The sequence below is a fragment of the Carcharodon carcharias genome, chromosome 20, assembly GCF_017639515.1.
Source record: "Carcharodon carcharias isolate sCarCar2 chromosome 20, sCarCar2.pri, whole genome shotgun sequence".
Lineage (NCBI taxonomy): Eukaryota > Metazoa > Chordata > Chondrichthyes > Lamniformes > Lamnidae > Carcharodon > Carcharodon carcharias.
In genome coordinates this window covers 72206225-72316877 of record NC_054486.1, presented here as the reverse complement: position 1 = coordinate 72316877, position 110653 = coordinate 72206225, and the positions used below count along the sequence as shown (strand labels likewise).

The following is a 110653-nucleotide window of genomic DNA, read 5'->3' as shown; positions in this document are numbered from 1 at the left end:
CAGCCGTGATTAGCAATTGATGGTGTGAATATTGCTTTGAAACTTGAGAATTCTGACAATTTGATTTCATGGGAGAGTCTTGGGGGAGGGACTCTCTCCCCTCTCTCTCTCTCTCTCTCTCTCTCTCTCTCTCTCTCTCTCCCCCCCCCCCCCCCCCCCAATTTTTCACAAAGGAAGAATGAGTTTGGATTTGTGTAGTATCTTTCACATCCTGGATGTAGCAAAGCACTTTACAGGAAATTGAATACATTTGAAATGTAGCTACTGTTATGTAGACAAACTTGGCAGTCAATCCTGAAATGATGTAGCCATGGTTGTTACTGCTCCTACATCCAAATTAGCATCTGCTGCATTAGAAAGCATCACAACGTGCATCTCCAAAAGTTCTCCCTTTTCTGGAATCCTCTTTAACAATGTATATATTCTGTGGAACACCGAAGAGGGAGTGTATCACTGTGCATTGAACAAGGTTCCTTGCTGACTTACCTTTCAATATTTGGCTATAAGTATGCTTTTTGAGGTAAAGTTATCTGATTAATTATTCAAGATTAATGGAAATGTTTATCTCCCTGCTCAAATAAGTTCGTAAGAATTTTTCAAATTGGTAAATTTTTTTCTCCTCTCCTTAAGTTAGTGTCTTTGCCAGTTTTTCAGGCACTCCGCATACTTTCCACAATGGACGTACTTAATAAATGAGCTAAGATGGTACCAAAAGGCTATTCACCAATTTTAAAATCACAGCCAAGAGCAATCGTCGTATCCACACACATCCATTTTCCAGCAATAGTCACTGTATAGCGATTGGAAGTTTGAGTCCTGACTGGTTTCCTTCTTCCTTCCTATCCCTAACTCTGAGGCACTGAAGCAATTCATTGAGAAATATGTCAAGGATGGAATCTTCCTTGTCTAAATTGATCAAGAGCACCACATTGTTCATTTTTTTTTTGCTAGACCATCTGGGTAGCTAGTTGAATTTTATAATCAAATGCTCAAATAAAATGAGATTTTCTTTGCTCTAATATGACGAGATGTGGTATTATGCTGTACCAGAAATTATTGAATTTATATCCTGGTATCTCTCAGAAAGTTCCACACCTTTGCATTGTTGTTTCCATTTAAAATCGGTGAATAATCTATTGGTACCATCTTAGCTTCACCTTTATCAAAGGTGGAGACCAAGTTCAGAACCTGAAACATCTGCTCCATCATACCTCTTGTAATTGATAGCAGAGCCAGCCTGACAAGCTTGAACAGGTGGATTGAATTTGTGGTACGTTATTTTTGAAACCTACATTTTTTTACTCCTACCCTGCTTATTGCAGGGTACCTATTCTCTGCTCTGCTTTTAAAGCCATAACGTTAACATGGCTGGTCCAGTTCAACTTCTGGTGAGCCCAAAACTCAATGATGATGGTGCTGTTTGAGGTTGCGAGCGTACTGGACTTTCTCTTGTTTGACAGGAACATTATCTACCTGTTATGTCATGCAACTGTTACCTTCCACTTGGCAGCCCATGACTAAGTGTTATGATGCAGGTTCACATGGCGTCTTTCATTATCTGATGAGTTGCTCCTTAGCCACTCATTGTGTATACTGACTTCATATGCCTCTCCTTTTTGTATACGTGCCAAATCTTAACCCCATTCATTATTACTCTGCTAAACTATCTAGTACAAAGGGGCATGGATTTAGATTTAGAAAATGACTACACAGCTAATATATAACTTCCTCATGCAGAGGTTGGTAAATATTAAATAACTAACCAGGAAAACATAGAAAGTAGGAGGAGTAGGCCATTTGGCCCTTTGAGCCTGCTCCGCCATTCATTATGATCATAGCTGATCATCCCGCCTTTTCCCATATCCTTTGATCCCTTTCGCCCCAAGAGCTATATCTAACTCCTTCTTGAAAACATACAATATTTTGTCCTCAACTACTTTCTGTGGTAGTGAATTCCACAGGCTCACCACTCTCTGGGCAAAAAAATTTCTCCTCATCTCAGTCCTAAATGGTCTACCCTGTATCCTCAGACTGTGACCCCTGGTTCTGGACTCCCCCACCATCGGGAATATCCTTCTTGCATCTACCCTGTCCAGTCCTGTTAGAATTTTATACGTTTCTATGAGATTCCCCCTTCATTCTTCTGAACTCCAGTGAATATAATCCTAACCAACTCAATCTCTCCTCATATGTCAGTCCTGCCATCCCAGGAATCAGTCTGGTAAACCTTCGCTCCGGACTGTTGGTAAATATTAAATAACTAACCAGGAAGGCAATGTAAGAAAAGATGTTTTAATTTTTTGGTGACTCGTGCACTAGAACACCTAGATCCCTCTGCACCTTGGAATTCTGCAGTCATTATCTGTTTAAGTAATACTCTTTTTTCTTCTTCTTGCCAAAGTGTACAACTTCACATTTTCCTACGTTACACTCCATCTGCCAGATTTTTGCCCACTCACTTAACCCATCTATATCTGTCTGCAACATCCTTATGTCCTCTTCACAACATACTTTCCTACCTATCTCTGTATCATCTGCAAATTAAACTACAATGCCTTAGCTCCCCTCATCTAAGTCATTGTTATAAATTGTTAAAAGTTGAGACCCCTGTGGGACTCCATCTGTCACATCCTGTCAATTAGAAAAAGACTCACTTATGCATACTTGGTTTTCTGCCAGCTAGCCAATCTTCTATCCATGCTAATATGTTACCCCCCTACGTCATGAGCTTTTATTTCCTGCAATAACCTTTGATGTGACACCTTACCAAATGCCTTCTGGAAATCCAAGTACAGTACATCAACAGGCACTCCTTTATTCTCAGTGCACGTTACTCCTTCAAAGAACACCAATAAATTAGTTATATGATTTCTCTTTCACAAAACCATGTTGACTCTTCCCTATTACCTTGAGATTTTCTAAGTGCCCAGCTATAACCTCCTTAATTATCAATTCTAACACGTTCCCTACAACAGACATCAAGTTAACTGGCCTCTGGTTTCCTGCCTCCCTATCTTCTTAAATAGAGGGAGTATATTTGCTACTTTCCAGTCTGATGGAACTTTTCCAGAATCTAGCAAAGTTTGGAAAATTTACAACAACGTATTTAATTCCTCTTTAGCCACCTCTTTTAAAACCCTAGGATGAAGTCAATAAGGACCCGGAGACTTGCCAGCCTACAGTTGCATACCACGTTTTATTGAAATCCATCCATTATTTTTTGGGCTATATTGTTTACAGACTAACAGGCAAAAACGTTAACTTTGCTCGCCTTAAGTGGTTGAAGTAATAGGAGCTGGAATAGGCCATTTGCTCCTTTCAACATCTACCTCAACTTTACCTTGAGCTATTCACATATCCCTTAGTACCCAAAAATCGTGAGTCTGCATTCAACATTCAGTTCACCAATTTCAGATCGTAACCTCTGCCCCCATTTTGTTTCCTTTTTGCTGGTTTTGGTTTTGCTCTCGCTGTTCTTTTTTTCTTTCAGATGAACATCATTCTGACATTCATATTTCATCTAGACACATCTTTTGTTTCTTTATTTGTCCCTTTACCACTCCTTTAGGTTTTGCACAGCCAATTTTTTTTGTAATTTGATATCTCTTGTCTTCCACCCAATCAGAGACTTCGCCTTTGTTCTTTTCCCCTCCCTCCTCCACCTTTCACTTGCTTAAAATCTATTACATTTCTAACTTTTCCAAGTTTTATTGATAGGCCGTTGACCTGGAACAAGCCTTGTTCTTTCACCACAGAGACTGCCAGACATGCTGAGCATTTCCAATATGTTCTGTTTTTATTTTGGCACTTTATGATATTTGCTTCAAAGTTCCCCACCCCTTTAACATGAAAAAAGATCAAGCGAGAAGGCGGTTGATTAGAAATCATCCCTAAATTGCATACCTAGGCAGACAAATCAAGCAGGACAACCAGTATCAAAGGGCATTGCATTTTTACGTGAGTTCAGCAAACAGAAACATGCTGACTCGAAACATGCTTTGACGGGAAAACGAGCCAGGGCGCATTCCAGCCTATGACCTCACAATGTTCGCGGCCCAGCCGGGCAGGCCCGGGCGCGCGATCCGCGGAGGGGCGAACGCGCACAGATGAGTCAGTCCAGGGGCAGCGCGCATGCACAGCCTGCCCCAGAGGTGGGGAGGGGCGCGCGCACTATTCCAGGAGCGGGCTACGCGCACGCAGTTAATCCCGGGGGCGGAGGAAGGCTGACGTTGACGTTAGGCGCTGCCGGCTCGGGAGGAGGCGCCATCTTTTGCTGTGAAGCCACGGGGGTTTGGGCTACTGCGAGTTAAAGCGGTATCGTTTAGAAAGATCTGGAACGTTCCGTTATACAATTGCATTTGGCATGAAAGTATTAGCGACGGCCTGTTACAGTAGTATTAAAAACCCGGTTCAGCGTGACGTGCCTTCTTGATGACATTCTTTCACTTTATGCGGTGCTGTGTGTTGTGGAGCTGCTGATTTTTTTTAACCGGCTCGGGGCTCCAGCCCAGCCCTGCCCGGCCCGGCAACAAGAGAATTTGTTTGGGGTAAAAAAAAAAGGTGTCGCTCCCGGTGGAAAGGAATCCTGCGTCTATTCCCCGACGGCTGTTTACTTCCCCATCTCTGCTCCTCGGTCTGACAGGAAACGCTGCCGACTGCACATCCTCCCACCGAGGGCCGTCAGTTTGAAGCAAACGGTAACTGGTTTCACAGGGTGGCTGAGGGTGTGGGATGTTGACTCCTGTCAGCGATGGTTTTAACTGTGACCGAGGCGCTGTCGATCTGCTTGATGTCTGAATCGTGGCGATAACTAATCTCTGCGATAGACAGTGCCGTAAAGCGTCCGCCGAGTACACTTTATTTTTGTGTACAGTTCAGTGCTTTAATGAGTAGTAGCATAGGCAGCCGCATTTTTACTTTCAGACTAGTGTTGATGTTCGTGTTTCTTGAACCGTCTCTGGTTTTGTTATTTGACACATGAGTGGAAATTTATGTTCGTGCTTTGATTTTTTTTTTCTTCCTGCGTTAAATGACGTTAGTAGTTCTTTGCATTGTAAATTGCCGGGTAGATGAGCCTTTCACTTCACATTTTGCGGCCTGGGCAAGGTTTTGGTGGTGGTGTAACCATGACTCATTTCCTTGTAAAATGAGGGCATTTCATTGTTTTTTGCACTGACCAGTGAGATTGGTTTTACAGAGTTGTTGCGCTTCACATCGTACACCATGTTCAACAATCTCCTGTAGAACTCTTAAAAGCCATGGCTGGAAATCATCATTTTTCTTAGCCGATCAGATTCTGTTGTGGTGGGGCAGAACAGAACGATACACGTTATAGGAAAACTTGAGAAAGCTTCAAACTTGTGCTAAAGGGCCTTGAGTTGATGTTCTGCCATAAACGTACAATATGTTGTCAGTATGTGCAAATTATAAAACAAGTTAGCCATAAGTGTTTGCAGCAAAAACTTGAGATACAAAAAAAGGCACTTTGTTCATTTTAAAGCTTTAATCTGAGTAATAATTCAGAATATTGATAGTAATATTGACAAGGAAATATTAGGTTATAAATGAAGCCTGAAGTTATACTGGCAGCTTTGTGTTGATGCAAAGCGGTTTCTATACACATTTTAAAAATCAACAACAATACTCACGAGGTTAGCCATTGATCAACTTTTTTGAAGAGGATTATTTACTAAGAATTGTGTTGATAGCAAAGTTATCAGCTTTTTAACTGCCAAATAACAGCTTGTCAAATGAATGAATCAGAAATTACTATAAGCCATTGTTTGGCAAGATGCAACTTAACATCCATGCTGTCCCTGTATATTTCCCAAATAAATATATTTGGGGTCCCTGTATAGAACTTGCAAAGTGTGAACACTGGGGTGGAATTATTGTCAGCTTTTTGCTGCCTACTTGTACACATTAGTGCCCCAAGTTGTCCTCCCCAGTACCAAAGTCACATTGGAATTTTACAACAGCTAACTGGAATGACTGGAAAAATTTGAAGAAGTGGCTCAATGAATTCTTTTGAATGAAATGAGCTATGACAGACTTAATAACTTCTTTAAAGTTCTACAAAAAAAAAATAGGAGGCAGCATGTGACCAAATAATTGCACACTCAACCCACGTTGAAGCCAGTTATCAGCTTGAGCTTAAACAGCAATTTTTTTATAGATCTGCCTCCAACCAATGGATGGATGGACAATCTACTGCTGAAAATGAATAATACGCTGCAGCTGCTAATAATGATTCTTCTCGGCCTCCTCCTGAGGCCCCCAACATCACATGCCAGTCTTCACCCATTTCAATTTACTTCATTTGATATCAAGAAACGGCTCAAGAAATGCACTGGATCCTGCAAAGGCTATGGGCCCTGAAAAATGTTCCAGCAATAGTACTGAAAACTTGTGCTCCAGAACTAGCCACCCCGGAGCCAAGTTGTACCAGTACAGTTATCACATTGGCATGTACCTGGCAATGTGGAAAATTGCTCAGATACGTCTTGTCTACAAAAAGCAGCTCAAATCCACCCTGGCCAATTACCATCCTATCAGTCTACTCTTGATCATCATCAAAATGATGGAAGGTGTTGTTGACAGTGCTATCAAGCAACAGTCACTCAACAATAACCTGCTCACTGACACTCAGTTTCGGTTCCATCAGGACCACTCCGCTCCTGACCTCATTACATCTTTGATCCAAACATGAATAAAAGAGCTAGATTGCAGAGGTGAGTGAGAGCGATTGTACTTGATATCAAGGCAGCATTTGACCGAGTGTGACATCAAGGAACCTGAGCAAAACTGAAGTCAATGGGGATTGAGAAAAACTCTCTGCTGTTTAGAGTCATAGCTAGCAAAACTGAAGATGGTTGTGGTTGTTGGAGGTCAGTCAACTCAGTCCCAGGACATCGCTGCAAGAGTTCCTCAGGGTAGTATCCTGGGCCCAACCAGTTTCAGATGCTTCATCAATAACCTTCCCTCCATCATAAGGTCAGAAGTGGGGATGTTCGCTGATACACCATTCGTGACTCCTCCGATACTAAAGTAGCCCTTGTCCAGATGCAGCGAGACCTGATCAACATTCAGCCTTGGGCTGATAATTTGCAAGTAACGTTTCATGCCACGCAAGTGCCAGACAATGACCATCTCCAACAAGAGAGAATCTGACCATCTCCCCATGAATTCAATGGCATTACCATAGCTGAATCCCCCACTATCAGCATCCTGGGGTTTAGCATTGACCAGAAACTGAACTGGCTAAAAGAGGAGGTCAGAGGCTGGGAATTCTGCAGAGAGTATCTCACCTCCTGACCACCCAGAACCTGTCACCCATCTACAAGGTCCAAGTCAGGTGTGATGGAATACTCTCCACTTGCCTGGATGAGTGCAGCTCCAACAACGCTCAAGAAGCTCAAATCATCCAGGGCAAAACTGCCTGCTTTGATGGTACCCCATCCATTATCTTAAACATTCACTCCCTCCACCACTGACCACCAGTGGCAGCAGTGTGTACCATCTATCTACAAGATGCTCTGTAACAACTCACCAAGACTCCTGTGACAACACCTTCCAAAATTATAACCTCTACCATCAAGAAGGACAAGGGCAGCAGATACGTGGGAACACCACTACCTACAAATTCTTCCCCCCACCCCCAAGCTACACACCTCCTGACTTGGAACTATGTTGTTGTTCCTTCACTGTCGCTGGGTCAAAATCCTGGAACACTCTCCATAACAGCACTGCAGATGTACTTACACCATAGGGACTACAGCGGTTCAAGGCGGAGGCTCACCACCACCTTCTGAAAGACAATTGGGGATGAACAATAAATCCTTGCCTAGCCAGTGATACCCTCATGCTGTGAATGAATTTAAAAAACTGCGTTCAATTGCAAACTCACTGTAAATGGCATGGAGCAGATTAGCAGATCTTAACTACTGAATAATGGGTTCTTGCAGGGCTCAGTCTTGTCACGTTGCTTAACATTTACATCAGCTATATCCCACTGTCCTCGTCAAAAAATTTAGATATGCAGATGGCCTTGCAATAGCCATCCATGTGTAAATTCTTGCCCCAGTAGAACCTGTGCTTGCAGAAAATTTGACAAATGTTGAGAACTATAATAAACTGATGACTACTTCTGAATTTAGAAAACATTTATCACTGCATTTTATTTAAGCTACTGGTGTACAAAGAAGCACTTGTGTGTTCTTTCTTGTGGCACTGAGTCCAAACTCATGGAGGTCCCAAATTATTTGAGTGGTTCTGTATTGCAGCTAAAATAAAGGCTAGGATCAGCTTAATCCACAAATTAACTGGGGCCATTTGGAGTGCAGGTGCTCTCACACCCTGCAGGCAGCCATCTTGCCTTGTTTATTAAATAGCTGCATATTGCACAGAAGCATAGATAGGAAGTGCACATACAAATCTGAGTTGCAACTAAACACTATTACATGAGTAATGAAATCAGTGCAGAGTTCTGGATCTCTCCTTGCAGATATCTTGTTTCTCTTGTGAGGTGGTGACAATAATTCGAGAATGCAACCAAGTTCTAGGAAACTTTGCTTCTTAATGAAAATTTCCAGAGCCTACCTCAGGAACCCCTTCTGGTTAACAACCAAAACTCTTAAAAAGAAACCTTGGCATTCTTAATTAAGCTTTATTTATATAGAGGTAGGTTTTAAGGATTGTCTTAAAGGGGAAAAAGAAGTTGGGGTGTGGAGGTCTGGTGGGAGCTCCAGAGTTTAGGGCCTAGGCACTGAAGGCATGGCCACCAGCGGTGGAGCAATTAAAATCAAGGATTCTCGAGGCCAGAATTAGATAAACGTAAATATGTCGGCGGGTTGTGGAGCTGCAGAAGATTACAAAGAAAGGGGGGAGTAAGGCTATGATGGACCTCAAAGGAGGGTTGAGAATTTTAAAATTCAAGTGTGACATGTCAGGATGTCAATGTAGGTCAGCAAGTGGCAAAAGATGTGGAAAATCATTGGGGACAAGAATTAGTACCTCATCATGGATCTTGCAGGCCAAACATCCAGCTTCCTCATACCATGTTAAATATGCATCACTACAAACCGTATCAGAGCTTGATTATGGGCTCTGCACCTGCTACCTAAATAGAAGATGAAGTGCCTGACTGTGGAGAAGCTATGCAAACTATGGAACATCATGTATGCTCCTTTAAGATCCTTTCCAGGTAGAAACAGTTCACATTCAGAGGTGATAAGATTGAACGTTGATTTATTTTGTTCTTCAAATTGCCATAAGAAACAACAAGAAGATATTCAATAAGACAATATGTGGGGTGAGATTTCCATTGCCTTCTATTAGGAAAAGCCGCCATAAATTATCAATGATGTGCGTGAATGAATTTGTCTCCATTGTGCATGGAATTTTAAGATTTCTTTGAACTAGGGCTATTTGGTGAATAATGAGGAATTGGAACCTGAAATCTGAAAATGGATGGAGAGAAATTAAAATTGATGTAAATGGAGACATTTTTTTAAAACCAATCAAAATAATCCTGTTTTACTTAACTTTTGCTTCCTGAAAATTTAAGAAGATACTTGTGTCCATTATCGACTGTCTCCATAAAACACTCTCCCCTACCCCGTTGCCATCACCTCGAATCAGGAATTTACTGGCTTCTTTGTCATCAAGATGGAGGCCATTCATTCTGCTGCCCCCCTCTTCTCTAGCACTGGACACCTGTGTCTCAAGGGTTTTTACTCTTTAGTGCTCTGAGTTTATATCATCCAAGACACTCTGCCCCATGACCCCTTTTGCACTAAACAATTGACCACCCAATTTCCCTTCCTGTAATGGTTTCCTCTCCTCAGACATTGCCCTCTTCTTTTTCACTGCCATTGCCATCACAACCTCCTTAAAAAAATTCTACCCTCAGTGCTTTTGACATTGAAAATGACCACACCATTTATAATTTTTCTTTTAACCTCTGTAATCCTTTGAGTGTATTGCACTCTAAATCTGTGCTCATTGCTCCTGTAACCCGTCGTTTCAATATCCAATCAAGTTTCTGTATTTCTCACAGTATTAAAACAGCCCTAATAAAAGTCACAAATGACATCTGATGTGACTATGGTGTACTATCCTCCTGTATTTTTCTTGACTTTGCTAGCCTTTCATACAGTTGGTCACGCCATCTTTCTCTAACGCCTTTTCTCCAGCTACATGTAATTGCTCTCATTTTGTTCAAATATCCCTTATCCAATCCTAATCAGAACATCACTCCCTGTACCATTATCTCTTGAGTCCTATTTTCTTCCTTATTTTCATGCTGCCCATGGGTCATCTTCCACATGTGTGATCACAATACCTAGCACACATCTCCCTTGATTCCACCATATCCTTTGTTGGACTGCTCCAATCTTAGATGTATTGCAGTTTCAATTGGTTTTGTATTTGGAATATCAAAGCCATTATCGATGTCCCTACCATACATTCTATAGCCTTGCGACCAATTCCATCTCCCTCTGTGTTCATTGTCTTGGTTTGAACCAAACTGTTCACATTTTTGTTATGTTTGACCCCAGGCTAAGCTTACAAACTCATATTTTCTCTTTTGTTTGTTTTGTAACTTGTGTCTCAATTTTTTTCCCTTTGGGGAATGGTGGGGAAGTGTTGGTAGGATTAACAAGTTGATTATTGACTTGTTGAACTGCGTTATGACTATTCCCCCTGTGGCCAATAAGTCCTGGAGTGGGACTTGAACCCTGAGCTTTCTGGTTAGAGGCAGGGGACCTACTGATTGAACCCCAAGACCTCTTTATTCTCTCCATTAAAACGACTGTCTTCTGAGACCTGCATGTTATTTATGGGCTATTGCATGGACAGATGTAGGCAGTGTATTTTCACTTCTAGATATGACTATTCCAAAAACTCTCCTGATTGTTCTTGGTAAACTTCAACTCATTCAAAATACATGATTCAAATGTAAAATGACCTGCCTTGTGTTAGAATTCCCTCCATTGCTTTGAATTTGGCTGTCGTGCATTTTCAACACCTCTCCCTTACCATATGCATCTATGGCTGTAGCTGTCTGGATTCCATGCTGTGGAATTTTCTCCCTATATTCCTTCATCTCTCTCTCTTCCTTTTAAGGCTGCTCCTAAGACTCACTTTTCTGTTCAATCTTCCTAATACCTCTTCCTTTGGCTCAGACTCAATTTTTTGATTACATCTCTTTTGAACTGTTTTTGGAATTTTTATCTGTGTTAAAAGCACTATATAAATGGACAAAATAACAGGAAAATATAATTTGTATGTGGTATGCAGATGTTAATGCGGCTGTTAGAATTGGGATATGGAAAAGCCAGCATGACTTAGTAATACTAAGTATTGAATTAATACTGGATCCTGTCAAGGAAGAAATTGACTGAGAGATCTTCAGTGAGTGAACCTCTATAGTTGAATTTTAGGACATGATCAAATAAATATTGTGTGCATCTGTCCCCTGAAACCCTTGTCTTGCTTGTCGATCAAAAATGTGTCTAACTCTGCTTTGAGTAAATTCAATGACCCAGCCTTCACTGCTTTCTGGGAAAGAGAATTCCACGTGTTTGACCCTTTGTGAGAAAAAAATTCTCATTTGAACGGTAGACCTCTTGTTTTTAAACTGCGTCCCCTGGTACTAGCCTCTTCCGCAAGTGAAAACATCCATTTGCTATCTACTCTATCAAATCCCCTCAGGATTTTTTCTGTATCAATAAGATAGCAATGTCTCATTCTTCTAAACTCCAGTGGGTATGGGCCCAACCTGTTCAACCTTTCTTCAACCTTTCCTCATCCCAGGAATGAATCTTTTCTCGACTGCTTCTAACACAGTTGTATCTTTTCTCAAATAAAGAGACCAAAGCTATACACAGCTTCCAGCTGTGGTCTCACCAAGACCCCTGTACAGCTGCAGTAACATTTCTGTACTTTTATATTCCATTCCCCTTGTAATAAATGCCAATATTCTATTTGCCTTCTGAATCACTTGCTGTACCTGTCATGCAGCTTCCTCTGTACTGTGGATTTCTGCAATCTCCCTCCATTTAAATAGTATACTGTTTTTCTATTCTTCCTGCCAAAATGGACAAGCTCAGGAAGAATAGAATGTTGGGAGCAGTACTAATTAACTGCAATCATAGCACCCAATAAAGATTCTTAACAGTTTCTATTGTAAGTATTTATATTTTATCCCTTTTTTTCTTTCTGAAATTGGGGTGCACAGTCTCTACTCAGTATCTCGCAAGGTAACATGGCTCAAGTTGGACTTCAGAGGCATTGACTTTATTTGAGAAAAAGTGGTGAATTTAGCATTCACCATGTTCAAATTTAATAAGTTTTTCTTTTATTTCATGCTTCATTCCTGTAAAAACATGACTGCTGGCATGGAATGAATTAGCTGGGCAAGGGAGAGTCTATGGTAATTAAGAACAATGAGTGCTTAATACTAAGATGCAGAATTTTATCCTGTGTTCGTTTTTCACATTTTTTGTATATAGTTCGTTAGATCGTTTTTAAAAGTATTAAGTACAAATTTCAGTAATTGACTGTGGCTGCCAAGCCCTATGCTCTGGAATTCCCTCCCTAAGCTCTGTGCCTCTTTCTATCTTTTAAGATATACTCATAAAGCCTACCAATATCTGTGCCTCGGTGGCAATTGTTGCCTGATTATGCTCCTGTGAAGCACCTTGGAAATTTTACTGTGCTTTAATGGAGTTATGTAAGTGCAGGTTTTTTTTGTTGCGAAAGTCCTTAATAATGTTCCAGTTGATTAAAACTGATGCCATAGGGTATGCAGTTCTGAAGTAGTGCGCATTCGTTGAGGCTCATTGTGATAGTCTGTGATATTCTGGCAATCTGAGCTGGTTTCCATTCTGAAGAAAAGTCATATTCGACTAGAAACGCTAACTGTTTCTCTCTACATAAATGCTGTTAGACTGGCTGAGTATTTCCAGCACTTTCTATTTTTATTTCAGATTCCCAGCATCCATAATATTTTGCTTTTATTATATTGGCTTCCATTAGCTGTTCAGTTGATGCTTTGTATTACATCATGGTTTATTGTCAGTTCAGTCTTTCCTGTTTAATCCCTGTTGAATTTGTCTTCATGCCAGACTGTTTTTTGCTGTCATCACACTGCACTGTTCTCTGTGTGAAGTTTACCTTAATCGGGGTAGATTTACCATTGATAACATTATCCTGTGTTACTTATCCACATGTGGCCTTTGTTAGCTCCTATGATTGCTTCAGTTTCATATGGTGTGAAGTTTGGGTACAGCATTTCCAAGTACTTCCCTTCTGATTAAGATTAGTTAAGACTCGTGAGATAATGAAAATTGAAATAATTATGTTGAAGGAATATGCACATTGTGCCATGGGAGTGGAAAGTTGCTAGTGCCACACCTTTGTTGAAGAAAAAAGACAAACAGGTTCAAAGAATGATTTCCTGAATTTCGATTTTAAAGCAAATTATTCTTTTGATGTGTGTATTGCCTATGTCTCATTGCCCTGACATAGCAGTTTGGTACAACTGAATGGGTTATGAGGGAACTTTAGGGCAGTTGAGAGTGAACTGATCGAGACTGCAGCCAAGTATAGGCTAAATCAGGTAGGACTAAAAAGTTTCTCTAAACAACATTAATAAACAAAATGGGATTTTACCACAATCCCGCAGCTTTATGGTCATTTTCATAGATAACTGTGTAGGAGGATGTAACTGTTCTGGCTCTTTTGTTCAAGTTGTTCACTGATGCAGAGATCGTAGAGTGGACCACAGACACACATTGCTGGAGAGGCAGCGACCACATAGCAGGAAGGTGGAGAGTAATTAGATCAGCTAGGATCTGGCATGAGGCTTATGGTCCCAGAGCTGGCTCCAGAGTCAACCTGGCTGCTGAGAGGATGGGTCAGTTCCCTTTTAAAATCCTCAACTTATTTCAGTGTAGGTAGGTTTCAGTGTAATAATATAAGAGCAAGATACTGCTGATGCTGGAAATCTGGAATAAAAACAGAAAATGCTGGAAAAACTCAGGTCGGACAGCATCTGTGAAGAGAGAAACAGAGTTAATGTTTAGAGCCTGTGTGACCCTTCAGAGCAGTGTAGATAGATTTCTGTGTAGCTGGAGTACTATGTATGATTCAGTATTGCAAGAACAATGGAGTGGAAACTTTTCCTTCTGAATGTTGTTTAATATTCGAACATGAGACCACAGCAGTACTAGTAAAGCATAAAATGACTCAATTGCCAGATTATTTTGTTCTGCCTTGATTTTTAAAATGGAAATGAACAATATGTTAATATTTTACAGGAAATCACTGCTTAAATTTGCTCTAGCCAACCGTGAGATTGCTCGTTGCTTAGAAACCATGTATCAAGTTCTCTTAACGTGAAACATTCTATTGAGAAATTAGACATTATCTAATGAAGTCAATATATTGTCTCATGCCTTAGAGCCAAAAAATCCTACAAGCCACTGAATGCTAAAAAGACTGATATATTATTGTTAGCTGTTTCTGATGCCGAGTAGAGCCTCAAGGCAGGAAATAGTGGAGATAATGTGCTGATTGTGGGTTATTTCCTCATTGATGATATTTATCTTAAGTTCAGTAAAATTCAGTCTGTAGTGTCAACAGAATGGTATTACTGTTCTGTCGCTATGGAAAAGCGGGTCACTGGACAATACTTTACAATTACTGGCTCTGGCAGCCCACCCCCACCAGCCACTGTCTCCAGTTATGGCAGCCCCTCGGCAGCCATCTCTGGATCTGGCAGCCCCAGCTGGCCAGCTTTCTCCAGCTCTGGCAGTCCCCACCCTGGGGCCACCGTTGCTGGGCTCCGGCTCTGGCAGCCCCCCCACCCCATCAGCCACCATTGCCAGGCTTTGGGGCAGGCTCCCCCCAGCCACCATTGCCGGGCTCCAGCAGTCCTTGTCCACCTCCCGTCCGCCGCATTCAGACAGCCTACCCCACCCCCACCCACTGGGCTTTGGCTGGGGACCCCGCCCCACTTGGCAATATGTTGCCTTTCTTTTTTTGTAGCTGGACCGAACACTTGAACTCCCTGCTTAACAGCACAGTAGGAGTATCTGCTAACTGCAACAATAAGTACTAACCTTACCAGCACCACCTTCGTCCCATGAATGAAAATCCAAGTCTAGATGGTGTGAGACATGGCGGGGAACTTGGGAGGTGTTGGTATTTCCATCTAGGTTGTAGATCACAAGTTTGACAGATGCTGTCGAAGGAGCCTTGGTGAGTTGCTGCATTGCATTTTGTAGATGGTTCATGCTGTTGTCATGGTGCGTTGCTGATGGAGGGAATGAACGTACATAATGGTGGATTGAGTGCCAGTCATGCAGCTGCATTGTACTGCATCGTATTGAGCTTCTTGACTGATGCAGCGGCATTCATCCAGGAAGTAGAGTGTATTCCATCATACTTCTGACTCGTGCCTTGTAGGTGATGGAAAACCTTTGGGGAGTCAAGAGGTAAATTGCTCACCACAGAATACTCAGCCCCTGATCTGGTCTTGTAGCAACAGTATTTAAATGGTTGGTCCAGCTAAGTTTCTGGCCAGTGATGACTGCTGGAATGTTGATGGTAGGGGTTTCAATGATGGTAATTCCTTTGAATGTTAGATGGTTAGGTTTTCTTCTGTTGCAGATGATGATTGCTTGACACTTGTGTGATGCGAATGTTACTTGCCACTTACCAGCCCAAGCCTGAATGTTGTCTAGGTCTTGTTGCACGTGAGCATGGATCTACTTACTTCATTATCTGCTGCAGTGAACTGGACTGACCACTGCAGTTACCATTTCTGACCCTAAGATGGTGAAAGGTCATCAAAGCAACTGAAGATGGTTGGGCAGAAAGCACTGCCCAGATGAACTCCTACAGTGGTGTCCTGGGGCTAAAGTAATTGGCCTCCAACAATTACATCCATTGTTTGTGCTAGAAGAGTTTTCCCCATGATTCCTATTACCCTCAATTTTACTGTGGTTCCTGATGCCACACTGTCAACTGCAGCCTTGATGTCATAGGGCTGTCATTCTCACTTCACATTTGGAATTCAGCTTTTGTCCATGTTTGGACCAAGGCTGTAATGAGGTCTGGACTTGGCAGAATCCAAGTTAACCATCAATGTGCAAGTTATTACTCAATAAGTACTGCTTGATGACACTGTCAGTGACATCTTTGATCACTTGCTGATGATTGAGAGTCAACTGATGGGGTGGTAAATGACCAGATTGGATTTGTCCTGCTTTTTGTGGATAGGACATGCCTGGGTAATTTCCCATTCTGTTATGTAGATGCCAAGGTTATAACTACTGGAACAGCTTGGCTAAAGACACGGCTAATTCTGGAGTACATCTTAAGCAGTACAGTGGGATTTTTTGGGGTCACAGCCTTTGCTGTATGCAATGTGTTCAGCCGTTTCTTGATATCATGTGAATTAGCTGAAGACTAGTTTCTTTGGTGGTGAGGACCTTAGGGGTAGGCTGAAATGGATCATTCACTCAGCACTTCTGGCTGAAGATTGTTGCAAATTTTTCAGCATTGTCTTTTTGTTTGACTCCGCCATCATTGTGAATGGGGATGTTTATCCTCTTCCTCTCAGTTGTTTGTCCACGATCGTTCATGACTGGATGCGGCAGGGCTGCAGAGCTTATATCTGATCCATTGGTTGTGGGATTGCCTACCTCTTTGGCGTGTCATCCTGCTGGTTTATTATGCATGCAGTCCTGTGTTTTAGTGTCAGTAGGTTGGCACCTTGCTTTTAGGTGTGCTAGGCACATTTTCTGGTATGCTCTCCACTGCTCATTGAACTATGTTGGTCCCCTTGGTTGTTAGTAATGGTAGAGTGAGAGGTATGCCAGGCCTTGAGGTTATAGAGTATTGTAGAAGGTCCACAGCACCCCCTAAATGTCTAGTTCTGAGCTTCTAGATCTGTTCCTAATCTATCCTATTTAGAACAGTGGTAGTGCCACACAACACGATCAAGGGTGTTATCAGTATGAAAATGGGACTATGCTGTGGTCGCTCCTACCTTTATTATGGTAATTATTATTACGCTAATTATAGTGTTGCACCCTTTTTACTTCTGACACAATTGAAAAGGTACAATGGTAGCTGAAATGCAAGTAAGTTGAACAGCTGTTTTACTGCATGCTCTTTAAAATGGCATCACAGCTTGTAAGCATGAGGAATGTTTAATTCCATGCCAAGGAAACTAGTATTGAAAGATTTGGAAGTTCTTGTTAAAAATGATGAGCTTTAATGTAGCTAGCCCATAATATCTCAAATATTAGCTATTTCCAGGGAATAAAAAGTAAACCTTCCCAAATCAGTGAGTGGTGCTGCAATGAAATGGGCATTATTTTCACACTGAAGAACAGGGCTACCAGCTAAACATTGCTATTTCATGTTTGTCTTTTTATAATGCAGAAACAATTGAATGTGCACTTTAAATCAACCTTGTGATTTTACTGTTGACATTCTCCTTGTTCCCCTCATCACTCCCCTGCCCTAAAAACAAATTGTCTTGACTGATCTGACCCCAGAAAGGCAAGCTGCATTTTACTGCCTCATACTTCATTCAGTGCTGGCAAGACACCCAAGATGGGATTCTTACATTTGTGCTGTCTGTGTCTGCCTTTAAGCTTTTTCAAATTTATGATTAAACTTGTCTGTAAAATAGAATTTTTCAAATTTTGGATAACTGAAAACTATATTCCCAATTATTTTATATGTATGCATTTTGAAAACACAGTATGTGAAACCAGTCCTCCCTTGTTTGTGTATTTTGCATGCTAGGGTAACACTTTACATTGCACTGATGATGTGAAACTTGCTTTATAAAGAAAATATGTCAGTGTTGCATGTTATATGTGAGTAGGATAATTACAGAATTTTTGGTGATTATATCTGGAAGGTAAATTTCCAGTGTTTAATCATATAAAATAATGGAAAACAAAAACAGAATTACCTGGAAAAACTCAGCAGGTCTGGCAGCATCGGCGGAGAAGAAAAGAGTTGACGTTTCGAGTCCTCATGACCCTTCGACAGAACTTGAGTTCGAGTCCAAGAAAGAGTTGAAATATAAGCTGGTTTAAGGTGTGTGTGTGGGGGGCGGAGAGATAGAGAGACAGAGAGGTGGGGGTGGGGGGGGTGGGGGGGCGGTGTGGTTGTAGGGACAAACAAGCAATGATAGAAGCAGATCATCAAAAGATGTCAAGAATAGTACAATAGAACACATAGGTGTTAAAGTTAAAGTTGGTGATATTATCTAAACGAATGTGCTAATTAAGAATGGATGGTAGGGCACTCAAGGTATAGCTCTAGTGGGGGTTTTTTTTTATTTTTTTAAATTTTTTTTTATAATGGAAATAGGTGGGAAAAGGAAAATCTTTATAATTTATTGGAAAAAAAAGTAAGGGGGAAACAGAAAGGGGGTGGGGATGGGGGAGGGAGCTCACGACCTAAAGTTGTTGAATTCAATATTCAGTCCGGAAGGCTGTAAAGTCCCTAGTCGGAAGATGAGGTGTTGTTCCTCCAGTTTGCGTTGGGCTTCACTGGAACAATGCAGCAAGCCAAGGGCAGACATGTGGGCAAGAGAGCAGGGTGGAGTGTTAAAATGGCAAGCGACAGGGAGGTTTGGGTCATTCTTGCGGACAGACTGCAGGTGTTCTGCAAAGCGGTCGCCCAGTTTACGTTTGGTCTCTCCAATGTAGAGGAGACCACATTGGGAGCAACGAATGCAGTAGACTAAGTTGGGGGAAATGCAAGTGAAATGCTGCTTCACTTGAAAGGAGTGTTTGGGTCCTTGGACGGTGAGGAGAGAGGAAGTGAAGGGGCAGGTGTTGCATCTTTTGTGTGGGCATGGGGTGGTGCCATAGGAGGGGGTTGAGGAGTAGGGGGTGATGGAGGAGTGATGGGTTTGACTTGTAAATCATTAGATACTGATTTCCTTTGTCAAGGTTCAGACCAAGTATTTTATAACTAAAACTCTAGTCGATCTCAGTTTTTGCAAAATAATCTATTTCTATTTTAAAACTTTGTTTGCTTTCTTTATTGCTCTTGTGTATTTTTGTCTCTATGTCTCTGCCTTGCACTATTATTATTTTTAAATCTATTTTGTGAGGAAAATAGGCAAACATTCTCGATTAAATAAATTCATGAATTTTCCATGTTCTAGATAGAATTGTCACAGTAATACCCACAATTGTTCTAGTAAGCAGTTCTTGGCAAAATATCACAAATACCCACCACCCCCACATTACTTAACAAAAATTCCTGTATATTTTCTCTGCCTGATCATGGTGGAGAGTTCCCCAGCAAATGAACTGTCTCAGATTTTTCTTTTTGTTTTATTTTGTGGAAAGGGTGTGCTGGAGGTCCATGTATGTTTGAGTTACAGTAAGGTGCACAATCTCAAATGCTGGCATCACCCCTATAGCCCAGCTCATTGGTGGTTATCAAGGAACCCTAAATTCCCTGAACCTGCCAGGTCATAGCTCCTGGCAGTACATACATGTAATATGTGGAGCAGAGTACTGGAATACCATAGCATTGATAGAGGAAACTCCAAGCAGCCAACTTCTTCCCTCTAAGTGCAGAGAGTTTGACCTTAGCATCACAAAAACACAATTTTTCAACAAGCTGATAAACTGAAAACAATGAGGAAGCACCCCAGGTCTCTAAACACTGGCACACATTGGGCTACTTTGTTGTGTGACACAGAGATCTCAAGGACTTTGTGCTTCACCCGCTGCCTTAGAGGTACTAAATACATTGGCTTGTCAGGAGCATCATGCCCATAAAAAGTATGTTACCAAGTCTGGCAGCGGATGGTATTCCACTTCAAGTATGGAGGAACTCATGTGGTTAGGAAACTCACTAACCTCTTCTGATTACTGTAGAACCAGAGCATTGTGCTCAAAATTACAAGAATGGTTCCATAACTCACCTGTACAAATGGAAGAGATGCAAGTCCATGTGTGACAGTCATTGTGGTATTTCACTTCTCTCCACAGCAGGAAAGAATTTTTGCAAGGTTATTCTGTGTACCTGGAATCACAGTGTGGCTTTTGTGCTGCGTGAGGAATGGTCAACATGGTATTTGCAGCACATCATATTCAACATAAGTCCCACAAACATTTGTTGGCCTGACCAAGGCCTTTGACACAGTAAACTGCGGAGTGTTATGGAAGGTGCTGTACAATATGGCTGCTGTGATAGCCTGTGTGCATTTGGTGGGTTTTGGTCCCTTTAAGAACTAGATTTCTCTGCGAGATGTTTTCTGGTAAAGCACTTGGCTTCAAATGACTGGTTATGTGATCAAGTTGCCTAGGAGATAAAAAAAAATAGTAAAGGAAGGGGTGAGTAGGTTGTGTGTGCTCCTATTTCAAGCAGATTTTTTTTGAGCTTGGAGCAAAGAATATCTCTTTGCAGCTGAATTCATTTGAAATTTGGTATGTTGGCAAAAGAGTTAAACATCTTGTTAACTGAAAGATTCCTAATAGTGAATTATACTTCTGGAATAGACAAGTTGAGAAAAAAAGTGTTCTAGATACAAGGCCCAGAGTTAAAGAATATTAGAACCAGGAGAGTTTTGACCTGGCGTGGCTACACTTGAACAAGCTACCCCTGTGTTGTACTGGGAGTCAGCAACGGTGGGATGGTTGGAAGAGATTGAAGGGAGAACCTTGTCAGAAGTGGAAGGGCCAAAAAACTCAACTCTGATACAAATCTTTGAAGCAGCACTCTGCCCAAGTGGTTAAACCTACAAATTTTGATGAGTATTTGTCTTGAGTTTTTGGGGCATAAGCCAAATAGGTGTAGAAAGAAATTTGAGTTAGGATGCTCGGTTTAGAAAATAAGTAACTCTATACATTGTGTTTTTATCATCTTTAATGTAACTGACCAGTTAACAGAGTGTAGTTATGAATATTCATTGTTTCAGTTCAGTAAAATTCTTTTGATTTAAACTGTGAACCTTGTGGCTTCATTCTTTTAGTAAATACCTGGGTTTTTGGGTACTAGACAAAAAATAAACATGTTACTGGTCCCTACTGAGATTATAACACTGCCCTGAAAGGATGATCACCATCATCCACTCATTGCATGGTGGCCATTGTGATGTGGGATGGTGCCTCATCAGATGCCTTTCCTGTCACCAGTGGCACCAAGCAAGGCTGTGTAATGGCTCTGGCTCTGTTTTCCATCTACTTTTCGACCATGATTTTGTATACATTCAAAGATCTATACATAGCATGCATTCAGGTCAGGACAAACAGCAACCTCTTCACTCTACATAGGCTCAAGGCTCACACACATCTACAAAAGTGAACCCTTGTTTGCCAGTGACTGTGCCGTCATAGCCCGGACTCCAGAGGACATCCGGTTGCTTGCTGACCTCTTTGCCCAAACCTCAGAATACTTCTGCCTTACAACTAGTCTCAAAAAGACTAATTTTTGTAAAAGCCTGCTCCTGGCCACAAGCTCCAAGACCCCATAGGCACAATCAACGATACACTCCTCAACTCCGTTCAGAAGTTCTGCTGTCTTGGGTCTATCCTCTATAGTAACACCACATTGGACGATGACATCACCCATTGCCTGTCAAAAGTTAGCTCGGCATTCGGCACGCTCGTCTACAGGCTTTTGGAGAGAGCATGGAATTTGTCTCAAATAGATCAAAGGCTACCATGCAGTGGTTTCCATGTCACTTCCCTGTGGCTGTGAAGCATGGGCAACCTACCGGTGTCTCATAAAGCAACTAGGTGCATTCCACCTTCACTGCTTACCATCTAGTGGAAGGACAAAATCCCTAACAGTGAAGTTCTTGCAAGATGCCAAATACCTGGTATCAAGAGCTTACTGATGGTTCACATGGAGGATTCCCACATAGCAAAGGTGGTATTCTGCAGCCAGTTGAACACAGGAAGCTACACGGAAACTCGTATACAAAGACATTCTGAAAGCCAATCTCAGAGCCTGTAAGTTGGATCCCATTATGTGGAATTGTTGGGGGGGGTGGGTGGTGGTGGTGTGGTGGGTGGAATCTTGGACAGAACTGAATAGAAATGACTCTGTCATAAAGCAATCTCAACATTTGAGGAGAACAGAGATCCCTACAGGACAAGCGAGCACACTGCAAAGCCTGTGCCTTCACCCACCTTGCTAACAGAAACTTCATATGTAATATTTGCAATTAGATCTGCAAATCAAGATTTTCCTTAATATTGCATGAGACAACACCTGTCTAGATGGTGAACAGTTGGTTTCGTTGTTGAACACTAATCAGCCAAAACAGTGGAAAAATCATCAGTGGTTATGAACTTAATTCATTCTTTTTCCCTGATCATGCTTTGCATTTGCTGTTTATATTATATCATATCAATATCATAAGTACTTTCACATGATGACTGCCAGTAATCACAAGCTTTCACACCAAACCCCCTTTTAGATTGTTACGTATCCAGGATATCATGCCTGATGAAATATACTGATTTGGGAAAGTTAAGGGCTAACCCCTGGTGATCTACATCCAAAGTACAGCTTTGAGAATTAGAAATTGATTGTATTTTTTTCTTGGGATTTAATTATTCTAATACATTTACAAAGGAACACCTATTAGCTTCCCTCAAGAAGATGAGTGAAACCAGTCCTGAACAATCAGCTCACTCAGCAGTCCTGAAGATACTCAATTATTTTTAATAAGCTAGATATGTTCCACTGGTTTGCTAGAAAAGTCTATTTCAATGGCCAGTTTTTATATGTAGTCCATTTCATCCCTTTTAGTTCCTTAAAGGGTGTGACAGTTTCCAAATGATTTTTTACTACATTGTGATGTGCTCATTAAACAGCCATGAATCCACTGGAGCGTTGTTGTGCCTGTATTCTGGCTTGAAGGCTGGAACTAATCAAGTCCACGTTTCCTGCTTCAGCAGTTAAGCAACTTGAGTTCCCAATGTTCTTCAAACTGTGGACTCTTCGCATGTACTTGGATCCCATAATCCTTTTCATTTCCTTTACAAAGGTGGAATGATTCTATGCCACTGAGATCCCCATGGCGTTGTAGTGATTCCTCTGGCTTAATTATTGGAAGCAAATAATGTGTTCTCCCTGTCACACCTTGTCACAAATTTTAATCAATCTCTCAAGATTTATCATTGCAGATTGCAAATTAGTGTGTGTATTAGTTATTCAGACAATTTTAATGATTTATTATGTTTAATCTGTTTTTCCAGGATGTATGACACCATGTCCACAATGGTGTATTTAAAAGAAGATAAACTGGAAAAGCTCTCGCAGGAGGAGATTATTGGCAAAACAAAGCAAGTAATCCAGGGACTTGAAGCCTTAAAAAATGAGCACAACTCTATTTTACATAGCCTGCTGGAAACCCTGAAATGCCTGAAAAAAGATGATGAGATGAACTTGGTTGAAGAGAAATCCAATATGATTCGCAAGTCACTGGAAATGTTAGAACTTGGACTCAGTGAAGCACAGGTAAACACTCCAAAAGTCATACAGCAAGATTTTGACTTTTTTTTTTGTAAGGTACTTTATACACTAGTCACGTCCATACAATTTGCTTCAATCTTAAATGTTTCCATTGTCACTCTGGCTAGTAAGGCAGCTGTCACTTCCTTCGAAAAGTGCAATGCTTTGCCACTGTAAGGCATCAAACTTAGCAATCTTTCTGAGAAATTCCTCTTTAAGGCTTAAATGTTAATATTTTGGAATTGAGCATGTTACCTCAGAATTGGAAACCAGATTTTCAGGCTATTTAAATATTTTCATGAATTAGTTTCCAGCCTCTTTCAGGTGGCCAACACACAATACACATACACTTGCTATTTTGAGGTCATCAGGTAAAGGCAATGGGTGGCATACTATTGAGCTACACAGTCCACAACAACCATATACTGTGTGACAAGTTCGCCAGTCTTATGAAGCATCTCTTGTACCTTGTTGAGCATTGCTGAGAAAAGAGACATGCTGTCAAAGCTTTTCATCTTGCACTCATCAAGACAGATGCAAGAATGCCAAATTCAAAAGGGAACAACAATTTATACTTCATGAGGAAAAAGGTGCTGATTAGTTGGCAAGTTGGCTCTGGTGGAGACGTTGCCATGGCAAATGCACCAGGGAGCCTTTGTCCCCCATGTTTTTGCCTATTCAAAAAAAAAGTGCAATGTTTGGACATGTTTCTTTTGCCTGCAGAACACAGGTCCCTGCATATGAGTATATGTAGCTTCCAACAAGCTTAAGTGACCTACATTGCGAGCTCAACTGATGATCTTAAATTGGTTGTTAGTTTAATTCTTAGCGCAGAAGGGATTGTTCAGAAAATGCTATTCAATCACGGATTCACATATAACATTAGACGTTATGTTTTGAGTTTACAAGCATGGTTTGGTTGAGTACAGTATACTGGCTATTGTGAACGGCTGAAGAGATTTGCTATTTGATACAATTTGCCGGTCATTGGGACCTATTGCCTGTGTACCTGGTGTTGCACAGGCACTGAAATTCATATATTGCATTACTCAATCATGTGGTAGATAGAACATCTTTATGTCTTGACAACAGGCAATATCCTGTTAGTGGAAAACACCACTCATGTTGCCACTGCGTCGTAGCAGCCTGAAACAGCTAGCTTGATCTGTTCTTCAAATTTTTGAGATATTTTACCTTTCCAGGGTAATTTGGGCATTTTTTAAATGCAAAAATGGCAGCCTTTGGCCCATTTGTATGTATGCACAATACACAGCGAGTAATGATCTGATCGGGGCACCCATTATCCTGCAGTTTTCCACAAAATTGGGGTGTGAAATTAAATAGCGAGATTATATTTTTGTCACATCAAATGTAAAAGTTATGTAAATTTAACTTGGGCAGTATAGTTGCGAAGCAGATTTACTCCATTTTCTGCAAGTAAATACTTTTTTTTAGAGCACCTTTCTACAAATTTTTGGAGAATATTTACAATAATTTAACAATTTGTTATTTAAAATCTTGATGCATAAACTTGTAAAATATGTTTATTGTCACTTGTGTTTTAAGGTGATGATGGCATTATCTAGTCACTTAAGTGCAGTGGAATCAGAAAAACAGAAATTACGTGCGCAGGTGCGTCGGTTATGTCAGGAAAACCAGTGGCTACGAGATGAGCTGGCGAACACACAACAAAAATTGCAAAAGAGTGAGCAGAGTGTAGCTCAATTGGAAGAGGAAAAGAAACATTTAGAATTTATGAATCAGCTCAAAAAATATGATGAAGACCTTTCACCACTGGTGAGTCAATGGTAACTTCTGACCTGATTGGGTATAGTTTCCAGATAATTACACACGTCTGCTTGATTCATTCTTCTATGTGTCATTTCAGTAGTTGGCACTTGTAAAACTATGATGCAGTTCAGCAGAATGTAGTACATAAACTTGAATGTATTTGGAACACGCAAACACAATCTAAAATTAATATTCCTCTTTGGGCTCCCTGGTGCATTTTTCTAAAAAATAGTCAAGACAATGTGGGTGATCTCTACCAAGATGCCGGCTTATGTCACCTTTCAACTATCTATGAAAAGGTAGAATTCAACCTCTATTGGCCCCTCATCCTCTAGTGCACAGAATTTGAATTAAGCTTGTATGTGAGTCACTGCATAACGTTACCCCTCCATTTATATCTGTATTCTTCTCCAGTCCAATGTAAAAAGAGAAATTTGCATTTATAGATGGTATCCTAGCAGTAGCAGACATTGAGGAGATATTCCATAAAACTCCACTCTTACAAAAAAAAAGACTCTACAAGAAGGATGATTTATGTGTGGCTAACTAAAGAAGTTAAAAACAGTTCAAACTGAAAGAAAAGGAATACAGTGTTGCAAAGATTGGTGGTAGGCCAGAATATTGGATGACTAAAAAAATCATGAGGGAAAAAGTAGATTGTCAACTAGCAAGACATATAAAAAAAGAATAGTAAGAGCATCTACAAGCATATAAAAAGAAAGATGAATGTGAGTTTCTTAGAGGATGAGACTGGGGAATTAGTAATGCAGAAGAAAGGACATGAGGCTTTGAACAAATGTTTTGTATCTGTCTTAACAGTGGAAGCCAATAAAAACGTTCTAACAATAGTAGAAAATCAGAATGCAAAAACAATTGTTATCATTAGAGACAAAATACTAGACAAACTTATGGAGCTAAAGGCTGACATGTCCCCTGGACCTAATGGCATGAATCCTAAGGTTTTAAAAAAAAATGTGTCTGCAGAAATGGTGGGTTCATTTGTTGTAATCTTCCAAAATGCCCTAGTTTCTGGAGAAGTCCCAGCAAATACAAACAGAACGCCTCTTTTCAGGAAAGGAAAAGACAAAAAGCAGGGAACCATAGATGTGATAGCTTAAAATCCTTCACTAGATGAATGCTTGAATCCAGTTTTATGGGAGTAGTAGCAGGACATTTAGAAAATCATGATACAATCAAGCAAAGCCAACTTGGTTTTATGAAAGAGAAATAATGTTGACAAATTTATTAGATTTCTTTAAGGATGTAACAAAGCAGGGTGGATAAAGAGGAAACAGTAGATGTAGTTAGTGTATTTGGATTTCTAAAAGGCATTTGAATAGAAAACAAAGAACAGGAAAGCAAAATATTATTCAAATGGAGAGAGAACATAGACTGTTGCAGTACAGGGGAATCAATCAGGAAAGCAAATAGAATTAAAAACAAAAAAACTGCGGATGCTGGAAATCCAAAACAAAAACAGAATTACCTGGAAAAACTCAGCAGGTCTGGCAGCATCGGCGGAGAAGAAAAGAGTTGACGTTTCGAGTCCTCATGACCCTTCGACAGAACTTGAGTTCGAGTCCAAGAAAGAGTTGAAATATCTTATATAAGATATAAGATAATATAATAAGATATTTCAACTCTTTCTTGGACTCGAACTCAAGTTCTGTCGAAGGGTCATGAGGACTCGAAACGTCAACTCTTTTCTTCTCCGCCGATGCTGCCAGACCTGCTGAGTTTTTCCAGGTAAAGCAAATAGAATGTTGGTCTTTATTGCATGCAGGATGGACTATCAAAGGAAAGTCTTGTTGCAGCTATACAGGACATCATTGAGACCACACGAGAGTACTATGTACAGTTTAAGTTTCTTTATTTGAGGAGGGATTTGCTTGGATTACTTAAAAGAAGGTTCACTGGGCTTATTCCTGTGATGAAGGAGTTGTCTTTATGAGGAAAGGGTGAGCAGGTTGGACCTATACTCTTTGGAGTTTAGAAAATTGAGAGGTGATGTTATTGAAACATATAAGATTCTGAAGATGTTTGACAGAGTAAATGTTGAGAGGATTATTCTCTTGTGGGGAAATCTAGAGCTGGGGGCCTAGTTTCAGAAGAAGGGATTGCCCATTTAAGATGGTAATGAGGAATCTCTTCTCTCAAGGGTTCATTAATCTTTGGAGTTCTCTACCCCAGAGAACAGTGGAGGCTGGGTCCTTGAATATATTCAGGGTTGTGATAAACTTTTGAACTGTAGAGGAGTTGAAATTTGCAGAGAGCTGGCAGGAAAGTGGAGTTGAGGCCAAGATCAGAACAACCATGGTCTTATTTAAATGGCATAGAAGGCTAGAGGGACTGCGTGGCCTACAAACATACGAACGAGGAGCAGGAGTAGGCCACTTGGCCCTTCGGGCCAGCTTTGCAATTCAATAACATCATAGCTGATCTGATTGTAACCTCAACTCCACATTCTTGCCTACCCCTGATAACTTTTTGCTCCCTTGCTTATCAAGAATCTATCTACTTCTGCCTTAAAAATATTCAAAGACTCTGCTTCCACTGCCTTTTGAGGAAGAGAATTCCAAAGACTCACGACCTTCAGTGAAAAATAATTCTCCTCATATCTGTCTTAAAGAGGGGGCAGCTTATTTTTAAATAGCATCCCCTAGTTCTAGATTCTCCCACAAAGGTAAACATCCTTTCCACGTCCACCCTGTCAAGACCCCTCAGGATCTTATATGTGTCAATCAGGTTGCCTCTTAATCTTCTAAACTCCAGCAGATACAAGCCTAGTTTGTCCAACCTTTCCTCATAAGACAACCCATCCATTCCAGGTATTAGTCTAGTAAACCTTCTCTGAACTGCCTCCAATGCCTTTACACCCTTCCTTAAATAAAGAGACCGATACTGTACACAATATTCCAGATGTGGTCTCACCAATGCCCTATATAACTGAAGCATAATCTCCGTACTTTTGTTTTGATTCCCTTTGCAATGCACAATAACATTCTATTAGCTTTCCTAATTACTTGCTCTACCTGTGTACTAACCTTTTGCAATTCATGCACCAGGATGCCTGAATCCCTCTGCATCTCAGAGCTTTACAATCTCTCATTATTTTAGATAACATGCTTCTTTTTCATTCTTCCTGTTCATTTTCCCACTTTGTACTCCATTTGCCAGATCTTTATCCATTCACTTAACCCATTTATATCCCTTCATAGCCTTATGTCCTCTTCACAACTTGCTTTCCTATTTATCTTCGTCAGCAGCAAATTTAGCAACTATACTTTTGGTCCCTTATACAAGTCATTTACATAAATTGTAAAAGGTGAAGGCCCCAGCACTGATCTCTGTGGTACACCACTCGTTTCATCTCGCCAACCAGAAAATGACCCATTATGCCCACTCTGCTTCTGTTAGCTAGCCAATCTTCTATCCATGCCAACATGTTACCCCCCTACACCATGACATTTTATTTTTCGCCTACTCGTTGCAGCACTATGGACCCCAGGGTGCTCTAGTGTGCTTTAAAACCACTGAATTACTTGGTAGTCAGTGTTGTAAAGTAGGAAATGCAATAGCCAGTTGCACATACCAAGCTCCAACCAAGTGAAATAAATGACCAGGTCATCTGTTTTAAGCATCTTTTGAGGAATAATGTGTGGCCATCTGATGCTTTTCCTCAAATGGTGCCTGGGAATCTTTAATGTCTATCTGAGAGGGTAGCTGGCACCTCGGTTTAACATCTCACCTGAAGGCTAGCACCTCTGACAATGCACTCCTTATAAGGGCACTGAACTGCCGGCCTAGATTGTTATCAAATCTCTGGAATGGATCTTTAACTCTCAGTCTTCTGACTGAAAGGCGAGCATGCTACCACTTCATTAATGAATGAATCAATCAGTTGCCTCAGTTTGTCCAACTTTGGCTTTTTTTGCATCAGGCTGCCTCCCCATCTGCTCCAGTTTTGGTGTCTAAGCTTGCTTGACTCCATAATCTGGAATGCTCACTCTAAACTCATCTTCATTGAAAAATGTCACTCTCCCTTCCTTCAAAAGGCTCCTGAAATCTCACCTCTTTAGGCCACACTTTTCAGCCACTTCTAATTCCTGCATGCTCAGCATCTTTTCTTGCTTCTGTGAGCCACTTTGATTGAGGTTGCTAAAGAAAGGGAAACTAAAATTAATGGGGTAAATAAGTTTAGCACAGAATATCCATTGCGTCATTGCCAATTGTTAACTTTCCCCTACTGATGATTATTATATGTTGAAATGTCTATAAGCTGTCAAAGTTCAAAGAGTTTTGCAAATAGCCGCTCTTATCAACCAATTTATTTCACTTTGCTTTAACTGGGAAAAGTGTATTTAATTCTAGCCACAGAAAAGCATTGAATATATCAGCATTTGGACAGCTGGGCCTAACTTGTAATTGCATGGAACTGCACTAAACATTTCATCTTCCGTTGAAGAATTTGGTTAGTCTCCCCAGAGGTAATGCATACTTTTTCATAAATCATACAGGAGGACAAGGATACTGATTCATCCAAAGAGCCATTGGATGACCTTTTCCCAAATGAAGATGATGAACCAGGACAAGGAAGTAAGTGGAAAGATCTGGAAAGGGGCATATAAATCTTACTATTACATAATTTTTGCAATGGTAGTGGTAGATTTTTCAAATTGCAAATTTAACTTCATATATTTTAACACGTAAATATTATGATAATACTCCTTAGTCTCTTGATAGTTTGACATTTAAGAATAAGTACAAATTTTAGATTTCTTTCGACTCAACTATGATAGGCAAGAGATGGGCATGATTGGCTTGTTTAAGGGCTTTTTAGATTGATCGAGAGATGATTCCAAATAACTGACTTGATGTTTAGGGCCATCTTCCACAATTAATGTATCCTGGGTTTCTCAAATATTAGATGTTGAAGATGCCACAGTAATAAAGCCCATGTTATGTTAGAAATGGCCTGGCGCACAAAATGAATTCCAATTGTCTTTAAACCTTAAACCAGTTAGAATATGTAGAATATTAACTTGTCTTTTTGTTTAATTAGTTAGTTATCTGACATGTATGGAAACCCATATGTCTTCAAATACACTGATATGCAAATTGTACTATTGAATGTAATGCATTTGTTCAAAGATGGAGAGGGATAAACTGAATATTTATAAACTATCTAGCCTCCATCTTTTTGAAACATCAAGTACCATTAGAGTATTTAGTCCCAACCTTGGTCACCATACAACATGTCTGTGACTATGAGATCAAAACTATTTGTCTCTATTTATGCCAATAGCTCATCTATCCTCAGTGATTTCAACTTCATCGCCACTTATCCTGTTCTTTTAAATTCACTGCTGCTTATCCTCCCTCCTTATATATTTCCTTTCATGTAAACTACTGAAACCATATTCACGACCACCCTCTTGTACTTGCCATCTCTCATGGTGTGGCTAGTCACCTCGTATCAATTACAAATAAGGCCATTCCTGATCCCTTCCTTGTGGCACTCGCTACCCACATTCCACTTCCATGCTCCAAAGCCTGCCTCCTTTTGTATCTGTCCCTGGAAAAAAAACTATTTCCCAATTCATTTAGAACTGTACTTTCAATATCCCAACTGTAGCCTTTGTTCCTCCAGTCGCCACAACATCTCTGCAGATTTGGTCGAATGCACCATCACCTCCATCTTTGCCCTAGTCACCAATATTCAAGAAAGGAAGGCAAGCGAAAGCAAATAACAATAGATCAGTTCGCTTGACACCAGTCGTCCGAAAATTTTGGAATCCATTACTAAGAAGATAGCAATGGGACATTTAAGGCATAATATGGTTAGCCAGAGTAAGCATTGTTTTACAAAAGGAAAATCTTGGTTAACAGATCTGTTAGTTTTTTGAGTATATAACTAGTTGGGTCAATAAAGGGGAACTAGTAGATGTAGTGAATTTGGATTTTCAAAAGGAATTCAATAGGGTGCCACAAGGTTGGTGATTGCATAAGTTAAAGGCTCATGGGGTGGGGTAATACATTAACATGGATGGAGGATTAATTGGAGGTCAGAAAATGGTAGGAATGAATGGGTCATTTTCATTGGTAAGTGGGTTGTCTTATAAGGAATGGTTGAGCAGATTGGGCCTGTACTCACTGAAATTTAGAAGAACAAAAGGTGATTGTATTGAAACATTTACGATTCTGAGGGAACTTTATAGGGTTGATTCTGAAAGTGTTTCCCCTAATGGAGGTATCTAGAACTAGGGGCCATAGTTTCAGAATAAGGGTAACCATTTAAGATGGAGTGGGAGAAATTCCTTCTATAGGTCATGAATTTTTGGAATTCTCTACCCCAGATAGAAGTGGAGGCTGGGCCTTTGAATATATTCAAGACTGATTTTTGAATTATTGGGGAGTCAGCAGGAGAGTGGAATTGAGATCAAGATCAGAGCAGCGATTATCTTATAGAATGGTAGAGCAGGCTTGAGGGGCCATATGGCCTTTTCCTGCTCTTACTACTTGTGCTATTACATTCAAGTGAAATGTGAGGTTAGGAATAGGAAACAATATTTTTTAAATGTTATGAGACTATTAAATGTTGTTCAGAGGGATTTTGGTGTCCATTTGCAGGAAACAAATTAGCACACAGATGCAGCAAACAATTAAAAAGTATGTTGGCTTTTATTGTAAGGGCGGTTGGCGTAAGTAAGGATATATTTGTTTTAGAGGGAGTGCGAAAAAGGTTCACGGGATTGATTTCCTGGAATGAAAGGGTTAGCCTGTGAGGAGAAATTGAGTAAATTGGGTTGATACTTTCTGCGGTTTAGAAGAAAGAGAACTGACCTCATTGAAACAAGATCTTAAGAAGGCTTAACAGGGTAGATGCAGAGAGTCTGTTTCCCTGGTTAGAGAGGAGAAAAGGTGGCATTGTGGTAATGTCACTGGAGTAGTAATCCAAAGACCCAGACTAACACTCTTGAGGACATGGGTTCAAATCCCACCATGGCTGCTGGTAAAATTTAAATTCAATTTGATTAATAAATTTGGACTATAAAGCTAGCAATGATGACTAAGACAACTATCATCCATTGTCGTAAAAACCCAAATTGTTCGCTAATGCCCTTTAGGGAAGGAAATCTGCCATCCTTACCTGGTCTGACCTACATGTGACTCCAGACCCATGAAATGTGGTTGATTCTTGACTGCTCTCTGTGACCTAGCAAGCCACTTACTTCAAGGGCAGTTAGGCAAGGGGAAAAAAAGAGCCTAGAACTAAAGGGTTTCGTCTCAGGATAAGGGCATAACCTTTTCAGATTCTGATGAGAAATTTCTTTACCTAGACACTTGTGAATGCTCAGTGATTGAGTATATTCAAGGCTGAGATCAATAGATTTTCCAAGGGCTTTAGGGATTTGACGGCAAATGGAGATAAGGTTAAAGATCTTTCAGGAATCACATGATCTACTCATTTCTTTTGTTCAACACCTTTGTCAATCATATTTTTGATGTATCTTCCTTAGTTCCAAGATTGTTCTTTGTTTCCATTATCTCTATTGCAATTCTAATTAGTACCTCCAATTTTGCTGTTTTGCTCTGTACTAAACAGGCAGTTTAAAATAAAACACAGGAATTTTGTGTGATCGAGCACTGTTTATTATTAATAGATGATGGTGGGTATAGGCGAACTAAAATGACCACCTAGAATTTTAAAAAGTGATTTTATTTTTAAATTTATTCACGGGATGTGGGCTTCACTGGCTGGGCCAGTATTTATTGCCCACCCCTAGTTGCCCTTGAAGGTGGTGGTGAGCTGCCTTCTTGAACCATGCCAGTCCTTGTGGTGTCAGTTCATCGAGAGTGCTGTTAGGAAGGGAGTTTCTTGATTTTGACCCAGCAACAGTGAAGGAACGGCAATATATTTGCAAGTCAGGATGGTGAGTGGCTTGGAGGGGAATTTCCAGGTGGCGGTGTTCCCATCTATCTGCTGCCCTTGTCCTTCTAGGTGGTAGTGGTCATGGGTTTGGAAGGTGCTGTCTAAAGAGCCTTGGTGAATTCCTGCAGTGCATCTTGCAGATGGCACACACTGCTGCAACTGTGCGTTGGTGCTGGAGGGAGTGAATGTTTGTGGATGTCGTGCCAATCAAGCAGACTGCTTTGACCTGGACGGTGTCCAGTTTCTTGAGTGTTGTGGGAGCTGCGCTCAACCAGGCAAGTAGGGAGTTATTCCATCACACTCCTGACTTGTGCTTTGTAGATGGTGGATGGGCTTCGGGGAGTCAGGAGGTGAGCCATTCGTCACACGATTCCTAGCCTTTGACCTGCTCTCCTAGCCACAGCATTTATATGGCTAGCCCAGTTCAGTTTCTGGTCAATGGTAACCCCAGGATGTTGATAGTGAGGGATCCAGTGGTGGTAATGCCATTGATCATCAAGGGGCGATAGTTGTATTCTCTCTTGTTGGAGATGGTCGTTGCCTGACACTTGTGTGGTGCAAATGTTATTTGCCACTTGTCAGCCCAAGCCTGGATATTGTCCAGGTCTTGCTGCATTTGGACTTAGACTGCTTCGGTATCTGAGAAGTTGTGAATGGTGCTGAACATTGTGCAGTCATCAGGGAACATCCCCACTTCTGACCTTTATAATGGAAGGAAGATAATTGATGAAGCAGCTGAAGACGGTTGGACCTAGGACACTACCCTGAGGAACTCCTGCCATGATGTCCTGGAGCTGAGATGACAGACCTTCAACAACCACAACCATCTTCCTTTCTGCCGTATGACTCCAACCAGCAGAGAGTTTTCCCCCTGATTCCCATTGACCCTAATTTTGCTAGGGCTCCTTGATGCCACACTTGGTCAAATGCTGCCTTGATGTCAAAGGCAGTCACTCTCACCTCACCTTGGGAGTTCAACGCTTTTGTCCATGTTTGAACCAAGGCTGTAATGAGGTCAGGAGCTGAGTGTCCCTGGCAGAACCCAAACTGGATATGTGAGCAGCTTATTGCTAAGCAAGTGCCACTTGACAGCACTGTTGATGACCCCTTCCATTACTTTACTGATGATGGAGAGTAGACTAATGGGCCAGTAATTGACTGGATTGGATTTGTCCTGCTTTTTGTGTACAGGACATACCTGGGCAATTTTCCACATAGCCGGGTAGATGCCAGTGTTGTAGCTGAACTGGAACGGCTTGGCTAGGGGCGCGGCAAGTTCTGGAACACAAGTCTTCAGTACTATTGTCAGAATATTGTCAGGGCCCATAGCCTTTGCAGTATACAGTGCCTTCAGTCATTTGTTGATATCACGTGGAGTGAATCGAATTGGCTGAAGACTGGCATCTGTGCTGCTGGAGACCTCAGGAGGAGGCCAAATTGGATCATCCACTCGGCATTTTTGGCTGAAGGTTGTTGCGAATGCTTCAGCCTTATCTTTTGCACTGCTGTGCTGGGCTCTTCCATCATTGAGGATGGGGATATTTGTGGAGCCTCCTCCTCCAATGAATTGTTTAATTGTCCACGACTATTCACGACTGGATGTGGCTGGACTGCAGAGCTTAGATCTGATCCATTGATTGTGGGATCGCTTATCTCTGTCTATCACTTGCTGCTTAGGACTACTTGCGTGCCAAACAGCATGTGTTTTGCTTCACCAGATTGACACCTCAGTTTTAGGTATGCCTGGTACTGCTCCTAGCACGCCATCCTGCACTCTTCCTCGAACCAGGGTTGATCCTCTGGCTTGATGGTAATGGTAGAGTAAGGGATATGCCAGGCCATGAGGTTACAGATTGTGTTTGAGTCTAATTCTGCTGCTGCTGGTGGCCCACAGCGCCTCATGGATGCCCAGTCTTGAGTTGCTAGATCTGTTCGAAATCTATCTCGTTTAGTACGGTGATAGTGCCACACAGCACAATGGAGGGTATCGTCAATGTGAAGGCGGGACTTCATCACCACAATGACTGTGTGGTGATCACTCCTACCGATACTGTCGTGGACAGAAGCATCTGCGGCAGGCTAGTGAGGATGAGGTCAAGTATGTTTTTTCCTCTTGTTGGTTCCCTCATCACCTGCCACAGACCCAGTCCTTTAGGGCTCGTTCAGTAATGGTGCTACCGAGCCGCTCTTGGTGATAGACTTTGAAGCCTCCACCCAGAGTACATTCTGCGCCTTGCTACCCTCAGTGCTTCCTCCAAGTGATGTTCAACATGGTGCAGCACTGATTTATCAGCTGGGGAAGGGCGGTACGTGGTAATCAGCAGGAGGTTTACTTGCCCATGTTTGACCTGATAGGTCTGGAGTTGGCAACTCCCTCTTGATTGTATATCACTTTGCAGCCACCTGTGCTGGCTGTGTCCTGCCGGTGGGGCAGGACATACCCAGGGATGATGATGGTGGAGTATGTGATATTATTTGTAAGGTATGATTCCATGAGGGTGACTATGTCAGGCTGTCGCTTGGCTAGTCTGTGAGACAGCTCTCCCAATTTTGGCACTAGCCCCCAGATGTTAGTAAGGAGTACTTTATAAGGTCGATAGGGCTGCGATTGCCGTTGTCGTTTCCGGTGCCTAGGTCAATGCCAGGTGGTCCGTCCAGTTTCATTTGTTTTTTTGTGACTTTGTAGCGGTTTGTTACAACTGAGTGGCTTGCTAGCTGTCACATTGCTGTGGGTCTGGAGTCACGTACAGGCCAGACCAGATATAAGGACAACTGATTTCCTTCCCTAAAGGACATTAGGGAACCAGATGAGTTTTTATAACAGTGGACAGTGGTTTCATGGTCATCATTAGACTTTAATTCCAGATTTTTAATGAATTTAAATTCAACCATCTGCCATGGTGGGATTTGAACCCAGGTCCTCAGAGCATTACCCTGGGCCTCTAGATTACTAGTCTAGTGACAATACCACTATGCCATCACCTCTTGAATATTCAGTTGAATATTCCCATCATTTTCAAATACTTTGTGAGATGATAGTGAACACACCTAAATGGGAAAGTTTTGAAACAGTTGAGATCTAGTTACAGTTCCTTCCTTGGAATACTTGTAATCAGAATATAGCTGATTAATCAAAAGAGGAACAACTACTTTAATATTCAATTGGTGTTAGGTTAGTAAAAGGTATAAATCAAGTGGATGACTGAAATTTTAAAGACAAACTTCTTTGAACACTTAAAGAAGCCAATATTTTTGATAGATTTGTGAAAAAATTACCTTGGTGAGATATCTTGGATGGAAATAAAGCTTCAATGACTGTGCCATATCTAATATAGAATATTACACTTAACGTTTTACCTACAATGTTTTTCCTACATCTAATGCACAATATTATAGATAACATTCTGTTAATTTACAGTTCAACAGCAACATAGCAGTGCAGCTGCTGCAGCACAGCAGGGTGGCTACGAGATCCCAGCCAGGCTAAGGACCCTACATAACTTAGTCATACAGTATGCATCCCAGGGCAGGTATGAAGTAGCCGTACCACTTTGTAAACAGGCTCTTGAAGATTTGGAGAAAACATCAGGGCATGATCATCCTGACGTTGCTACTATGCTCAACATTCTTGCTTTGGTGTACAGGTTAGTATAACCTTGCTATTATTGGAAAGGTATTAATTTTAAAAATGCATTTGTGCAAGGAAATGATTCTGACACCAGAAAACAATTTTGCTGGAAACTATTGTTACAATCCCACTTTACAGGTTGCAGAAGCAGTAAGCTGATTTGCTTATTGCAAATAAAATGTAAACTTGTTTAAGCACAAATAGTGAAATACTTAATAGCTGGATTAAGGAGTTTCGAATATTTAGAATATTCTTCAGCAATGCTGCACAAGTTTGAATCCTATAACGTCTAATGGGAGGAAGTTCTCTTTATGTGAAGTAGGGCAATCCAATAATAAGTGACTGAAGTAGTATGAACCCAGTTCCCAATGTTTTCAATTCCATGGCATAAAGCTGCAGATAATTTAATACTGTTCATCAGATTCTAAAACGTTGGGTTGCGTGGGAAATATAAATACCATACTAATGCTATAGTAGGTGCTTTGCTGGGTGAGTACAGGAATAGCTTTACTCTGCATTTAAACTCATGTATAGGTGACCTGAGAGTTTATAAGATGTTCCGTCATCTGCCCCTGTTGACTTGTAAAGAAAGTTACTAAACACGAAATGAGGCCAGGCACTATTTTTTTTCCTGTCCAAAAACTTAGTGAATTGTATGCTTTATCCTCTCTCCCCACTTCTGCCCTGCAAACTCCACACTTCATCCACTAATTAAAAATCTACCCAATTTTCACTTTGTTAAAAAACTAAAGATATAAGTCATTTAATGAAGGGAACTTTGGTTTCATCAGGGAGAGGTGGGAAATTACTACAAGTGACCCTATGAGTCTAATAGATATATTGTGCTTGACTATGATGAAGCAATAAAAAGGTGAGTATCTGGGGTAAGATAGCCACAGAGAACAGCACAACACCATGGAGAAAGTGGTAACACAGAATGAAAAGAGAACAGGTATGGTAGATTCTGTAATTAGGAATAGGTAGCTTTTTGTTTGCAGCTGCGATTAGGAGTTCTGAATGATTGCCTCCCAGGTGCCAGGCTACAGTACATGTAGCTGATAAATTTTGAGGAAGGAAGGATGATCTGCCAGAAGGTGTGGTTTGTATTGGAGACAACAACATAAAGGGGGAAAAAAGCAAAATAACTGGCTTGCAGAGTGTATTTGAAGTGAAAATTAGGCAGATTTTTAATTGACAAATGGAGGAGATGTTGGGGTTGAGGGTGGAACATATCCACTAAATTTGGTCAAGATTGGGATTGGACAGAAAAAAAGAATCACTTGCCTGACATCAGTTTCTGTCTAGTGACTCTCTATACAAATCAGCATGGGCAGTAGAATTGGATACCTTATATGCTCTCAGGTCAGCTATACATGAGTTTGGATGCAGAGTGAAGCTTATTGGTGCACTGCCCCAGCAAAGCTTCTATAACAGCTTTATAATTTTACATTATAGAATCTGAAATATTGGGATGTTAATAAGATCTCAAGGGTATTAGTGCTAGGATTATTTTCTGAACTACACACTTGACAGCTGATATGGGAAAAAAATACACCAGTGGTTAAGAAATGGTGTGGAGGATAGGATTTCAAACTTTTTTGTTACCGTGGCACATAGTGGGAAAGGCGAGTCCATAAAAGGGATAGAGGGGATTGTCCACATCTGAAGTGAAATAATACCAATGTCTTTGTGGGAAGAATTTGGTGAGAAAAAGGTTTAGACTTGCATGGCAGTGGGAAGGACAGGCATGGCAGACTGGAATATTGGAGCTGCCAAAATATCAACCAAAGTGTCACCACTCACTGGGGATAGTGCCTGCAATATCAAGCCCCACTGCTCCCTGAGCTGCAACAAATGTGAAAAAGTTTGATCAACCCACCTAATTGTTTAATTTAGGTTAACAGAATACAAGCACCAGGTTTGTTAACTTAAGAAAATAACTATTTATTGAACAAACTTTTCATTAACCAGTGGCAAAAGAGAGAAATATGAACTGCTAATTTCTGACTCTATAATCTAAACTCTACCCCTTCTTAAATCCCTAAACACACACATAAGCCTCACAAAAACATAGATTTTAAAGGTGGGATAAAACCATTCAATAGCACCAATTCCGGAGTACAGGATTCAATGGGTTGATTTTGATTGATGTCTCCCAAATTCCTTTCAGTTCTTTGTTGTTGACACGAGGTGGTCTTCCAGCACTTTCGGTATTTAGTTCACTGTTTGAGCACTTGCCTTTCAATGCCTGTAACAGTGATTTTCCCCTTTGCCTCTTGACAGGGATTTTCAGAGAGGGCCCCCCCCCCCCAAACAGAAATAAAAAGCTATGTCCTTTGCAAAAGATAAAGCAGGCTTCAGTTGTTAACACTCAGGACCTGGATATAAAGAGAATAATGTTGAAATTTTGCTACAATTATGAGGTTTATGAGATTATGATGTTTTGGACTGTCTTTAAACTTATGTTAAAATGAAGTGGGTCATGCGGCTATTCCAAATTCTGCCTGACAACAAGCTTGGTTTAGTCAAGGGACTGGCAGAGCAAAGTGCAAAATTTTCACACCTGGGAACAAAGGTCAAGAGTAGCTGTGCTAATAAAATGGTCTTGCTGGCACCAAGCTTTAGGGGTAGAAGGGAAAAGCAAGGGGAAAAAGAACAAATAGAGATAAAAACAAAAAAACTGCAGATGCTGGAAATCCAAAACAAAAACAGAATTACCTGGAAAAACTCAGCAGGTCTGGCAGCATCGGCAGAGAAGAAAAGAGTTGACGTTTCGAGTCCTCATGAACTTGAGTTCTGTCGAAGGGTCATGAGGACTCGAAACGTCAACTCTTTTCTTCTCCGCCGATGCTGCCAGACCTGCTGAGTTTTTCCAGGTAATTCTGTATTTGTTAAGAACAAATAGCAGTTGTGTGGTCAGGAGAGAGAAGAGGTTCCAGATACTTTACGAGCTACTAAAGCTGGATGGGAAAGGGAGGCGATCTCTCATCAAAGAGATGCGTTCCTTAGCCATCTTAAGGGATGAATCACCCTGGCATGACCAGGAGGGAAGAAGTATCATAGGTGTGGGCTTTACTGTTATTAGTGGATTTGAAAAGCTCTGAAAACTGAGGCAAGTGCCTAGAGATGGTCACTCGAAGTTAGTACTCAATGAAGCTGGAAACAGGAAGCGACTGTTGACTATTTACACTCTCCATGGTCTTATGAACGTGTGACAAGCATTTAGGAGGAATGTTCCTTTCTGTAATAAAAGTACAAGTTGCAAACAAAAAGAAATAGTGTGTAGTCAATGGTGCTTTTAGTCATTTGTTACAGGAGAAGTTTTAAAACATGAAGTCTTGTCATCCTTTTCATCTATTAACTGGAAGTTCAGGTTTCTTTTTAAATGTTATTGGTCTTCTGTTTTCTGATGGCAAGTTGGAAAGTTAAATGCACAAGAATATAAGCAGAAATAGCCTGAAAAATGACAAAAGCAGAAAAATGTGAGGTAATAGATTGGAAACCAGTTAAGAATGAAATATACCTTAAATGGTAAATGTCAGTGCATTGGAGCGGCAAAAGTATGTAAGTTTGCAAATGTTTATATGTGGGTTGACAGTATTTTTAAAAAGCCTATTAAGGCAAGTGGGCTTTTCGCAATTATATCATGAGATTGAATAGATGTAAATAAGGATTTGAGGTGCATCTGGAATACTGTGCAGATTTGAGGTCCTCACTAGACGAGAGAATAAGGAGCAGTTCAAAAGTATGAGGGATCGAATTGGGGGAAATACAAGGCTGATTAAGGTAGTGCACAAGTATAAATGCCCAGAACATAGTAAATAAGATCCATGGGCAGGTACAAATAGCTATATGAGATTATAATGTAGTGGCGATAATGGAGACTTGTCTCAAACAAGGGGAGGAATGGACACTTGATATTCCTGGCTACAATATATTCAGGAAAGAAAGGGAAGGAGAAAAAGAGTGCAAGTGGCTGTATTGATCAAATATACTGATAAGCCCTACAAAGGGTCCTGCACTTCAGGGTTCAAAGACTGAATCTATTAAGCTGGAATGAAGGACTAGTGTAGGCACTATTATGGTGCTAGGTTTGTACAATAGGCCAGCGGTTCGGAGATAGAGAATCGAATTCGCTGGCAAATTACAAAAATATACAAGAACTTTAGTGCAGTCGTAATGGGGCCTTCAATTGCCCTTCACAGCAAAAATAACTTAAGAAGGGAAAAGAGGATAAAGAATTCCTGAAATGATCAAGTTTCCAAACAGTGAGGAAGGAAGTAGTGCTTGATGTAATTCAGGAAATGCAGTGGGGCATGTGGAGCATGTTTTAGTGGGAGCACATTTGGGAAATAGTGATGACAATGCAATGAGGTTTAGAACAATAATGGAAAATAGCAAGGGAAAGGCAAATTTGAAAATATTGTATTCAACTAGAGGAGGGCTAATTTCAAGTTGAAAGATCTGGCACAGTTGGAGTGGAATCAAAGATTGGCAGATAAAACAGAAAATGGGAAGCCTTCAGAAAAGCAAGAGTTCAAGTGCAGATTGGCATTACCACGAGGAGGAAAGGAAAGACATCCAAAGTTAGAGCTCCCTGGGTGACAAAATATGGAGACTAAAATAAAGAAAGAGGTTTATTATAAACTCAGTGTCACAATTTCATAGAGAACCAAGCTGAGTACAAAAAAAGGGGAAGAACTGAAAAAAAGGGGACAAAGAGTCCTTTAAGAATATATAAATAGTAAAAGGGTAGTTGAACGAAGGGTGGAGCCAATCAAGGTTTATAAAGGAGATCATCTTGTGGAGGCAGAGGGCTTTGCTGTTGTACTAAATGACTGCTTTGCATCTGCCTTCACTGAATAGGATGCTGCCATGTCACAGCAAACGAGGCAGTAGAAGAGAAAATAGAAACAATAAAAATGAGGTTCATAAAAAGTTGGAAGTGCTCAAAGTGGAAAGATTGCCCAGATGGGAAGAACCCTAGGTTGCTGAGGGATATAATAGCCCTGGAGAAACTACAGTGCAGATTTACCAGGATGATGCCAGGTCCTGAGTAACAAGGAAAGACTAGAACAACAAGAGCTTTATTTTCTTGAACTGCCAATATTGAGGAATTTGTTAAAAATGTTTCAAATTGATAAGATTGCCAAAGTAAAGACTTATTAACTATTTCCATTTAGAAACCCTGTAGTAATAAAACAAATAAACCAATCCCGCCTCTCAAAACAATCACTCATCTCACGTAGAAAAAAAACAATGGCAGTAGCCCTCAAGCAGTCTTTTACTGGATGTGCAATTCTTTTGCCCAATTAACATTCAAAAAAACTATTGGATAATTATTGAAGACTAAGAATAAGGGGATAGGTAAGATGGGACAGTGGGAAAATGGAACTATGCAAAATAAGCCCTCTTGCTTGCACTATGAGCATGAAAAAAAATCCCAGAAATTGGTGAGTAGCCACAACATTCTGTATACTCAAGTACAGGAGCTCCAGTATATTACTTAACAGCCCCACTGTACGTCCCTTCCCTTATCTGGCAACTAGAGCAAGTAATCATTAACCGACATTCTAGGATTTGTAAAGCTAATATCATTACATACAGTTCTACATGTGATCTTTTGATGGACTGCACTGGTTCAAGAAGGTGGATCACCACTACCTTCTCGAGAGTAATTGGGGATGGGCAACAAATGCTCGCTTTGCCAGGGATGTTCACATCCCATGAAAGAATAGGGTGAAAAAAGCAGGTATGAATGTAAAAGATGATATAACCCTATTTGTATATTGTTTGAGAACAGTTGAGGCTGGAGCATAGTATCTTTTATCACCACCTGCTACAGAAATTGCATTGCATTAAAAGTAAACAAAAGAAAATTAGCTCTGATGAACACCTTTTACTAGCCTTCAGCCACTCCACTTGTTCCATCCCAAGCCCATCACTGTTTGTTTCTCCTATCAACTCATCCCTCACAGCAACACTCTCTTCCAGTCTCCTATCTAAACATACATTAGTAAGAGGACGTATCTCTTAATAGTTGTTCTTCTCCTTTGAACAAGCAATCTTGTGTACTGTCCACTTTAGAATCTGCATCAATCAGATTAGGGACTTCCATCAACCACAAACTCCATGATGCTGCATCAGGTTGGGCTTGCATTGGTCAAAGACTCTGACACTTGATTTTCTTCAGTGTAGTATTAGGTATCAGTGATATTGAAAACCTGAGTGTGAGTAGTTTTATGACTAGGACTTATATGCAGGGCCTCCCTCAGTAAAGCGAGTGTGCAGATAAAATGTTCTATACCTAAGAACTTGAGGTGAGTGCCATCTTCTAAACCTCTTAGTTGTTACTTGTTCCAGAAAACAACTCTGAATCTTACAAATTAGAAAAATGATTCATTTTTGGGTGTATGGCTCATATAGAGATGCTTCTTCTAGAGTTGCCACAGGGAACAACTTCATTAGTCACTAAGATACTGAACAGCATCCCTTGACAATCATGCTGTTTGCATTCTAATGTGTTAAAATATAGTAAGGCTGGTGAGTTTTATTGATTTTTTGTTTTTTATTCTTGACCTGTAGTTTTAATGGATCTGGGATGGCAGGATATATCAACCCCAGTTTGTAATTTCTGCTTGTGCCCAGTCCATTTCAACTCCTTGCCCTCTAATCTAGCTCAACCTGAACACTACTTGCTCATAACTCTGCAACATCTCAAATCAATTAGTATTATAAAATTAGAATTGTTTTGACTAAGACATTTTGATTTTTTGTAAATTTATAATTTTATTCAAATTAATTTGAATAAGCATTGTAAGTAAATATTCATAGCTGCAGATAAAAAGCAAAGTTATGATAGTTTAGCAGATCTGGTAGCATTAGTTTCTCATTTCATAGTTAATATTTCAGGCCAATAACCCTTTATCAGGGTGGGATAAGTTAGAGAAGTGATAGGTTTTAAGCATATGAAATTGGGTTGGGCAGTAAAAAGAACAAAAGCAGATGTTCTGTGGTAGGATGGAAAGCAGGAGAGATTGAATGATAGGGTTCATCTGGCAAAGCCAAAGGGAGTGGTAATGGAACAAGAAACCAAAGATGTCTAGAGGACTTGTAAATGGTAAGATAGTGAACAGCTGCTATCCAAAAGCAAAAAAAAGTGTAAAACGGGAGAGAAATCAAAACCAGTAAAGAGAGAAAATGAGGGCAGGGTTTACAATCCAAAACTGTTTCCTTTTTCTTATAGATTTTATAGATGCCTGCTTTGAACTTAAACTAATGGTAAATGTAATTGTGGTCTATCATTATGATAAGATTATATTTGATTTTATTTATGATCCATTTTGCTGTAAATTTGGCTGCCTGAATGTTTCAAAGTAAAGTCTATATTAATATTTATGGCTGATGTTGACACAGTTAATTATTTTGTAGTATTTGGGAGCTCTGTCATTGGGAGTTCTGAATTGAAAGTTGAAGAAACTTCTCAGCTAATGAGATTTATGTATTCTAATCAGGAATGATTTTTAATGATTAACCTGTTTACTATACACCAGTCAGATGTGTAACCTGTGTACCTTTCAATGCTGAATGTATTTAGCATGTTTGAATTGCCTATAATTCATTGCTGGTGTCTGTTAAAATCATAAATTACTGTATTGCACATTGATCTGTGTAAAATTAATGTAACCCTTTACGTTGCAGTATTTTATAATTTAGTCTTGTGATCTGTCTCATTTTCAAAATATCTAAAATCTTTGACGAGTTTTTTTTTAACCACTGAACTGAGCATTGTATGAAATTCACGAATGCATCAAATAAGAAATATACTAGCAATGGACTCACTTGATCAGTTGGAACATTTTTGTAAATGTTTAACTTTAATTTTAGTGAACACTACTAATGAATAAATGCAAACAGATTTTTGATTGTGATAAGGTCATGTGCGTGTGAAATTTGCAATTGAAAACTTTTGACCACTTGAGATCAATACATTCATATGAACTTGATTTGTGTCCCTATTTTTAAAAAAATATTGTTTAGGGACCAGAACAAGTACAAAGAGGCAGCAAACCTGCTTCATGATGCCTTAGCCATTCGTGAGAAGACCTTGGGTAAAGATCATCCTGCGGTTCGTATTGTCCTTTCAGTATATTCTGTACATCTCTACGTTATTTGTTTGGAAATCTGGAATAAGGCTTAAATATTTCTTCATGTTAAACCAACAGGCTGAGATTAACATCTACCATTCCTAAATGAGAGCAGGTAGGGAGGTTAAATTGTGAATCCATCTATTGGTTCAGTTATGAAGAATCATTATGTGCATACCCTTGACCACAAGTGCATAATCTGAAAATCATATTTGCCTGCAAGTACAATATTCCAGAGACCTTTCCCTGATTTTACTTGATTATTTTTTTAGGTGCTAATATCTTCTAATGCTATACTTCTGACCAATGTTGACACTGCTGGATAATGCATAAATATGAAATCCACACTTTTTTTATTTATTGAACTAAATTTGATATTTTTGAATTTGACCTAGCCTCTGATTACATTGAGTTAGTAAGACATTGATGCTTTATTTTCAAGAATTTTCCTTGTAATTATCTGATTGGATTCCTTTCAGGTGGCAGCTACATTAAATAACCTTGCAGTACTTCATGGAAAAAGGGGAAAATATAGAGAGGCTGAGCCCATGTGTAAGAGAGCACTGGAAATCCGTGAAAAGGTTAGTAATTCGAAGAAACAGTCGTATATTCAACAGTCAAATGTTTTGCTTTACGAAGTATTCTTGTAAAATAAAATTTTCAGCAATGATGATTATTTTTGTCATTTGCATCAATACTGGAACATCAATACCAACATAGTATTTGTCAGTAATTAAGCTCTTACATAAACGATCACTTCAAGCAGCATTGATACTAACCAAAGAGCTTTCGTGTTTATACCTGACTTGTTGAAGAGACTAGTTCACCTGGGTACCTTTAGGGAAAAAATTAGGCCATTTGTACTATGAACCTGCACCTACTGAAGACTGGATAAATGTGAAGGAGAGAAAATTCTGTAGTATAATATTTGCTCATGATATCAAGCTATATGATTATGTAGTTAGAGATTGATCTCTTTCAGATTTCCAGATCGTTAAAGTAAATGGGTTAGGGAATTGTACTGATTTTAACAAGTACAGCATTGCATATTGAAATTGGGGGAAGAAATTGTGTACAGTTAAGGTAGAAAAATTGGCCGATTGGATCACTGAAATTTACTACTAGTGTAGCTGTTGTGGATATGCCATGTAATGCCATGTACTGGAATATGTCAATTTAATTTGAGTATAAATTAAAATCAGTTATTTTAACTTTGTGCAGATCACTAGCTGGGTCACATTTGGGATACTACGTGCTACTGTGAGCACTATACTTTCAAAGGGGCTGCAGTGGTTCAAGAAGGTAGCTTGCCACCACCTTCTCAAGGGCAATTAGGGATGGGCAGTAAATGCTGGCCTTGCCAGAGATGCCCACATCCCATGAATGAATAGAAAATATATATATTTAGACTAGGCTTTAAGGCACAGGACTCTGAGCTAAACTACTTTACACCAAAGAAATGATATAGAACGGTATGTTATTCAAGTGTTTAAAAATATTGCATCTGGGTATAAATAATGATTGGAAATAAGTTATTTAATTTGGACTGTGATTGCAGTTGTTTGAAAAATTTTAAATAACAAAATGGATGAGCTGATTTTTTGTGATGTGTAGCATATTGGTGTTGGCAACAAGTTGTTAGTAACTACACAAATGTGTTAGCACTGAGGTAATCTCATAAAGCAAGGTTTTGAATCAGTTTGAATGTAACCTTCCATTTTACAGCGAAGTACAGATTTATTTCATCTGTTCAGAAGAACGTTAAAATTTTGTTGACTTAGCAAACATATGGACGCTACTTTGACCTACCCACATTTTGCAATTTATCCAAATTAATTGGCAATGCTGTTTGTTCAATTTGAATTTGAGCATTCAACTGTTATGGAACTTAAATCTCTCCTGTTAAATCAGTTGCTTTTATTTTAATAAGGCCAATTACTGCATTATCTATATATTGTACAGCTTCATGGAGCACTTTTTAACACTGAATTTAGTTACGGTCATCTGGGCATCTGCTGTAGTACCCTTTCATTGAAAAACAGTGAGCTGCTGAACGCTTTCAAAAATGGGAATATTAGATTAAAGACTTTCTATGCTTAACTTCCTTAGGTATTGGGTAGGGATCATCCTGATGTGGCAAAACAGCTAAATAATTTAGCACTATTGTGTCAGAACCAAGGAAAGTATGAAGAAGTCGAATATTACTATGAGCGTGCATTGGAGATTTACCAAACCAAACTTGGACCTGACGATCCAAATGTGGCAAAGACAAAAAACAACTTGGTAAGACTGCATGATTATATTAAACTGTTATAAATGGAAAGCTGTGATTAACAAAATGCAACATTCAAATGGCATAACATATTATTTACTAAAAAATGCTAGAAAAACTCAGCAGGTCGGATAGCATCTGTGGAGAGAAAGACAGTTAACGTTTCGAGTCCGTATGACTCTTCAGAGCTAAGAGAAGTAAAAATGTGGTGAAATTTATACTGTTTTGGGTGGGGGGGGTCGCTGGAGCAGGTGAAGCTGGATAGAAGGCCAGTGATAGGTGGAGGCAAAGGAGACATTGCCAAAGATGCCATAAACAAAAAGTCAAAGGGATGTTGATGGTGATGGTACTGGCTAAAGGAGGTGCTAATGATGATATTAAGGGTAGAAAGCAGAATGTGATAATAGGGACAAGGGTAAACACTCTGAACAACATGAGCAAGTGACAGATGGTCTTAGTGCTGGTGGGGTGGGGTGAGGGGAGGGGACAGTGGTGGGTAAAAAGATCGAAAATAAGCTGAAATGTGGGGATAAAACAATGAATGAAAATGAATTAAAAATAATAATAAAACTAAGTGGAAAATAAACAAAAAACAAAAAAAAGTTAGAAAATAAGAATGAACATTGCCAAAAGTGGATAAAGCTGGAAGTGGAAATGCGCTTCACTTGCACTTCCCTCAATTTGGTCTACTGCATTTGCTGTTCCCAATGTGGTCGCCTCTACATTGGAGAGACCAAATGCAGACTGGGTGACCACTTTGCGAACACCTTCGGTCTGTCCGCAAGCATGACCCAGACCTTCCTATTGCTTGCTATTTCAACACACCATCCTGCTCTTATGCCCACATGTCTTTCTCTCCACAGACGCTGTCAGACCTGCTGAGTTTTTCCAGCATTTTTTGTTCTTGTTTCAGATTTCCAGCATATGCAGTGTTTTGCCTTTATATATTATTTATCTTGGTTATGTGGCAGTTAGTAAACTGAAATCGGGCTGTTCATATCAATTCTATGAATTTCAACTCGAACCCTTTATATCAATTCTGTCTCTCTCTCTGTCCCTCCTGCATCTCTTTCTCTCGCTTTCTCCTTCTCATGCCCTCTTTTTCTCTCTCTCTCTCTCTTGCACTTTTCCCTCTTCTCCCCCTTGCCTTGTCAAGAATTTGCATTTATGTAACTTTCACAACCTCAGGATGTCACAAAATGCTCAATGATCAACCAGTTATTTTTGATATGTGAGCACTGTTATTATTTGAAATACTGGAACCAATTTACATGCAGCAAGATCCCACAAAAGACAATGAAATAAATAACCAAATGAATTGTCTTAAAGTTGTTTAAGGACAGAGGAGAGCAGGAGAACTGTTTGAATAGTGCCTCGGGATTTTCTATGTGCACCTGAGACTGTGGACGGTTAAATATCTTATCTCTGAAAGATACCACCTCTGTCTGCAGTGCACTCAGTACAGTATAGAGCGCCTCGTATGGATTGAATGATATGAATATCATTTGGAGCTTTGACTTATAATGGCCCATGTATTCTGGGGAGGGGGGAAAGCATAGTTTATGTTGGGTGATGCTCCCCTTAAGAACTAGGTTTCTCTGGAAGATGACTTCTTGTAAAAAGCAATTTGCTTCCAATGAATGATCATGTGACCAAGCTGCCTGGGAGATAAACAATAGAAAAAGGGTCAACAAGAAATTAATTACACGGGAATGAGATTCCTGTGCATGTGGTTCTGTTTTCAAGCAGGCATTTTGGTTTAAAACCAGCTGGCTTTGGGGAACATCTCTTTTAAGCAGGATCAGCCGAAATTCTGTGTGCTAGCTAAAAGAGTTTAATCCCTTGAAAACTGAAGGAATCTACTAACTGTGAATTGTACTTATACTAGCCAAGCTGAGAGTAGAGACAGTGAGCATTTCTAGATGCATATCTTCAGAGTTAATAAATATTAGAACCAGGAGAGTTCGGACCCATGAGAGCTACGCTAAAGATGCTAGCGATGCCTGTGTTGAACTGTGAGTTTACAACCATAGGACGATTGGGAGGAGATTTTATAGGATGACCTCACCAGAAGTAAGTGGAAGGCCCAAGAAATCTCAGCCCTTATATGAATCTTTAAGTTGGACCAAATGGTTAATCTCTTTCAATTTATGTTGGGGATCTGACTTGAGTTGTTTAGGGATGTAAGTCAAATGGGTGGAGAGAAAAATTTGAGTTAAGCAGTTCGATTCAGAGTATAAGTAACTGTTCATTGTACACTAGTATTGTTAACATAGCTGAATATTTAAGGTAATGTAGTTATTAGTATTCACATTCTTTGATTTTTATGTAGTAAAGTTATTTTCTTTTAAACAGTGAACCATGTGGCTTTATTCTTTTACTAAATAAACTGGATTTTCAGATTTCCAAAAAAAGTTACTGATCTCTACCAAGATCATAACAGACCCAAACAATTACATAATCCACGAGGTACCAATGCTTTGATCTAGGATGCCTTAAATGGAAGAGGATGTTTGTTATAATGAGTACACTTTGTCATACTTTGACACCCAGGTTCACAGCCTGTTCCCATCGCCAATCCTCCATCGCCACAGGACTTGGCAAATGGACCCTGGTAAAAGCCTGCGTGTAACTTTTTTTAACGTGGGGATCTTGGGGCACAGTCATTGCTGATCAGATTTTGGTGATTTTGTCAAACCATGATGATCAGTAACACCTTACTGCTGCAGTCTTGTTCTGCCTTTGTAGGCCGTGAGATGCACAGTCTTCCTTCACCTGTTCTGCCATAGAGGACAACTTGGGCTGTACTTTTTGTCTGGCGCCTTCTCCCGACCAAGCTGCTATAGGTGGCCTTACCAGGAGCAAGGAGCTCCTGATGGTATCTCTCAAGGGATTGTAGGCACACAGAAGCCTCTCCACTATTTCACGGTGGCTATCCATGAAGAAGATGATGCCTGATAAACAGATCATAAACTTGTTTCATTGATAATGAACATAGTACCAAAACATTGCAAAGTCCAAAAGGAAGATGATCCGACTTCACAGTGTTAGTCTCTGAGGATGCCTTGACTAATCTCCCTGATCTGGTTCTGATCTCTTTTTGAGATTGTGGATATTCTGTACTATGAGTGTCTTTGTTGCTGCCTATGCTGCTTTTTCTATCATGGAATATCGTTGTTATGTTTCTGTTGGTGACCTAGAGGAATAGTAGACGGGTCTACGCTTGATGTCTCTCTGCACTTGAAATAAAACTGCCTCCAGACCTGTAGATAAAGCATCTGCTGCTACTATGGTCGGTAATTCAGGGTTTCAATGTGCCAAGATTTCAGAAGAGATTAAAAGTTGTTGAATCCTTTTGAAAGCTTTTCGCTGGTTGGTCCTTATTCCAGCACCACTTTTTTTTGTGAATCAGCTGTGATTCCAGTGGCTTATACTTTGTGACCTTGAAACTTGATCACAGGTTTGTAAAACTCACATTTTTCATTCAGTGCTAGGCCTGCATCCTGTAGGACTCTCAGGACTGCTCTGACTCTGCGATCATACTCTTCTGTCATGGAGCCATGTATAAGTGTGTCATCCATATGACACATTACTCCTTCCATGCCTTCTAGAGTGTGAGACATTGATCTCTAGAAAATTTCTGGAGCGAATGCTATTCCAAAGGGCAATCTATTGTAACAGTAACGACCAAATGGCATTATAAATGTGGATTCTTTGTCCAGAGGCAAGTGCCAAAACCCATTGTTCGCTTCCAATTTTGTAAATAAAGTACTCTTGGCTGGTTTAGCATGGCTGTCATCCACTAAGGCCATCAGGTGGATCTCAAGTTCCACTGATATGTTTAGTTGAGTTAAATCCACGTGGATTCTTTTAGAACAAAAACAGAATTACCTGGAAAAACTCAGCAGGTCTGGCAGCATCGGCGGAGAAGAAAAGAGTTGACGTTTCGAGTCCTCATGACCCTTCGACAGAACTAGTTCTGTCGAAGGGTCATGAGGACTCGAAACGTCAACTCTTCTTCTCCGCCGATGCTGCCAGACCTGCTGAGTTTTTCCAGGTAATTCTGTTTTTGTTTTGGATTTCCAGCATCCGCAGTTTTTTTGTTTTTATTTTTGGATTCTTTTAGAGCTGTCTAGCTTTGGGACCATAACCATTCCTGAGCAATATTTTGTTGGCATGGTGACCAGTGAGAGAACCCCTTGCTGCAACGTCTTTTCAGTTTCACCCTTGACTTTGTCCAAGAGTGTTGAGGGACTTTCCTTGGTATAAAGAGGAAAATTGGTTTAACGTCAGCTCGTAGGATAATATGGTACTTGTTCTTGAATTTCTTTGGAAATTCACTAATAATTGTTTTGCTGTAGTTCTCATCAGCAACTTCATCCACTTTATAAATTGATTCCAGCTTTAGGCATGCCTCTCTGCTAAGTAGAGAACACTCTTGATTTTGAATGACGTAGAGAGGTTCGAGGTTTTCTTGGTCTTTATATTTCAATTTTGCCATAAGTTGGCCTTTCACTTTTAAATTTGTCCCACCAGGACCTTGTGATTTGATAGGTGAGGTTTGCAATTGAATCCCTTTGAGCCATTTGATGTCATCCAATAAAATAGAAACCCCTGCTTCAGTGTCTAGTTGTGTGGTGTCCATCAACTTGGAGCTTAATTTTTAAAAATTCATTCATGGGATGTGGGCATTGCTGGCTAGGCTAGCATTTATTATCTCTAATTGTCCTTGAGAAAGTGGTGTGAGCTGCCTTCTTGAACCGCTGCAATCCATGTGGTGCAGGTACACTCACAGTGCTGTTAGGGAGAGAGTTCCAGGATTTTGACCCAGTGACACTGAAGGAACAACGATATATTTCCAAGTCAAAAAGGTGTGTGGCTTGGAGGGGAACTTCCAGGTGGTAGTGTTCCCACGCATCTGTCGCCTTTGTCCTTCTAGATGGCAGTGGTTGTGGGTTTGGAAGGTGATGTCTAAGGAGCTTGGTGAGTTAGTACCCCAATACTTGTTTTCAGCATCATTACCTCCCCCAGGAAGATTAGCTCCTTTGCTTGTGGTTCTTCCACGTCTGGTATATGGCCCTGTTTTAAAATGTTCTCCCGCTGCTTACAAGTTGTCAGTGTTTTCGAGCAACAAACAGTTCTGAAGTGCCTTATTTTTCCACAGTTGTGGCACTCTGGACCCCCCTTCTAGACATTCTTCTTGCTTGTACGGTTTGTTTCCACCACATCGAAGACATTTCAGAATGGTGGTTGGTACATTTTTCCTTGTTTTGGCGGGCTTTATCTCTTATGGCCTACAAATTGGTCTCACTCAATCTCCTTCATGGGACCGCCTGCACCACAAACTGATTCTGTTTCCTGAGTTCCATTTGTTTCCAATCTGCACTGCTTTCACTAGAGTTAAATCCTCTCGTATCTATGAGATCTGATAACACTTGGTCTAGGACCCCGACTATGATTCTGCCACGAATCAGCTCATCTTTTAAAGGTTCCGTAATTGCAGTTCCCTGCAAGCCTATGGAGATCGTTGGTGAACGAATCCATGTTTTTGACTGATATTTGCTGCCTTTTCTTAAATTTAGCCCTCTATTATTAACTTCTAACGGATGTTGAAATTAAAGTCGAAAGCTTACAGGGCTTCTTCATAAGAAGTTGAAGTCTCATCAGCCCACATGAAAGCCTTGCTATCACATCGTCAGCGATCGATCCTACTGCATAAAGCAGCATACTGACCTGATAATTTTGATCTCTCGTGTAATCCTGAAGCAGTCTGAACTTCGTGAACCAGTTGTTGCAGTTCTGGGCCTGTTGTGACCCTTCTGCATTCTGAAATAGTCCTGGGAGTGATAGTCTGGAATCCATGCTTCTGTTGAGCCCTGGAATTGTTCCTGCTTCTGTGCTGCTCTTTGCTTCTTTGGGCCTGTGCCCACATCTGTCTGGTCTCCGGTCTGTGTCTCCGCTTGTGTCTATCGCTCTTCCAATGTCTTGGTGAGTTTTTAATTTTTTTTTCTTTTATCCTTCCTTCAAGGATCAGTTTTCTTGCCAGCCCTGTATCTCCTTTTTAAGGTCTACTGGATCTTTTACTATCTGTTTTGTTGTGTGATTGGGGTCTAGCTGGGGGTTTTGGGGACTGTCTATTCACCCAAAGTATGCTGCTTCAGCCAGTAGTTTCTCAACCATTACTCTTTATTTATAGTATATATTTACACGTTTGCACCTCTATACAAGGTTGGAGCTTCTCCTCCTCCCAGATCTCTCTCTCTTCTCAAACCTGTGATGTGACATTATTATATCCACATTGTGTATGTTTCTGATATTAATCCTTTACAGTTGTCAGCCGGACTGGTTCAACGAAAACAGTACTGAAATATGCAACTTCCTAGAACAAAGGCAAGCAGCCTTCATTGCCTGGTAGAACAACCCAAGGTTGCAAGCTAGGAAAGAACCATTCCAACAGCTCAAGACTGATGCACAAAGACAAATCTGGAGGATAAAGGACATGGGAAGAGAAAACCCAAGAGATCCAGCAATTATGCTGACCATCATGACAGGCAAAGCTTTTTTGAAGCCATCACGGCCATTTGTAGACCAAGGTCAAATAGACAAAATCCTCTTTGTTCATGGATGTTTCTCCTCTTAAGGCTGACAGTGTCATCCATTAATGCTGGAAAGAACATTTTGTGGTTTCAACTATGAAAGCACAGTGTCGACTGAAACTCTTCAGGTTATCACTGTGGTAGAATCCACGGGTGAGCCAACAACAATGAGAGAGCTACAACAAGCAATCAAACGGATCAAAAACAACAAAGCTAGTGGCCTTGATGGTATTCCAGCTGAGGTCTTCAAAGCTGGTAAACCTTTGCTCACATGAGACTCCATGCATTCATCCTATGGATTTGGGAGGGAATAGAAACCCCCCAACGTCAACTTCAGGAATGCAACAATTGTAACTATCTATAAGAAGGAAGATAAATCATGCTAGGGAAACTGTTGAGGTATTTCCCTCTTGTCCATAGCAGGGAAAATCTTGACACTCATTCTCCTGAATCACTTACTAACGATGGCTGAGGAAATCCTCCCAGAGACAGTGTGTGACTTTACGCCTTCCAGAGTAACCTCCAATATGGTCTTTGTTGCTAGACAAATCCAGGGAAAATGTTGAGGACAGCACCAGGTACTCTTCATTGCATTTTTAATTAATAGCAGGATGAATCAATAACCTCAAAGTAAAGGAGCATCTAGGTGACAGTGATCACAAATATTAGAATTTCATGTTCCGTTTGAAATGGAGAACTGTTGGTCCATGACTGGTGTTTTAAACCTAAATAAAGGTAACTTTGAGAGTATGAAGGCAGAGTTGGCTAAGATGAACTGGGAAAGCAGGTTAAAAGGTAGCACAGTGGAGTTGCAGTGGCAGACTTTTAAGGGGATATTTAATAGTGCTCAGAAAAGATTTATCCCAGTGAGAAAGAAAGACTCTTTGAAAAGTATGCATCATCTGTGGCTAAATAAGGAAGTTAAAGATAATATTAAATTGAAAGAAACACTACAAATCTGCAAAGATTAGTGATGGTTCTGAGGATTGAACAGATTTTATCTGTTTTTAAGAACCAGCAAAGAATGACTAAAAAGATAGTAAAGAAGCAGAAAACAGTGCATGAGAGAAAGCTAGCTAGTAAAAAAAAGATAGTAAAAGTTTCTGCAAGTATTTGAATGGAAAAAGAGTAACTAAACCTAACGTTGGTCCTCTATAGAGAGAGTGTCTGGGGAGTTAATAATGGAAAACAAAGAAATGGCAGAGGCATTGAACAAGTATTTTGTGTCTATCTTCATGCTAGAGGACTTAAAAAAAAACTTCCCGAAGTTTCTTGAAAATCAAGAGATTATGGAGAGGGATGAACTTAATTCAGTTGTCATCACCAGGGAAAGGTTGCGAGGAAAGCTATTAGAACTAAAGGCTGACAAGTCCCTAGGACTGGATGGCCTGCATCCTAGGGTCTTAAAAGAAGTGGCAGCGGATCGGACAATAGCTAATATACAGCCTTTATTCAAGAAAGGATGGAGGCAGAAAGCAGGAAACTGTAGGCCAGTTAGCCTAACATCTGTCATAGTGAAAGTGCTAGAATCCATTATTAAGGAGGTTTTGCAGGATACTTAGACAATCGTGATTTTATCAGGCAGAGCCAGCATGGCTTTGTGAATGGGAAATCATGTTTAACTAATCTGTTAGAGTTTTTTTGGCAAAGTTACATTCAAAAGGATATAGGGGAGCAGGTGGATGTGGTATACTTTAGATTTCCAAAAGACATTTGATAAGGCGTCACATCAAAGGTAATAAGAGCACATGGTGTAGGAGGTAACATATTAACATAGATAAAGGATTGGTTAGCTAATGGGAAGCAGAGAGTAGGGATAAATGAGCCTTTTTCAGATTGGCACACTGTAACTAGTGTCGTGCCACAGGGATCAGTGCTGGGTCCTCAATTATTTACAATCTATATCAATGATTTGGATGAAGGGAGCGAATGTATGGTAACTAAATTTGCTGATGACACCAAGATAAATAGGAAGGTAAGTTATCAAGAGGATGTAGAGAATCTGCAAAGAGATATAGACAGATTGTGAGTGGGCAAAAATTGGCAGATGAAGTATAATGTGGGTAAATGTAAACTCGTTCACTTTGGCAGGTAGAATAGAAAAGCAGTGTATTATTTAAATAGAGAAAGATTGCAGAACTTGGTAGTACAGAGGGATCGAGGTGTCCTGATCCCTGAATCACATAAAGTTACAAGTGTAGCAAATGATTAGGAAGGCAAATGGAATATTAGTGTTTATTGCAAGAGGAATGGAATATAAAAGTAGGGAAGTTTTACTACAGCTGTCCAGGGCCTAGGGACTACATCTAGAGTAGTGCATGCAGTTTTGGTCTCCTCATTTAAAAAAATATATAATTGCTTTGGAAGCAGTTCAGAGAAGGTTCACTGGACTCATTCCTGGGATGAAGGGGTTGTCTTATGAAGAAAGGTTAAACAGGTTAGGCCTATTCCCATTGGAGCTTAAAAGAATGAAAGGTGATCTTATTGAAACACATAAGATCCTGAGGGGGCTTGATAGGGTGGATACTGAGAGGATGTTTCCTCTTTTGGGGGAGACTAAAACTAGGGGACATAGTTTAAGAATAAAAGGCTCCCTTTTAAAACAGATGAGGAGAAACCTTTTCCCCCCAAAGGGTCATTGGTGTGTGGAATTCTGTTCCCCAGAAAGTATTGGAGGCTAGGTCTTCAAATTTATTTAAGGCTAAATCTAACTCTAGATTTTTGTTAGGCAAAGGAGTCCAGACAGGAGGCAGACAGGAAAATGGAGCTGAGATCACAACTAGACAGGAAAATGGAGCTGAGATCACAACTAGACAGGAAAATGGAGCTGAGATCACAACTAGACAGGAAAATGGAGCTGAGATCACAACTAGGTCAGCTGTAATCTTACTGAATGGTGGAGCAGGCTTGAAGGGCTAAATGGCCTATTACTCCTGCTCCTATGTTCAATGACCTGACCAAACCATTTGACTTAGTAAATCACATAGCTCTAGATTATGCTCCAAAGATTTCAATGCCGAAAAAACTTTATCACAATCTTGCAATTGCTTCATGATGATCTGACTGCAACTGTCTTGAGTGGGAGATCTGAGACACATGCTTTCAAAATAGACTGGGTCAAGCAAGGCTCTGGTAGCTCCTGTACTATTTACAACCTATTTGACCGTGGCTATTCACCTCCTCAATGATCTCCTTTGGTGTCAGGATTAAATACGGTGTAGATGAAAAACACTTCAACCTCAGTCACCTTCGTGCCCAAAGCTAAACTGACCACTATAGAGATCTACATGATCTGCAGCTTACAGATGATTGCTGTTGTTGTTGCCCACTCTGCACCAGATTTGCAAGCCACTCCCAATTTCTTCAATTCTGCATTCAAGAAACTCGGCCTGCTGCCAAAAGCAACAAAATGCATATTTCAACCCAAACCTGGTCTGCCAAATATTCCAGCTCAGGTATATGTTGAAGAGACTGTGGAATATGTTCAGCATAAGGTCACCATTGACAAAGAGATCCAACACTGGATTACTTACACCAGCTCAGCCTTCTACAAATTACAGCAGCAAGTGTTTGACAGCACAGATCTCAGCAAATCAACAGAAGTCCTAGTGTGCAGAACAGTTGTTGTCACCACGTACTGCAGTGACACCTGGACTGTGTATTAATGACATGAGCACTAGAGAAATTCCATCAGCATTGCCTCCAACACATCCTCCAAATTCAACGAGAGGACTGTCATATAAATGCTCATGTCTTCCTTGAAGCCAGCTCCACAAGCATTCATGCAAAACTCCTGCAAAATCAACTGCCACAGATGGCTGAAAAGTATCTTCCCCAACCATGACCTGTTTTCTTAACTCTCAAATGACCAAAGTTCCAGGGGAGGTTAAAGAAAATGCTTCAAAGACGCTTCCTGAAGCCCTCCTGGAAGTGCGGCAACATTGACATAAATGACTGGGAGGATCCTGGTACCATTCATTCAGAATAGCAACAACTTGTCCATTGAACTGCATCACACCTTGAGCCACAGCGACTTAATGATGTACAGCGGTGGCTGAGAAAGATAGAAAAGGAAGCAAATCCTACACTGCAAATTCCACTGCCTTATGGCACATCCTGCCTCATGCTCAAAGAAATACGGGTCGAGAATCAGTCTGTTCAATCACACAAAGGCCCCTGACAGAAACTCATGCCTCTGAGTAGATGCCATCCTTTAATCCAAGGATAACCACTGCCGGCAGCATAGATGTTATGTTCCAGGCTCTCAGGAGTGGAGTTTGGACACACAACTTTCTGACTTAGGTACTATTGAACAAATGTTGACACCTAGGAAGACAGAATGTGGTGAAAGGTCATTGACCTCAAATGTTAACTCTGTTTCAGTCTCCACAGCTGCTATCAGGCCTGCTGAGCATTTCCAGCATTTTCTGTTTTTATTTAGGTTCTGCCCTTGAGCTGATGTAAGTTACACTACATTCAGCCTTTGAGCTGTACACGTTTTTCTTGAATAAAGTACCATTATAATAAAGTATTTTCTGTGTTTTTAGGCTTCTTGCTACTTAAAGCAAGGCAAGTTCAAACAAGCAGAAACATTATACAAAGAGATTCTCACTCGCGCTCATGAGAGGGAGTTTGGTTGTGTGGATGGTGAGTAGATGAGGGTTATGTTTTTATTCTGATGAGCAGAGTTTTACAGATATCTGTTACAAAGGTCAGCATGACCTTGGTTTTAATTTTGCTTGCTTTCTCTCCTGCTCACCTTTGTTTTCACTGCTGATAGAGAAATTAGATGGTAGGTTTCCAGGCTTATGGATGGTAGTGAAACAGCAAAAATATGGCTGAAAGCACATGGATATTACATTCCCACCTTGCCTGAACTTATCTTTTCATGCTTTATTGCATACCACTTCCTGATTTCTCCTTATTTGGAGAGAAAAAATCATGTTTCATTTTTGAAATACTTTTAAAGAAATTAACTGATGTGAAAGACCAAATTGTTGAAAATATGAAAAAGCCTACTATTTGCGAACTTACTTCCCATTGTAAAAATGGCATAATTTTCTTCTCCCAGATGAAAATAAGCCTATTTGGATGCATGCTGAAGAAAGAGAGGAACAATGCAAGGTAAGCGTAACTTTATTAACAAGATATCTTTGCCACTGTATTCGTGATGTCACAGAAAATACTTCAGTCTGCTTTAGATTGATCATAAAATGAATCCATAAAAATTATTTTGTAATGTTGGAATTATATGAAAGTGCTGCACAACTTATCTTTTCAGTCTTAAAAAAGAGTTGAAAAGTATTTTGCTATCATAATATTATATGCACTATCTGTGATTGAGGACTTGCAACCTGCTTCCTATCAATCCACCAGTAATGTTGATGGGCAGCTTTCCTAAAGTGGCTTGAGTGGCATGCCTCAGCTTGTATGTAATATTTCCTTCCCTTCCTTTGAAAAAGTGTGGCAGAGTTTCTGTGGATGTGCTGGGTGATGATACTGAGGCATGAGTTTGAGGAACTTTCATTCTAATCTTCCAAGGCACACCAGCTTGGAGCATCTTAGATCTTAACTACCAGAAGATTTTGAAATAATACATTTTCCTAATCACAGCATTCTAGACTCAATTAGCTTTTCTTTCTTTTTCATTAGCTGCAGTTTCATATATAAGCCTGCGTATGTATTGCATGTATTACATTTTGTATTCTACTTAGGGAAAACCAAAAGATGGGACCACATTTGGCGAGTATGGAGGCTGGCACAAGGCATGTAAAGTTGACAGGTATATTTCCACAGTTTTATTAAAACACCTGTAAACAGAACGACATGCTCTATTTCTTAAGAGGCTTGAGGGGCTATGTGTTCTTTTTCTACTAAAAGGCAAGGTTCAAGTAGGCAGCTCACCACCACCTTCTCGAAGGAAGTTAGGGATAGGCAATAAATGCTGGCCTAGCCAGCGATGCCCATATCCCATAAATGACCAAAAGAAATGTTCTTGCTGACTATTGCTTATTGCTTTAATTACTTAAATTAATAATTTAAACGCTGCAGTAGCCTCTGAATCAATCCTAAACAAGTGCAGTTTTATATCAATAGACTGGAGTGCAATGATTTAAACCATCTATGTCGTTCTCTTCTGGCTAGTATTTTTTAGAATCCCAGTAAAAGAGAGCTCTCGTGAAATCTTTAGAGGATATAACGTTCCTCAACCTCTGTTTCTGCAAGCAATTTTCACTTGAATTTAGATGCCTATTTAGTGATAAAATGGCACTGGAGATGGCTATGCTCCTGTCACAGAAGAGCCATCCATCTGTTAGCTTGCTTTTCTTAATAAACAAAAGTAACCAAATGTCATAGGAGAAAATGAATATTTGGATTTACATACATTTACACAAATATCATTGTTAATTTGCACTTAACTATCCAGCCAGCAATCAATGGCACAGTAAGAGCCACAACTGTGTAATATGGAAATTGTGATTTGAGGACTTGAATTGCAATTAATCGCTTCTAGGCTGTGAATATGCCTGGTATAGTCCCAGGTATAGCAGCCTAGTGATTTGTTATGAGTTAAATCCTATTAAAACTGTATGATTAGTTGCTAGAGGAATTGTCATGCTTGAATCAAGCCCTTTAAGTGTGGATAAACACAGTCAATATGCAAATGTTTCTTACCTGAACAATTATTTAGTTGTTGAATCAATGCAGCGTCAGATAAGAACGGGAGAAAGAACAACCATGGCTTTCATTTATATAGTACTTTTAAGTCAAATGTCCAAAGGCTTTTCAAAGGCCTTAACAAAGGAGATTTGACATGAAACCACAAAGAGATATTAGGGCAGATGACCAAAGCTCGGTTAAAGAAGTCGATTTTAAGGAGTGTCTTATAGGAGAAAATAGAGATGAAGAGGTTTAGGGAGAGAATTCCAAGATTTAGGGCCTTGGCAGCTGAAGGCATGGCCTCCAGTGATGGAGTGATTAAAATCGTGGATGCGAGTCCTGTATTCGAGGACCATATATATATAGGGTTGGAGTTCTGGTTGGGGTTATTGAGATAGGGAGGTGAGAATATGGAGGGAATTGGAAAGAAGAATGAGCATTTTAAAATTGATGTGTTGCTGGACTGGGAGTCTGTGTTGGTCAGTGAGCGCAAGAGTAACAGGGTGAATGGATCTTGCTGTAAGTGAAGATACAGAGGAGGTGGTGATGTAGTGGTAATGTCACTGGACTAGTAATCCAGAGGCCCAGGCTAATGCTCTGGTGACATAGGCTCAATTCCCACCACAGCAGCTGGTGGAATTTAAGTTCAGTTAATAAATCTGAAATTAAAAAGCTAGTCTCAGTAATGGTGACCACAGAACCATTGTTGATTGTCATAAAACTAGTTCATTTAACCTAGCTAAATCTAGTTCATTTAATGTCCTTTAGGGAAGGAAATCTGCCTTATCTGGTCTAAACGTGACTCTAGACCCACAGCAATGTGGTTGATTGTTAGATGCCCTCTGAAATGGCCTAGCAAGCTGCTCAATTGTATCAAACGGCTACAGAAAAGTTTTTTAAAAAAAAGAATGAAACCGGATGGACCACCCAATTTAGGCACAGGAAATGACAATGGCTGACCCAACCCTGTCAACCCTGCAAAGTTGACCTTAGTAACATCTGGGGCTTCGTGCCAAAATTGAGACAGCTACCCCACAAACTAGTCAAACAACAGCCTGATAGTCATACTCACTGAATCAAACCTTACTTTGTCCCAGACACCATCACCCCCAACCCTGGATATGTCTTGTATCACTAGCAGGACAGACCCACTAGAGATGGCAGCACAGTGGTATACAATGAGAAGGGAGTTGCACTGGGAGTCCTCAACATTGACTCTGGACTCCTGGCATCAGGTTAAACATGGGCAAGGAAATCTTATGCTGATTGCCACATAGCTCATGCACTTCAGCTGATGAATCAGTATTCCCCCATCTTGAATGCTAAGCACTGAGGATGGTAAGGGCACATAATGTACTCTGGGGGCCTTCGATGTCTATTACCAGGAGTGGCTTAGTAGTACCACTACTGACTGAGCTGGCTGAGTCCTAAAGGACATAGCTGCTAGACTGGGTCTGCGGCAGGTGGTGAGGGGAACAAGAGGGAAAAACCGATTTGACCTCATCCTCACCAATTTACCTGTCGCAGATACATTTGTCCAGGACAGTATTGGTAGAAGTGACTACCGCAGAGTCCTTGTAGAGATGATGTCCCTCCTTCACATTGGGGATACCCTCCACGTGTTGTGTGGCGCTACCATTGTGCTAGATGGGATAGAGTTCAAACATATCTAGTGCCTTAAAAATGGGCTTCCATGAGATGCTGTGGGCCATCAGCAGCAAAATTGTATTCGACCACAATCTGTAACCTCATAGCCCAACATATCCCCCACTCTACCATTATATCAAGCCAGGGGATCAATTCTGGTTTAACGAGGAGTGCATGAGGACATGCCAGGAGCAGCAACAAGCATATCTAAAAATGAGGTGTCAACCTGGTGAAGCCACAACACAGGATTACTTGCATGCCAAACAGTGATCATAGCAAAGCTAAGCAATCCCACAACCAACGGACTAGATTTAAGCTCTGCAGTCCTGCCACTTCCATTAATAAACGGTGGCAGGAGGAGGCTCCACAAATATTCCTATCATCAAAGATAGAGGAGCCTAACACATCAGTGTAAAAGACGAGGCTGAAGCATTTGCAACCACCTTCAATTAAAAGTGCCAGGTGAATGATCCATCTCGGCCTTCTGCGGTCCCCAGTATCACAAATGCCATTCTTCAGCTATTCGATTCCACATGATATCAAGAAATAGTTGAAAGCATTGAATACTGCAAAGACCCCAGTCAACATCCTGACAGTGGTACTGAAGACTTATGCACCAGAACTAGCTGCGTCCCTAGCAAAGATGTTCTATTACAGATATATAACACTGGCATCTATCTGGAAATGTGAAGAATTGCCCAGATATGTCCTGTCCACAAAAAACAGCACACATCCAACCCAGCCAATTATTGCCCCATCAGTCTCCTCTGAATCAGCAGCAAAATGATTGAAGGTGTTGTCGACAGTGCTATCAAGCGGCACTTAGACAGCAATAACCTGCTTACTGACACTCAGTTTAGGTTCTGTCACGGCTTCTCGGCTCCTAATTTCATTACAGCTTTTGTCCAAACATGAACAAAAGAGCTGAACTCCAGAGGTGAGGTGAGTGTGACTGCCACTGACATCAAGGCAGCATTTGACTGAGTGAAGGAGCCATAGCAAAACTGAAGTCAGTGGTAATTTGGGGAGTGAGGTGGACACACCATTGGCTGGAGTCATATCCTAGACAGAGGAAGATGGTTGTGGTTGTTGGAGGTCAATTATCTCAGTCCCTGGACATCACTGCAAGAGTTCCTCGGGGTAGTGCCCTAGGCTCAACCATCTTCAGCTGCTCCATCAATGACCTTTCTGCCATCATAGAGTCAGCAGCAGGAGCGTTTGCAAATGATTGCACAATGTTCAACACCATTCATGACTTCTCAGAAACTGAAGCATTCAGTGTCTGTATGCAACAAGACCTGAACGATATTCAGGCATGGGCTGATAAATGGCAAGTAATGTTCGCACCACACAAGTGCCAGGCAATGAACTTCTCCAACAAGAGAGATCTAACCATCTCCCCATGACATTCAATGGCATTACCATCGCTGAATCAGCCACTATCAACATTCTGAGGTTACTGTTGACCAGAAACTGAACTGGACCAGCCATATCAATACTGTGGGTATAAGGGCAGGTCAGAGGCTGGGAATTCTGCAGAATATAGCCCACCTCCTGACTCTGCAAAACCTGTCCACCATCTACAAGGTATAAATCAGGAGTGTGATGGAATATTCTCCACCTTACTAGATGAGTGCAGCTCCAACAACACTCAAGCTCGACACCATCCAGGACAAAGCAGCCTCCTTGATTTGCAACCTTAAACATTCACTCCCTCCACCATCGCACAGTGGCAGGCAGCAGTACGTACAATCTACAAGATGCACTGCAACACACAACCTCTACTACCTAGAAGGACAAGGGCAGCAGATGCATGGGAGCACCACCACCTGCAAGTTCCTCTCCAAGCCACACACCATCTTGACTTGGAACTATATTGCTGTTCTTTCATTGTTGCTGGGTTGAAATCCTGGAATTTCCTTTCTCACAGCACTGTGGGTGTCCCGACAACATACAGAAGACACCAGTTCAAGGAGGCAGCTCACTACCACCTTCTCAGGGAATTAGAGATGGCAATAAATGCTGGCCTAACCAACGACATCCACATCCCATGAACGAATTTTTAAAAAGTGTTTTTTTATGATCTCTAGTTTATGAAGGCTGAAATTGGGAGGCTGACCAGGCATGCCTTAGAATAATCCAGTGTAGCGATAACAAAGGCATGGATGAGGAGTTCAGCAGATGAATTGAGGCAGGGGTGGAAATCATTGATCTTGGTGATTGAGGTAATATATGAGTGGAAGCACATCTCGGAGTCAATATGACGTCATGGTTGTGAACAATGTCAGACAGTTGCTATGGAGCGTGATGGAGTTGGTGTCTAGGGAATGGAGTTTATAATGGAGACTGAAGACGTCGGCTTCAGTTTCCCCAATATTGAGTTGGACGAAATTTCTGCTTGTCCAGTACTGAATATCAAATAAGCAATGTGACAAATTAGAAACAGCGTAGGGTTCAAGAGAGGTGGTGGTGAATTACAGCTGAGCATTGTTGGTGTACATATTTTTGGATGATGTCGCTGAGGGGTAGCATGTAGAATAGAAATATGAGCCAAGTTATAGATTCTTGAGGGATTCCAGAGGTAATTGAAGAAAAGCTATTGCAGGTTATTTTCCGGCTACAACTGGATAGATAAGAATGACTCGAGCGCAAGTTCTGTCGAAGGGTCATGAGGACTCGAAACATCAACTCTTTTCTTCTCCGCCGATGCTGCCAGACCTGCTGAGTTTTTCCAGGTAATTCTGTTTTTGTTTTAGATAAGAATGAAATCAGGGTACATGGGTACAATCTGCTTCTGATTCTGATTGTGATTAAAATTCCATAAAAATGCAGAACTTTCGTGGGTATAAGATCAATTTAGAGGGGAAATGCCTCAAAATACTAAACACTCCAGATTTGGCTATTTTGTTGTAAATTTTTATTTTTTATTTTCATATCTTCAAACAGTCCGACAGTGACAACAACATTGAAGAACCTTGGAGCACTTTATAGACGTCAGGGCAAGTTTGAAGCAGCCGAAACACTGGAAGAAGCAGCTCTGAGATCCCGTAAACAAGTAAGTTTGACCGCACATGCATATGTATTACTTGCTTGTTACTATGGTTACAGAATTAGGTCAGAGTGTGGACATAAAGAGGTGGGGTTTGTGTTCCAAGTGGTTGCACATTTTTACTGGTATAAAAGCCATAAATCTAAATGCTAAGGAATTTAGAATATATTATTATTGACTGAACGTTAAGAATTAGTACACTCAGTAAATATTCAGACAGTGCATATAGGTACACAACAATTTGAGATCAAAATAAAATATAGCTACTTAAATCCTGGCATTCCCTTCCTAACAGCACTATTAGTGTACCTACACCATATGGACTGCAGCGCTTCACGAAGGCTCCTTAATACTTCAAGGACAATTGGAGATAAGCAATAAATGCTGGCCTAGCCAGCAACACCCATACCCTGTGAATGAATAAATTTTAAAATAAATCACACACCACCTTAAGAGGAAGAATATTGTTTAAATGGTTATTACATTAAGTCCCAAGTACTTTTGTATGATTTTTCTAGTGAAAACAGTGTTATATTTTCATTACTTGTATTTTGAAATGATTTCTGACACCTTTGAATGAAGTTAGTTATATTTTTATTTTGATGCTATTTATGTGCTTGCATGTTTGAATTATGAAAATAGTTAAAATAAAATGAATACTTTTGGTCCACAGGGTCTTGATAATATCCATAAACAAAGAGTAGCTGAAGTACTTAATGATCCTGAAAGCATCGAAAAAAGAAGAAGTCGTGAAAGCCTAAATGCTGATGTGGTAAAATATGAAAGTGGCCCTGATGGTGGCGAGGAAGTGAGTATGGGCGTAGAGTGGAATGGGGTAAGTACAGTACACAGTCCACAGATCAGCAGATCCTAGTACCTTAGAAAAAGGACAAGAATAAATGTTTTCATTGATTAACTTAACACTATCAGTTTTTAGTGGTTAGATTGAAATCTTAATGTTTAATATTAATTTGGCATTGACTGATGCAAGGTAAATGAACAATTGAAGGTAGAGAAGGTTTATCATTTCAAAATGCTGAACATATTCAAATTCAAATTATCTCAACATTCTGAAAATGGGCTATTATGATTGCAATTTATTTAATTCCTAAGCATCCTTTGCATAACACCTAAAACTGCGCACACACCTGTTGACAAAATAAAATGTTGTTAGAACATAGGGATTTCACTTGAAAAGTTTGTTAAACTGCAATAGTTTAAATTAATTTAATTTTACTACAGTGATTATTTACATGAAGAATTTCACTTCAAAAGGCCTCTGCATGTAAATAAAATTGCAATAATCTCTACATATAATTAGATCTAATCATCAATTTATATTACTTTTCGTACATACACTGAAAAAGCAATTTTCTGAAATAACTCTGGAAAGCTAAATTGCAGGAAATAAATAAATTTGGATTAATAAACTTATGAACTTTCTGATTTAATTTTATTATATGTTAGTATAAGGATGCAAAATAGGAAAGATTAACTGTAGCAATAAATTGCTACACAATTTTCTAAGTTGAGGGTATTGACCCTAAGGGTTACATAATAAATTGAATTCAGATGGAGCTGAGTTCTTGGATCTTCTAATGGCCAGGTATGGAGCAGATTGGCAAGGCATGATCTGTCTTGATTGGCCATCCTCTTGGCTGGGCTTATAGAGAACAAATCTGTTTTAATAAATAAATGTGTAAATCTGCAGCTTTTTAATATGTGTATGCAGCTACAACTGGTTTTAATTTTAGTGGCCTTAACTACCATTTTTTTATTTTTCTGCTACATTGCACAGAATCTAGCAACTAATAAATTAAACTTGTGAAATCTTTAACAGTTGCTGCAGTCACTTATATTAAAAATCCACAAGTATTTGTAGAACCGCATTTGTAAGATTTGTTCTGAGAATGCATTGATTCTGCAGACACTCTTGAGCTTGTCTACTGAATGTGAAAATGCTTCAAAATTCTTGAGGGTTATTAATTGAGTATCTTATTCCTGTAATTCCTGATAACCCATTTTGGGTATGTGAGCATTGAAAAACTTTTATAACACTAAATGTCATTAACTTTATAAATTCCCTTTATTAATACTGTATGAGTAAATGCTATTTTGATGAATTTTTTTCTGCACATAATTGTATGTGGATTTATGACTGAATAATCTTTTATGACCAGGATTACATATCCTACAGGAATATAAAATTGAAATATCAAACTAAGGTAGTGTGTGTCATAAAAGATCTGGCAGCTAGAATTTTGTATTTATTTTACATTGGAAGCATTTTTCTTATTTACTATTTCATAAAATGGAGCATTCCACCAAATGGAGCATTCCACTTATTGTGGCCAGTCACAATATAAAATATTCCTTGCATGACACAATTCACATTTTGTTTTTTTTCAAAAAGAGTAAACTAAATTTGTCAAAATGCACTTCCAATTAAAATTAGATCATCCACAGAAATTGAGTAGTGTGTATTATTCAGCACCATAGATTACCAACTGCTACCTTTTCTCCTGCTTTTGATAGGTATGTTTCGTAGAAACTTACTGCCATGAGAACTAGTCAGAATTGTGTTTTGACTAATCAATGTCTTTCTCCTTTTGAATTCCATGAGGAAATCCTGAGACTAGAGGTTTATCTTTTGTAAATTATGTAGCTTATGTTGGTACTGTGTACTGTACAGCTCTCTATATTTCTCTTGTATTTGGCATGCTCACTTTTTCAAATATATAATCATCTTGGTCTAATTTTTGTGTGAACACAGAAGATTTGTAAGTAATGTTTTTGCATGTATGTTTTTATATTTTAAAGTGTACATTATGGCTAACACTATTTCTGGGTCATTTCTCTACTGTCATATTGGCTGTTAGAAATATCTTTCCAAACAAGATTGATTCTTTTAATCCACTATCATCCACTAACTATGAAATAAACTACTAATTGACTAATGCTGTTCATACTTCTGAAGGTTTAATTCAATTTAATCCACATCTTCATGCTTTTATTTAAAAACTTGTTGGTTTCACTTATGATCTGAGTATCTGAGAAGTCTAAATTCCATCTTAAGTATAACTGTGCCATTAAATGAATTACGTAATTTACTTTTGGTTGTTATTTTGACATTTTCTTAGAAGACAGTTGCCTAATCCAGACTAATTGGCGCAATTGTTAAATTATAATTTGTACTGTCACATGTTCCCTTTAAAAGAATTAATGAAAATGTTCAAATTTAATTTGTGTGTATTTAAAGTTGATTCTGATCATTCACATGTATTGTAAATTAGCACAGATTAAGGTATTTTGTTTTAAATTTTACTTTAATAATTTAATAATTCTTCATAACATGCACTGTAAAAAGGAGAAACTCAAAGTCCAACATTTTTAATTGATAAAAGTGAAATTGATGTTAATTTGCGATAGAAAAGGAATGAAAGATATAGCTTCAACATTTTACAGATGCTAGATTCAAACTTCTATAAAGAATGGGATTTAAAATGGTTTTCTCAGGAAAATTATGTTTATGTAGCATTTTAAAACATTTCAATCACATGTTGTTTTGAGTTGACTGCTCCCACACAGTTGGTATAGTACAAAATTTAGGAATGTCAGCTGTTAACCTTCTCACTCTTGTTCTCACATGCACAGTGCCTTTCTTACAGTTTCATTTCACGTATTGCTCAAGTATGAATTTAGTGCTTATTGAACTAAAATTGTGTTGATCAATGCTAATTTTGTTTTATGAATTTATCATTGTGGTGCTGTTATCAAGAACTGACACATGAGTTTTTAAAAATAAATTTAAAACATCAAAGTAATTTGCATAGCATATGTGGGAGCAGGCAACACAGTGGAGTAGGATTTTTTCCACTTTCTTTTTCTCCCCCACGCCTTGAAATCATTTTCAAATTCAAACTAGTTATGCCATGAACTACACCTGTCTCTGGAGTCTAAAGATGAAAGTTATGGTTTGGATTATAAATCATGAATAGAATGATCAGTCAACTGAGCACTGTAATGTTGTATCATTGCAGCTACAGTCATTGGCTGTTGTAATTTAATGCTGTCTGGTGGTTAAACTTGCATTTGACTTGTATGTGCAGTTACCTCCCATAGGGACAGTGGATGCTAGATGGAGGGATCTGAGTTCTTAAACTAACAAATCACTTAGTGGTCCCTTAATGGACATGTCTTGAAAATCCTGCTAATATTTAAACTGGGTACATATGTATCTTGAGTCTTGCTTAATTTGATTCACTTTAAATGGTCCCAATAATTTAGTAACCAATATGTTGCATTGAACATTTGATCATTTCTTGTGACATTTATTAAATTGTCAGTGTTTTTCATTTTGACTAGCCAGTTGCAAAAAATTCTTCAGGTAAATTCCTGTCTTTTGATCATCATTATCCCGTTCCTTTTTTCTTTGTATGAACATGGTAGTAGAGATGGGACTTGTTCAAAAATAGAATTATATGTAATAGACTGGGAAAGATTTGGGTATCCATATCCTGGCTTGAAATCTTTTTCTGAACTGGACAGTTTAATTGAAGGCAAATGCTCTACTGAAATGGGGAAGGTTTTCTCTTGTCACTGAAAGGCACTGGGTAAAGCAATGGGAGCTATGTACTAAGTAGTTTTATCTTATGTACAGAAAAAAACATTTTTCATAAAGATGGCAATGCCGACTTTACTGTTTCCTGGTAGCTGAAGAAATTGATAACTTGTGCCTAGCTTCATCTAAGAAAAGCACAATCTACTGCATCTCTATTCCACATGCTACATTTTTTAACCAATTGTAAATGTCAAGCTGGTTTTCAGGTAGACTCCTATGGCTGGACATGTGTACCTGCTTTGAGGTCGAGGAACCTGGAAGTCTGGGTTTCTCTCAGATCCTGTTGAATTTAGTGGCAGTACCTGATTAGCATTTTTGTCTCTGTTTCCCAGCTGCAGCCAGCCAGATTGAGATGCTATCAGGTGGGTAGGCTTTTGGCATCAAACCACCATTGGAGTGCAGAGGTCATCCAATTGCAGGGTGTGGGTGAAACTGGACACAGCAGTTAAGTGAGAAGGCACTTACCTCCTGGATCCAGCTGTCCTTGCCTTCCTTAAGCTACCGAGTTTTCCAAGACCTAGAAATCTCGGCTGGCCAGGGTTGGCATCAGAATTCAAATTTTTAACATTCCACCAGAGCCAAGACTGCTGTTTTGGTCTTTTCTTGATCTGTGTTAATGACCCAGACTTGAATGTGCAGAGCATAATTTCAGAATTTGCGGATGACGTAAAACTTGGAAGTATCGTGAACTGTGAAGAAGATAGTGCTAGACTTCAAGAGGACCTGGAAAATATTATCTACTGGGCAGATGAAATTTCATGCAGAGAAGTGTGAAGTGGTATTTTGGGATGAAGAATGAGGAAAGACAATATAAAATAAAGGATATAATTCTAAAATGGATGCAGGAGTAGTGGGACCTAGGGATATATGTGTATAAATGTTTGGGTGGTAGGGAAGATTGAGGATGTGGTTAATAAGGTATACAGGATGCTGGACTTGATAACTAGAAGCAAAGAGTATGAAATCAAGGTGGCGAACACTGATTCGGCCTCAACTAGAGTATTATGTCCAATTCTGGCCGCCACACTTTAGGAAGGTATGAAGGTATTAGAGAGGGTGCAGAGAGTACTCATCTGGTTCACTAATGTTCTTTATGGCAGGAAATCTGACATCCTTACCTGCTGTCACCTGCATGTGAGTCCAGACACACAGCAGTGTGGTCGACTCTTACTGACACTCTGGAATGGCCTAACACGCTACTCAGTTTCAGGACAATTGGGGATGAATAATAAATGCTGACCTTTTCAGTGATGCTCACATCCCAAGAACAAATGGAGGGAAAAACTAGGAAACAATTAAAAGAATGGTTTCAGGGATGAGTGACTTCAGCCCCAGCTTCTCCAATCTATCCATGTAATTGCCCTTCTCGGAGAAAGTTTTTGATAGACATGTTCAAAATCTTGGGTCTGGGCAGAGCAAATGGGAAGAAGCTGTTCACATTGGCTGAAGAGTCGAGAAACAGTAGACACCAAATTAAGGTGATTGGGAAAAAAAAAACAAAGGTGACATGAAAAGCTTTTATGCACTGAGTGGTTAGGATCTAGAATACAATGCCTGAAAGTATGGTGGAAACAGTCAGTCATGGCTTTCAAAAGGGTATTAGATAACATCTGAAGAGAGAAAATTTGCAGTGCTACTGAGAATTGACAGAGGACTGGACCAGATGAGTTGCTGTTGCAGAGAGCCGACCTGGATATAATGGGTCGGATTACCACCACCTGTGCTATAACCATTCAGTGATGCTAGGAAACCATCCACACCCACCCTAGTTACTGGATAAATTTTGTAAATTAGTTTCATTTAGAATGGATTGCAACATTGAGAATATATTCACAGAATCATTACAATGTGGAAGGAGGCCATTCAGCCCATCATGCCTTTACTGGCTCTCTGAGCATTTCACCTAGTGCCATTTTCCTGTGTTCTTTTTGTAACCCTGCACATTGTTTCTTTTCAAACAATCATATTCCCTCTTGAATGTCTCTATTGAACCGGCCTCCACCACACACTCAGACAGTGCATTCTAGACCCTAACCACTTGCAGTGTGAAAAAGTTTTTTCTCATTATCGCTTTTACTCCTTTTACCTGATTACCTTAAGTCTGCCCCCTCTGGTTCGCTATCCTTCCACCAATAGGAACAGTTTCTCCCTGTCCAGGCCCTGCATGATTTTGAATATTTATATCAACTCTCTTCTCGGCCTTCTTTCCTCCAGGGAAAAGAGTCCCAACTTCTCCGAATCTATCTTCAAAACTGAAGTTTCTCATCCCTGGAATCATTCTCGTTAACCTCTTAAGCACTCTGTCCAATGTCTTCACTTCCTTCCTAAAATGCAGTGTGCAGAACTGTATCCAGTATTCCAGCTGAGGACTAACTAGTTTCTTACGCAAACTCAACATAAACTCCTTGCTCTTGCACTCCATGCCCCTATTAATAAACCATATGCTTTATTAACTGCTCTCTCAACCTGTCCTGCCACCTTTAATGACTTAGGCATATATACATCCAGGTCCCTCTGTTCTTGCAACCACTTTAGAGTTCTACCCTTTATCTTATACTGTTTCTCCATTTTCTTCCCACCAAAATGTATCTCCTCTCATTTCTCCGCATTGAACTTCGTCTGCCACCCAGGCCCATTCCACCAACTTGTCCATGTCCTTTTTGAAGCATCTTTGCGTCCTCCTCACAACACTCATTTCCAGCTAGTTTTGTCATCTGCAAACTTGGAAATATTACCTTTAATCTCCACATCCAAATCATTGATATAGTTGTGAATAGCTGGGGCCTAACCCCTGCAGTACCCCACTAGTCACAGCCTGCCAACCTGAAAATAACCCATGTATTCCTACTCCATGTTTTCTGTCCGTTAACTAGCCACGGAATGGGCACTCTCGAGGTTGGAGCAGCCCTGCCATTTCTTGATTTATTAGTTAACCCTGCTAATGCTTTAAAAAAACCCTACCAATTATAATACACCTTACTACTATTAATAAACCTTAATAGTACTGACAAATCCTACCAATACTTTACACAGATTTATTACAACTGGCTAATTTTCCTAAAAATGAAAGATAATACTCACCAGCTACTCACTTGTTCCTAATTGTTTGCAATCTTCCAGCTGTTGAGATTCAGTGCTTTAGCAGCAATACTCACCAGCCAATCAACTTGCATCCTTCCTGTGATGTTAGACCTCGATTTCTGTTTCTGAAACTGTAGCAGCAGCGCCTAGCTCCAACTCTTCCTGGAACTCACTCTGTCTCGCGCCAGTTTTTTTCCAAACCCTGACTCTCCCTGGAACACTCTCTGTCTCGCATTGTTTTTTTTTTCAAGTCCTGCCTCTCACTCTGTCTTGTACCGATATTAACTTCCACAATTGTTTTTGGATTTGTTCAGCCCGTGTTCTAGTATTGTATAATTGGTTATGTGTGTTAATCATTGTTTGCAACTAATACATTAACCTTTAACAAATTTTAGGTATTTGAATTATAGAATATGTAATACAAAGATATAGTTTCTTTTTATAAATTAGTCAGATTGTTTAAAATATTAACAAGCAAAAGCTCTACCAATTTTGAATGATTTTAAACAGCTTTTAAGATGATTTCTTTATAGAATTGCATTGTTGATTTGGAATTAATTTGCATTGATTGATGAGCTTTCCTTGCCTCCTTTCTTGGCCTTCCTCTGTAGTCTTATCCTTGTCTTTGAGGTTGAGACCAACTATTATAAAGGCTCCTGTCTGCAGTTCACAGATATTTGGTAGGAGTTTCATGTGTTGATTCTCTCCAATAATATATTCTTTAAAAAATTTCAAGTCCGATACTCCCTTATAACATGGCTATGATTAGAAAATTGTCTTAAAAGGGGGAATTCACAGTACGTTAATTACTTCATTATGTTTTTAACAAAAATGCAAACTAAAGAGGAAACAGCAAACTGTAGGGTCTTTGTTGTCATTAGCCCCTGAAACTGACCCCAACTTAGGATCTAGCACATGTACAGGGATAACACAGAAATCCTGAAATTGCGGCCTGTCACCCACTGCTCTGCTACAGACTGTGCTGTCAAATTCCCATCCACTGCACCCCTTCACCCTCGCCCGCTCCACAACAGAGCCAGCAAACAGCGAAATCAGTTGATGTGGCAAGAACCTGCCTTTTCCGCTCTCACGTCCCTGTTAGAAACTCTATAAAAAGTTGCACCTTGTTCAATCAGGTCTAATTGTGTTTTTAACAGTGATCTGATTAACAAATACTGATGAAGAACAGACCTGGACCAAAAAATATATATTTGTGGAATGTTGTTAAATAATACCATTATGAATGACCATATTTTTAAAATTAATTATTTAAAATAATTCTTTTCATGATTTTTCAGCTTCTACCGGCCCCCTTATGTATGTTCCAAACTTTATTTTGCTCTATGTAAATTTTTTTTTAAGTGATTTGATTTTGATGCTTTTCATTTCCTAATTGGCTGTGAGAATTCTTTGTGCTAACTGGACAGCTTGATAACATCTGCAAGTCCACTCTGGGAATCCCCATTTAACTACACTGCAATCAAATGCACATTGAGAGAGTTAAAGTTCTCACTGCAGATCACTAGGTCTCTGAGGCTTTCTTCAAGGTCAGCCACAAGCGCAGCTGACCACAAACTTCAGACCATTCTGTTCCTTATCATTTTGACTGTTCTTGAGTTAAATATAGTTTGAAGATCCACATGAATGCCTCCACCATATAAGAACATATTTATGTACATAAAACAGTGTGTATACAATAATAGTTGTCAACAACTGCAACAGCTGGTCTTCTCTGTCTCCCCTTCCCCTCTTTCTGTCTCCTTTTGCAAAGGCATGAATGATCATAGATAATCATAGAAAAACCCAATAGTCCAACCTGACCCTGTTGCAGCAGTGCCTTGTGCATCACAATATATACACTCCCCACCCCACCTGAAAGCCATGTAATCCACTGGGAAAAGGAAATAAATGCATAACAATTAGGGGAAAAATATGGAAAATTTCTTTCAACACCATAAGGTGATAAAGCTAGCCCAGGAGACCACTTTGGCCCAGATTAATGTTATACAATATCTACCATTTGGTAATCTTTGCCTCAACCAGAACAGATCCAGCTCTCACTTGAAGAACTGCAACAAATCAACTTTCACCACACGAACTGGCAGTCAGTTCCAGAGGTCCACTATTTTGTGCAAATGTACCACCTCTTAACATCTAACTTAGATCTGGCCTCGCGTTAACTTGAGAATGGATTGTAAACCCTGACACTCCCCAACTAAACAAAGCAGTTGAAACAAACTACACAAACATAATCTATCCCCTTCATTGTCTTCTAAACCTTGATCAAATTACTCCTAAGTCTACACTTTTCTAATGTGCAGAGTGTCAGCTCTTGAGCATCCTGGTAACTAAGATGCTCCAAACTGGGAATTAACCTTGTGGCCTTCCTCTAAACCCTTTCCTCTTGTGGAAATAAAATATTTTGCAGCATTGTTTTAGCCCTATTTCAAAGAAGAGCAGCAAAGCTTTGCTCAATGCCCTCACCAATATTTATTTTTTAACCAACGTCACTAAAACACATTATCATTGCTGATTCTAGGATGTTGCTGTGTGCAATTGGCTGGCGCACTTCCCACAGTACAAGAGTGACGCCACTTCAAGACTAAATTGGCTGGAATACTATTTGAGACGGTCTGAGGAGAAAACAAACACACTAGACAAATGCATGTCTTCCTTTTTTTTTCTTCTTCAGCCTTCTCACTTCCTTTCTCCCTCTCCACTCCCCTCATGCTCATTTTGCCCCCACTCACTTTCATCTTGCCCCCATGGTTGCTTCTGTTTTTCCCCCTGCTCACTTGTACCCATTTTCTGCTTGCTCACTTTCACCTTTTTTCCCCCTCACCACTTTTAAGGATAGCATTATAATGTCAATACATCCAATAAATAAGTTTAGTAATTCACACATTTAAGCATGAGTGCTGGACCAGCAAGTGATGAGCGACAGGTATGATCTTCATTTGACCTAGAAATACTGTTTGTGTAATTTCCTTAAACAATTGAAACTGTTGAAGCTTTTACAACAGTTTTGACTTGTTTTCTTTCCTCTCTTTTGTCTGCCAGGCATAGCAACCCTTTGTGATACTAATTATGTCTCCAGCACGAAGGGCATGCACCATCTTCAGGCTTTAACTTCTCTGCAGTACTGCAATTTGTAATTTTGTCTACACTATACTTTGTTTACTGAGAACTGTTCCAAGGCTGTTGTAATTCTGCAGAGTAGCCCATTGAATATTTGTAGCCTTGATATAACTGTTCAAAATTATTCATTACCACAATTGATTACCTTGCATTAATAGAAATGCCAGCCGGTGTATAAATAATAGGAGACCTACGGTTTAAAATGCTATTTTATTTTATCATGGTCATGTTCGCTGAATTATCAGGTTTGAGTAGCCTCTATTTGAGAATTTTATGGTTTGGCATCTCTGTTATGTAATAGCACGACAGACTCTTGAATGCTTTATTCTATAAAATGGCCAGTACTGGTTGCTCTCAAATAAGGAAAAACATTGATGAAATAGTATGATGTGGTGTACAGTTAAATACTTGGCATGTTCTTTGTGCTCAACTTATTAAAACTCATGGTAGTCTGTTTAAGGGTCTTTTTAAAAATGTTGTTAAAACGTTTTTATTCTGGAGTGGCATTTGTGTCTAATCTTGGTGCATTCGTAAACTGATCTCTGCTAGTTTCGTGAGTGTTCAGTGGTACGTAAGATTGTCTCTTTCTAACTCTTAATAAACTAGCTCAGTGTCTAACTGATCTGTCTTTTGCCTCTGTGGTCTGCTTTGTGATGCTTACTTCTTCAGTGCACGCTCCACATAGGACTTCAGGGCTTGCTAAATATATCATTTATAAATTTGACAGAACACTCAAGACTTCCCTACAACATGGAATATCATAACTTGGGTATAACGTAATCAATAATGATTAAGAATCATTAATAAAGTAGACTTGCAATTTATTTTTTGTAAAAGGTTAAATAATAGAGAAAATTGAGCTTCAGATCATTTTGCCTATTTTTCATAACTGAGTAAATAATAAATGTATTTAGTTTGATAACATGATGAGCTTTCATCAGATTGCTGGAGGTTTTAACAAATTTAAATACAGCTGAAAGATTCAATTTTCCTTTGTCACCAAGATTTGTATTTATCCAGATATTTAAACATTTGCCTCAAATGTTTATAATATTTCTAAAGAGGGGATGAGAAGAGATAAAAGGAAGAACTTCACAATTATGATTTTTGATACTTTGCATTTTCAAATTATACAATAAATGAGTGATTTCCAGGAAGAAAAAGTTAGCCTTTGTCCCCTCCATGGAAAACTGTATGACCTTTTTCCAAAACAATATTAGCACATATTATGTCGTATTTACAGCACAGAAATAGTCCATTTGTTGTTTATGCTGCACATAAGCTTGTTCCTGCCTTACTTCATCTCACCATATCAACCTATTCCCTATTCCACTCTCCTTCATGTACTTATTCAGATTCCCCTTAAATGCATCAATGATATTCACAACTATTCCATGTGGTAACTAGTTCCATATTCTAATCACTCGGGTAAAGGAGCTTCTCCTGAATTTTTTTTTGGATTTATTAGTTACTACCTTATTTATGCTCCCTAGTTTTGTACTGACTTCAGAAGTGGAAACATCTTTTCTACATCTACCCTCTCAAACCCCTTCATCATAATTTTAAAACCTCTATCAGGTCATCTTTCAGCCTTCTGTTTTCTAGGTAAGAGAACCCCAGCGTGTTCAGTGTTTGCTGATAGCTCTAACCTCTCAGCGCAGATGCATCATCTTTGTAAATCTCCTCTTCACTTTCTACAAAGCTTCTATATCCTTTTTGTAATGTGGAAATGAGAACTGTGCATGGTACTCAATGTATTTGTCATAAAAGTAGTAGAATGATAGAGCCAAAATGCAAAACTTGAAACACCTGTTCTTTCAAGCAATGATGCATTAATAAATATTTAATCTCCTGAATGCATTATTATACAAAATCTTATTATGGATTTGCATTCAGTCTCTCCTGTATAACAAACTGGATTTTGGGATCTAGGTAGCTCTCTGTTAACCATTCACTATAATTGGGGAGCAGAAGAAATGTGGTGTTGGGTTTAGAATACTTCATTTTAAGGGCAAGCCCCACTACGTATTTCTTAATAGTTAACAGTTGTTCCCAGTGTGATACTGATGTATAGAAACCAGTAGGCCCAAGTTTTGATTTTTGATCTGTGCTAAACAAAGTAATTTTAGGCGTGACTTGAAATGCTACAGTTAGCCTCGATGCCCTGGTCTAGGAAGATGAAAATCAGATTCTTGTGGCTGATCTCTATCCAGTGACCCCTTCCACAAAAGTAGTTATGTGCATCTCACTCGGATGTAATGCATTCTACAGTCAATAGCCTGTCAGCAGTGTTTACCTAGGTTTGCACCTAATAAATGGCCAGTCAGGTGAGCTTTCAAAGATGTTGGTGCCTATGGAATTGTACTCCTGCAAAAGTCAGTATATTGAGGAATGAAGAAAGAAAGGAACATGTAAGAGCTCATTGCATTTTTGTAATTATCTATTATCAGCATGAAAAGTCTAGAAAAGTAATATTCTGGAGCTGGATACAGGGGTGTTCAGTTCTAACTTTTTAAAATCAAGTTCCACTATGTGCAAGGTGCGAGATAATTTATTTCAACTAGAATTTAAAATGTGTAACCATAACCACTCCAGGTGTGCCCTGTGAGGCTCAGAAATACAGAGCTACATTAGAAAGGGAAATAAGTTGCCTTGTATGAGAAAATACAGCAAACCTGAATTGGAGATTATATGTTTTTTAATCAAAATATTTAAAATTCATTCAACGGTTTTGCATGATTTAATTTCAATTAATATAATTGTTCACGGCATAGCTAAAAGGCGGTGTTGTATAGTAAAAGGCTGAGATGTCGAGTAATTTATATTCATGATGTCAGATGTGTTGATAAAGGTAATAAATGATCTTAGACCCTAATTACTGGGAGAAAAAGGTGCATGAACAATACAAGTTGTATTGACCTTTAAAATTCAGTGACTTACAACTGATTAACATGTATTTTTGAAAAGGACAGGAATTGTACATTATACAACACAATCCGGTATCTAAATCAGATTTAGAATAAAAAAGAAAATGCTGAAAGTACTTAGGCCAGATGCACCCATGGAGGGAAGAACAGAGTTAATACTTCAGGTTAGAATAGATCAGGTTTAGGATAGCTGTTGTAGACAACTGATTTTAATTCAATAATTAGGATTCTGTATTGACAAGGGTTTCTTCAAGGAGAATTATTTTGGGAAAGCTTGTACTGCGTAATGTAACAATTCTAAAAATAGTTGAATTTTGGAGATACAAAATACATTTTGCATTTAATTAATTCTTATATGGTAATTGGGTGGGTTCCGCCCCATCTCAATTTATAAAGAAATGTGAAACTTATTAACTATTTTATAAAAAAAGCAGACTTGTACTTTTTATGGTTCTTTGCTCATTGTTCAGTTGTGTTAAGGTTTATTCCAAAAGTTTTGCTGATCAGTTTAAAATAGACACATTTCATATCACTTAATTGCAGGATGGAACTGGATCTCTGAAACGTAGTGGCTCCTTCAGCAAACTTCGTGCCTCCATCAGACGCAGTAGTGAAAAGCTAGTCAGAAAGCTAAAAGGTGGAAGTCCACGAGATAATGAGCCAAAGAATTCTGGGTAATTATTCATTTTGGATATCTAGTGATTCTGTTTTTGACTTTGGTGTAGAGCTGTGAATATTGTAGAGGTTACTATGAAAATTTAATTACAATACTTGTACATGAAATGTGACACGACTTCATTATTAGAAACAAATGGGAGATTTGCATTTATTTTGCAAGTTTCACATCTTCAGAAGGCCCCAAAACAGCTTAAGGCCAAGAAAGTTTTTTTTTGAAGTGCAGTCACTATTCTGTAAGAAATATAGTAGCCTGATAATCTGTTAATAGGCAGCTAGACGGTCATGAATAAAATTAGCTTTACTGCTGAGGGAGTTAGTTTTAGCAAAACATGCTAAATGGGCATGATATTAACATAATCTCCTAGGAAAAGAAGCACATGACGCAACATGGTTTTGGCTGATGTAACTTGTAAGCATGACTCCTTTTCCTTCCTAACCTATCCAGTTGAAATAATTTGTTTATGTCCAGTCTCTCTTCATTATTTTATAAACCGCAATCAAATCACCCAGAATCTCTGCTTTGCAAAATTATACAGCACTAAACTCTTTAAGCCTATCTATATCACAATATTGGGTTGTGAACCTTTAGAGTTATATACTATAAACCCAAATCTTTTGCTTTAACCAATCATTTCAATTTATTTCCTGTAGGTTATATGTATTTTTAGGATCAGACCTTCCCACATGCTTAGCACAAAACTATTATCTGCCATACACTAGTCCACCTTCCCGAAGCATTGACATCTGTTTGCAGTAGTTTTGCATCCTTTACGGTCCTAATGTACGCAAAACTATAATAATAAGACCATGTAGGCCACCCAGCATCATCAAAGGTACGCCCAGCCAAATCAACCTTGCCAAGTCCTACTCAGTAACATCTGGGGACTTGTGCCAAAATTGGGACAGAACTTAGTCCAAAAACAACCTGACATAGTCACATTCTAACCTTTCAGCCAATGTCCCAGACTCCTCCATCACTCTTGGGTGTGTCCTGTCCCACTGCAGGATAGACACCCATTGGGGGTAGCAACACAGTTGGGAGGGGATGACCCTGGAACGATCTCAACATTGACTCTGAGTGCCAGAAATTCCCTTGGCATCATAGTCAAACTGAAGCAAGGAAACCTCCTGCTGATTAGCACTACTACCTTCCCTCAACTGATGAATCAGCACTCCTCAGGTTCAACACCACTGAGGGTGGCAAGGACAGAGAATATATTCTGGATGGGAGACGGAGACATCAATGTCCATTAACAAGGGTAGCTCAGTAGTGCCAGTACTGATCAAGCTGGCCAAGTCCTAAAGGACATAGCTGCTGACTGGGCCTGCGACAGGAAAAAAACCTACCAGACTTGTCCTCACCAATCTACATGTCACACATACATCTGTCCCTAGTCCATGATGGTATTGGCAGTAGTGACCACCGCACAATTGTTGTGGAGATGAAACCTCTTCACACTGAGAACATCTTTCGTTGTGTTGTGTAGCATTGCCACTAAGCTAAATGGGATAGACAAGCAGCTGAAAACTGGTCATCCTTGAGGTGCCGTGGGCCATCAGCAGCAGCAGGATTGTATTCCATCACAATTTTTAACCTCATTAGCTTGGCATTTCCCTCATTCTACCATTACCAAGACGCCAGGGAATCAGCCCTGGTTCAATGCCAGGAACAGCACCAGGCATACCTAAAAATGAGATTCCAACCTGGTGAAACTACAACACTGGACTACATGCATGTTAAACAGCAGAAGCTGCATGCTATAGACAGAACTAGGCAATCTTTCAATCAATGGATCAGACCAAAGCTCTGCAGTCCTGCCACATCCAGCCATGAATGTTAGTGCACAATTGAACAACTAACTGGATGAGACTCCTTGAGCATCCCTATCCTCATGATAGGGATGGCAGAACCCATCAAATGAGTGCAAAAGACAAGGCTGAAGCATTTGTAAACATCTTCAGCCAGATGTGCCAAATCAATCCATCTCTCCTCAGGTCCCCAACATCACAGAAGGCACTTCAACTTGCTTTGCATGATAGAAAGAAATAACTAAAAGGCTACACAGCATCCCTGCTGTAATGCTGAAGGCACATAAATACTCATGGCTACGAGAGCAGGTCAAAGGCTAGTTGTTCTGCAGTGACTGTCTCACCTCCTGACCACCACAGAATCACAGAATTGTTACAGTGGACAAGGAGACCCTTTGGCCTATCGTGTCTGCACCGGCTCTCCGAACGAACAATTAATTTCTGCCATTTTCCTGCCTTCTCCCCGTAACCATGCACCACCTTCCTTTTCAGATAACAGTTCAATTCTCTTTTGAATGATTTCATTGAACCTGCCTCCACCACACTCTCAGGTAATGCGTTCCAGACCTTAACCACTTGCTGCATGTAAAAAATTTTCCTCATATCACTTTTTTGCTTCTTTTGCCAATTAGTTTAATCTGCTTGTTCCCTATCCTTTCAAAGGTAGAAACAGCTTCTCCCTATCTACATTATCCAGACTCCCCATGATTTTGATTACCTCTCCTCTCAGGCTTCTTCTCTTTAAAGAAAATAGTCCTAGCTTGTCCAATCTATCTTCATTCCTCAAGTTCGTCAATCCTGGAACCATTCTCATGAATCTTTTCTGCATTCTCTCCAGTGCATTCATATCCTTCCTGAAGCGTGGCACACAGAACTGGATGCAATACTCCAGTGGAAGTCAAACCAGTGTCTTAAACATGTTCAACATAACCTCCTTGCTCTTGTAGTCCATGCCTCTATTAATAAAACCTGGTAATAAAGTATGCTTTATTAACCACTCTCTCAACCTTTCCTGTCACCTTCACAATGACTTATGCACATATACACCTGGGCCCTCTGCTCCTGCACCTTCTTTAGAATGATACCCTTTATTTTATATTGTCTGTGTTCTTTCTACCAAAATGAATCACCTCACAGTTCTCTGCACTGAATTTCTTCTGCCACCATTTCACCTTTGTCTATGTCCTTTTGAAATTGTTCCCTGCACACCAAGGTCTAGGTCATTAATATACATCAGGATAAGCAAGGGTCCTAACGCTAACCCCTGGGGAACTCTGCTGCACCTTCCTCCAGCTTGAAAAACATCCATAAGCCACTTCTTTGTTTCCTGTCATTCAGCCAATTTCATATCTATGTTGCTACTGTCCCTTTAATCCCATGAGCTGTAACTTTCTCTCAAGTCTGCTGTGTGGTACTGTACCAAATGGCTTTTGGAAGTCCATGTACATCACATCAACAGCATTGCCCTCATCAATCCTCTCTGTTACCTCTTCAAAATGCTCCAAGTTAGCTAAACACAACTTTCCCTTAAAAAATCCATGCTGGCTTTCCTTAATTAACCCACATTTGTCCATCTGACTATTAATTTTGTCCCAAATTATTGTTTCTAGAAGTTTCCCCACCACTGAAGTTAAACTGGCTGGCCCGTAATTGCTGGGCTTATCTGTACATTTTTTTTTGAACAGGGAAGTAACATTTGCAAATCTCCAGTCCTTTGGCACCACCGCTGAGTTTAAGGAAGACTGAAAAATTATGGCTAGTGCCTCTGCAATTTCCACTGTCACTTCCTCAGTATTCTTGGCTGCAACTCATCCGATCCTGCTGCCTTATCAACTCAGACAGTATATCCAGTATCACCTCCTTATCAATTTTAAACCCTTCTAGTGTCTGAATCACCTCCCCTTGCACCATGGCCTGGGTAACATCTTTTTCCTTTGTAAAGACAGATGCAATGTATTAATTTAATACCTCAGCTACGCCCTCTATCTTCATGCATAAACACCCTTTTTGGGCCCTAATTGGTCCTACTCCTGCTTTACCATCCTTTTACATTTAGTAGAAGACTTTGGGATTCCCTGTTATGTTGGCTGCCAGTCTTTCTTCATGCTCCCACTTTACTTCTCTTATTTGCTTTTTCACCTCCCCTCTGAACCTTCTATATTCAGCCAGTTGTATTTTCTACCTGACATTTGTCATAAGCACACTTCTACTTTATCCCAAACTCTATCTCTTTTGTCACCCAGGGAGTTCTGGATTTGTTTGCCCTCCCTTTTCTTCTCAAGGGAATATATCTTGACTGTGCCCGAACTCTTCTTTGAAGGTGGCCCATTGTTCAGCTACAGTTTTACCAGCCAGTTTATTCGGCTCAAATCTGTTCTTAGCCCATTGAAGTGGCTTTCCCCCTTTTAATTTTCCTTACTTTGGATTGTTCTTTGTCCTTTTCCATAGTCCCAAGCCTAAACCTGATGATACAATGATCACTGTCCCCTAAATCTTCTCCTATTGACAATTGATCTATTTGGCCTACCTCGCTCCCAAGAACCAGGTCTACCAGTGCCTCGTTTCTTGTTGGACTGGAAACATACTGCTGCAGAAAATTTTCCTGAACATACTCTCTGCCCTTTACACTACTATCCCAATCTATATTTGGATAACTAAAATCTCCCAATGTAGCTATTCTATAATTTTTGCAGCTGTCTGTAATTTCCTTGCAATTTTTTTCTTCTACATTCTTCCCACTAGTTGGTGGCCTATAGACTACACTGAGCAATGTAATTGGACCTTTTTATTCCTTATCTCTACCCAAAACCTTTCTAGTACCTACGAGGTACGAGTCAGGAATGCGATGGAACACTGTTGCCTAAATATGTGCAACTCCAACAAATCAATAGCTGGGATGGCACACAGAAGGGCTGACTGGAGAAGGTCCATAATTGGTGGGACTAGGAGGTGGTCAGCCCGGGAGGGAGGCTGGGGGCAGGTGGCCTGTGTTGGGTGAGGAAGAGAGGGGCGGGGTAGACTTGCAAGACCCCTTGATCAATGGTTGGAGAGAAGCCCACACTCGATGGCTAGGTGGAGCCTGTGATCAAGAGTAGGGTGGAGAAGGAGGTCTGCAAACAATGAGGAGTAAGAAGCTTGTCCCATGATTGGGTGGCAATGGTGGGCCAGCACATGATTAGTGGGGGACATCCAAGGGGGAAGTGTCCAAAGTAGCTTTATACATTTGATAGCTACTTATTGCAAATCTGAAAAAGTGGACTAATAAAATGCCCTGCCCCTCAAAAAAAAAGTGCCATCTATGTACGCTTGCCAAAGAAAGTATTGGGTACATGCCTCTGATGTCTCTTCCTCTTTGTTAATTGGTTGTTCAACAGTAGAGGACCTCATGGCCAAGCTAGCTATCAATGGCCAGCCAGAGAGGGGGGCGGGGGGGTTGGTGGTTAGGGGTAGAAAGCTCATTTAAATTTGGCATGTACACAATGTAAATTTTCTTAAGAGTTGTAATTGCGTGGGAGACCTCCATCTATGTTTATAGGGTATGATGAAGTGAGATGGCAGGAGGCTCATGTAGAGCATAAACACTAAAACAGACCTTTTAGACTGAATGGCCTATTTCTGTTTTAGAATTCTGTATAATTCAATGTCATCCTTCCCAATCAGAACGCTGAGGCCCAATTGTTGAATTTGGAAGTAGGGTGTGTGAAAGACAGAAGAGGAAGATTATTGAATTTGCATCTCTCTATTACTAATTTCAGTTATTGTAAAAAAAAACTTTATTAATTTGTCTATAACATAATAACAATGTGTAAAGCAACTGAGGTATGAGGCAAATGCCAAAAGTCATGTCCTTGCAGACCTGAAGAAATATTATCTTTGTCTAGTAAAAGCAGCCAATAAAAATATACCAAACCAAACGTGGGATGCAGTTGTTTGATGAACCAGAATGTTCTGTGGAGCAAAATTATCAATTTTTGCTTTATTAACTTCTCAAAGAAGACTGCAAGAATCAAATAACACCAATGTAACTGAAGTTCACCAAATGTGATTTTTTTTCCTCTGGTTCACTAATTGTGTTAAATAACTTTTAATTTCAATGTGTCTTCAGTTTCAGATAATTAATCTGGTATTATGATTTCTTATCAAACTTTTTCTAAATCTCAAAGCAATTCATACAGTTTTGAAAAAGGTTTGCTAAATTGCCAAGGGACACAAGTTAAAGGTCTGTGATAATCAAGTGCCTCCTCCAAACAGTTCTTTTCCCTCCCTCCTGAAAGTGGTGATTAATGTGTGGGGTATAAATCACGGATATTGGCAGCCTTCTGGTACCTTATCCTAGTAGTTTAATGTTTATGCATGGTTTTAGGCATTGTGTATCAACAGAATATTGAATGAAAGACCCCAAGACTGAGCCCAATCTTTCCTTGCCTGACATCCACACGTACAGACCACACAGAAAAAGTAACTGCAAAGTGATCTAGAGTAAAATCCCTGACCTTTATACCCTTGTCTCCCCAGTATTGAAGAAAAATTGTCATAATTGCTTCTTGTTTATTGCTAAACAAATTTTGCCATAGCAGCATCTTTTAAATGTATGTTGTCAAATGCACTGATGTAATGTGAAATGAAAAATGTTTGTGCCAAAAAGTGTAAAATCTCTGAGATTAGAATTTGAACTACTTTTTTAGATTATTGGAAAATTTGCCTTAATTTCATTACTATCAAAATCTAAATGCGCTTTATTAGTAAAGAGCAATAACGAGGTCCAACGGTTAAAATGTAACTTTAATGGAACCTTGGGCTTGTGATTTTTTCATTCAGTACATCTGTTCTTCAATGATACTAAAAAGTTTGTACTCCTCGGAATGAATAAACAAGTAGTTTCCTACTTAAATCGTGCATGCTGATGTGCTACTTATTAACAAAAATGATTTGGTCATCAGTAAGTTATTAGTAATATGGTCTTTGATTTATTTTACTAAAACAAGGTGAGAAATTAACACAGGCTTGACTGCTGCATTCTTCTATTGAGACTACTAGTTTGTTCCTCATCTTTGCAACAAGACAATACAATATTTCAAAAGAAAAGCTTTTAATTACTCTATTGCTTGTGTTTTATTTTTGTATTTTCAGTTTTTGCAATCTTGGCCTCTCTTCCATGCGCTTGACATCTCTTCCATGAGTTGAGATATTTTGCCATTTTCTATAGGGTTTAATTCCTTTGTAAATGAGACCTTTTTATATAGTTTAGATCAGTGTTTACACAGGCATTCCTCCAACAATACTTCATTCTGTTGTAGAATAACCTTAGCTATCCATATACCTTATGAGGCATTCAGAAAAGAACCTTAAAATGAAGTGGGCACAATTGATGGATACACAACTGAACTGAACAATGTTGCATTTAGCCTGCTGTCTTTAGGATTAACCCATACTGGACTCAAAAAAATAATCTGCTATCTTCACCTCTGTATTAGTAGCAGTTTTGTTTGTCACAATTTTTTGCTGTTTATGGTCTATATTTCTGGTAAAAAGGAACTTGTACTTTTTATGGTAAGGATAGTTTAACATTCATTTGGTAAATTAGTATACTTATTATGCTAAACTATTAATTGAGCTTCTGTTAATTATGGATTTTTTCTTATTAACAGTATGTATTAACAGCACTTAATTAAACTTTGCTTATGTATACATGTTTTAGCTGAAAACTATTCAAGAACATACTGTATCATAAAACTATCTTCATTGTGAATGAAGTGAGCCATTTGAAAGCAGAGTTCGTGGCACAGTAAGAGCAGATTTATAGTGTAGTGTGAATGCAGCATTCAACATTATCTGTCACCTTAGATCATCTCTGCTTTGTGTGACCAAGCAAAAATAGTGAATGTATAATTGTTGCTCTTACATTCTCATTTATTTTCCTAATAATTCATTCCTCCGCCTTGTCATAGTCCTCTCATTGTTGTACAGAGCTTGAGTATTGCTGTAAAAAGAGACATGCTGTGGAAGCTTTCCATCTTGCACTCATCAGAATAGAATCACAAGAATACCAAATATAAAGGGAACAACAACTTGTGCTGCATGAGAAGAGGAAATTGGAATAGGGTTGTGTATGTTCCTAAACACAAGGTATTTGAAATTGTTTAGTTTTCTTACATGGTCTGAACAATGCCAGTCATAAGGGATGAATCTTATTCTCTGCCTAAATATCCTAGCCCTTGCAGAGTTAAGATGATTAAAACTAGTGAGGAGGTTACCCAATCACAGGAAAGAAACAGAATATTCTAATTTCATCCACCTAATTCAATTCTGGTCATTAGATCTCCGTAGTGTTATGTGAGAAAGTGAAAGAGGCATGCTTGCAAATAGTGATTAGTGTATGAATATTTAAGAGATGGAAAACTGGATTAGTTTAACATTTTGTGCAACTGCTATCCTCATTGAGCATTCTATGCAGAAGGGGATCATATTTTGACCTTGCAATCTTTATAATTTAGTGGTATGCTATCTAATGTATTTACTCATTAAGCCAACAGTAAACCTATGCTTCACAGTCCTGTATTTAACAATACATTTATTGCATAGAGTAAAAAAAACCTCATTTCCAAACTCAACTGAGATTATAATATAAATTATGTAATTGTTTAATTGCTATAAATGAAGATGAGAAATAATTATTTGCCAGTATTCCACATATTTAAGCAACCTGCCATCTTTTGAATAAAACACAAACAGAACTCCTAATTCCTATGAACAGCAGCAGCCCCACCATAAAAATAATTAAGTGATGGCAGCAGTTTTTTTTCAGTAATAGTTCTCTTTCTTTGCTCCGGCCTTTATGGTTTTATTCTCACATAATTATTTTTATGGTGGGGCTGCTGCTGTTCATAGGAACTAGGAGTTCTGTTTGTGTTTTATTCAAAAGATGGCAGGTTGCTTAAATATGTGGAATACTGGCAAATAATTATTTCTCATCTCCATTTATAGAAATTAAAACAATTACATAATTTATATTATAATCTCAGTTGATCTTGAGTTTGGAAATGAGGTTTTTTTATTCTATGCAATAAATGTATTGTTAAATACAGGACTGTGAAGCATAGGTTTACTGTTGGCTTAGTGAGTAAATACATTATATGGCATAGTACTAAATTATAAAGATTGCAAGGTCAAAATATGATCCCCTTCTGCATAGAATGCTCAATGAGGATAGCAGTTGCACAAAATGTTAAACCAATCCAGTTTTCCCTCTCTTAAACATTCATACACTAATCATATTTGCAAGCATGCCTCTTTCACTTTCTCACGTAACACTACAGAGATCTAATGACCAGAATTGAATTAGGTGGATGATTAGGATGTTTCTTTCCTGTGATTGGGTAACCTCCTCACTAGTTTTAATCATCTTAACTCTACAAGAGCTAGGATATTCAGGCAAAGAATAAGATTCATCCCTTATGACTGACATTGTTCAGACCACGTAAGAAAACTAAACAAGTTCAAAAACCTTGTGTTTAGGAACATACACAACCCTATTCCAATTTCCTCCTCTGCTCATGATATGACTCATGTCAGGCACAATTACACAGACTCAAATCACCCTCCACTGTTTTACCCAAATCATTGTTTTTAATATTACAGTGAAAGCAGTTGGTTCTTTGGCTATGATGAGCATTGCAGCCATACTTGTCTTTACTGAATGTCAACACGTACATTTGATGTCACTGGACAGCAAGCAAAGAGTAACACAGTGGCAAGTTTCCTCTGTTCTTCTACCCCCACAGTTAAGATAAATCAACTCAACAAGGACCAGGAATCAAATTTTGAAATCTTTCTGGTCTGTGTGAAAAAAGTAACCCAGTTACAGTCAAATAGAAATCATATTTTCATTGGATGGATGTATTAAATTATGCAGAATGTTCACTCCTAATTGGCTTTTGCATGTTAAATTGAAAATTTTTATCCCAGTATTTAAATATTGTTGTAGCTTCTGTTTAAGATGCAGAAGTACCACTAAACTGCTTACCATGCTTACTAGTTATGAAGCCCATCAAGTACTAGTATGTAAGAAATGTGGAATTTTGTAAATGTCGCCAACACCCTGGCCATGTTTCATCATTAAGCTAGTAGGGTGAACATGAGTCCTTTTAAAGTACCAGTTTTTATTGTAATCAAGCAATTTCTGCCCACATAGTATGCAGTACTTAGTGTTTATTTTTTGAAAGCAGTATTGCTGGGTAACTGAAATTACAGTGATTAAGAAAGTGCATACAAGCATTCAAAAAGACAGATAGGAAAAGACTGCTGTTTGTTCAAATCTGTTCCCTTCACTCATGTTACAACTTTGCAACATGAGCACCCTTTCCATCCACCTCGCACACCAGCAGCATGTAATCTCTCAGGAGAGGCAAATAAAAAAAGATTAGAGAAAAGCACAAGGCCAATTTGGAAAAAGAGTTCTGAGAGATCCCTCTCCTATTCAGGCAATCAAAAGCAATTTCCAGGAGATAAGTGTGATCACAAGGTACATTATCCAACATCAATTTACTTTTGTACACAGTGATGTCAGCCTTATCCAGCTGCTTTTGGAACATTTGCGGCACCGTATGTGTGGTGACTTGTTCCAAAGGTCACTAACCCTGTGGGAAAAGAAAAACCTCTTGTCATTCAACCTCATAACCTAACATTTCTAATTCAAAAATTCTGTACACAGCCTAGTCTCCATCATTTTAAATATTTGAGTCTTCTTGAAGTTTGACTGAAGGCAGACTGAATGTTTCCTTTTTGGCTGATTGCTGAGATCTGCATATCTTCTATTGGCTATTTGCTATCATGGTTCACAATTTAAATCAACTACTAGCTGAGGAATTACTGCTCCTTATAAATAAAAACCTAAACCAACTTGACTATAAGTAACGAAGGAAACCTAGAAACAGAGAATTAATCATTCACGACGTGGGGAAGCTTCAAGTGCATTTATAATGTCAATAAAGAAGAATTTGCTTTGAAATTCTCTGAAATAGCTGACATTTTTTTCTTAAAACAAGGTTGGAAATTGATTTCTAAATACAAGGTATTGAAAATAACCTTTTGAAACGGAGTTATTGTTTCATTTGTAAAGCATATATAAAAAGTACATGTATATACATAGATTTTTAACATATTTAGTTTATGAATTAAAATCCTTAACTGCAAAGAAAAATATTTAACAACCTGAGTTCATATTCAGCTCTCACTGAAAGCCTTAATGCATTGTTAATAATTTTTGTATATTTATTTATTTTAAACAAGATTGAAGCCCAGAGTAGCCTGCCAATCAAACTGGCTTGCCTCAGTTGGGTGAGTTTTTTTTTGAAGTTCAGTTCGACTGCAAGGTGTGTCAACTAGATCCAAGTTATTTCGTTGAGATGAACAAAGGAAAAAAAATAATTGTTTTGTTTGAAGCGCCTTTCCAATCTTACAGATCATGGGATGTTAATGGTTTATGGCTCTGACTCTGTTGCTGTCTCAGGGAAAACTTGAAATACTTTGAAACAAGAAAGTGTTGGCAAGGTATGTGTAAAGGTCTGAACAAGGCCCAGCATAAAACATTTTGATAAATGATGCTAAAGAAAGAAGTATCATATAGTTTTACTGTGGAGTTCTGAATAATAGTATGATGCACTTGTGACTGGTGCTGAGGAAGTCTGTAAAGCTGTAAATGCATCAGGATGACCAGGATTGCACTGGCTGGAACTTTGGATATTAGTTTGTTAGAACAAGCATGGATAAAGGTTTTCAACATTTTGATCCTCCTTGGCTTACATTTTCCTCACTTTTTTTAGCTTTTGTGAGAGGGGTAAACAAAGAGAACAATGATTAAATGAACCTACCAAATTAAAATCAGCATAATGCTCTGTAGTGAAAATGGCAATTATTACTGTAAATAGAACAGTTTCAAGAACTTTTTATTCAGAAAGCACAGTCAATGCTTTTAACGATAAAATTTAGAAATTACTGTGTAGGTTAATTTCAGATTACATCTGTTTTCAGTAAGAAACTTAATGTTTGTCACATATCACTGACAGAAAATCTATTCCACTTTGAAAAGTCAAGCACAAATTGATCTTATTATGCATAAGTAAGTATGAAAATAAGTGATGCGAACCCAAGTTATTTTAACATAATTTACAAGCGATTTCTTCATGTGTGAAGCATAAGGAATGGTATCTGTGACTTCATCTGGGAAACAAGTTTTATGTGCTAGATGAGGATAGAATAAGTACTGTGATTTAAAACCTGTTATGCTTTGTCACTGAGCTTTAGTTTTCAGTAATTCTGATTGGTTTACCCTTGCATGTCACTGACATGGTTGCAGCATGAAGCGTGCCAACTCTTTGAATGTATTTAACACAAGTGGCAAGGCTACTGAAGATCCTTTTCAAGTAAGCCCTATGTATTTTTTAACCAATCAATATCAGTGGCAGTGTCTGAGCTGAAGAATTGCATCAACAGACATGTTTTGCATTTCTGTTATTTACTAAAATGGTTTTCATTGATCCCAACTAGCTGCAGTCATACGTACACCATTGGAAAACATCTATTTCTTGCCATCTTCTTCACAATCATTGTAATGATTTTTTCTGCAAATTAACTCTGTGTTTTAAAATGCCTTTGTGTGTCACACTTAATTACTGCTGGCTTCAGATAAGACACTGCTGCTCCTATCTAAATTTCCCCCCCACCCCCGTTTTTATTTCTTAACCCTGTTACATATTATATGGAATGCTGCAGTCAGTACAAAGTTTAATATACACAGTAGTTTTTTTATTGACTCATTCCTACTATGGTAACCAAATTCAGAAATTTCCAGTTTGATTAGAAATCATATCAAACCCTCACATCTCTAACACAATATTGGAGAAGAGCATGGACTTGATTGAATGCTTTCAACGCATCTATCTTGATTTCAGCATTCTGTGCTATGTATCATTGATTGAAACTAACAATTCATAAAGTAACCTCAATAAATGCTTTATATATGGATTTACATTTTACTAATTGCTAAATGACCTGTGGGATAATTTGAAAAGCAATGCTTTTTACTAACTAGAATATTTTGCCTTTTTCTTACTAATTATTTTCTATGGGTTATGTAGTAATATGGAGGTACATAATTGTCTTTTTAAACCTTTGTGTATTAACATATATATATTCATGTACTAGTCTGGGCATAAACTTCTATAAAATTTCTATCTACTAATTTTTCTTCCTGCTTCAAAGGGTGCATCTCACCAGTATTGATTCAAAAGCATGCAAAATCTACTCAATAAAACTATTGCATATTCCCATGTTTCTTGTTAGGTAATACTAAAACAAAGATGTATTGTTAGTGCTGTCTGTGTGCATAATCTACACTATCCTAAGTATGTTATCTTTAAAATGTGGTAACTAGCTCCATTATTAAGAATGAATAAATGATTCCGAGAAATGGATCTTATCACTGTTGTGTTCCAGAAAGCCAGTTGGTGAAGGATAGTACTGGAGCCAATCTTTACTCCATCTAACATTCATTTGCACAGTGAAACATTACAAGCATAAACACTTAATTCCACTTACCCCCCCCCCACCCCGGTTTCAGTGAGTGCCTGCTTAAGTGAAATCCCAGTTAATGCCTACCAGGTGCATATAATTAAACACAATTGATATACAATTAACAAATAGCAGTTAGTTTTAGCCAGAACACACTGCTCTATTTACAGTATCTATTCTGTACGAGGCCTCAGCTTTATACAATATTTATAAATGTTATGGATGAAGGAATACAGAGCCATATATCCAGACTTGCTGATGACACCAAGCTCGGTGGCACAGTAAAAGTTGCAAAGGGATATTGATAGTTTATATCAGTGAGCAAAACTGGCAGATGGAATTCAATGTGAAGAAGTGTTTGAACCTAATGGTGAGATAAGGAACTGTGGAAGAGCAGAAAGATTATACAGAAATTGTTAAATGAAATGGCTGACGGAATGTTGGTCTTTATCTCAAGGGGGTGGAAATGATGTTTTAGCTAAATAGTAAGTTGTACATTTAGAATATGTATTTAGTTCTTGGTACCACACCTCAGGGGAAAAAAATTGTACTTGGAAACAATGCAGCATCAATTTACGAGAATTGCACCAGGGCTATAAGGGTGAAATTGTGGGAGCAGCTTGTATTCCCTTACGTATAGATTTAGGGAACATCTAATTGATGTATTAAAATAATTAAAGATATTAATAGAGAGAAAAAAACTATGGTTGAGAAACTAGAACAAGGGCACCTAATTATGGCCTGTATCTTGGAGTCAGCGACAAAACATTGGCACTTGCTGCTGACTTTGAAGAAAGCTGCCCACAGAAATCTAGTATTTCCCTTTTCCTGGCATCAGTTTCAGTCTGGTGCTGTCGAGGAATCTCCAGGTACCCAGCAACAGTGATGCTATTAAACAGGATAAGCATTCACTCACACTGAAGTATTCTCACAGACAACAAACCAGTGAGTAAAATGTACTGATTATCCTTTATTTTTAATTAAATTTTACAGGGAGTGAAATAAATGATTGTTAGGAAGTCAAGACAGTTTAAGTAAGTTATATTGGTATTTGTGGGTGTTAGGAATGAGTTTTAGCTTTAAAGTTTAAGTTTCATTTGTAATCTGTACCTGTGTTAAGAAAGGTCTAATGGAGTTTTAGTTTCACTTTCAAAAGGTGCTTGCATTCCTAATGAGTTTTAGGACTCCTATAATGTAAAGGTAAACATGGGTTTTTGGATTGGAATGTTGCTTAGCAACTGGGGGCCAGAGAGGCAGGTCCCTCCCACAGACACACACAAGAAGAGAAACAGCAGTTGTTTTGGAAGCTGTTTGAGTGCAGTTAGTCTGAAAGTTGCTGCCAAGAGAGACTGGAGCAAAGGGGGCAGATAGCCAGTCCCAAGCTAAAGAAAAACCCCAAAAATGCAGGGGGGTGGAAGAAGGGAAGGTCCAAAGATGACCACCTAGTCAAAGGAAGGACTGGAACCTGAGAAAAGATCCTGTTAAGTGAAGCTAAGAATGAGGGGCAGAGAGAAAGGCTCCATGCTTCAGATTTAGAGACAAAAACTGTGCATAAAGATTTAAAGCAAGAACAGCTTGCAAGAAACAAGAAGGTCGAAAGAGACAACTGATGGTATGTAACTCTTTGCTATGGGCATGTGAAGCAGTGGTGCACTGTTGACTGCTGAGTCAGAAAGACTGTGTGTGGAAGACAGCTTGAATGCATCTGATGACCCAGGGAAGAGGAACATCAGAAGGAGAGTTCAAAACCCTGGAGGTGAACCCTAGTGGAAGGCGGCTGTGAGAAAGCGTTTATTTGGGAGAAGATTCCAAAGCAAGTTCTTGGAGAGTGAAGATTGGAAACCCTCGTGTGAAGGATGGAATTCAGTGAGACTGGTTGGTTCGCAGTGTGACAAGTGTCGGGGTTGGGGGGGAGGGTTTAAGGAGAAATCCATAGCATCTGGTTGAGGTGGCATCTATCACTTGATTTCAAAGTGTGTCTGACCACAGGGAAGATGGCATTTGTACTTTGTATTGTCCTTACAAATCTGTATACATCTGCAAAGGTATAGTTGTGGGCGAAGGAATATTGTAATATAGTTCATCTTTTCTTGTTTAATATGTTTTATTCTTTTGTTTAAAAAGTTCATCAGCTGACCCCTGTGCCTCTGTTTAGTAGCTACTCTCCACGTATTTAAACAAACAAATAAAAGTTAGGATCTATCAATCTGGCTTCCACTCTGGGATCAAGCTTGTCCAGGGGTAACCTCAGCTGGGGGTCATAACAATGATTGGGACATACACATGGGATTGAGATGGAAGCTTAAATATCAAAACTTTTAAAAACTATTTAAAAAATAGTAAATAGTAAAAAATATTTTTTAAAAACCTTTTCAGCATAATGGAAAACCTTTATACTCTACAAATATAAAATTAGTTTTCCAGGGGCAGAGAGGGTTTTCAACTGTAATTATGAACCACAGGGAGATAGCATTTGTACTTTGTGCTATTAAAAGCCAAGTTCCAACTCATTCAATAAGGTGTAACTTTCGAGGATATTTATAGCAAGACTAATTGTGTAAAAGGCGAAGTTTTCATCAGTTCAGTGATTTATAGTGATTATCATCAGGGATGGGGGAGGGGTGGTTTCAACAGTTCACCTTATTGAGAAGTGTAGATTTATTGACAATAGCAACTGCTGGGTTTCTACGTTTAACTATGCATATGCAAACTTCAGAAGTTGCTGTCAGAGGAGTATTGGTGGCAAACGCTAACCTAATCTCCGTCAATACTTCCACAAATCCAGCCCATTAAAATCCGAGCTAGGTTATTGAGGGGTGATGTCAGCAAACACTTGTTCACACGAAGGCTAGTGGAAATTTAGAAATCTCCCAAACAAGTTGAGGCTTGGTCAATCAAAAATGTCAAAATTCAGATTGACAGATTTTTGTTAGGCAAGGGTATATTAAGGGTTAAAGAGCCAAAGTGGGTAGATGGAGTTAAGATGCAGTTTACCCATGGACTAATTGAATAGCAGAACAGGCTGAATGGCCAACTACTGTTCCTATTAAATATCTATCTAAATCAGAGTACAATATTTTATACTATCAGCTCTACAGTGACATTCAAATTTCTGCCTTTAAACCTCTAGTAGTATGTTTGGTGCAAAACAGAAATAAGATCATGTATTGAGTTATTGAAGTTGGTTTCTTGCTGAGTAAAGTGCTGGTGTTTGTCTTTTGTGGGAGAAAACTGTTTCGGGATAGCCCAGCTGGAAGTTAGCTTTTGAAGGTTGTTTGCGGTGATGACTTTTTCTATGGAAATAATAAGGTAATTCATGTTTAGGGTCAAAAGCAATTAATTTCTAAACTGTATTCAGGACATTTTTCTATTCAAATACATTTTAGAATCAAGGAGGAAACAGGCCATACTAGACTTAGTGATGAATAGCAAATCAGAATTAGTTAGCATTCTAATGAGGGAACATGGTGCAAATAGTGACCATAATATAGTTGAATTTGATATTGGGCTTGAGAGGGAGAAGGGAAAGTCACAAACCAAGGTTTTAATTTGAAGGAAAACTTTGAAGAAATGCAAAATAAATTGACAGTAAACTGGTCTGAACTGTTAATGGGTAAACCTACAAACAGTAAGAAGTATACCAAAGATGTATTTGGTATAAAACAAAATTAGTGGGGCATACCCCTTAAAAAAAAATAGAAGTTCCACTTCAAGCAGCCATGGTCAACAAATGAGTATCAAGCTACAAGAAAAGACTTGTACAAATGCAACAAAAAATTGATATCCATTAGACTGAGAGAGCCATAAAGAATAGCAAAAAAACATATTAGAGGTACAACAAGGAGTATGCAAAATTCATGAAGGAATTCTGACCTTTCTGTCCTTGGTCTGCTACAGTGTTCCAGCTAGGTCAATGCAAGCTCAAGGAACAGCACTTCATCTTTCATTTTGGCACTCTACAGCCTTTTGGACTTACATTGAATTCAATAAATTTTAGGTCATAATCTGTCCTTCTATCTTTTTTTGCTAGTTCGATCTTGTCTCATTTCTTTTTTTATACCTTCATATTGTGTTTATGTGGCTGCTATGCGGCCACTCACATCTCACCTGGATACATCTTTTGTTGCTTTATTATACCCATTGCCACACTGTTTGGCTTTTGTACATTTGTCATTTAATCTGCCATTTCCTTTTGTCATTTAATCTCTTCTGCCCTTCACTCCATCAAAGACTGGTGGGGAAACTATTGGAAGCAATCCTGAGGGACAGAATTAATCTACACTTGGAGAGGCAGGGATTAATCAAGAACAGTCAGCATGGTTTTGTTAAGGGGAGGTCATGTCTGACCAATTTGATTGACTTTTTCGAAGAGGTGACCAGATGTGTAGTCTACTTGGACTGCAGCAAGGCTTTTGATAAGGTCCCACATGGGACACTGATGACAAAGCTAAGAGCCCATGGGATCCAAGGCAAATTGGATCCAGAATTGGCTGAGTGGCCAGAAGCAGAGGGTCATGGTCGAGGGGTGTTTTTGTGACTAGATGCTTGTGTCCAGAGGGGTTCCACAGATCGGTTTTGGGTCCCTTGCTGTTTGTAGTGTATATAAACAATTTAGACTTGAATGTTGGAGGGTTGATCAGTAAGTTAACGGATGACATGGAAATTGGTGGAGCGGCAAATAGTGAGGAGGATAACCTTAGATTACAAGAGGATATAGATGGGCTGGCCAGATGGGCTGATCAGTGGTAAATGGAATTTAATCCGGATAAGTGTGAGGTGATGTACTTGGGCAGGACAAACAGGGCATGGGAATACACGATGAAAGGTAAGGCCCTGGGAAGTATCAAGGATTAGAGGCACCTTGGTATGCATGTCAACCGGTCCCTTAAGATAGCAGGATAGGTGGATAATGTGGATAAGAAGGCGTATGGGATACTTGCCTGTATTAGTCTTGGCATAGAACATAAGAACAGGGAGGTTATGCTGGAACTGTATAAAATGCTGGTTAGGCCACAGCTAGAGTATTGTGTGTAGTTCTGGAATCTGCATTATAGGAAGGATGTGATTGCACTAGGGAGAGTGCAGAGGAGATTTACCAGGATGTTGCCTGGGCTGAAGAGTTTTAGTTTTTTAGTTGTGAGGAGCGATTGGATAGACTGGGGTTATTTTCCCTGGAGCAGAGGAGATTTTGGGTGTGGGTGGTGACGTGATTGAGGTATATAAAATTATGAGAGGCATAGATAGGGTAGACAGGAAGGAATTTTTCCCCTTGGTGAAGGGATCAATAACCAGGGGGCATAGATTTAAGGTAAGGGGTAGGAAGTTTAGAGGGGATGTGAAGAAGAATTTTTTCACTCAGAGAGTGGTGGGAATCTGGAACTCACTGCCTGAAAGGGTGGTGGAGGCAGAAACCCTCATAACATTTAAGAAGTATTTGGATGTGCAATTGCGATGCAATGGCATACAAGGCTATGGACCTAGTGCTGGAAGATGGGATTAGAATAGTTAGGTATTTGTTTGACCAGTGCAGACTTGTTGGGCCAGAGGGCCTTTTTCTGTGCTGTAGACCTCATGACTTTCCTATTTGTTCTTCCTGTCCCTCCCCCCATCAACTGACGCAAAAGCTATTACATTTCTATCTTTCTTCAGTTGTGATGAAAAGTCATTGACCTGAAACACTAACTCTGTTACATATATGCTGCCTTATTTCCAGCATTTTCTGTTTTTATTTCAGATTTCCAGCATCTGCAGTATTTTGCTTTTGTATATGTGATGAATGATATTCCCCTGAGATCTGTACTGTGTCTCAGCTTTTCACCATATAAATACTTGGATAAAGGAATAGAGAGTTGTATATCCAAGTTTGCATGTGACACCAAGCCGGTGGCACAATAATGAGCCTCAATTTCTGTAGTCTTTCCTCAACACTAAAGTCCCTTATCCTGTTACCTTGGAAGAACTTTTCCATGGCCTTAACATCCTTTCTAAAGAAAGGTGCCGAAACCTGGAAACGATAACTATGTACCAAGAATATAACTGCATACCAACAAGTATATTTGTTGGCTGTTGTCCCATATCTTTCGCTCAATTTTTAGTTATTCCCATCCCCCAATTCTTTTCTCAAGGTTTTCTGAGCTATTTCACCTCAACCAGATAGCCATTCATGATGTGTAAGCTTAGATATTGGGTCCCCAATATTTATGGGGAGAGAATAAGGGAGGGTATTTTGAACAATGGGGATGGGGCGGGAGAGGAACAGGAATCCGGAAATCTCAGGCTCGGGAGGGAGGGCTCATGTACTGAAGGGGTATTAGACAAGATATACAGACAGCCACGATCTGAAGGTGGTGGGCAGGGATGGGGGTGGCAGCACTCCTGTTCCTCCTGGCTCTCAGGTGTATTGAAAAACCATTGGCTTCTGCAGCCAGTTCATCTTGTCTCTACTTTGTTGCTGAGTTTCCTGAGCTTGGAAAATCCAGTCAGCCAGTGTTAAATGTAAATTGGAGTCCCAACTGCACATGGGAGTTGAAGTTCATAAAGAGGCTCTTGAGAACAGGACATAAACATCATACAAAATCCTCTGCATTAAAAATAACAGCAGGCGCATTTTTAATTTTTTACATCCCCTCTTTCATCTGTCAGTGTTTATGAGTATTAGCATTTTATTCAGGTATAAAAGCCAAACACATTCCTGTTCCCATCTAGTATCCGTATACTTTGCATAATCTGTTTTCAGATAGTTTCAGATACAAGAATAATTGGATGAAGCTGCTTTTTTTTAAAACATGGGATACAAGATTTTATAAATTGGAATAGAGTACAAAAGTGATAATTCAAACCATAAGACATAGGAGCAGAAACGAGGCCATTCGGCCCATCGAGTCTGCTCCGCCATTCAATCATGATAAGTTTCTCAGCCCAATTCTCCCGCCTTCTCCCCATAACCTTTGATCCCCTTACCAATCAAGAACCTACCTATAAGACCATAAACCTTATACAAATCATTGATTAGGCTATAGTTAGAGCATTGTCCAGTTCTGGACAACTTTCTTTGAAAAGGATGCTGAGGCCATGGAAAGAAGATAGGCATAATAAATCCATCAAGCAATGATGTGATAAACTGGGGACTTTTTTTATTAAGAACAAATTAAGTTCATAGAGGTATTCAAAGAGGTAAATGTAAATAGGGGAAACTGTTTCTACTGGTTGGTGAGTTTAACAACTTGTGCAAAAGATGGAATCTCTGAATACAGCACTTCCATGGTACAGCACTGAACTGTTAGCCGAGATTGTGTTCAAGTCATTGGAATGGGACTTCAAACCACAGCCTTCTGACTCAGATAGGAGTGCTACCGCTGAGACAAGGCTGCCACTATAGCTGATAATTATGAACATGGATTTAAGACCATCACCGAAATCGAAAACCTTAACTACATCAGTCACATAAATACAATGACTACAGGAGCAAGTAAAAGGCTGGGTATTCTGCAGAGAGTAGCTCACCTCCTGAATCTTTAAAGCCTTTCCACCATCAAGTCCAGTAGTGTGATGGGATACACTCCACTAGCCTGAGCGAGTGCAGTTCAAGTAGCACTTGAGAAGCTCAACACCATCCAGGACAAATATTGGTGCCCAGTTCACCACCTTTAAACATTCACTCCCTCCACCACTGGCGTATCCTGACTCTGGTATACACTGACAATAAAATGCTCTGCAGCAATTCAGGCTTCGTTGACAGCACCTCTCACACTCGTCCTTCTAGGCAGTAGAGGTTGCAAGGGCAGCAGTGATGTGAGAACAACATCAAGCATCCTGCCAAGTCTCTCACCATCCTGACTTGGAAATGTATTGTTGCTGGATCAAAATCCTGGAACTCTTACCTAGCAACACAGTGGATGTATCAACGTACGTAGCAGTAGTTCAAGCAGGTTACTCAGCATCACCTTCAATGCCAGCAAGGCCCACGATCCCACATCCTATGTATGAATAATAAAAACAAGGGAGCAGGTTATTAGAATGTGGAATACTTTACCAAAAACACTAATAAAAGCAGAATTCTTAATTGCTTTTATAAAGGAAGTAAATAAATATTTGAGAAATAAAGTTTACATTTTGGAAATTTTTGTTCACGGGATGTGGGTGTCGTTGGCTAGGCCAGTGTTTATTGCCCATCCCTAATTACTCTTGAGAAGACAGCGGTGAGCCACCTCGAACCACTGCAGTCCATGTGGTGTAGGTATACCTATAGTTAGCAAGGGAGTTCCAAGGTTTTCACCCAGTGACACTGAAGGAATGATGATATAGTTTCAAGTCAGGAAGATGTGTGGCTTGGAGGGGAACTTGTAGGTTGTAGTGTTCCCATGCATCTGCTACCCTTGTCCTTCAACGTGGTAGAGGTAGCGGGTTTGGAAGGTGCTGTGGAAGGAGTTACATGTATAGGATGGAGACAAGAGTGGGACTAAGTGGATTGCTCTTTTAGAGAGCTGACATAAGTGGGAAGAACTATAAAATTATTTAATTCTGTGGATTGCAATCAGAATGAGACTTGTTTTATTTACTTCATAGCCCAGGGACACTGAAGACGGTTGTGCCCAATTATTGCCACAGTTGAGATCGGCTGTACCATGTTTTACTAACTAACAATTCACATGCCACATTGTACAAGTTATTTCTAAAATGCCTGAGCTTACATTGAAAAGTTTCAGCAAAATAACAAAGTTGTAGCAGAAAATAGTGGATGAGATAAAGTAGCTAGACTCTGATAAGTTGCTGTATTTAGACCTAGGGCTTTGTTTAAACCTTACATTTATCTACATAATCTTGCTAACTTTCATATGTTAAAATGCTTTGCTTTGGCTATTAGGGAAATTGTGATGAGTTTTTCATTGCAGAAAATGTAATAGAATGCTTATTTTAAATGTATTTTTTTCAGGCTAAGGTGAAAAGATCTAGTCATAAGAAAGATCATTCAATCCTAATCCAAATTGTTCTGAAAGAATGGTACCTAATTCAGGATATCAAATCTGAGACTTTTTTGCTTCTTTGAATATTGGCATGGCGGTAAGACTAGCTTTTATTGCCCATCTCTAGTTGACCTGAGAAGTTGACCTGTGGGCCTTCATAAAAATTCTCTTACGCAACTGACTGGCTTTCTAAGCCACGAAAAGTCAGCTACATTGGTATGTCACTGGAGTCATGTATAGACCAGGATATGAATGATAAATTTTCTTCCCTAAAAGGTATGATGAACCAATTGGTTTTATGTTGATAGCGGCTTTTTTATCTCCATACTTATCAACTCAATCCAAATTCTCAAATTACAGTGGTGGAATTTGAACTTCTTTTGGATTATTTGTCCAGGCCTCTGGACTATTAGTCTGGTAATGTAATAGCTACACTACTGTAAAATTGTCAAATCTGATGCACAGAATAACTGAATATACAATATGTTTCAGCACTCTAAAATTTCTGATTCAGATTTGGTGTTCAGATTCCTCAAGCATAAACAATATACAGTTGTCTTCTAGTTTTACAGTAAAAGGGTAGGAATTATTAGAGAAGAAAAGCTCCACAATGTAATTATAGCAAGGAATAGAGTAATATTTCAAGAATTAAGTCTTTTAAAATCAATAAGTTAGAAACAATTCTTTTGTAGTATTTTCTCTTGTCCAATTTGTTTTTTTTAGTAAATACACCAGCATTAGATATTGCTGATCTCATTAATGGCAATAATTTGGAAAGGCTATTGAATGCAGTTGTAAAAGGAAACTGAATTAATATAACAGTTGAGAATTTAGATGCCACATGGTTTTGATCATATCTCTTCACCTGAACACACAAATAATGGACATTTACCAAGCAAGTAAAATATGAATATTTAAGTAACTTAATATTTATATCTTACATTTTTAATGTGTTAAAGAAAATTTAATGCACCATTAAGTTCCCACAAATACAAATGATGGACATTTTGGTCTGCTATGAGCTTGATTTGTGTTTTTTCTCAATATTAACAATTAGTATTTTACTAATGCATGGTTTAAACCTTTCTGATAGATTCATACCTTACTGTGTGTTAATGGCTATCTGAGAAATATGAAACAACAAATCAAACTTATGTTGCTTTATTCTCTTATTCCTGTAATTTCAAAAAGTTGTCTTAGGACCAATAGTTTTCGCTTTGGAGGTAAATTAAGGTTCTGCAGCTCAACTCCAAAGTTGGGACAACAAAACGGGATTGAAATTAACTCTACAGAACTGGGACAATATATTATGATTGGGATAGTTAGCTTCTTCAAGCGAGATCTTTGCTCCATTTCTCCCCCACTTTCCCTATTCCAGATGCAATTAGCATTTGCTTTTTAAAAGGTAAATATTCAAGAAATTGTTAATTAATGTTAATAATTTTTGTGGCATTTGATTTGCTGTGTGAGTAGATATTCCACAGGTTACTAAGCAATTAGTATTGTTAGGTTACACTGTGCTTGGATAAAATTCTGTATAATTACTGGTATCCTCCATGATTAAATGCTTAATTGCACAATATTGTTTTTTAATTTTACAGATTTACAGATTTATTCTTAAACATTTGTGTTTGCTCTCTATCTTTGTTTTCTAATTTTATCACATTTGTTGCAATTTCTGGTATATTCTACTTTACTATCTTTTTATCCAAGATTGAAAATAGGGGAAATAATTGTGTGCAGTTGTGACTGGAGTTCTAAGAGATGCCATTTAATTTGTAATTGTTAAAACAAGCAAGAAATACAAAAAGCATATTGTAGGAAAATCCTTACAAATGTTTCTAAGATTTGCTTCATGTTGTTATACAAAACACTGCAAATGTCCTTTCATGCCATCAGCTTTAAGCATTTGAAAATATTGAATTTAATCTTTAGTTAACAAAATAAGACTGTGCAATAAACCCGTGAATATTATGGCTTTAATGTTATACAAAAAGTTATTTGTGATTTTTTCTTTTTTTATGTGAACCGCAGCAACGAAATAATTGTCTGACAGAATCCAGAAGTCTGAGTGTCAGCCATGATGACCTGACGCACTGTGGATCAAAAATTGGCATAAACTAGACCCTCCATGTGGAAGAAACAAAAGATCCTCATTGCTACAATGTCTTATCACTTCTTTTCAAAATTGAGGTCTTGGAATATTATCCTGTACAAATGACTTACAGTAAGATTATGATATTGTATCAGACCACAAAATGTCTCTTTCTATATTGTGAATTCTATATGTTTCATTGATACAATATGATTCAATGCCAATAGCATCATGGAAAATTTGTTTTAAAGAGCAAAATAAAGAATGCGACAGCTGAGCTGGTGTTAGCTATGTGGGTAGAAACTACTTTTGTAAGATCTTTTAGTTAACTTGTACAGCTGAGATTATTCTTGCTTGTTATTTTAAAATAGAGTCTCATGTAAACCACTTTTATCAGCTATATTCAATGAAGGCCACTTTACCTTTTGGCATCTCATGTGGCTTACACATGCCAGATGTCCAAATATTTGTCATTACATAATTGAGTAGCCCAGTATACCAGATTTTGTATTTGTGAGGTTAACAGATCATTAATAAACTATTATTATCCAGAAGAGGATTATTTGAAGTACTTGTACAACCTCAATATTCTCTGATAATACATGGTTGACTATACTATGAACTTGCACTATGTAATCCCTAGAATCAGATAGAAATAATGCTGCTAATGTGTGTGGAGGTCACTTTTATTACAAGATTGCTTTTTATAATACCTCAATCGGCTGTCCGACATAAGAACGTTACAGAACCACAATTGAATGACAAAGCATACCAAACTTAGTATTCTGGTTAGTGAATAAGATTCAGATTGAGAATTGCAGAACAGTTATGTTTGAATGCTACTTGGACAAAAAAAAATAGCGCAGAATTGAATAAAACTGGACCTTATATAGTTCTTAGCTAAATGGCATGCTGTTAAAAGAACAAAACATGATACATATTTGAAATTACTGATGTATGTACAGGCATGTAAATTTGGTGGTGGTCAGTGAAACTGCAGGAAATGATTACACAAACATTTTTAAGTTTGCAAATTGAGGGTCTTTTTAGATAACTTCATCCATCATTGCCTCATTATCTTGCACTTATGGACATATTTAGCCTGTCTCGTGTGTAATCATTTGATGTTCTGTTTAGGCAGTACCTGGAGTACTACTTGTCTGCTTACAAAGTTATAGCGTGTTTCATCTGTTTTTACTTTTATATTTGTATATTAACAGAAAATGTATTTGCACATATTAAAAATGATAAAAAGTAGGATTGCAATTGAAGATTTAAATCATGACAGTTTTGAAAAATAGAAAAGCCACAGTAGTCAATAGGTATGTAGATTCTCAATGCCATTAAAAGGTTTACATGTGGTTCTACAAACACTTGTGAATTTTTAATATAACAGACTGCAGCAACTGTTAAAGATGTCACAAGTTGAATTCTGACTACATTAGTTACTAGATTCTGTGCAATATAGCAGAAAAATGTAAGAGATGTTGGTTAAGGCTACTAAAATTAAAATCAGTTGTAGTTGCATATGCGTGTTAAAAAACTGCAGATTTACACATTTATTTAACAAAGCCTCTAATCCAGAAATTAAATCAGTGCCACCTCAAGTTAATATACTAAAATTGGATTTACATGACTGCTGTGATCTTAATACAAGACCATTTGAGGACAATGATTTCTGCAGGTAGTGAATTTTTTAGTGTCAGAAGAGAGATTGTTTAATAAGTTTAGCTGATGAGTTTGGATCCAGTTAACAGACGTTTAGTTGTGTATTGCACTTTCACTAGGAATAGCCTGTGTAGCCATGACATTGCATGTAATGTTTTAACTCACCTGTAAAAGTTCAAAATGCTACCAGTAAGCAAGTATGAATATACTGTATTATTGTCATGATTTTTCATAGGACTGAAGACTTGTGCATTGGTATGTTGGATATATTTGACCTATTTTACAATATTTATGTTCAAAACGTATGAAATTTACATTTGTTGTGAAATAACTAGTAAGAAATAAAAGCAATTTTTAAAAATCCTTTATATATACTGTGTGTATAAATTTGCTGAAAAAATGTCAGAAGATGGTAAGTCATTTTATTTAAACTTTCAATTGTGCTATGTATTACAACCTGGTCATTCTAATGGGTGCATCTGTAATTTTCCATGTGTTCTATTTTTATCTGTATTTAGCCTTCAGATTTTTGTATACCATCCATTTAAACAATATTTTGTCATTCCTGTTATCTCTTTTTGCATTTTCCCTTCCATCCATTTCTCAATTTAAAAAAAATTATGACAATGGCTGCAGTTTCTGCACTGTCCCTTTTTTGGAACAAAGGTCTAATTTATTAACTTTTGTAGGTCAAATTAAAAATTATTTCCTTTTGCTGAAGACTTAATTCACAAAATTTTACTTGACTTTATCTTAATCACTTGGAACAACAAATTGCTTTTAAGCAATCCTCTGTGCATTGTCTACCTTTTTATACAGATCTGAGAGCTGTTAGCAATCTAATACATAAAAGGAATAGTGATGTATATGCATCCTTCCAAAAGGTTTGTGTATTAGTTTGTGCATCAGTGTCCCAAAAATAGGAATAAGATATAGTACTAACAGACCAGTTTAATAAAGGCATAATAGCAACTTATGAATGGAGTTTATATTAAGAATTTCCCATGCGAGTGATAGCTAATCAAAGTTTTTAAATGCCTAACACCACAGATTTCTCAGGTTTTCAAGGATTTGTATTTTCATTTCAAGGCCAAGATCAAAGAAAATATCAAACTAGAAAGAACGGCTTGGAAGCATATCTGTTTTTTTTTTTAAATCATTGACGTAAAACACTCAGGACTGTTAAGGACTTCAGGAAGATGCAGGTTAGCAGAATGAAAAGACAGGTGTAATTTAATTTGATAAGTGCATGAGGGTACTAAGATCTCACTGTATATTTTTGTAAAATATATATAGATATCCTCATGGCTATTTCTAAAATTTTAAAAACTGGACAAAGACCTTTTAAAATGGCTGTCTGTGACCCCTGAACAAAAGGAGCTACCTGGCAGTATCAGAGAAACTTGCACCTCATCATTCCTGATGAGACACTAATGACCCCCCTCTGGGCTGCACAGACCAACTTCAAAGAGAGCTAAACAAAGACCATCTGCATTTCATAATTCAGTCTGGTCAACTAGCATCTTCTCATCTGCCAGGACAAAGAACCCTGCAACCTTCCTTAATGGTTGATACATTTCCCAATCTTGGAATCCCGATGAGGGGTACACACCCTTTGTCAAAGACACTGGAACGGTGAGGTGATAGTGACTGTCCTTGAGATCAAAACAGCATTTGACCAAGTATGGCATCAAGAAGTCCATGGGAAACACGGAAAACCAGTTTAAGTGTAATGCCTAGCACAGAGGAAGATAGGTGTGGTGGAGGCCCATCATCCCAGGCCCAGGATATGGCTGTAGGAGTTCCTCAGGGTATTGTCCTAGGCCCTAGACCTCCAGTTGCTTCATCAATGACCCTCCCTCCATCACAAGTTCAGAAGTGGGAAGGTTTACAAAGGATTGCAGACTGTTCAATACCATTCGTGACTACTCAGATAATAAAACAGTCCATGCTCATAGATTTGGACAACATTTAGGCATAGGCTGTTAAGTGACGAATAACATTTCTGCCACACATGCCAGGGAATGATCATCTTCACTTATGTTCAATGGATTTACGATTGCTGAATCCCCCACCAATATCCTGGAGGTTACCATTGGTGAGAAACTCAGCTGAACTAACTATATAAATACTGTGGCTACAAGGGCAGGTCAGAGACCGGGAATTCTGTGGCAAGTAGTTCACCTGAATCCCCAAAGCCTGTCCACCATGTGAAAACCACAAGTCTAGATGAGTGTGGCTCCAACAACAAACAACACTCAAGTTCAACAATATTCAGCACAAAGCAGCCCACTTGATAAGCACCCCATCCACCACCAGTACACAGGGGCAGCAGTACAGTAAAGTCCTGCTGTTCATGGAGGGTTACATTCCTGTGAATTTTTGCAAATGGTGAAATTGCAAGTGGCAAATATACTTTATAATTGGAGTGAATTAGATAGGTTCCAGCCATCCCAAAATTTGGATGTTAATCAGGTTTTTTCTGTCACTGAGAGACTTTCCTGTACTGAAGGCATCAGTTGATCCTTTTATTGTTGCACACGGTTCTCTCTCATCCAGTTCCCCCATCCCCTTTTTTATTTTCTTGTTTGTTTTCTCAACCATCTTCAGCTGCTTCATCAATGACCTTCCTTTCATCATAAGGTCAGAAGTGGGGATGTTCGCTGATGATTCGCGACTCAGATACTGAAGCAGTCCATGTCCAAATGCAGCAAGACCTGGACAATATCCAGGCTTTGGCTGGCAAGTGGCAAGTAACATTCGTGCCACAGAAGTGTCAGGTAATGGTCATCTCCAACAAGAGAGAATCCAACCATCACCCCTTGATGTTCAATGGCATTACCATCAACATTCTGGGGGTTATCCTTGACCAGAACCTGAACTGGACTAGCCTTATAATTACTGTGCAGGTTAGAGGCTAGGAATCGTGTGACAAGTAACCCACCTCCTGACTCCCCAAAGCCTATTCACCACTTGCAAGGCACAAGTCAGGAGATTGATGGAATATTCCCCACTTGCCTGGGTGAGTGCAGCTCCCACAACACTCAAGAAGCTTGACACTGTCCAGGACAAAGCAACCCACCTGATTGGCTCAACATCCACAAACATTCACTCCCTCCAGCACTGACGTACAGTGGCAGCAGTGTGTACCATCTACAAGATGCACTGCAGGAATTCACCAAGGCTCCTTTGACAGCACCTTCCAAACCCATGACCACTACCATCTAGAAGCTCAAGGGCAGTAGATAGATGGGAACACCACCAGCTAGAACTTCCCCTCCAAGTCACTGACATCCTGACTTGAAAATATATCGCTGTTCCTTCACTGTCTCTTGGGCAAAATCCTGAAACTCCTTTCCTAACGGCACTGTGGGTCTACCTACACCACATGGACTGCAGCGGTTCAAAAAGGCAGCTCACCACCACCTTCTCAAGGGCAACTAGGGATGGGCAATAAATGCTGGCCGAGCCAGTGAAGCCCACATCCCATGAATGAATTTTTTAAAAATCATGATGCAAAATCAAAAGCAATAAGCACTTCTGAGTGCTGAGCTGATTCCTTTCACTTCTTTGTTACAGGGAGAGAGATGAGGAAGTTAGGTTTAAAGAACTAGGCCTCTCTATCTCCCACTTTGCCAATTTAGCCATGTAACTGAAGTCTCTCACTCACAGAACCATTCTCGCAAATTTTTCTCTAATGCCTTCACATTTTTCTTAAAGTATGGTGCTCGGAATTGGACTCGACACTTCCGTTGAAGCAAACTATACTTTCTCAAAGTTCACCATAACTTCTTTGCTTCTGTACTCTATGCCTCTATTTATAAATCCCTGCATCCTGTATGGCTTATTAATAGCTTTCTCAACCTGCCCTGCTTAGATTTGGGTGCACACACCCACAGATCCCTCTGCTCCTGCACCCCCTTTAGAATTGTATCCTTTCTTTTATATTGTCTTTCCTCGTTCTTCCTCCCAAAGTATATCATTTCACACTTCTTTGCATTCAATGTCATTAGTCAGGTCAGCCCATTCCACCAACCTGTCAATGACCTCTTGAAGTCTATCACTACCCTCTTCACAGTTCACAAGTTTTGTTATCTGAAACTTTTATGATTATTCAGGATACAATTAAGACCAGGTCATTCCCATTTAATCAAGAAAAGCTATGGTTCCAATACTGACCCCTGGGGAACCTCACTACATTTTTTTTATTTATTAATTCACAGGATGTGGACATCATTTTGCTACCCAACCCAAATTGCCCTTGAGAAGGTAGTAGTGAGCCACCTTCTTGAACTGTTGCAGTCCATGTGGTGTGTAGATACACCCACAGTGCTATTGAGGGAGTTCCAGGATTTTAACCTACTGACAGTGAAGGAACGCCAATATAGTTCCAGGTCAGGTTGGTGTATTGCTTGGAGAGGAACTTGCAGATGGTGGTGTTCCCATGCATCAGCTGCCCTTGTCCTTTGAGGTGGTAGATGTTGTGGGTTTGGAAGGTACTGTTGAAGGCGAGGGAGTTACTGCAGTGCATCTTGTAGATGGAACACACTGCTGTCACTGTGCATTGATGGTGGAGGAAGTGAATGTTTAGGATGTTGGATGTGGTGTCAATCAAGTGGGCTACTTTGTCCTAGATGATGTTGAGCTTGAGTGTTGTGGGAGCTGCACTCATCCAGGCAAGTGGAGAATATTCCATCACACTTCTGACTCATGTATTGTGGATAATGGACAGACTTTGGGGAGTCAGGAGGTGAGTTACTCGCCACAGAATTCCCAGCTTCTGACCTATTCTTGAAGACCACAGGATTTATACGGCTGGTCCAGTACCATTTCTTATTTACCTTCCTCCAGTCTGAAAA

General features: G+C 39.3%; 1 protein-coding gene across 14 annotated transcripts; it reads left to right on the top strand.

Moving 5' to 3' along the window:
* Positions 1-4227: 4227 nt before the first annotated feature.
* klc1a (kinesin light chain 1a) lies at positions 4228-106157 on the top strand. 14 transcript variants are annotated; one of them, XR_005946242.1, is made up of 18 exons: positions 4228-4697; positions 23268-23529; positions 25090-25320; positions 29832-29910; positions 36666-36891; positions 44916-45003; positions 45502-45603; positions 47132-47305; positions 58438-58537; positions 58962-59014; positions 59605-59672; positions 65144-65252; positions 65920-66054; positions 79557-79687; positions 90789-90836; positions 90961-91049; positions 91855-91921; positions 104066-106157. XR_005946242.1 is itself a non-coding variant. In XM_041214043.1 (16 exons), exons 2-16 carry the CDS (start codon positions 23269-23271, stop codon positions 104082-104084), a joined length of 1851 nt encoding a protein of 616 aa, XP_041069977.1. In that variant the 5' UTR covers positions 4228-4697; position 23268; the 3' UTR covers positions 104085-106157. The 14 variants fall into 14 exon arrangements, 6 of the variants coding, with proteins under 6 accessions (XP_041069977.1, XP_041069980.1, XP_041069978.1 ...); XR_005946241.1 differs by lacking the exon at positions 91855-91921 and adding an exon at positions 102159-102307 and having other exon boundaries at positions 65920-66081; XR_005946239.1 differs by having other exon boundaries at positions 65920-66081.
* Positions 106158-110653: the final 4496 nt, after the last annotated feature.

What these genes read in the sequence shown, in the direction of transcription:
- klc1a (XM_041214043.1), top strand. Translation starts at nt 23,269, where the DNA reads ATGTATGACACCATGTCCACAATGGTGTATTTAAAAGAAGATAAACTG. An exon ending in CAAAGACAAAAAACAACTTG is followed by an intron (nt 47,306 to 58,437) that starts GTAAGACTGCAT and finishes CTGTGTTTTTAG; the next exon opens with GCTTCTTGCTACTTAAAGCA. An exon ending in TGGGCGTAGAGTGGAATGGG is followed by an intron (nt 66,082 to 79,556) that starts GTAAGTACAGTA and finishes ACTTAATTGCAG; the next exon opens with GATGGAACTGGATCTCTGAA.